General features: G+C 43.3%; 3 protein-coding genes across 8 annotated transcripts; 1 reads left to right on the top strand and 2 right to left on the bottom strand.

The window, feature by feature from the left end:
- Positions 1-10,840: 10,840 nt before the first annotated feature.
- CENPF (centromere protein F) lies at positions 10,841-38,836 on the bottom strand. The gene is given in 19 exon segments (XM_061580476.1): positions 10,841-13,990; positions 14,657-14,859; positions 15,526-15,717; positions 18,894-19,056; positions 19,967-20,128; positions 20,831-21,277; positions 21,626-22,495; positions 22,497-26,956; positions 27,333-27,468; positions 28,899-29,021; positions 29,939-30,067; positions 31,855-31,980; positions 32,620-32,807; positions 33,800-34,196; positions 34,506-34,612; positions 34,816-34,928; positions 36,514-36,710; positions 37,756-37,964; positions 38,709-38,836. Coding segments are annotated over 18 exon segments (8,442 nt in total). The 5' UTR covers positions 37,918-37,964; positions 38,709-38,836; the 3' UTR covers positions 10,841-13,723.
- Positions 38,837-49,321: 10,485 nt separating this feature from the next.
- PTPN14 (protein tyrosine phosphatase non-receptor type 14) lies at positions 49,322-111,530 on the top strand. 5 transcript variants are annotated; one of them, XM_061580434.1, is made up of 25 exons: positions 49,322-49,627; positions 58,772-59,100; positions 67,423-67,592; positions 76,854-76,951; positions 77,787-77,854; positions 78,591-78,661; positions 81,331-81,418; positions 82,369-82,457; positions 82,755-82,842; positions 82,978-83,060; positions 84,458-84,526; positions 85,829-85,892; positions 86,624-86,702; positions 87,457-87,620; positions 89,420-89,809; positions 90,068-90,526; positions 93,073-93,498; positions 97,198-97,425; positions 99,296-99,523; positions 102,220-102,357; positions 103,289-103,507; positions 103,898-104,026; positions 104,657-104,891; positions 108,609-108,772; positions 109,519-111,530. In XM_061580434.1, exons 2-25 carry the CDS (start codon positions 58,927-58,929, stop codon positions 109,645-109,647), a joined length of 4,050 nt encoding a protein of 1,349 aa, XP_061436418.1. In that variant the 5' UTR covers positions 49,322-49,627; positions 58,772-58,926; the 3' UTR covers positions 109,648-111,530. The 5 variants fall into 5 exon arrangements, with proteins under 5 accessions (XP_061436418.1, XP_061436403.1, XP_061436434.1 ...); XM_061580419.1 differs by having other exon boundaries at positions 49,323-49,627; positions 86,621-86,702; XM_061580429.1 differs by having other exon boundaries at positions 49,324-49,627; positions 86,621-86,702; positions 102,223-102,357.
- A 2,482-nt stretch (positions 111,531-114,012) lies between these two features.
- On the bottom strand, positions 114,013-137,207 carry SMYD2 (SET and MYND domain containing 2). 2 transcript variants are annotated; one of them, XM_061580467.1, is made up of 12 exons: positions 136,837-137,207; positions 135,902-135,965; positions 131,790-131,900; positions 130,796-130,853; positions 129,918-130,042; positions 128,843-128,910; positions 127,713-127,815; positions 123,412-123,522; positions 122,032-122,152; positions 117,090-117,264; positions 116,153-116,261; positions 114,013-114,938 (listed from the first exon to the last, which is right to left on the bottom strand). In XM_061580467.1, exons 1-12 carry the CDS (start codon positions 137,019-137,021, stop codon positions 114,843-114,845), a joined length of 1,326 nt encoding a protein of 441 aa, XP_061436451.1. In that variant the 5' UTR covers positions 137,022-137,207; the 3' UTR covers positions 114,013-114,842. The 2 variants fall into 2 exon arrangements, with proteins under 2 accessions (XP_061436451.1, XP_061436445.1); XM_061580461.1 differs by having other exon boundaries at positions 114,014-114,938; positions 130,796-130,856; positions 136,837-137,206.
- Between the last annotated feature and the right edge of the window lie 6,424 nt (positions 137,208-143,631).

Raw genomic sequence — 143,631 nt, 5'->3', positions numbered from 1 at the left:
AGAGTGAGACGGTACATGCAAAGTGCAATTCCATAGACAGTTAATAAACCATGGACCATGTTGGTGACCTCTTCATTTAAAGTTCTCTGTCTGGGTCTGCAAATATTGTATGAGCCCAGTCCAGACAAGGCTCTAGTCAAGTCAACAAAATAATAATAACTGCAATTGCGTGCATTAAAGCCACTATAGCACTGCTTATAAAATCCATTACTTTAAGAGTATAATTTAACCACGAGAGATATAATTTGTGATTCTACTGCCGGGCAAGTGTAGACAAAAACAGTGGGTTTAATGTGCGAATATAAAATCTCAGGTCAAGCTAAAATGTTTCCTCGGTTTTACAAAAGAACATTTTAACAAATATGGTCATCGTCATGAGGACCTCTCCAAGTTGCTACCACCTCTCGAGATCCTGCGACGGGGCGCTTCGTCCTCACGAGGTGATGCCATCGCTCCACCGCCTCCGTGGACATCCTCGCGAACGCGTTCCATTCCTTGGCTGCCGCTCCGTCGCTAGTCTTGACCATCAGCCATCATCGCTTCTCGCGACGTCTCCTGCCCAATCCCCGCTTACTTTTATTATTCACAGTCTAAACTAAGTCTGTAAAACTTGCCGACATTCTCTCAACCACGTGTTTCTGTTTCTGTCTCTGTAATTCCAAGCACGAATCTCTCCATGCAAATATGGTCAGCATACATGGCAACGTGGGTTCATTTGTCCGTGCATATTAACTTCTAGAATCATAGTTAAATGCATTACTATTTTATTAAACACTACTTTAGATGTTATTATCACTACTGATAATGCACTATTTGTGTGCAGGTGTGCCTGTGTGTAATACAGCGGGGAGCCGTGGCGCGACGGTTAGCACGCTGCGCTACGAACACGGAGACGATTGTCTGAACCTGTCCTGGGCCTCTTGTAGGTCGACTTAGCCTCAAGTGGGTGCCTGCTGCAGGTGCGGTGTGTGAACGTCGGCACTGGGAGACAGACGCAGTCAGGCGCGGTGCTGGCCACCCCCTCGAGTGCCGTGTACACGCCTGTGTCGGCGCTGACAGCAGCGCGCTGAAGTCAGTTCAGGCGATCAGGGGATCGTTGTCTTTGCGTGTGATCATAGTGATGTGGAAATAATTAACAAGCCGCCCATTAATAATGCATCTATATTGCACGAGCCAGACCAGCATTGCTAGCCCCGTGGTGTGATGAGGGATTGTTTGTGTTTAAAGTCACACGAACTCGCTTCTCGTGGCGTGAGGAGGGATTGTTTGTGTTTAAAGTCACACGAACTCGCTTCTCGTGGTTTGAGGAGGGATTGTTTGTGTTTAAAGTCACACGAACTCGCTTCTCCGTGGTGTGAGGAGAGATTGTTTGTGTTTAAAGTCACACGAACTCACTTCTCGTGGTGTGAGGAGGGTTGTACCGCCTGTTGTTCCGCACGATGTCTGACGTTTCACTCCACGTGTTGGATGCTTCAAGAAATTAATTGAACTCTTCAGCTCTTCAATTCCAGTAGAAGCTAATTGGTTGCGTAGGTTACCAGAGCCAGTAACACTGATCAAAATTAGTTTTTGAGTGAGGCAAGTATAAATAATAACTTTGTAAATATGCCAATTTTGTTGGGTGGTGGAGGGGTGAGTGGCAATAATTTTGGCTTACAACCACAGCATGGCCCATGGTGTTCAGTGTGGCCGCTCCCTGTCCACCGAGGCACAAGTCCCTAGGGCGGTTAGAACTTCCTTCTTCCACACTCTTTGGTTCTTTCGGTAAAGTCACGTAGCTATGAAATGAAATAAAATAAATCACGACGTTTCGGGCGCTGCTGCCTTGAGACTCCGAGGTCTCTGAGATGTTGGAATCGCCTTCTGCTCGGTACTCTGAGGTCAAGGCTCCCAATCTTTGGAACGATTTGCCTTCGCTAACAAGATCATCAGAATGGTTGGATATGTTTAGGTCGTCTCGAAACCTCCCCTCGGGCCCCGAGTCGTGGCCGTTGCCCCTGCAGGCGCTGTTCGTCCCTCGCTTGCCATGCACGGTGGTTGCACAATTGGGATCTACGGATGAAAAGCGCCTTAGACACGTTAATGATTATTATTCTTGTTGTTATTGTTGTGCAGAGCAAGACGCGAGCCATTGTAAGACGCATCGGCGTGTTGCACAGCGTCACCACGCACGCCTCTGCCACGAGTCGACATTTGTCTATTTGTGCGGCAATTCGTGTGTATTTAAACAAACGCACACACAACGTGCTCTCTCTACTTGAAATACACACAACCACATTCGTCTTTCAAAACAGTACGCGATACAGATGATTGTATCGGACACCGTTAAACATAGACAGGACTGCATTCCCCTGTACCCATGTGTGGGCTTATCCGTGTCGCTGTCGGGAATGGCCCCGTGGTCAAGAGTCGTGGCGGAGCGGGCAGCCAGGGAATCCGCCGTGTCGAGGAGGACCTCCACCTGGTAGATGGAGCGGCGGAGTCCGCTCGTGTGCACGTGCCAAGTGGCGTGTCACATCGCCACACTGCGGGAGATGCAGACCGCTTGGGGAGTTCCTTATCTAGCAGTAGACTGCCAATGGCTGGTGATGATGACATACCCATAACACCCTTAATGAACCTTCTTAAATACAAGAGCCACATTCATTAGTGCCTGCACAGGCCGTTGTGTGGTGCATTTAATGTCGTTATCGCGGGGTTCAACATTCGCACGAGTGGTGCGCTTCACAATGGCCCGTGGAATGAATCCGCACGCTCAGGGGAGTGCTGCTGTATAATACCTCCAATAAGCACTTAAATGGTCAGCGTACAAAATGTTCCCGCAGCTGTGTTCTGTGCACGAAGCAAAACCATATTCTTTATTGTTTCCCAGAGCTATTGTGATAAAAGATGGGTTCAAAACACGAACGCAGCACTATGTTTCATGAAAATACAATGAGCAGATAAATCGTGCAGCGCAGTGCACATTGCCTATGTGCAGTTGTTAAAGGGCGGGATGGAGCAATGCGACGTCTTGCAGCATCGCTGCCTGCTGGCACGTGCTGCATTACACAGAGCTGCGGTCATTCATTCCACATTCAGCAAAGCCAAGCTAGGCACGGGACAGCACAACAATTATGGCCTTTCGCTTAACTTAACACAATATATACAGCGCGCACCCAACAGGACTTAGCCAGTGGGGGAGACCGGGGAGAGTTTAATAATGTAATTGTGAAAGTAAAATACAATGTCTGAGCATTCTCTTGTTATTTGAGAGGCGTAGCATTGTGAGGCTAAAATGTCAACACATCCGCCACTACTCACAGTCTGTGGCCTGAGACGAAGAGACGAGCGGCGTCGTGAGCGTGGTTTGGGGGCCGTTGCCATTCTTCACATCACAAGGTGGAGAAGGGTGCCATCACGTGCCACGCGCGAAACGTCCCGTGTTGTTTGTGATTGTGTTGTTTTGTTGTTTGTGATTGTGTTGTTTTGTTGTTTGTGATTGTGTTGTTTTGTTGTTTGTGATTGTGTTGTTTTGTTGTTTGTGATTGTGTTGTTTTGTTGTTTGTGATTGTGTTGTTTTGTTGTTTGTGATTGTGTTGTTTTGTTGTTTGTGATTGTGTTGTTTTGTTGTTTGTGATTGTGTTGTTTTGTTGTTTGTGATTGTGTTGTTTTGTTGTTTGTGATTGTGTTGTTTTGTTGTTTGTGATTGTGTTGTTTTGTTGTTTGTGATTGTGTTGTTTTGTTGTTTGTGATTGTGTTGTTTTGTTGTTTGTGATTGTGTTGTTTTGTTGTTTGTGATTGTGTTGTTTTGTTGTTTGTGATTGTGTTGTTTTGTTGTTTGTGATTGTGTTGTTTTGTTGTTTGTGATTGTGTTGTTTTGTTGTTTGTGATTGTGTTGTTTTGTTGTTTGTGATTGTGTTGTTTTGTTGTTTGTGATTGTGTTGTTTTGTTGTTTGTGATTGTGTTGTTTTGTTGTTTGTGATTGTGTTGTTTTGTTGTTTGTGATTGTGTTGTTTTGTTGTTTGTGATTGTGTTGTTTTGTTGTTTGTGATTGTGTTTTGTTGTTTGTGATTGTGTTGTTTTGTTGTTTGTGATTGTGTTGTTTTGTTGTTTGTGATTGTGTTGTTGTTGTTGTTTGTGATTGTGTTGTTGTTTGTGATTGTGTTGTTGTTGTTTGTGATTGTGTTGTTGTTTGTGATTATGTTGTTGTTGTTGTGATTGTGTGTTGTCTTGTTGTTGTTTGTGATTGTGTGTTGTCTTGTTGTTTGTGATTGTGGTGTTTTTATTCTTGTTGTTGTCTGTGATTGTGTTTAGTCTTGTTGTTTGTGATTGTGTTGTTGTTGTTTGTGATTGTTCACCACTGCCAACTCGGCAGCATCACGAAATAAATAGCGACCCAAGTGTGGTTATAAACAGCGGCTTTAGTTCATCAATAACCAATTTACTTATATTCGATGGTTCTTTCGGTAAAGTCACATAGATAGAAAAATAATAATAAAATGGGAAAAATATTCACTTTTTTATTTATTTTTATAATTTTGTTGTTATTATTTTTCTTCTATAGACGTGACTTTACCGAAAGAACCATCGAATATGAATTCCTGCAGTCACGAACGTTTTTTAAGTCAAAATTTCACCAATTTACTTGTTTTACAGGAGCCTTTAGAAACAGCATTGTCAAGCTTTTCATTGAACCCCCGATATAACAAGAGAGGTTTATATTTGAAACAGAGTTTGAGGTAGGTTGAAACATCCATGTCGAATGCAACTGGTACATTTTTGACTTCCATTCACATGAGCATGTGAACCTGTTTTTTTCCAATTTTGCATGCATGTTGAACTTATTTCGCACCGTATGTAACCATCCGTGATAATCGGAGGTGCTGACATTCAAATAGGTCAATCACTGTTGACAATTCAGTCGATTTTGTTTGCTAGAAAATTTCCGTAAAGACCAGGCAATCTAATTCCTCCCACAGCCTATTCCATTACAGGGACTGTAATTCCCGTAAATTGCACCTTACAATTTACATTGTAAAACTATTTCCACTTTCGAATGAATGCCTTCTCACGCCATGTCTCATATTATAGTTTGGTTGAGTTGCCTAATGTAATTATGGTAATAAAATGAGTTTTTGTCGATCACAAAATGTCATTATGGGAGTTAGAATTTAAATGACGGAATGTCTGTTGCGTTGGTTGCCCCGTGGAATGTTTTGTATTTCCCAATGACATCCCTGGGTACTCATTCCAACAGGACAAATGTGTATTTTTATCAAATTGTATTTTAATACGAAATTCCCATTGTATACATAAGTAAATACATCCTCCAGAAATTCATTAAATGTCCTGACAAGACTTTACAAAGCAAACATTTCCAGTGGTCATAATATAAAAAATACCTCCTTATTCCGACTAAAATGTTTATTTGCAAAATACTTTATTTGGTAAAAAGCCATTCCCTCATTGCTGATCCACGTTTGTGGAATGCCCTTGCCACTCATCTGTAGGTTGGTTCCCTCCCTTCACTCCCCCTGTCACTTCCAGAATAAACCAAAACACAGATTATACTTTCACCTGTACCTAATCTTTTCTGTCGCGTCTGGCTCCCACGTTTGCGCTGTATTTTCCATGTGCATGCATTAATGTCACTGTTAGACTACAATATAGATCATACTTGCACCTGTACATAACTTTTTCTGTCGCCTCTTACACTCATCTTATATTTGCACGTTTTTTTTTACGTTTACACTTTGTTTCGTTTGCGACCGTTCCATACGTCGTCTGTTTGTCGTGAAATATTCCTTAAGGACCCTGTACTCGTTCTCTGTAACCTGGACGTGTTCGTCTTTTTTGTTGTTGTTGCTGCTGCTGTGCTCACGCACCGCAAATCTCCCTCGCAAAATAGCCGGGCAACTGGATAAACGGGATGATCCGTGTCACATTTCAATAAACTCAAATTCAAAATAATAAACTGCAGCTAAAGTCTGCAGGAATATTGTAAATGAAACTGTCATCCATAAACTGCATGGGAAGACGTGCCATCACTATTTACACGTGCATGCATTCTATCTTTGTCTGTATTCGTACTTTGTACATCAAATCTTTAAGGTTTTCACAGTTGTGCTCTACAGAGCTCTCCATTGAGTTTTCTGGTTGTACCACGTGTTGTTCGACATGATGTTTGGAGTTGCTCCACGTGCGAGGAGTTAGTTCAGGGACAACTCGAAAGCACGTGAGAGTTAAATCCTGAAGGTGCCCACCACTATCCCATTCACTGGTAGCACGGGCAACAGATGCCTCAATGCCAAGATGTTATTAAATTATTCACGATGCAGGCTTGGTCTTGAGCAGCTAACTGGTACCTGACATGTGAACAATCACTAATTAATTATTGAATAGAGTCTGGATATCTGATTATTTAAGTAGTTCATTACTCGATCAATTAGCAGTTTTATTACTCGACTAATTGGATAACGCAAATCTTTGGAAATTCAAAAGAATCCCACCTCTGTTCCCACGTGTGTCACATGACGGGATGTGATGAGCGGGGTTTGGTGACGCCATTGGCATCGTCATCCGCGTCACGCTGGGCGTGGCTTGTAGGTGGTTTCCAGCTTCGTGAGGCTGAATGTGAGGGCAGCCACCACTTTTACAGACTGGACACGAGTAATTGACCACAAAAGTAGCAAATTATAATTTCAAGTCGATTAATTGATGCAATTCACCGATTTTCCCCGCTTAACGGTTCAGTATTTTCCAGACTACCAATGGCATATGTCATCTCTTGTTATCGGTACTTGTATTCAAAGAGATAGCCTTCTCAGAGTCTACATCACTGTTTAAATTGGCTCTTGAAAACAAAGACAGCCCTTCCTGTGAGAAAGTAAAATTTTCAAACACGCACTCTCAGACCTTACGTGGCAGTGAGCAGTCACCTTGAATATCCACCACTTCGCACACAAAGACCAAGACATAATTTTTCTCCACCGCTATTTTATAGACTTTTTGTGTCAGTGACAGAACTTGACAGCCCAAAAATAAATTAAACGTATCCAGATCTTGTCATGCGACTCGTGCAAAGTTGGTGAATAATGCAGTGAATGTCAGTGTGTGGGTTTTTTTTAGATACAAGGAAATCAGATGCCATCGTGAAACTGACACCATTCTATGTCACGTATATTAGAACACATTTCACAATTTTTTGTATAGTATAAATACTGAAATATATATTTGAATGCATGTTTTTTTGTATACTGTATCTGCATTTTAACATAACAGCTTACTTTAAAATGTGTTTCATTAAAATAAATTATACAAAAGATGTACAATGTATACCATGATTGACAAGAATTTATTCAATTGTGTGCAATCATAAATATAGAGCGGATTGTTGCATCGCACGATGGTGAGAGGTTCTGGCTCGGGGAATCCATCATCTAGCAGTGGACTGATGATGGCTGATGGTCATGTTAATGATATGTATCTCTTTGGGATTTGTGTTGAAATCCCACTGCTAAAGGCAATCTGCAAGATTGAACATCCAGCACCACGTGCGTTTCAAATCAAATGTCAAACTTCTTATAAAAAATGTATTTTCAGATATATGAAATGTCATTTTTGCAACACAGCAGTGTAAATCCTCTTCGCTCAAATAAAATTCGCACAATTACATGTTTATTTTTTAATGCAGGCGAAGCTGCCATGATGTAACAGTGAGTATCACACTCGACTTGCAATGCAGAGGTTGCAGGTTCAATTGCATCTCCCAGTGCAGCCGCTAAACAACGTTGCGAGTTTATTAAATACCTCGGCCTCTGTCTACTCTAATGTAAAGGGATAAACCAGTTTATCGATCGGCAGGTCACGTCTGGCGGGGTAAAGTGTGGGTGCTCCTGCCTCTTGTAGTCTGCCCAGCATGGAAGAGTAGGCATATGACTCTCTCGAGGAGCTCTCTTTAGCTCCCTCGAGTGGAGGACCTTCCACCAGGAGTGATGTGAGCAATCAACTGCAGGAGTTTCACCTTTAACTTTATATTTGACAGATATATAAACACATCATCTGATGGCCCATGATCAAATAGTTACATTTTTTGGGGAACAAACTGTTGTAAAAATACAACTCGACTCCAAGCGCGCGTTGTATTTTTGGTGCGAGTATATCACCATAACCGGTCATATTTACGTCACAGTCCACGTGACATTGATTCGCTTTCCCCTTTGAACTGTTGGCCAAAACGCACCGGCTGCTGCGCAGAGCACATCGGCACGCACGAGTCACACATTGCACGACAAACTCGGGTTTGCAGGTCAGAGTAGTTTGATCCTTCAATTGACACGTATGGATCTTTCCTTACGTCTGCATAGCAAAGGAGTTTGAATTCTAATGAGTGACGCTCACTGCATTCTGCTGAGATCTATATCAGGCGCGACCAAACCTCTTGACCCTATGTGCTGCACATGAAAATCTTAAAATGTATGTAGGTAGAACTTCTTTCGCACCGTACGTAGACAGCCGTGCTAAACGGAGGTGCGAAAATTTGACCAAGAGCCGCAAGACACCGAGCAGGTCACGAGTGGATACGTGGGGTGGTCACATGGTCGCTTCGCTTGCGGCCGTGGTGCTGTGAAGTCTTGAATTATAAATGTGCCTTGGGCAGAACGAACTCCTGTCCTTGAGGGGCAGGAGTGCCCTTGGCGGCAACCGCTTTCGCAGATTTTCCCTTTTTCAAATAGAGTGAAATGTGTTTTCACCTGAGGACGATTGCTTGTGTTGCGATCGAAACGTGATTTTTTAAATATTATTTTTGTCTACGCGACTTTACCAAAAGACCCAAAGAGTAAGAGAGTGTAAGGTTAAGTGTAATACGTCTCCGTTGAGCCACACCTGGCCGACCTGGGAGCCACGGTTTGGCAACCCCTGATGGATGTCAAATGTGCAGGGGAGCAATGGGCAGTGCCGATTATAAACGAAGGGGAGGGAGTCAGCCCAGTGCCGCGGTGGCGAGATGTTAATTTGCTCGCTTGGTATGAAGGAGGTTGTGGGTTCGATCTTGACCCTGACACCTGCTGTATATTTATATTTTACATGTGCTCCCCGTGTGTTCTATCTCCTAGTCCTCCGGTTTTCCCTCCACAATTAGAAACGTGCGTTTAAAGTATTTGGCTGCGATACATTTCCACATGATAAGCCACTTCGTTGAGATTTCAATTGTGGGCAGGTCGCTTCTGAGCTGTAAAGCTCAGTGAGCCCTTCCTTGGTAAATAAAAACGAGTTTGGTTTTAGTTGACAGCGACCACTCCACATGCTGGGAGCTTCTGCAGGAGCTGTCAGGCATCATTACGAACACTACACGGGACAGCCTGCAAACACTTTGGAGAGCTATTACAGCACAACTGTGAAAACCTAGTCATGTGGAGCTCTCAAATGGGTTAACAATTCCACTTAAACGTGACTATGAAGTGTGCTTTGGCAGAACGCATCGCCAGACGGGATGGCAGCTAATGGTCGAGGCTGGTGACAGAATAATAGTCAAAGGAGGGTCCATACATGAGAGGAAGAACGACTGGGGAGACGGATGAGATGTGCAGAAGCAAGATGAATGGTTGCATTGCGGAACCGTGAGAGAAGGCCGTGACTCGAGGAGGTCTTCATCGAGCAGTGGATAGATTATGGCTGATGAAAACAAAGTGACGGTCTGTCCTTGTGTGTGCCACCTAATTTATGTTAGCAGGTCGCTTGCGTGCAGAGAAACTGTTCTCAGTAATGTCGACCTGCCCATGTGGATACTGTGTGCCTGAGCTGGCATCTCGGATACTTATCAAGAATTCAGTCTCATTTTGATTCTAAGGACTTCAGACATAAAAACGAAATTTGATGCTTTTATCCACCCGATCAGGGTAACGTTAAAGACCCTGGACTCGTTCTTTGCAATGTTGAGGTTTGTATTTTCGTCTTTTAGTTTGTCATTGTTGCCCATCGTGGATCTCAGTGTCAGTCGCAGGGCAACTGGCTCCACGTGACCACCCGTGTAGCAAACCAATTACACTTAAACTAAATGGTAAAACAAAATTAGGCTAAGCCACTAAACTATAATCCAGAATGTGCAAGTCGGTCGATGGCTGTTGGTTCAAAGTGCCAGTTAACGGTCCACATTGGTTACATTGAACTAACATTCATAAAAAAAGTTATTTGGAGAAGGTTGATGAATGACGTTCTATTGACTTGCCCCAGGGTGAGAACATGGGGGTTCTGCCACTGGCTTCGGGTCTCCGAGGGAGATGAACACCACCCCACACTCGCGAGGAAGACATTTTCACTGTATTTGTTCAGCTGGTAAACGGTGATTCATTCCCAAGAGACGCTTTTCCGAGTCGTTTGAACTTCTGACATGGATCTCCGTTTGTGATTTCGCGTCACCACGGCCATGGCAGCAGCAACTTATATGAAAAAAGCTTCCAATTTAAGATTTGCCTTCCGCAGCTGACAACAATGCACAGCCTATATAATTTTGAACAATTTTTACAGTAATCAGAAAATGTCTGTGGCTTGTAACCGATTCAAAACACACACACGGGGGTGTGCTGAACTAGTAACGAATTGACATTTGTTTACGTGACAAACCTAACTGGCTGTCAGGTGGTGGCAGATTTAACGACGCATTTATATTTACGCGATATAACCCAACACACCTTCATTAAATACTAATACCTTAGCATTCCGATACACTTATTATCGACCTGCTCTTTAACACGATCTACCCCAACTGACAACCGAATGATGTTTCCTAGTGACGTAACCACACATTACAAATTGTTTGCCAAGTTCTAAGATAGTAATGATATACATGCACAAAATAAAAAGTGGTATTACAGGTTTATTACAAAAATAGCTGACAGAAGAAAAAGATTATGAGAATACACTACAATTACTGCTCATTACAGACTGGATTTCAAAATACACTATGTAAACAACTTAAGTTTGAATTTATATTTACAAAGAATCTGCTTTAAATCGAAAAATCTGATTACTGTCATTATATGCATGCTGGAGATGCGGGTCCTTTAACCATACCATGGAAAATTGTTGAAATGTAGTACCGTACATATCGGTCATAGCCGTTGTTTAACCATACTTCGTCACAATGGTTAGCACGGGTGGGAAAGTCCATGACGGGTCCAGATTTCACTCGCTACTGCTATTAGCCATAACCGGAAATCGAATGGCAAGTTGGCAAGCTGGAAATGCAGCATCACTCACCACAACTACACCGGGTAACAGGATTATTCCTGATTGTGAAATGTTGAGTAAAGTCTCACCGAGACGTTTGGGATCTCGTTCAAACACCGTCACAATGGCATTGGACAACCACGGACGTGGTTTGTTTTTCACTTGCTGAATTGGATATGTAAATGCAGACGAAACAAGGTGTATGGTATTCTAATTATGGACCCACAAAATATGCACGACTGCATCTATGTTGAGATATTTAATCGTTACTTTAAACATCACAAGCATACGTGTTAATTCTGTTCAGGTTCACAAATGTTTTAGCACTTATAGCAAATAAAGGGTATAAAATTGTAAAATCATGAGCAATACTAAAAAAACGGGGCTTAACATAAGTGCATGAATATACCTCGTACGTGTGTAATCACATACAAAAGCAGAGCTGCCATAACAAGTGAGCGACACGTAAAAAAAGTTATTTCAATATAATACACCACCACAATCTGGTACTAGTCCATCCAACAGATGCAGAAACTGTTTGGGACTACAATCCTTAATGCCACCACATGGCACGAGTGATCTGAAGCCTCGTATCTCTCCACCACCCAGCAACTGCTATTGACAAAAATCTGATTTACCCAAGAATGCATACAAGTGACCTTTAACCTTGTCAGACTTTTCCCACTACAAATGCTGCCCTCGTAGCATCATTACATCCCATCAGGGCACTTTATTTACTTACATCAGATCTTAGATAGCTCATCAGCAATACACTCATTCCTTCTGGAAAAGGCAAACTGTTATTTGACTCTCTACAAAGACAATTACTTAAGTGCCGTGACTGAATTACGTATATCTACCACCCACCTGACACTCACCAGTATATACACAATATGGCAGTGCTCTTCATTGCAAGGCCCGCAGGCTACGGGCGGCCACTGGTGACCTTCGGTGCGACCCCTGACGTGCAACCCCCGACAATACACACATGTGAAAACACTATCATCCTGCTGCTGTGAAACGCAATGGTTTAAAATGTTACTGCCCTCACACTGGTGATTTATCGGCGAAAGTGGTCCTCTCCTCTGAAAATTTGTGAAAAACACCGTAAGAGGGTAGCCTGTTCATATTAAAATGGCTCCTCCCTACCTCCACCCACACCTGACCCCAATAGCACATACCTACGAGTTGTATCATTTTGTGATGGAGATGCACCACGTTATCAGGACGCTTGTTTAACCCGGGAAGTCTCACCGAGTATCAAGACTTGTTTTATGAGGGTCCTGCCAAGTTTGCGCAGTAAGAGGCGATGTTGCTGTGTCAACCCAATAGCCCAGGGGCCGGTGACCTGCACCTCCGGAGCGGCGTGCGGAGGCTCTTTAAGGACTGCTGCTGCTCTGTGACGTTGTTTATGAAGGACCACCGTCTCATTCCCAACGTGCATTGCGGCTCTTGAAATACTTTTTACTGAATTAGAAAAGAAATGGCTCATTATTATTTGGACTGCATACCCCTGCAATAGAGCAATGTGCAGGTAATTTTCTAGCATTGGGATGTTTGGCCAACACCAGCGACATTGTATGGGTTGTCTTTTGCGATGAGAGGAAATTGGAGAACTCGGAGGAAACCCATGCAAAGCAGGGGGAGAGAACATCGACTCCACAGGAAGGCACCACAGTTTGAAATTCTACCTAGGCCATTGTTGGCGTGAGGCACAAAAGTGTCACCACTCAGCAAGCGCCTGCCACCCCCACATGCCAGCTTGTTGTAAATGCTGGAGCAGATAATCAGCCTTGAGACCAATAAACCAAAAAATTGGGTTAAAGGTATTTTTCCAATAATGTTCATTCACACAAACTATATATCATAGGCTTTCAAATAACACATCATTCAATGAAATTCGTGGAGTGGCCTACGAGATTTTGGACAAAAATGCAGAATACAAATTAGCCACTTCTATAGATAAGGATATTTTAGAATATTTAATTCACAAGTAAGATTATTAAGGGACCTAAGTGTCAGGAAAAGTGCTGGTATATACCGATCATAAACATAAAGAGAACGGTATCTACGGGAACATTTTTGCCGGTATAAAAATAATGAAAAACGAATAGACTTCACTCCTTCTGCCAATAATAACATCTTGGCAGCTGTATTATTGCCAGAAAGAGTAAACCTTTTCATTTTTCAGAGAACTATGTTTCCTAGCAATCGAATTTGCGCATGTATGGGATGTTCACCTTAGCCCATATGCCTTCAGTCAGTGATGGTTTGTAAAATGGCAGAAATTTGAGGAGCCACTGCTGAAGTGCATTGCATGCGAACCCATCAATTAAAGCGACTTGATTTCCCAAATCTGCGTGTGTTATCTGCGCAATTGTGCATGAAACTACATGAACAATTCCTGCTGTAACATGAAGAACGTGAGACTCTATCCAATGTAGATTCTCTTAAAAAATACCACGTTTGTGTCTTCATTTGTGTGTTTTGGGTTAGCATGCAGTTAAGAGCTCTACTGCATTTTGCAGTTGTCATCCAGCTGTGCCTCGGAGGTGGCCTGCGTCTGCCTGCGCTTCTCCCTCTGCTCGGGAGACAGCCTGCTGAGCGAGCGCTGGCTGGTTGGCTTGCTGGCGCCACAGCCTGGGGCCGTCCGGCTGGGACTGTTGGTGATGACCGTCATGGGAGAGGCCGACCACGCCGATGGGAGGCTGCCCTTGGCCTGCTCCTTGGCCTGCTCCTTGGCCTGCTCCTTGCCCTGCTCCTTGCCCTGCTCCTTGCCCTGCAGAGACGCGGACCGGGGAGGGTGAAGCTCTATGTTAGCATCACTCACGGCTCATACTCTCAACCGTTTGCAAGCCCGATGAGCACACTTAGAATTATTTGACACAAATCTCTCTGGAGATAAAATCGTATATACCAAGAATGTGTTTTCAGATAAAGAGCCGATTAACGTTTATATATACACAAATTCCATTCATTGAATTACTCCATATTTAAATTAGAAAAACACAATTGGAGCAATATTTGTAAAATTTTGTATTTGAAACGTGTAACTTTAGTTTATATATATTTAAATATTTTCATACATGTAAGTGGATATATGAAATCTGGCCGGTAATGTGTATAAGCCAATAATTACTTTATTGAGAAAGTGGCAATGAACAAGGGAGTAAAACTAACGATGAACGTGAAAACCAAGCGCAGTACTATTCGAGCTACATGACCCGTAGTCAAAGCAACGGTTGGTAAAAGGTAATAAGAGAGTTCAGTGATGAATATGCAGCAGAGCAATGATTCTGCTTCAGGGCACCACATCAGGAAAACTGCCACGAGAGTTCCCCTTGGACATTAGAAGTATTGAGATGTGATGCAAGGCATTCTTAGTTGATGAATGATACAAGTACCCTACGAATGCGAATCGTGATATTTAAGTGTGCAGCATTACCATGGGGGTGCTGGCAGTGGTCGTGTTCCGAGTAAGGAGCCGAGGCTGCAGGAGGTTTGTCACGGGGTGCTTCCGAGCGGGTGAAGAAGGTGAAGCTGCTGCTGCTGCTGCTGCTGCATCCTCTCCCCCCCTCCGGGAGAGCATGGTGGTGCGGCAGAGCACGTACGGGCTGGCTTCCAGCACCAACGGGATGTCTGCAAAGCCTCTCCCAGCAAATGGGACAACAACATCTAATAGGATAATGACCACAATCTGCTGTGAAGTGCATCCCTATGCTTTGCTTCAAGAAAGATGCATAAAACAGCAAATAGCACGTATCTTATACACGCACACTACGCATATATTTAGTGTTCGCTGCTGTTCGACCCAAAATTGCCACTTCATCATGAGAAACAAAACGTTGAAATCAATGTCAGACAAATAATGTTGGTACTTTAGTTTAATGACCTATCGCGTATGAATGCGTAAATGCTATTTTGCCAGAACCCACTTTGGCAGCAGCATTCCTGATGGATTTTAAAGTTTCTATGAATTAAACTTTAAACTCAACGGCTATTAATATTTTTAGTTGCATCTTATTTTAAGCAAGTTTATCATTCAATACAATTGGGATCACGCGAACACATAAATCAAGTTAAAACAAACGGTATACCAAAACACAAACAATGCTGCAAGAGAAAGTGGTCAAGTGTCATAAGTACAAAATGTGGAAATAACGACTCACTTGCTTTTGGTCGCCAATACAAGAAATAAGAATATTATGCTGTTTCTAATAATATACAATAATTATTGTCCCCCCACCATAAAAAAATACCCGCTCATAAAACTGACAAAATGCCGTGCTTAATTTAAAAAGAAGTTAAATTCACCTTTGCTCACAACCTCGGGAAGCCCGTCTGGTTGGTAAGTGGTGTCTTCGCGTGGGGCAGTGCGCCTCCCCTCGGGAAGGGGCTTCATGCGCTTTGCCTCAGTCCTGTTTTCGACGTCGCCCTTCCTGCCACGCTTGACCGTCGCCTGGTCTCCCTCATCACACAGCGCTTTCCTGCAGCCTGCCCCATGCCCTGAGACACAGCATTGCGCGGTATTCAGCATACCTTCCAAATAATTGTATTCCACGACACAAGCCAGAGTCCACTCCTACAAACTTGAACAAACTAAAGAGGAACCTCATGAGTTATTCTGTAAATTATAAATTCCCACACATGTGCAGCATGTTTACAATACATTCTATTGAAATTTGCAAGTATTGAGTTTGCTATGCACTTGCTAAATCGCAAACGAGTAAAATTTTTGCTTAAAGATGATCTTGGGAATAATTGCTATTGTGTCGAGGTAATTGTATTTATCCAAGGTGGGATATTTAAGAGCCCTGACCAAGTAAATTTCGGGTAGGTTGTAAAGAATTCTCCAGCCACTAGTAATGGCTGTCGAGGGAGACAAATACTTGAATGTATGTTGTTCACATTACTCGCTGGCGTCTTGCAGATACTACATAATTTACATTGCCCTATACCGTTACTAATTTCCAATTTTGTTTCTAAAATAAGTAAGTTTGTAAATGAGATAGATGCAATCCATGTCAATAAAAATATATGTGACTAAATCATGCCACGGCCCTTGTCCAAATAAACTGAAATTACATATATCAGTATTAAAACTAAAAAGTTTAGCCAACAACCACAATGAAATGATATGTTAAAGGAATACCATGGTAAGGTTATCAATGAACACTGTAAAATGTAATACGTTTTGAATATGCATTTAAGTTAAGTTATGTATAGCCTAGGAAAAAAGAATAATCAAGATTGATTTACGAACATGCAACTATAAGACCAGTCATAAAATTAATAAGCGTGTACAAACATTTGAAAGCTCATTAATAGCAGTGAAACCAGATAGTGTGCCCTTTGTTAGTCTGCACGCTTATAATCACTTATTTAAAAAAAACCTCTTAATTATACAAATATTGTGAAAACTATTTTACATACAAAATTTGATGTTTTACTTTTTCTTTTTAAGTACGTGATGTGATCCGCTTCTCGAATTATCCCACCGGAGTATCTCTAAGCATCACAGAAGGCTTAAGAAACCAAGTGAAATGGCGATATCAACAACAATCTAATATGCCTCGAGGGTGCACCAATACGGCCCACAAGTGAGCAACTGCGCCGATAACCATCACATTGCTGAAAAGATAAAAGCCTTATTGCTTACATGCGGACAAATATGTTGTTGCTATGGCAATGAGGCTATGTGATATAACTGCAAATAAACGTTGCCATTCACACACTGACTTTGCATTAATATAATCTCTGCTGCAATGTACCTGGTTCAAGTGATCTCTATTTTATCAGTTATTTTTCTGATAGCTATATGGATTGAGAGACTCCAGGAGGGTAGAGTCCAAGTATGAATTAGCCTAAAAACCCATGTTCACTCACATGTGTGCTAAACTCAATACAGTCATCTAAATAGTACATACTACACACATTATTTCAAACCATATTCACCTGTACAGTTATCAGGCCAACTGAGCATTTCAGTTTGGTATGCGATTTTTATTAAATGCTGGTAAATAGTTCTGTTGTGGTTGGCTCTGAACGCACAGGAAACTCGCAGATGAGCCGTTGCATTCATGCTACCCCAAGGGATAACACCGTGAAAAGAAAGCCGCGCTGATACAGCTGCAAATGAGGTAACGACGTTCTGTATCGCACGGCACAACAAACTGAAAAAAGGTATTTTACATACATTTGTCTTCAATCTCTGTGTTTAGGTTTTGGAACTTACAAATACCAGGGCATGTATGCACATGCAGACACTACCGTAAAATGTAAACGTATAAAATGAAATGAGTACAGTGCTTGCCATTCTCTTGTACAATTTTATAGGAAAATGATAGTTGGGGTAATTATGCGATTAATTGGCAAATTGTAATCGACTCATCTTTTGTGGTTGATTACTTGGGCCCCTTTAAAAATGGTGGCCACCCCGCATGCTGTTTACTGAAGGCAGAAAACTCCTACAAGCCACTCCTTGCACAACGCGTCTGATAATGCCAAGTTACCATGCCACCCTCATCACCTCCCGTCCAGCGACACACATGGTAAGAGGTGAGGCATTTTCCAAATATTGTTGTGCTGTCTAATGAGTGATCGAAGCAATAATTGGTAGAGTAATCGATTACTTAAATAATTGTATAGGCCAGCTATAAAACATCTCTATCAGCCTGCTCTTTGAAAACAAAAAAATACAAATGAATCTCACCTGCTGCTTTAAGGGATAATTTTCAGAGCAGGGTTAGCAGGGGTATCAGTAATACATAAATGCAAAAACAGAGGTATCCATGCACTGCCCTCTTTAAAAGCAATTCCACAGCGGCTTGTGCCAATTTTCCAGCTGGTCTCCAGTAAATAGCTCAGCATATGGTGCAGCTGATAAAAGGCACAACCTGGCAAATGAAAAACCTGATGAAATACCGAAGGGCATACACAAATGCAAGAGTTTCCCAGTATTCTCATGAGTGTAATGTGAGTAATTGATTCAAATTAGCATATTCACATTAGTCTTTTCCCAGAGTCTTTAAATAGAGCAATTGTCATGCTTTATGGCAGAAGCCCTTGCAGGTACAAGTGATAGTTGCAAGAAAATAGTTTTGAAGACCAGCATCTTTACTGCATTGCACTGAACTTAGGTTGAAGAGTAATGCCTTGAGCATGCTCATGTACTATAGCTATATCGGTCACTATAACCTGCAAGTGTATGTGGATAGTCGTGCCCATTCCCTGCCTCTAACTATGTCACACTCCAAATGCCTGAAACTTCAGAGAAACTATCTTGAGATGCCAGTGGATTTTTCAAATGGGAATATGTACGTACAACACCAAAATCTAAGAACGATACAGAAACAGTAGCCCCCGTCAGGATGCCGAGTGTATACTAAAGTATAGCCCATTGTCAATTCACTGCTGAAGATCTCCCCCACGTTGTGTCGCTCACGCTGATTATTTGGCCATATGTTCACTCACCATGGCAATGGTAGACATCAGTGGCGAGTGATATCAGAACCGGCCCCTCTCTTTTAGAATCAGCAACGCTCAGCGTCGTGAGGTATGGTCAAAACAACCTCCATGACCAGCACTGCACGGTTAGGGCTTTCATCCAGACAGTGGCTTAACAAAGGGCTGTACATTTTAATTATTTTTAAAGGTCATTTTATATGAGCAATGTACTGCACCTTGCAGAGTCTTCAGTTTCCCCTCCATCTTGTGAATTCGCTTGTGCAGTTCCTCTTTCTCCTTCTCCAGCTGCCGACCGTTGCTCAACCACAGCTGTAGTTTTCCTTGAAGAGCAGCCTTTTCCTTGGCCAATCGGGCTTTGTCTGCTTCGACTTCCGCCACCTGGTGGGCAGCAACAACATAAGGCAGGAAACGTGTCTTTGTGAAAATGTTCAAAGGGGAGCGTAGAACAAAATAATGATTGAAAGCGAGATAGGCACATGTGCATGGGTGTGGGGAACAGCAGCTCCCTGGGAATACATATTTGGCTAGAGACATGATACTACAATAAAATATGGACAAGCAGATCTCCATTCTGTGCCTTGACACGTAAATAGTGTACATTTTCAGTCCACCAGCCTATTGGTATCCCGGCCCAATATTGTCCAGCAGCATTAATCGTTTACGTGACAACCCTTACTAGTTGGCGGTGTCGGGTGGTGCAGGGTTTTAACGACACATTTATATATTTACGCGATCTAACCCAAAAACCTCTATTATGGATGATATTGGTCGCGAAAGCCTACGTGTTAAACTCAATTAATTCTAATCTTGATTTGAAGCTTTAGCCAAAAAAAAATTTCTTGCTGTGGTTTTCCCACCTGATGATTGCTAATGTTGCAACCAAAACGTCATGATTTGTTTGTATTTTATTTCTAACTACGTGACTTTACCGAAAGAACCAAAGAGTATCAAATCATTATGTTGGATTGCTAGATGTTATTTGCAAACATAACTGTCTTACTACTGTATATACATTCATACAATCAAACTGTTACTGCCGTTTTTAATAATAATAATGCTTAACAAGCATTCACTGCAAACAAAAATCAATTGATCAAAATGCACAATGATGAGTATGGGCTGGCCAAGCCCCTATGGACCCTGCATTCCTACCCCACTGACCCTACAATTCTCGACAGAGTTTCACGAGACTCCCTCAGCTCTAATGTGCACTATTAAAACGTTCACGTTGCAAGAGCTGCCTGGTCATGTCGCAGTGGCAGTGGGGGAGAAATCGTGGTCATCTCACTCTGGCATCAACGAGTTCTTGCTTGCGTTTCTCAGCATCCTTCAGTTCGGTGTCATCGTGCTCCTTGGCTAATTTCAGCATGGCGATCTTCCTGTCCTGGCTGGAAATCTGTTCCTGCAGATCCTTAATCTGGTGCTCAAGCGCGACCCTCTCTGCCGAATGCTGTGACAAAGCGAGCCAGCAACACACAGCACCATTGAAGGTGTAACAGAAAAATGGTTAAAACATTTCTGGAAACTTGAGAAAGGAGACCATAGGAGGGAATTCCACATTTGAGCAGTGCGAGGAAAGCAGCAGAAAGAGACGAGGATTGACCTGCACTGTGTGTGGTGGTTGAACACAGTATGGATGAGATGAAAGAGTCCGTCTGATAGACCAAGGCCTCAATGCGAGTTCATGGGCATCGTTCCATATTTGTTTATGGGTTCATGCACATGGTAGTTTTATGCTCAGATTCGTGTAATCAACTCTAGCAGAAAATATGTTCACATTTATATATGTGCAGTGCGAAAGAAGTTCAAAAACACATTTCCACGTGTCAATTAATTGATCGAATTCTGATCAATAAAGCTCACGGGTGACTTAAGACTTTGCACGACTATCTTTAATCTCCACATGGAGTACCTACCCCACCGCACAGGATCTGCCGATCGACTGTCGCGTACCCAATTATATTATTGGGTGGATAGAGGTGGCGGCAGGGGGGAATTACAGAAACTAACACCATTGTTTTAACTGCCATGCCAGGAGAATGAACACAACCAGTGACCTCTGGATTGCAAGTTGACTGCTAACCGTTAAACAAAGACATCAATTATCATATCAAAGACCACTTCTTTTAAAGTATCACATAATTGAAGGTACCTGAATCCTCAACGTACAAGCCGCCACCTCCAGTTGCTGATGAGCTTCCTGCAGAGTCTTCAATTTTAACTTCAATGCCCGATTTTCCATCGTCGCCTCTCCATGTTTTGCTGCCATCTCTGCACGCAAGGTCTCGTGCTTGGCACACATTTCGCTAAGAGCAGAATCATAATCAACCCGGATAGAGAGTAGTTGCTCATCATGCTGGGCATGCAGCACAGTTAATGCCCTATGATTTTCCACCTGCTTCTCTGCCAATCTTCTACCATTCTCTTTGTGAAGCTCCTCCACAAAGGTTTGTTGTTTGTCTTGCAGTTCTGCCAGTGCAACATTGCTCTCCGCCTGTAGCTCAGACAGCACTTGGTGCACAGACTGAAGCTCCACACTCAATGCGTGACGGGTGTTCTTCAGGCTGGCGACGTGGCTTTCTGCCGCTGCAGCCCTCTCCTGAGCCACAATGCGACACACGAGTCAGAAATTACTATTCAGGTTTGCAATTTTATAAATGGCAAATATATTCCTGTTGTGACTTACGCAGGTTTAAAGTACTTTGATTAAAACATGTGGAAAAAGCTGAATATGGCACAAACATTTACCTTAAATATTAAACAGGAAGATAAAAAAAACACATTTAGAAATTGTACGTTTGATAGTCAAACGCTTGTTTAACTAAAAAAAACTATAACCACTTTAAAAAAATATGTATATATCTTTTGAACTTAATGAGCTGTTTTTCAGCAACGAGTCAATCACGTTTACAAGCTATTATTTTCAAAGTGAACACGGAAACCCCACCTGCATGATATCACACGCCAGCTTTTGGGCATGGCATTGTGAGAGCCATTCATCCTTCTGTCGTTGCCATTTCTGCAGCTCAGATTTACAAGATACCAACTGCTCATTTAGAAGTTTTATTTGTTCCTGCAAATGGACAGCTGTATCCAAATGGCATGCCATTTCAACCTCCACTTGTGAAGAGTGCTTCTCAAACGCCTTCCTGGTATTCATGTTATCTTCCTGCTGCCTCTGCAGGGTGTCTCGCAGTGCCATGATGGTGGACTTAGCCTCATCCACTTGATGTTGCTTCTCTTTAAATTCCTCAACCAGCTCCTGCTTTTCTGCAGACACAAGGTCCAGTTGCGCTTTGCAAGACTCATAGTTTTCTGTCGCCACGTTTTTTTCTTCCACAGCTATCTTGGCATCCTCTTCGATTGCCTCTTGGCGCAGAACCATGTCTTCCAAGCTGGCCTCGCTCATCTCCAACTCTCTTTTCAGCTGCTCAATCTTATCCTGCAGGGCGTCATGTTTCCTCTCACTGTGGCGTATCTTTTGCTCCATTTCTTTTCTCTTCCTGTCATCCGCTTCAAGTATCAACTTGAGCTTCTCTATGTAGCGCTTCAGCTCACCAATGGTCTCCTCGGTAGAATTTAGCTGCTTGCCAAGCATAGCCTTCTCAAGAAGCACAGAATTAATTGACTCCAAGACTCTGGAATGTTCATTTTGTAAGCACTCTAGCTTTGCCTGTGAAGTTTCAGCCCTCTGTTCTGCGAATTCTTTCATATTCCTAAGGAGCTCAATGCTCTCCATCTTTTCTTTATAGTCCAAAGATTTAGCTAAAGCCTCATTATCAAGGTTCTTGAGCTTATTACAAATTTCTTCTTTTTCAGTTCAACATACGCAAAAAACCTTCTTCAGAAACTTGCAGTCGTTCCTTAAATTCTAACAATTCAGCTTTTAGGGAGCAAATTAATTCGGCAGCTTCCACTTTTTCCAACCTCATTGTAGACAACTGGCTGTTTTGAATCTCATAGCTGTTCTGCAATGTTGCGTGTGCATTTGAAAGGCTGTGAAGCTCTGTAGCAATTTGCGCATGTTCAGCTTTTACTGAGACCATCTCTTCTTTGTGCAGTGCCAATAGTGTCTGCTCATGTTGCATCTCCTCAACGGAAGCATTCTTGGAATATGCATCCTGAGCATCAGCTTCCAATGACAAAATCTGCTTTTCTAGATCAAGCTTCTCTGACTTTATATGCTGCATTTCATTTTCAAGATCCTGAATTCTGTTTACTAACAAGGTCCTGTTCAGTTCTAAACTGTGCAGGTTAACAATCAAATCAGAACCTTTGGCCTGTTCATGTTCAGACTGAGAGACAACACTATCCAAGTCTTGCTCAAGGCTCAAAAGATTGTTCTGGTTTGTTTCAAAAACACTAACCTGTTTGAGTAAAACTGAATTTTTCTCCTGTAAAGTGTCTATATTACAGGACAATTCACATTCATCTGCCTTGATTGAATTAAGCACAGTCTGAGATTCCAAAATTTCTGAAACCTTAGTTTCGTTCGTTATGTCTTTAGCACTGTGAGTACCTTGAATACTTTCTTCCTGCAAATTATCAATATTAAGCTGAACGCTGAGCTCAACAATGTTGTTTAGCTGGTCATCTAACTCAATGGACTTTTTAAAATCATGTCCTTCATGCATTTCTTCTGCATGTGCATTTTCTACATCATGGTCACGTTTTGGCCTTTTATGAATGCTTTCCACATCTGAATTATTAGTATCTATATTATCCCGTAATGAATGAGGTAAATGCTGTACCATGTTACACTCTGATTTGGTGAGTACTTGTCTCATGGGTTCTTGTGTGTCTTTAAGTTTTTCTTGTAGGCCAAGAACTTGCTTATGCAATGCCAGACATTCTACTTGTGCGTTATTACTTTGCCGAATGAGAGTCTCAGCCATGTTTTTCTTATCTAAGCGAAGAGATTCAATAACACTGTTTAATTCAACCACATGTTCTGCTGTCTGTTGAACCTTTTCTTGTAACTCATTATGACAGCTCTGCAGCGCCTCATATTGCCCTTGCAATAACAGTCCTTTGTTATATTCGACCTTTAACTCTTCCTGTTCTTCAAGAGCCTGTGTAAGAAGGGATCCGGCTAAAATCTTCTCCTGTAAAGCAAATGTATTTTTTTCTGACAGTAAATTGCAGGTCTTCTGAAGAGCATCATAGTTTGTCTTGAGATCTCTAAATTTCTCACTCAGGACACCATAATCTGCTTTCAGCTGACATAACTCAGTTTCTATATTTATACTGGAATTTTGTTCAGATGATGGTAATGAGCAGATATTTAAACCATGTTGTGTGGGTGGAATGTTTACAGCATTTTCTTCATCATTGTTATTAGTGCCAGTTAACTGTATCATAGCATCTTGTTTTAAAATGCAATGACTTTGTATTTTGGTCAGCTGTTCCTTTAGTGCATTCGATTCTGATTGTAAATCATTGTACATGTTTCTAGCTTTGAAAATATTATCCTCTGAGAGCTGTAACTCTTTTGTCAGATCACAGATAATTTTATCCTTAGCTGCGATGTCACTATTCCGATTGTCAACATCTGTTCTGAGATGGCCTGCTTCCAAAAGACTACTTTCCAACTGCTCTTGCACACAGTGGAGTTTCTCAAAGAGACCATTTTCACGATAGTGCGCATTCTCCACATCTACCCTTAGATCAGATAGCAGCTTCTCCTGCTCTGCAACTTTATATCCAAGTGATTCAGCAGAGGCTTGGCTCTCCAAAAGCTGACCGCTCAGAGCATCACAGTGCACCCGTAGTTCTTCCAATTCTTGTCTCACTTTGTCAACGTCTTCATTTTCAGACAACCTATTGTCGAGTGACTCAATTGTATCCTTGAGCTGCTTGATTTGTGACTCGTACAATTCCAAATTCACGTCTTTGTCTTCCAGATCCATCTGAAGCATCTCCAAATTCCCTGAAATCTTCAGAAAGTCAAATCCACACTCCTCTAGTTTCACTTTTAGCTGTTCCAGTTCCTGATGCTTTTCATGAAGTGTGACTTTTGTTTTGGTATTTTCCCCCTCTAGCTGCTGAAGCTGTGCAGTCTGCTTGCCAATAATCACATTCAACTGTTCAAATGTCTTGGTATAATCATTTTGCCTTGCAATCATTTCTTCTTCTCTTGAGCCCAAATGTTTCTCGTTTTCACAAATCTTTTGTTCCAGATTCTGATTGCTTAGTCGTAGAGCCTGATTGTCGTCTTGAACGTCAGACAACCTGCGATTAAGCATGGTAATTTCTTCATTAAATTGTTTAACCTCAGATTCTGCCTCAGCCATTAAATAAGCAATTTTATTATTATTTGTATTGTCCTGCAACTCTGCTTGCTTAAGCTTTTCCACCAACTCACACTTGCTCTCTTCCAGCTGTTTAATAGCTGACATAAGTTGCTCGAGAGCCTCGTGAGAATTATCTTTCACCTGTGCAATTTCCAAGATTTTGGATGCCAATTCTTTCTCCTGCTCACTTAACATATATTCTAGCTTTCTTTGCTTTTCCACACTGGTCATGTATTGTTCTTGAAGATTGGCCAATTCCTTTTCTGCTTTGGAGGCCTGCTTTTTTGTTTGTAAAGAATAATGTTCAGCTTGTTGCAGTTGGCTTTTAAAATTATTAATAAGAGCTTCATTTTCATCTTGCAATTTTAGCAGCTGTTCCTTTTCCTGCTGTAGCGTTACATTTTGCGCCTGAAGTTCACGAACATCCTCCTGCAGTTGATTACACTTCGACTCTCTAGAATGTATTTCATTTCCAAGGTCACTTTTCAAATAGTTAACTGTAGTCTCCAGCTCTTTTATCATTTCTTCATGTTGTGTCATTTGGTTTTGCCTGCTTGTGAAATCTTCATAAGCTTTCGCCTGCTCTTTCATGCAAACGTTTTCCTCCAGAATTTTAGCAAGGTGACTGTCACTTTCTTTACTCTGGATGGCATAACCTTCAAGTTGCTCTGATTTCATTATTAGATTATGATGTGCTTCCTCAAGATCCAGCTGCAGTATTGTATTCCTTTCTTGCTGCAGCACAAGGTTGGCCTGTGTATCTTCAAGTTGTTTTGAGATATCGTTCAAATTTGTGTTCTTTTCTTCTAGGACTTTTTGAATATTTTCAAGCTGCGTAGTCCATTCATTTAGGTCTTCTTCCATTTTGGATGTGTTCTTATCAAATTCACGTTGCAGCTTGGTATACGAAGCAGACATCTCCAGTGTCTGTGCCTCAGCCTTCGACATTTCTAGCAACTGGGATTCAGATTTAATTTCCAGCTCACTGCACGTTTGCTTATGAGCAATAAGAGATGACTGTAGAGTCGACAAATGCTCCCCCAAAATGGTAAAATAATGCATTAATCTTACAAACGGCTCAATTGTTGAGAGGTTTTGCTCTGGTGTGTCCAACATTTTAGGTCCAAAGTCTTCATTAGTGTTGGCCTTTTCCTCAAACAATGCCCAATGTGCCTTTTCAAGCTCTTCAACAATCTTCAGCAATGCATCTTTTATCACCTTTAATTCTGCTTCCTTTGATTCAAAAATATGCTCTTTAGACTTCATCAAGTTGTTGCTATTTGTAAGCTGTCTCTCTAAACCCGCAGTTTCTTCTTTAAGTTCAGCATTAGCATTTTTCTCAAAGTTCAGCTGATGTTCTAAACCTGCCACCTTTTCGGAGAACTGTGCCGAGCTTTTTCTCAACTCAATCATTTCCGCGCCTTGATTCTTCACAGACTCCTCAAGCTCTTCTTGCAGAGCCCATACTTTTTCTTTGAGTGCTGTGTTCTTCACACATGTGTTGTCCAGTGCCTGTTTCAGCTCACACAGCTGTGTCTTTGTGGTTTTATTCTCTTGCTCAAGCACATCGGTGTTTTGCTTTTCCAGTGGGACAGACAGGGTTTGCTCCATCTGTGCCTCCAGGTCTTGTACCTTCCCAGCCAGCCCATCCCTTTCCAATTTCAGTTTGTTTAGGTTATCAGACATTTCCTTTTTAAGCTGAATAAGGGATGCTTTCTCATCTTCTAAGGAGCTGCATGCACTTGCCTTGTGACACAACTTATTCTTAAGATCTTCATTTTCAGTTGTAGATGCAGACAATTGGAAGTGCATTTTTTCCATCTCCAATTCATTTTTCTTTACCACAGCTAAAGCAATATCTCTCTTCTTTTCCAAATCGGATATAATAATCTTTAGATTATCCATATTGCCATTCAGCGACTTGCTTTGCTTTTCCAATTTTGATTTTAAGTTTTCAACTTCGGTTTCTTGAGACACCACTTTCCCTTTAAAACAAACAACACAAACATGCAATAAGTATACATGTCAGTCTCCTTTCAAATACTGTACAAAACACAAAAAGCCTCAATGAGATTCGAGACTTCTTCAGAAGGGTCCTGCTTGGAGTTCTAGGTGAATTACTTTGACAGCATTGAATGTGGGAGGAAACCTGTGCTTGGCAAAAACTCATACATCCACAGAAAGCCCTCAAGAGGCCAGCAACTAACTTGTGCATTGCCTCCAACAGGTACCACACTGTCCATATTAATCAGGGGACCTTAGTCATGACCAATTCTATACCCAAATTATTGTATCAGTGGCATGTGGCAACACACCAAACACAACAATAACGGACGATTACAAAAAAATGTTGGTACGTACTCTGTAAGTCTTCCTGTAGTCTCTGGCTGTCATGGAGCTCTTGCTTGAGATTCTTCATATCATCTTCAAACTTTCTCACCCGATGGGCACTCTGCTCCAAGTTGCAGCTTAAGTTATTCTTCTCTTTGGTGGCTTCCTACACGAAAAAAAAATTAACAACTTTCGCTGTGTAAAAAAGGAAACTTTAATGTGAGTCATACATTTAATTCATAATAGAGGTTTTTGGGTTAGATCGCGTAAATATATAAATGTGTCGTTAAAACCCGCAACCACCCGACACAGCCAACTAGTAAGGGTTGTCACGTAAACAGAACATGCCAATTTTTCACTTGTACAGCACGCCGGTGTGTTGGAGAGCCAAGCCACAACATTTACAATCCGAGTACGACGTTTCGCCCGTAATTACAACTAGCTTCATCAGGCGACAGCCAGATTTGTGAAGTCTTACTGTTTCGTTCCTTATCTAGAGGCGTAGATGTGGTGACTACGCTTCTGCGCTCTTGCACAATGATGGGGTGGGGGGTGCTGGATTACTGAGGCAACGTACATTATGCATGTACATTATGCGAGCCCTTTGAACTTGTCCTTCCTGTCTATTGTGTTTATTAAAATAGCCCTACCAACGGTAATCCCTATTGAAGTACGCTGCCCTTTGTAGGCATGCATTTTAATAATGGATTATTTGATGATTCGCTTTCAAGCAGCACTAAGACGGTAGCTATCCGAACGGTTTAAGTTATTTTGATTTCTTTCAATTTTGATATATTCTCTAATTAGTCTTGGCCAGTAGTAGCTAGTTTTGCACAAAACTTCAACATTATCAAAATCAATTGAGTGTCCTTGTTGGCACGCGTGTTCTGCTACTGCTGACAGTTGCATTTGGAAGAATTTAATATTTCTCTGATGTCCTTTTAGTCTCTTGCTGATCATTCGTCCTGTTTGCCCAACATAACATTTATCACTCGTGCAGTTAATTCTGTACACACCTTCTGTTGATAGCTTCGGTAATACATCTTTTGCACCAGATATTAAATTCTGTATTTTATGCACAGTGCCAAATCCAACTCGGATGTTTTTTTTCCAAACATCTGGCGAGTTTATCAGTTACTCCCGCAATGTACGGTATTTTGATCGTTTTAAATATATGGGCAGTTTCAATGCTCGTTATTTGATTTCGTTTTGGTATTCAATGCCCTGTTGATTTGTGCATCATTGTAACCGTTCATTTGCAGCGCTTCTTTAACATGTTGAATTTAACTTCTCAGACTGTATGCCACCATCTGACACTTTCTTAGCTCGATGAATGAGCATCTTGATAAGAGCAGATTTCTGTGCGGGGTGATGGTGTGACTCTGCATTCAGATAGGCGTCAGTGTGCATTTTATTTCGGTAAACACTGTTATTTTATATTTTAATGATCAATTTAATTATTAGTAGAAATATAATTAACACCCCATATTGTAACTAAAAGCAAATAAGCTGTAATTTTGTAGTCCAAACTAAGTGTAAAATCTATATTTCATGTGAACTGTTGAGAAAATGGGACATAAAATGCTGTGTTGGTACCTCCAAGCTGCATTTGGCATCTTTGGTCATGTCCTGATGCAGCTTGACATTGTCGTTGGCCTTCTGCAACACCTGCTTCAGCTCCTGCACCTCCTTCTCCTGAAGCTGCTTCTGAAGCAAAGCCTGATGATACAACGGCAACACCAAGGATATGAGCTATTGGTTTGCAACCTTAATCCACTGGAACATTGCACCACTTTATATCCATGTTGTGATGGGACATTTATCCCTTGGGTTTAATTTGAGATAAATAGAATAGCACAATGTTAACAGGGGCAATATCATGATGTGGGCTCTGGGAGGTTTTTTGTGTTATTTTACTTGCAAGCTATAGCATATCAAGAATCCATGTAAATAAACCGCAATTGAATAACCAGTCGTTTTTTTGTTACATTAATGAATATAAATTGTTAATTTAATATAAAGGTTGTTAATTTATTAAAGTGTTTTTGTTAAAATTACTGAAAAATATTTTTTGTTGTCACATGTAAAAAGGGCTATGGCTATGCAAGTTAATGTTTAGCTCATCCTGTAGTCTTTACTATTCTACAGAACATCAAATACAGAGGCTCCTTAAACTGAATGTGCAGTATGTGGCATACTACCGTAGCATATCCATGGTTACCAAGCTCGGACTGCAATTTAGTTTTTTTATGTATTTAAATATTTTGAATTGTTCATATTAATTTAATTACTCAAATCACAAGCCTAAGGGTTCTCAAGCGGACAGAATGCCAGGTAAAAAATGTATTGCAATAATTATAGACCAATGCTATAAGGTGTAACACCGTAAAAACACACATCAGTAAAAGAGATGACGATTGTCAAATAAGCGACAAAATGCCTTTCAAAATAATGCATACAATTGATGACCATGGAATAACAAAGTGATTAAATCTGCGATGGAAAATGCAATATTAACATCTGTTCAGTATGCATGATGGACAGCGAATTTAAAAACGAGCATCTGCATCAGCGTAAAACTGAAATAAAAAGTATTGATGTAATTAAAAATGGATGGTTTCAAAAGCAACACCAACCTTGTCAAATTCAGCTTGTAGGGCATTGTGCTCATTCTTGGTGTGCTGCAGCTCCTGGCCAAGCTTCGTCTTTGTCTGGCTCAGCTGTTGGTCCAAGCCATTGATGTTGTGCTCCAGCCTTGCCACCTCCTACAATGGGAACACACTGCTACCATCAAGCAGCCCTGGATAAGCCACTCATTTGAGTGTACAACACAAGTGGAATTTACGCAGTAACGTTTCGAAACACCACAGCTCAATGTTTCAACATCATATCCAGCCTTTATGTAACAGACACAAATAATGGCAATGCCAGTCCACATTGAAATGAGTTGATAAAATAAACTGTCACAGACCTTTAGAGATATTAGCATATGAAAATATGAGACTGATCTAATGATTCACATTTGCTACCTTCTCTATTTGCCATAACTTTAACAAATCAACCATTACCATTGAATATTGATTCAATAAAACAAACATCATTTTTTTGTAGCATGCAAGAGTTTGTGGTCAACAGACTGGTCAACTATAGGAATTGTCGGAGTGTGGATCTTAAAGAATCAACTTCCCTTTAACATTTGATCTTCCATTCAATTTGGGCAACCATCTCACTGCAAGGAATATCCACGATCCATATACTATATTTACCTTCAATAACTGGCAACGTATATTTATGTACTGGCAAATCCAAATCGATATTATGAGTTCAATAGGTTGTACACATTCTGATTTATGGTGAGTTTTGACATTGCAAAATCAATGTTTAGAAATCTTTTTTTTTATAAACATTTGCACATTAGTTATGATCTTTCAAACCAATTTAATGCAATTATATAACAGTTTCAACAAAGGGCCAAAATACATCATGAGGAAAGGTGCTTCATTTTAATAAATGCATTCATGTTTTTATGTTAACATTGTTGAATGTAGCGCATCACAGACATGTTAAACTTAATGAGATAAGCAAACAAGCAAATGGAGCAGCATTACATCGTGTTCTGTCGAAACAGTCAACCACAGCCCTTTGAGAATGTCCACTTTTCGAATTATTGTGCATATGCTTGAGCAAGTCTAATTGATTATCTATCTTTCAATACTGCAATTGTTCATAACTCATGAATGATTGCTCCCTACTTGAATGGGCAATACCCAACTGCATAGAGGAGAATCGGTGGTGCATGTAGGAGACAGCAGAGCAAGCAGGTAAATAAACAACCTGTGCAGAGTTGGCACGTTATCCTCCCACGTGCTCGGGTGTTCTCCAGGTACTCCAGTTTATTCCCATTGAATTAGCAAAACAAGAGTATGACTCAACAGGGCGTTTGACGGCTAATATTAGAGCTGGAACAAATAATTAAGCAAAAAAGTTTCCTAGTTTATTACTTAGGTCCCCATCTCCCAAAGGAGGGAAACCCTAAACAAACCACACCCACACCCAGTGTGACGTGCCTCATGATGCCAATTACATCAATAAATCCCATCCATCATCTTCCATCCAGTGGCACGCATGGGAAAAGAGGCTATACCTTTTCCAATTCTTGTCATGTTATTGCATAATTCAAGGACTCGAACAGATAATCAGTAGAGTAAAACATTAGTTAAATAATCAGATAGCCCAGACAGTTAATATGAAACAATTTGGTTAAAAATGTATCACGAGAAAAAATATTATTAAAGCCACATGTCCAGGATTACACGAAACTTTTTTTTGTACAAAAATGCAATTGCAAGACAAGAAGTCTAAGAATGTAAATATCCACAACTATGGAAAAATTAAAAGGAAACACACCTTAGGACATTTTAAAAATGTTAATAATAAGAGTGAATGTTCAATAGAGTGCATAGATCAACCATTACATACATGTTAAGCCTGTGACAAGTGTAAGACAAAAACTGCAGGTGTAGCAAATGTAAATTAAGCGCACGCATGTGACCTCTTGCTGTTCTCTCTCCTTGTCCTTGAGGCGCTGCTCTGCTGCTAGGCGTGCCGACTCGGCGTTCTGTCGCTGGCAGTTCATCTCCTCTGCCACGTGCTTCAGCTTCTGCTCCAGCGCAGTCACCTTCACACCAGCAGCAGCAGCAGCAACCAAAACATCATGCACATGGGGAAAATAAGCATCGTTTAGCTGTGGGGCACGTGGGCAGCAAAAGATAGCTCCTGTAAGACGGTAGAGTCGGTAGGCAGTGCCAGGGCCATTCACATATCATCAGCTTTTAAATGATACCTCAATTAATTTAAATTGGTGGAGTGGTTTAGAAGTTATCTTAACAAACATACAATTACATTTTCCCATGATAGATACCCTCCACCTTAAGTACTAACTAAAGAACAGCTTCAATTGTACAGCATATCATCATACCTTGCTTGGCTCTGCTGCTTTATAAATTGCTGGACAAAAAAAGTATGTGCATCAACAATTTGCATTACACTTTGATGGTAAGTTAATAGTGTACCTAAAATACTTGTTCTTCTACATTCAACATGATGCAGACTCATCTCCCCAAAAGCATTGCTTCAAGCATTCTTGCCTGCTGGCCACGATGGAGTGAGAGCACAGATAATAGCCGGCCAATATAAAGCATCTCCGATGGGTGCATGCATTCGTTAACTTGGCTCAGTTCCCAAGATGTAATTAATGCAGGCCTGAAGGCTGCAGGATACGTGGAACCAAGGTGTTAGTAAGACGAAGCAATAATACCTTGGCAACTGCCTGCTCGTGCTGAATGTTCAAGCGAGACAGTGCATTCTGGGACTTGACAAGGCTTTGCTCCTTCTCTGCCAGTTCTGTCCGAGCTGAGTCCAGCTGTCCCATGGCAACGTTCAGCTTGCTGGCATAGCTCTCCAGCTCCATCTCCTGGTGATGCACTCGCTGCTCCAACTCCCTCTCTTCATTAAAATACCAAAAAATGCAAGAGGTGAGCGACCACGTACAGCAAAAGCTTGCACAGCAATGTAACAATCGCTAGTTGTCAATGTTTTCAAAGTGCGCATTATTTCGTGACATGCACTCATTGTAATTTAGAACTTTGTATTCGTTTTTCTCTCCAAGAAAAAGACTTGCTTGAAAATAACTCTGGACATGGAAACTGCCACGAGCAGAATATCCACTAATTATAAACCAAAATAAATGTAAACAAAATCTGAGCAAACTCTTAAACAACAATCACTTCAATTAATATTGCATCTAAATGGAGGTGCATCCCCATGATGCGTAACAAAAAAAACTACATTTGGGTAAGAGGTTGGGGGAGGGGTCGGAGCAACACCAATGCATTGCAGTTCATCCTTTGCATGCCTTTCCACAAACGAGACCCAGGACATCAATGTGTGTGTATGGTGGAGTGGCATTCAAGGTCACAATGCAAATTACAAAAATGCTTTAAAAAATTTCATAACAGATTCCTGTCCAACCAGCAGTATAAAATGGGTAAACGAGTTTGTCGATCGGCAGGTCGTATTACGCTGGGGTAAAGTGTGGATACTCGCGCCTCTTCAAAGATGTTTGGGCAGGGTGGAAGAGGAAACAAAACACTATAGATGGGCTCCCTCTAGTGGTGGTTCTTCCACCAGCAGTGGTGTGAATAAGCAATTGCAGGACTGCATCTTCAACTTGAAGTAGCACGGTTGGCTATGTATGGTGCGATTAGTGCGGCTGGCTAGGTACGGTGCGAAAGATATTCAACATACATATACGCGACGGAAGTAATACTGGGTTTGCTCTCCAACACACTGGTGTGCTGAAGAAGTAACTAATTGGCATATTTTGTTTACATGACAAAACTTTATAATTGGCTGTGTCGGGTTTAACGATACATTTATATTTACAAGATCCAACCCAAAAAAACACTTTATTCCGGAGAAGAAACACCAAAACCTACCTTGGCTACGAGAAGGTATACTTTCATCAGCCAAATTATAGGTGGGCATTCCGCACCGCTCCCGCCCAAAAGCAGCGCCACCATCTCGAGCAGCGGCACTCGCCCCCACCAGCTGCTTGTCTGCCACGGGCACTGCGATGGAGCCCGGCTTGGGGGGCACCACCTCGAGCGAGGAGAGCGTGGTGCAGCAGCGTTTAGCGGCTGACACCGGCTCATTCTCCCAGGGGAACACCGACGAGGTGGAGGTGCGCTTGAGAGGCGTGTCCCCCGTGAAGAGGCCGCAGCGGGCAGGCGTCGTGGTGTTCTGCTTCTGCCACGGGAAGATGGAGGACGAGGCCTGCTGCCGACCGATGGCCAGCCGACTCGTGGAAGTGGCCGCCTGCGTCTGGTTCACCAGCTGAAAGATCACATAAAATCTCAGGCGTACTTTCACTTCTCTCATATTCGATGAAACTTGGGAGTTTTGTTCTTGTGTTTTAATGAGGAGCTTGTCACGAGATTAATAGTAAACCAAAAAATTGCATCACAAGAAAAGGTTACACCCTGCAGGTTTAACAATATTAAGCACAGTCCTTTTAATGCCAAATGATCTCCTTTTTTACCCTTGCCTGATAGTTTTGAGAAGGCATATTATACCACACTTTCAATGACCACAACAGCTTACAGATATACGAACTGTACTATTTTAATTTCATAAAAAACTTACTTTGATTTGCAGAACTTTCAGCTCATTTTCAAGGTTTTTCCGCTCTGCCACTTCTGTGCTGTACTTCTCATACAGTTGTTCAAATTTGTCATCAGATGTGTTCCTTTCTGCAATAAAAAAGACCTGCATTGAATGCCTTTGACTAAATATGCGTGATGGTAAAGCACCAAGTAAATCATCGAAGTGAAATCCAAAACAAAAATGTACCAAGCAAATTGATTCACTGGAAGTGAATTGTCATGATTCAGGTTAAGCTATGCTGAATGTAGAAACATTATAGAGCAAAACAAAGTGAATAAATAACACTTACCTCGTGTTTCAGGATATATCGTAGAGTTATTTGCTCCTTTGTGATGTGGCGTGGAAAAAGATTGGAGCTCAGAAGAAGAGACACTTGACCGGCACTCCAATTCATTCTTGCACCTTTCGAGAGAAAGTTTCAGGACAGCTCTGTATCAGAGGCATTACTAAATGGCTTCAGCAAGACCAGCGGCACACATTAAGCCAACAGAACAATGTGTACTTATATCACTGGTCCTGAGGTAATAGAAACAAGTCCAGTATTTGTTTACCAACAGACGGGGCTACGTAATTGTCTTCATGTGTTCAGTTAATTGTGAATTGTTAAGCCTGCCTGACACAAAACAATGGACTGGATTCAGTTGCCTATAGCTTAAAGTTGAAGAAAACTGAACAAAAATGCCTAAGTCATGGAAATTTACGAGCTTTCATTGCAAATAAAAAATACATTCATTCATATACAACAATGTAAAGGCAGCATCACTGGTGTGCAAACAGCTTCTTTAACGGATTTATAAATCACTTAATTAATGAGTGCCTTGCCAAGGATTGCATAATTACATTTGCTTTCTGTCAGTTCAATGAGCTTGGAAATTATTTTAATCTTGAAATCTTTTTTTTCAGCTCAAATTAACACATGTGGAATTCATATTAAGCAGAGTTGCAGAAAGTGTCCCTCATGATACATGCATACTGTACAGTATCTTACTTAGTTAAAAAAAAGAAGTTTAGTTTTTCACTTGTGCACCCAAGGGTTTTAACCTAAATGTCAATACATCGTGGCCCACAGTCTGGACATGATGCATCAGATCCTTATACCATCAATAACGTCTGAAAAGTTGTTTGTAAGGACTGGCTAGTTGTGTTTAAACAATTCTATCTCCGTGATCACTCAAAATGATAAATATTCTTCAAGGATCCATTAATTTTTCTTATATTCTATTGTACGCAATTCGTTTTTTATTGAAATAAAAACTTTTCAGAGACTGGTCATTAATGAAGACGTTATTTATTTATGCTACTTTCTAACATAACTCTACATAATCCTCTCCAATTTTTTCCAAGAGGGTAAGAAGTTCATTATTCCCAGTGCACGATGCACATGGCTCTATTTTCTTATTAAACATAATCATTAGTGTACAGGTATGTCGATACTACATCCCAAAGATGGCAATAAAATGAATATTTAAAAAAAATACACAATGTGTGTATTGAGAACTGGTAATTTCACCCCGTGCAAAGTTTGGGCACACCCGTCTTCCATTTAACAAGTGAGACATTTCAACTACGGAAATGAAACTGTCGTCACCGTGAGTCTGATCATTCCCACCATCCCATTACACTTCGACACAAAACCAATGAGGGGAGATTGGGATGGACAGTTGTGCACACGACTCGATTACTAATCCAACCTACCAAGAAATTTGTCTGCTTTTTTCGCCGGATTATAAATGGAGCTGCATTTATTACTGTCACCCTGACTGTAGAGTCTGTGCCTATTCTCCTTATTGTGATGGTGGGGTATTCCAGAGTGATGAATACAATTTTTTTTGCTGCAGAAGAAACGTCTGGCTTCTTAGGTGAATGGCTGGCGTTGCCCTAATGTGTCCAGATTATGCATATTCTTAGACAATCCAATGTCAAATGATTTCTTGTTTTGAACTATACCGACCAACAACCTGTTGATAACCGGCTGAGCGGTGTTTACCTCTTGAGCTCCTGCTCGATCTTGTCTGTGTGCAAGCGTGCCGAGGTGAGCTGGCCCTCCAGGCAGTTCGCCTGCGTCTCGCGCTGCTGCAGCTCGTGACTCAACTTCTGCCGTGCGGCTTGTAGCGAATCACACGCATCCATCAGGCTCTGGTTCTCCCGCTTCAAGGCAGAGATCTCCGACTTTGCCTCCTCCACCTGAGATAACAGCACCACCGACGCTCCAGATTACCACGGTTGGCCAAGTACGGTGCGAAATAAGTTCAACATACATAAGCTGTGTATTGCACAATTTACAAAATGAAATACAAATTTAACGTACGCATGCCATTGATATTTTATGCATCATAAAAACGCATTGCAATTTTCTGCACAGCATGAGTTTGCAAGAAAACTGCAAAGTTAATGATGGGGAATTCAGTAACTTGTTCCGCAGGAACTTATAGAAAACTCCAGCATGTGAATTTCGTTTCATTTGGAATAATATAATTGAAATGGTTTAAGAATAAAACATTTCCCTTATGTTCTAAAAATGTAAGTGGAATGTTACTCAAAGAACCAAATCTTCTCCGGTGTAAAAAGTACCACACTTTGAAGGGTGCCCATGATGTACAGGTCGTTGTAAGGTGATAGGGCCAAATAGCTGGGGTGTCAGGCCATTATCTGAATCAAAACGTTAAGCCAAGAGCATCTCCCTGATCAAACAAGCATGGGGGCTGTGCTCTCCTCCAATGTCCTGTGCTGGAAATGTAAAACTTGTTACTCACAATCAGTCGTTATTGTGTAAAGATCCAACAAAAACTGAGGTTGCCAACAATAAAACACCAGCTGCTTAATTATTTCGGATGAGCTGTGTTAAAACACTGGTTTGAAACGGTCATAACACGTAATTAAATAACTATATTAGCAGCGGTGTCCAAGCAAACCGAAAACGCGTTATCGTTATTAACACCACCGTAACATATTTTCCTCGACATGTGCAATGCCAAGTTTGAGTTTAATATACATTCAATCAAATCTACTGAGCGCAACAGTTATGAATTATACTTTTGTTGGTCAATTCTTTTTTTGTTTAAACATATTGCAAGTCGAATTTACTTCAACACTATTGTGCCTCATGGAATAAGAAGGCTGCGATGCTGCTTGTGGGCAGGTAACTGGGCTTATAAATTATACTGAAAGGCGACTTGAGTACAAGTGAGTTTGGCACATCGAGGCGCCTGGGTGTGGGGTTGCCCCCGACCTTCTGCTTCTGTTTCTCGCAGGCGGCCTCCACCGTGTCCATGTGCAGCTGGCGCTGGCGCTGATCCTTGCGCAGCTTTTCCAGCTGCGCCTCCATCTCCGTGATCTTCTGCAGGGCCCGTGCGGGCAGCCCATCCTTCCACTCCTCCACAGCCCAGCTCATGGTGGCGCTGCCTCAACCACGCGCTATAGCGGTCCAGGGGAAAGTTGCTGAAAACAAATGTTTAAGTACAACATTTGCTCCCAATTATATCCATGTTACTTTAGAATATTTTACTAAACTTGCTAGTGAAATGCAAGCATCTGCAGATTATAGCTGTACCATCAACTGTCTTGTCATCAGGGGATTCTGGTTTTAGTCAGGACTTTACCCTGCAGAGGCCGTTCAGGGCATCTACAAATTGATTACACCTTAATGTATTTGTCCGTATTCATGCATTCGCCTGTGACCAAATTACTCGGAATCGCCAGGTCACCAAAGCTTAGCAGATCCTGGATGGAGCATTTAAACATGGGCTGCTGCTTGGGTTCGTTGTGGGCAGAAGGCGAACACCAACCCTCGCTGGCCAGCGTGGTGAAGTATGGTCAAACCAGCACATAACCGACACGGCGCGGACAGGCCCTCACCTAGTACCGTAGGGGGTTGGCGAAATGTATGTGCAGCTATAATAGCATGTGGCATGTTCATGCCATTGCACGTTACATTATTGGCAGTGTAATAACGGTAATGCTATACATGTTTCATTACAGCTTTCAGTTGTAATTTCAGTCTTTAACACTTGAAGCGGCACTTAAAATCTGTGACGCTTGCGACGGCATCGTCGGCCATGATCCATCCACTGCTGGATCAAGACCTCCAACCAAAGCCGCCGTGACCATAGCGGCCACTTTAGCATCATTTACAGCCAAAACCAAGCTCCACGAAGTAGCCACGCGTGTTGGATGGACGCTTACCCGCGATTATCACGACGAGTGCTGGTCCCCCCGTGGCAATGCAACACAGGGAATTCAAACCGCGAACGTCCACACCGCCAGGGCCGCGACACGGCCGCTCGCTCGGCTTGAACGCGGCGCCAGACTCCAAACACATGATCACGTGCCGCGCGGCGCGCTCTGCCATTGGTCCAATTCGATTTCGTCGGCTTCACCCATTCGTCGCGCCGTTCAGCCAATGGGAGCGCGGGCACTGGATTTAAACGTTGGGCGGTTCGAGTAACGGTCGCCTCCACCACCGGAAGAGGAAGAGACCCGGGGGTGTTTACGCGAATAAAACGCGAGTTCCTCTTCCGGAAGCGGAATGGGCGGGTTGGGGGCAGCCTCGCCGGGAACCACGTGCGTCCCGCCGCTCTCTTCCGGGAGATGTTTTCCACATTCAGATAATAACATCATTAATTAATTAAAATATAGGGGTTTCTCCCTTTTTTCTAGCAACAAAACTGAAAACTTTTTACAAGGAATCATGCGTGCATTATGACCACGATACTTTAACCACAAACAAAAAAGGGAAATCACTCTATTTTAATATTTTGGTACTGGCAAAGGAGGTCTAATGATGTCGCTGCTCACCCCGGAGCCCTCATTACTCTGATAGTGGATTGTCTTTGAGCTGTGCGCCTCTTGGCGTCCTCTGGTCTCGCACCCATTGAGACGAGGCTCAAAAGAAAGCCGTGTGGACCAATCAGTTTCAAGAACAATGCATATATTATGAGAGTGTGTTTTTGTTTGCATTTTGACCACAAGTATTGTGGTTAATGCAGACATGATTCCTTGTACAAAGGTTTCAGTTTTGTCAGAAAAAAGGGGAAAACCCCTATTATTATATTTTGGTACTGGAAAAGGTCTAATGATGTAAATAATTAATTTGCTTCAAATCAAGATTGAAATAATTACATTGAGTTTAACACGTAGGCTTTCGCGACCAATAACCTTCATAATTGGCTGTGTAGGTGGTGGCAGGTTTCACGACACACATCTACGCGATCTAACAATAAAACAGGGGTTAAGATGCTCAAACACCAAATATAAACTTTTTGCAAGGAATGATCGCTCTCGGAGTAAGCAGGGAGATCAGAATGAGAATATTTGCTGATACATACTTGGAGGAATCGGATGAGCTATGGAGCTCTTTTTCACAGATGTCCTTACAGTCATGGCAGGTCAGAACGTCTCAACAACAGACAATACAAAAACACAATAGGAGTGCAACGTATAGGAAGTAAAGGTAAACAAATCACTTAAACAAGTTAATGTTCAAGGATATTGAGTTCAGAAGCTCTGATTTTCATGGGCGACTCGGCCGGTAGACAACAAAAACATTCCACAATTGTAGATAAAAAAACTCAACCAAATCAATGTATATTGTAACATTACATTCACAACTTAAACTTTAGTGATTTTAATACGGTAGTTAATTTAAATGATAGTTGACGGAATGGATATTCTAAGGGCCATTGCCCAACACGTCACCTTTTAAGGCCGTCGTGTTAATGATTAATGTATTAAGGTTCTTTGTTATATGCACGAGGCAGTATGATCAACATCGGTATTTCTTTTGCATTACCAGTAACCTGGTGAATAAAAAATACCGGGCAAAAAAATTAACCGGTTTTTCACACTTCAAGTCTAGAAGTGTATCGCAAGAAATGCAACATCGAGTATGAACCATAAAGCCAGTTGTAATTACTGGCGAAACGTCGAACTCAGATTGTAAATGTTGTGGCTTGGCTCTCCAACACACCGGTGTGCTCTACTAGTGACGAATTGGCCACGTTCTGTTTACGTGACAACCCTTACTAGTTGGCTGTGTCGGGTGGTGGCGGGTTTTAACGACACATTTATATATTTACGCGATCTAACCCAAAACACCTCTGATATATTGGTCGCGAAAGCCTATTACGTGTTAAAACGAGCATGAACCTGTTAACTGAGAAACGAAGGGAGCGGTTATGGAACACAGCTCGCGATCCAGAAAACTCAACACGGTCGTCAATCACACTACTACTGCTTTTGCAATCCACAGATCGCCAGTTCGATTAGATTTCCCGGGGCGGCAATTGAAAGAATGAGGTTGCACATTTTAACTGAGAAACGGGGGCAAATAAATGTATCATATGGTGACTTGGGCCGCCGTGCCGTTTGTACTTTAACTGCATTCGTAAATAAAATGCCACTGGGAACAATTCCGTGGTTACCGTGTAAGTTGAGTACACTATACAATACAATTTGGATTTATATGGCGTTTAAATAACAATCGCTTATAGTTGAATCTTTACACTGAAAATGTATAATATCTGTTGATTAAGATTCACGCAGATTGTGATGAAACTTATTCCATTCGGCTTATAAAAATATGTTTGAGTCACCCATCTGAGAATTATACGTGGGCGTTACATCACTTGCCACCGATGTTATTCGTGGTCTGGTTCATGACTCATTAGTGCTAACCACTGCGCCACCGTTCCCCCAGGTAAGCTTCTAAAACATAATTTGTGATGAGTTCCTCATGTGTTTCCTTGTAGGGCAGTGTTATTGACTGTGTTGGGTTTTTTATTTATGCTTGTGCGGCACTGCCAATGCAGTGTCTCCGTTTTGTTTTCGTTTCGTTTTTGTATATTTATCACGTTTACCTCCACGATTTTAACCAGTTGGGGGCAGTCTAGCACTAAGTGGGAAATGTCACCTTTTCAGCCTGGATACGAAAGCCATGGGGTTTTCACACTTGAACAGGTGTAATTATTATGAAGCATTTGGTTTTTCACATTTTCACACCCGTTTTAGAAACGTTTCAACATCCATATCAACAGCCGCGGTAGATCCGCTGCTGGGATCAGGCATCGCCATTCGTCATGGTCTTGCGATGCCATAATCCATCTCGTTCCTGCGGATGCAATGATCTCATTGGGGTTCATCTCTGTGGGGTTCATCATCCTGTCGGGCACGTTCCATCTTTAGCCATCATCCCTTCGAGCGATGTCCTTTCCAAGCCCAGTTTTCCTAACCATCAATATAATGTCTCTAATGTGTTCCGCTATTTGTGACAGTACGTATTCACCATGCTTCTTTGTGTGCTTTTTATATTTTGTTCCTTTGTATTTGGAAGTACCCATCAGTCCCGTACATATTTTTTAGTGTCTGTACTGATTGAAAACTTTCCTCTTCGAAAACATTGGTATGTTGCTTGAGATTATAAAATGTAATTTTCCAAAAATCACTCTAACCTAATCTTGCTCGCCTCTTATTTTATAATTCGTTATCTCAATTTTTCTTAAATAATTGCCCTGAATATACCTACTCTGTTGTGTTTTCATTGCTTTCTTACAACAATAGTTTAGTTAACTTGTTGTACATCACCACATTTTTCTAAATGGTTTGGGAAAAGATGGCTAGAAGTGTTGATATAATGTGTGGGTGAATTTATTCATCCATAATACAGGTTTTTGTTTGGGTTAGATCGCATAAATATAAATGTGTCTTTAAACCCGCCAATTAGTAAAGTTTGTCACGTAAACAGAACATACCAATTCGGTACTTTTCCAGCACACGAGTGTGTTGGAGAGAAAATCCACAACATTTACAATCTGAGTACTATTGATTCATATTCTCAAATTGCAAGCCATCTTTTACTGAATGAAGGTTTCCACAAATAGATGTCAACACTTTTGGTTTGTGTCGTGTTCGTATTTGGTCATCAATACCCAACATTCAATAATACCTGTTCTGCCCTTCTACTGCCCATCTTCATGAAGAGCTTTCTTGCATCAATTTATTTGTTTTTTACGACTGTGTGTTTTTTTAGTTGTGCTGTATAACTCTCAGATGTATTTTCTGGTTGTAGAGTACTGCGTGTTGCATGATATCCGACTTTTCCCTTCACATGCTGAGAGCTTGTTTAGGAAATGAACGATATCTGTAAGCAGATGCTACAGATGCCAATAGTATGGCCTCATTTACATAAGAATGTGCAGTGAAACGTCAGGCATCATACCGCACAACGTACGATACAAACCGAAAATACATCAGACATCTTTACTAGTGTATGTTCATTATATGATCACTTGGATATTTATTTTCTTCCTAGACCACTAACTAGGCATACAAGTTAAAATATAGTAATATATCTTTCCTTCTGAAATAATCATTCATACACGTAACCAAATGCCTGTTTACTTAAGTAATTCCTGTGCCTGTGCACATGCTAGAAGCACTAGAGAATTTCCCTTTGTTATAGAAGGGAGCACTATTATTTATTCTGACCGGAGTTATTTTGAGCTAATATATGTGTGTTTGTATTCTTTGGAAATAAATATTTCAGAGGTGGTTTTGTTCTCAAATAAGTAGCTTACGGCCTCTTTACAAAGCGAGGACCTCCTTTATTATTTGGAACATGACCCATTTACTGCAGCCGCTTAATCTTGGCATGCCACCAGCGCACAATGGCCTTCTGTTACACAAAGCGATGCGGACGTTTTAACGACATCCGTAAGCAGATGGTAGAGCTGCTGATTGTGTACCAGAACACGACTGCAGCGCAGAGATTGGAGTAAGACCCAGTGATCTACCTCGGTGTCGAATGTATATGCACCAGAAGGCAATAAAGGACAGCAGGCAAAAGGTTTCGCTATTCATTATGAGCTTTAACGCAGTTATGTACATACAGAATTGTGATTAGGATGAAAAATAATCCCTTATTTGTAAAACACAAAAACCTCCACATGTTGCAGTTCTCTGATATGTTTGTTGGTTGTATCACCTGTTATTTTTGAATGATGTGAAATCATTTGCATCCATTTTTTTTAAGAAGCTCTCAATATGTAGAGCAAAAACGTTGGCTATCATTTAAGAATGTTGAACTTCCTTCACACCGTATGCAGCCAACCGTGCTAATCGGAGGTGCAAAAAGTGCGCGGAAGATTCAGAAAACACATTGGGACAGCTATGCAGCACAACCGCAAAAAAGTACGTGGCAGTACTACACGTGCTTTTGTGTGGTAACGTGTTTATAGTTGGGTGTAATTTCATGAAATCTCCGTTCGCAAAAATTGAAGTGATTGTGTATGGAACATCAAAAATTCACGCGACCACGGAGAGAACGTGCAAACTCCAAATATACCAGGCGAGGAAGATAATTTGCGAGTAATGTATCTACTTTTGTCCATGACGTCTGCACACATGGACTATTCGTTTTCGAATATCCTCATAAGATATTTTACATGCATTTTAAAGCAGACAGTTAATAATTCTCCACAGTATTAACCAGGGCAACCACCGGGTGTCAAACCATGAACTTCTGCAACAAGTGGCAAATGCACTACTGCTCGGCCACATCACAGATTTACATTACTATTGCAGGCGTTTTTTGGATCCAATTCAGTGGAATCTGTTTAGGTTAATTCTCAATTTCTAAGAACTGATAATATTATCCATCTATGTTTCATATTTGTAAAGATTTTGCAAAACAACGCTGTAATATATCCAAGTGTATGTATTACATTTCTTCCATGTCAAACGATTGAAAATTATGAGAGCCATCAGTAGAATTGGGGTGGAGCAGTGACGCGGTGGTTAGCACACCATTACAAAGGCAGCGAACAGTTTGATTCCTGACCTTTGCCAACGGCAGTGGTGATTGACAGCTGAACTAGTCCTGGCCCCCACCTCACCAACCTTTTCTAACCAACATGGTGAAGTATGGTTAAACAACTCTCATCACCAACGTGACACAGGAGAGCCTTTATCCAGCAGTCGATTGACAAAGGGCTGTAAATATGAACAATTGTCAAGTATAACGACGTGATTAAATATCACAGCAAGTCTGTTATATAACGGAAAGCTTATTGAATGTTATTAGAAACTTTTCAACTCACTACTTAATACATTAGCTGTCCATATGTATATAATTGAGAGCACGATACCTCTATGATGATAAAGATGATTTAATATGAACATAACTTAGGTCTAAAGTTGTGTTGCTATGATAGATGTACTCGATGATCAAATGGTTGCTCAAAACGTGCGTCCTTGCTCCTGCCTGCGCATCTGACACACGTGCAACCTCGCGTCGTTATCGCTAAACACTTTGGGCGCATGTTGGAAGCATGACTGAATCCATGCGAATCCCCCCCCCCCCCTGCCTTGTTTAGAATGCATTTAGGTGTGGCAAAATGATACTGCAATAAAAATCTAGGTGTATGTAGGCATTACTGCAGGTAATGTGTATACAGGATGTGTAGTTTATTTGTTGTGTTTTTAATGTTGCACTGTAGCTCAGTGATGAGCGTGTGTTTATTCACAGGACACGGATGTTCTGTCGTGTGCTGTTATGCTCACGCTTTGTAATTAACGCGTGCAGTTTCACAAGAGCTTGTGAGGCTATACAGGTGTGCGCTATTGACTTTAGAGCATTCCATTCTATGCACGGTGTAAGAGGCATTTGTACCTTGCCCCTGCATGACAGGCATGTGGCATGTGGACTGTAGCGCTGTGAATTCAGCCACAGCACTCATCCCAGAACGAGTCGAAGCAGGGTGTTCGAAATCTGCCCACCTCGTGGCCCCAAACGGTCTCTATTTTCGTGCTTGCCGATCTTTCTCTCTTTGAATGCAAATGAAGTTGTCACACTGCACTCTTCTAAATAATCACTTTTGCAAACTAGACTGTGTCTCTTGAGGTTTCACCAAGTTAAACAAAACTTGTCAACTTGAACTTGACGCTCGCATGTTCCGGATGATTGGCAAACATGCCCTGTGTGATGCACAGGGCCAATTTAAATGAATAATCCTGGATACTTTACACCACGAAGGGCAAAGACAACGACCCACTCCCCACCCATCCTCCGTATAGCCGTACAAACTACGGGACACGTGCTCTTAGCGAGCACCTATTAAGGCTGACACGGCGCAGGTGCACAAAGACAAAGGTCCCCCGCATAGCCTGTAACAGACTGTTGGGGCAAGTGCTGTTAGCGAGCACTTATGAAGACCGGCACGGCATACGAGGGGATGGGTGACCAGCACCACGCTCGACCGTCTTTGTCTCCCTAGTGGCGACGTTTACACACCGCACCAGGTAATAATTTGAGGCTGAGTCTACCTAGAGGAGGCGGCCCAGGACCGGTTCAGATAATCGCCACTGGTCGCCAGGGTTCGTAGCTCAGCGTGCTCACCGCTAAACTACCGTTCCCCACACTCGGACCCACATGCATGTACACGCATACGATCTCTATCTTCATTTGAATAATTATTCCCCACGTCACGTGTTTTGGAACGTGTCCGAGAGGATGTCCACCGAAAGCGATGAGATCAGCTCGTGTGCAGGTGCTCGGTGAGAGATGGCAATGGCTCGGGGAGGCCTTCATCCAGCAACGAATTGATCATGGCCGATTATGGCATATTACATTAAAAGACCAGCCGTGTTGTGAAGATTCAGTGTGGTATCCCAAAGAGAACCTGATTAGTTTGTCTAGTTTGTGGCATCGTATTTGCTTGTGGCTTTGAGGAATGAGAAAAACAGCATGCCGCACACATGCCTAAAACAAGTACACATTCAAATAAAATAAATAAAATTCGTGAGAAATATGTATCGTGATTAATTGAGCAAGCATTTGTAAAAGCAGTGATTTATAAACTCCCAAAACATGTAGTTAAGGCCGAGATCTATGCTGTAGTAAGTACAGTATTAGGCAGAACATTTTACAATTCAAATATAAACTGTAAGCTCAGGGTCATACCTATTTATTGGTAGGCTCAATGTTTATATAGTGTAGTTCCTTCTCATTCTTTTTGTTCTAGTCTGATAAGGCTCTGCAGTCTGCAATAATGACCTCATGATAATACAGTATTGATCATTGTCCCTACACAGGGCTGTAGAGATAACACAGTCAAACACTTGGCCTGTGTTAGAATACAAAAAAAGTGTTATAAGGATGGCCAGTTGAACTTAACGTTTGTATAATACAGCAACACCATGTTTTACATGTAACAATATTCGCATGATAGTTTAACACTAAGCTTTCGCGACCAATATAATCCATAATACAGGTTTTTTCTTTTGGGAACGATCGCGTAAATATATAAATGTGTCGTTAAACCCGCCACCACCCAACACAGCCAATTAGTAAGGTTTGTTACGTAAACAGAACGTGCCAATTCGTTACTAGTACAGCACGCCGGACTTCTCCACAAATCTGGTTGTCGCCTGATGAAGCTAGTTGTAATTACTGGCGAAACGTCGTGCTCAGATTGTAAATGTTGTGGCTTGGCTCTCCAACATACCGGTGTGCTGTACTAGTGACGAATTGGCACGTTCTGTTCACGTGACAAACCTTGTTAATTGGCTGTGTCAGGTGGTGGCGGATTTAACGACACATTTATATATTTATGCGATATAACCCAAAAAACTGTATTATGTATGATACGCAGCACTTCTAAAAAAAGGAGAAATAACTTCTAGGGTCAAATATACGCAGGTAAATGAGTAGCACTTGTGGGCATACATTATGCCGGCGTTTACCAGACTTGCAGCACACAAATCTGTTTTTTTTGGCTCATAGCTCTCAATTTAAATTATTTCTCTAAGCCTGCCCTTTAAAGTAACCATTGTTGACCCTGGCGGGGGTGTGGAAGCACAATGTGTCGGTGACAGGAAATGGCCCAGCCCTCTATTGTGAATAGACTTGGGCTTTAAATTGTACTAGCTCTCCAATGTGTTCATAGGTTGTACCGGGTTGCGTTCTGAATTGTGTCTGACGTTTCGCTCCACGTGCTGGGACCTTCTTAAGGGCGCAACAACGTGGAACAACCCAAATACACTTGAGAGAGCTACACATTGTTGCGGTAAAATCCACACGGTGGTTTTAAACGGGACTGCACACACGTGGAAATAAACAGCAAACTTGTTACATGGATTCATCTTTGTTAAAAATGACAGTTCGTAATAAAAATAGATATCAAGTCCTCATTTACTAATACTGTAATTATTTGCGCTTTGATAAAAAAGATGACAATTTGGTTATGTTAAAGGGAATTATTTCAATAAGGTGATCGTCAATTGTTTTACGAGGATAACTGGTGAGAATACACCTGCAGGGAGGGGGGAATACGTAAAATAACGTGAGGCAAACACACACTCGGGGAAATGTATACTTTAAAACATTGAATGAAAGGAGAACTTTACATTGTATGTTGAATAATCTAAAATACATTACCATGAATTAGAGCTTGAATCATTCACCGATTGTAAAATGTCAGATAAACCATAGTTAACTGTTATACCTCAGGAACAGTTAAAGTGTTTGTATACTCAAGCAGAACGAGGTGTTACAAATTCCCATCGGTAGCGCTGTGCCAATGGTACAATTTCACATTGATACGATGGACCAGTCCACCCATAGTACAACCTTAAGTTAATAATACAGCTTCAAAATCACTGAATGGCAAAACAAACATGTAATTGATCATTGTTTTTTACCCTTTTATCTGGCAACAAAACTGACACCTTTTTTTACAAGGAGTCATGTTTACATTGACCACAATACCTGCAGTCGGAATGCATAAAAAGAACACAACTCTGATAATGTATGCACTGTCCTTGAAGTTGATTGGTCCACACCCGAGACAGCTTTTCTTAGAGCCTAGTCTCACATGGTGTTGGACCAGATTGTGCGACAGTAAAACATCATTTCATTTCAGCGTAGGGACCCAATGTCGAGGATTCTATTATCTGCAGAATTGACTCCACTCATCCGTAGGGAAAAATGTGTTGCTAACGAATAATATGATGAGTTTGCAGATGAATTCTTCCTATACGTGAAAAAGTGCAGATAAGAGGAATTTGGTTTGCAAAGGACAGGAACAATCCAAGGGTAATCGAAATAGGTGGAGCGGATAAGATGAGTTTGTGAAACATCTCCCGTACCCTCAAAAGTGCCTCATTATTCCTACAAATATTCAAATTTAAGAAAGTAATGTAAATAAAAACAGTATTCCCGCGTTGCTGCTCCAAGTTTATCCACCTCTTGGCACTCATCCACAGCGGCTCATTTCGCGATTAGACCAAAACACAGGGCTTGCTTCCTCTGCCTTCCTCTGCCGAGTTATATGAGCAGTCTAATTCATTACATTCTCTAACGTTTCGTTTACGATGGTGAAACACCTTGTACACGTTTCTCTGCAATATAGATTTTTTTGAGTTACTGTGTGCGCGCACGCACAGATCTCTGCCTTGTCAAATAGCGTAGGGAAAACTGGCTTAAACGGGGCCATCCGTGTAACAAAGAAACTGAACTAAATCTAAACACATATCGAGGTGAAGAAGCTCAGAGACTGAAGGCGTCGCGGTGACGATGGGAGCAGTCGGGCCATCGCCGCATTCCTCGCGTTCCTCTCCGCTGACGTCACCGGCGGATCACCCATCCCGCGCGCAGCGATACCGGCAACCGGCATCGCCACCCCTACTTTTAAACACCCCCACCCCACACACAACACAGACCCTTCGTTGTCTTCCTAACAAAACGGCACAAAACAGCTAAATTATCCTTCAGATATCTCGCGCTCGCTTTTTGTCTGCCCGTACGCGAGAAAAAGGCAGAAAGTGCCCCCCCCCCGCGGGGCACTACTTGCACGCGGCGGAAGGCGACTCGCGGCGCGCTGCTGCTGCTGCTGTGACGGGCGGAGGCAGCGGCACACGGGGAGGCGGGTTCGAGGCGGCGGCGCGTCGCGTTCCTCTGAGTCGCCTTCAGCCGGGGGCAGAGCGCCACTGTCGTCGTCGTAGTCGTCGTTGTTGTTGTTGAAGCAGGACGCGGCTGGACTACGGCGATAACGCAACGGCGAGGGGGCAGCTCGAGGCGAATGGACGGGGCGAGCCCGGCGCGGGCTCAGGTGAGTGTTGAGCTTCATCTCGAGTCGTCGTCACCATTACCTCGGCAGCGGCACTCCGGCTGCTCTACTCTTGCTGGATAATGTCACCAACCTCCCCCCCCCCCCCCTCGTGCTTGCTACTCAGCTGCAGCCGCGTCTCGTCAAGGCGCTTCTGTTGGTTGCGAGGGGCACTCGCTCACTGTAAGCGCACTGTACGGGTTTGTTGATGTTGATGAAGGAAGGGGATTTGTCATTCTGCTTTGCCTTTTATTGATGCGCATCTACGTGCGTTTGTAGAACCCTTCTTACTCTTCACTTGTGTCCACTGCTGCACCAGCCCCCCCCCCCCACGCCGTGCGGGTCGTGGAGGTTGTTTGACCATACTTCACCACACTGGTCAGTACGGTAGCGGACAGCGCCTAGCAGCGCTACGAACCCAGCGACCCAAGTTCGATTCCCACTCACGGCCAACACCAGGGACGATTATCTGAACCGGTCCTGGGCCTCCCATAGGTTGACTCGGCCTCAAATGAGTATCTGGTGCGGTGTGTAAAACACCGCCACTGGGGAGACAAAGGCGGCTGCGCGTGGTGGTGCCCACCCACCCGCTCTGGTGCCGAACCGACTGTCAGTGGTGCTCCTCGCTAACACCCCCCCCCAGCAACAGCAGCCTGTAAGACCACACGGGGGGGTCTGTGTCCCTAGTCAGTGCGGGCTCTTGAAGGCGCCTGTTGTGTGCGTGTTGGACGCCCATCCCACTACTATCCAGGCTCAAGCCCGCTTCGCTGATTAGTAGTAGTGCTGTGATTGGCGACCACCCTGCGTTTTGTTTAACACTATCGCACCTCCGATTAGCACGGCTTGGCTACGTACGGTGCGAAAGATGTTCAACATAGTACATACGATTTATTTCCTCCAATAGAATGTACATGTTATAGTAGTACCCTTGAACTGTGTTCAAATACTGTATTAGGGCTTATTCCTCTTGAACTGCCCCAAGGCAATAGCTGGTACACACATTCTTACAGTACATAACAATGACATACGGTCATACAGTATTGATTTGGTAATTCTTTATTCAGAAAAGCTTCAATAGGTCTCGATACTTTTGGCAACATTCCTGCATTCGGATGTTTGGCAATTTCCTTCTCCCATTGTATATTCTGCATATCAAAGTGGAATATTGTTCCACGTGCCTGTCATTATACATCATTATGTAGGTCGTAAATAAGTGTTCTATCGTCATTAAACCATGAAAAGTGCACAAAGAAGCATTGAGAGATGCATGTTTTTAATTACATTGAGAGACAGAATGAGGAACACGTGGATTAGAGAACGACACAGGTTCTCGACATTAATCGCATTGGCGAAGTGGCCGATGGTCAACAATAGTGACAGGGTGACAGGCAACAGATGGAAGGCATCCGAGAGGATATCGACTGAGGAGGTGGAGTGATGAAACCGGCTCACGTGCACTTGCTGGGTGGATTGTTATATCACGGGGAGTGCACGACATGGCAGAAGTTTTCGGAGACCTTACTCCAGCAGTGCATTGACCATGGCTTATGTTATGGGCCATTGTGTATTTGACTGTAACCATTGCTCATTTTCACGGGAAAGACTGATCAAGTCTCAAGACACATTTTTTCGCAAGGTCTTGCTGGCAGTGTTTGCCATACATTCCTTTTTAGAGTATGCTGAGAGGAGTCGGAGTGCTACATACGAGGGATGATGTATATGTAATTGATGGACTACCTGATATCGACGTAACCTGGTGGATCTGTTGGTGGGTATCCTGCACATTTGAATGATCCACCAATCCCTCACAAGCCGCTGGATTACAGATGAGCACCTCAGTCAACCAGAATGTAGTTGGGAGTACTCTTCTGCGTATTGTGTTTGAACATGATACGATAAAGGCAGTGGTTTTGCCATTCAAATGTGACGCCTGTAGTAAATTGTGAGTGCTTGTTGATAGGGGATGTATAAAGTTCACTTATATTCATATGCTACGCAGTGCCGTCAGACTATTTAGCCCTGACAGAAGGGGCAGTCACTCAAGAGACATAACATGTGAGGGCGTGAGCGATGAAAGAAGAGTAGTATATATTTTAAAGGTGCACAATGTTGTGCTCGGTGACCTGGTTACATGCCTATGACCAAATAATCCGGAATGCGTCTGCTCTCGTCAGATCTTGGAAGCTAAGTAGGCTTAAACCTGGATAGTGCTTGGATGGGTGAACATCATGCCCAACCCGCTTGTCATACGATTATAACTTCGAGGTGGGCAGTAGAGGCCATTACATAAAAAATACATTGTGCTGTGTTTCAATGCTTCCACTTCTTTGCACCCCACCATCACCAACCTGCACTGACCATTGTGGTGATGTGTGGCTATAAACACGCACGACCCAGTGCACCGGTGTGGGGAGACCCTCATCCTACAGTGTAAAGATAAGTACACTGATACCCCGATTTACGTATGGGATGCATTCATGAAAAGTGCGAAGGCAATTATCGAAACGGTGTAAATCAAAGCAATTTACAGCGTAGGTTGAGACAAAGGCTGAGAAGCGACAGATACGAGAGAGGACGGATGATGCTGTCAGTGACGTCAGGTGTGTGGTTAGGTGACGCAACCAGGTAGCAGCGGTGTTCACAAAGTGACGACGTAAAAGGATGAGACGTAATTCGGGGTATTTCTGAACTTGAACATGGCCTGGTATGTTATTAATGCGAGTAGTGTATCGTAACCCAAACAAAAAAAGTGTTACACATATTTTATACACTTTGAAAGGGTGATTGCTCATACGATTAACCTTGGGTTATGAACTGTCAAATTGTTAGTATAATGGTTGCCATGTAATGTGTAGTAAAGCAAACGGTATTCAGAACTGAGTTGTACAATGCTTGCTATCCTTATAAACAGCCACTGACAAATGTTCTATAATGTGACCAAACTATAGTTTAAGTTTTGTCCTTCAAAATCAGGCTCTTGGGATTTAACATGTCTGAATATGTATTATAGCCGAGGAACAGAACATTATTTTACCCTCGGTGTGCAATGGATTTTAGAGACGGAAGCAGATTCGTCAATGTGTTTTAATTATTTTGTTTCTGTTTTGGAAATAACATTCAGGTTTATTTGAATATATCAGTGTACTCTATTGAATTGCCTGTATTAACTGTGGGATTTACTAAACTTTTTTTTTTAGATTTTACCAGGTAATACCCTCTAAGCCATATCGCTTTTTTCAGAAACGACATGGCCACAAATGATAGCCCAATGAAGTGGCTTAGGTGGAAATTTATAGCAGCAAAATACTCTAAGTGCATGTTTCTAAATGTGGAGGGAAAAACCAGAGGACTGGAGAAAAGTTAACGTGACCACGGGGAGAACATGCAAACTCCAAATAGACAGCAGGCATCAGGGTCGAGATCGAACCCACGACCTTCTTTCTGTATACCAGACGAGGTAGTTAACATCTCGCCACCGTGGCACATTTACTTTAGTTTTATATAGAAGTTGTCCTGTTCACCAACAAACTTCCAATGTAGCAACAGAGATATGTAATCTATGGCATTGGCAGGCATTGCCTTTTTTAAATTGTTGTAAAACTGTAATAAGAATTGTTTGATACATGGGCTATAAAACTACAGAAGGGTTGCGTTCCCTGTAGCAATAACCTTAAAACACCTCTGTCATCTCTAGGTCACATATCACTGCTAAGCAGTATACCACTTAACAGTTGATTTGGCGTACAGTGTATAACGGATGTACATTTAAAGCCACACGTATATGCGCCTGTATTATATTGAAGTGCAATGAAAATAGTCTCTCTTGCATGTGGCTGGATGAACAAAGGTCCATCCGTGGTGACGCTTGCTCACACACTATGGGTTATAATAAGGGCCTCCAACCAGAATAAAAACATCTCGACAGAACCCCTTTACAGGATTTTTGTTCTCTTCAATGCTGGCCAGGTGTCTTGAAAAAGGTCAGAGTATCCATATTTAGTTTAACACGTAGTAGGCTTTCGCGACCAATATCATCCATAATAGAGGTTTTTGGGTTAGATCGCGTAAAAATAAAAATGTGTCGTTATTACCCGCCACCACCTGACACAGCCAATTAGTAAGGGTTGTCACGTAAACAGAACATTTAACTTGCAACAAATACATCTATGTTCAGATTAGTTAGCTAGGAAATGGATGTAATGTGTGCGTGTTGGATTTTTTTTCAATTCCTCCGTTGCTGTTTTTGGAGTCCACAATGGTATATTACTGTGTGGGCCTTAGTAATGTGTTTGCAATCGCAAGGCGGCCTTTCTTTGAATTTCCACTTGTAAAAGTAGTGGGAGGATCAGCCATGAGATCTGCCTATTTGATTTAATGTGGACCATTGTTTTCGAGGGAACAATAGATTTAATCCCGGAGGTTCTTTAGTCGGATTAGCAATCAGGTGCTTGCTCGGGATATTGGCGTTCGCCAAAATATCTTGTAATTTTGTGTGTATGTTGAACTTCTTTTGCACCGTACGTAGCCAACCGTGCTAATCGGAGGTGCGGGGGACGCACAATTTAATAACCTCAATGAATAGCAATGTTCTCTGAAAACAGAGTAGTATGGCGATGTAAGACATGGTGCGTGAAGTCTCTCTGTATTGTAATGATTGACAAAGGGGGAATTGTTGATGAAAAAAATGTACATCTATGAGTGTGGCATAAGCCACCTATGAGAACTTGTGTGGCCAGGGTGTAATGCCGCAAGAGACTATAGCAAGGTGAATCAAAGTGCTAGTCGTGATGGTTATTTTGACATGGAATGTATGTGGTATAAAAAGGGTGTTATATTTTGATGCATAGCTACTTGGAGTAGGTTTAAGTTCCTTCTATATAAACAGGATGATGCATCAGTCATTTTTACCACATACTTATATCTGCCAGCGAATTGCTTTGGATATTTGGAACAGTACGTCATTGGAATTATTCTCCATTTCCAGTTAACCCATGCATGTAGTCTCTGTATATTATGCAGCTGTACATTATTTACAGTACAGTATATTTTCACAATGCAAATTCATTCGTAGACTTTATGTATTTTATGTATTCTGTTGTATACAAAAATCTGTATCACACACTACATGCACATTGATGTAGTTTACTTTGTAAAAAAAAACTTTACAGGAGTATGAAGGACCTACTGACCTACATTGAAATGCTTGACAAGTGTTTCACACATAGTGTTGTATCTCAATTCAGTGTATAATACAAGTCCATTCATCCACATGGCTTTCTTCTATCTACCCTTCCAGCACCACCCAACCCTAACCCTCATACAACACTCCCCATGCAGGCACAGAACAGATCCGTGCACACTATTGCAGAAACAAGACGAGTTCCACGGAGCGAGTCTATCTATGATTGCTTAAGTATGAGAAAAACATAACAGTAAATGCAGTGGCATCTTTGCTGCAGATTTTCACCTTCTTAGTCAAAATTGTTCCTCTACATCATCAGGAGCCGCGCTCTTCACTTCACGGTACTGAATTAGTTATTGGTGTAGTTTGCTTTATTTACTTATAGAAGTTTTATTATTTAATTGTACAGTATTGTATGGCATTTTATTTTGGCTGCAGTAGTGTATGGTGAGATGTCATCCTTACTGCAGAATTTTTTGCCATGCCGTGAATAGTGGACGTTATTATGTCCAAATTCAGGAAAATGCATGTTGTAAACATGGATGTAATGTAATTACGTTTTAACTAATTTGATTCATATGTACATTAAAGTGACAAGTGCAGAACAATACAAATGTTCGTGATATATTCTAAGAAGACACCAACTCACTAAGTACAATTTTGTACATAAGTCTTAAAAATGTATTCACGTAATAAAAACTTTTACGTGCATTTATCTGTTTAAACAAGCAGTGTCTTAGTGCATTTGTTTGGCATGTGCAGCCTCCAATGGCATACCTATTGCATTGTGTCATAGGCTGGTTGAAAACCAGTATCGCTTGAATGTGTAACACTGTACCGCCTCTACTAATTACTGCGGCTGAGCCAGAATTTTGATTAAGCAGTGTTTTGTTGCTTAATACAAATATGCATAAATCAGCACTGGCATTAAAAAATACTCCTATAATAAGCCCTTTATGTGACGGCGACGTCGACTAAACAACCGGTTGAAGTATAACGACGTGGCGCACGGCGTCTCAGCTCCTTGTAAATCGACAGAATTTGGAGTAATGATAGTATGTGTAGCCTTAATGTGCAGCCATGAGTACAGCAGAGACCTATAGAGCTCTATTTTGCGGTTTCTTGATGCCATACTTGGGTCGTGTAAAGCGATGATGTGTCGTGACCGTGTCGTGGGTTGGACGGGGAAAGAAAGGGACACCGCGTTTGTGTAGTCACCTCGAGGTGGTGTTATTGGAAGTGGTGTGTCTTGGCGAGAAGCTGTATTGTTACTCTCTTACCCAGAAGCATCTCCACGCATTGTACCAGCACTGCATGCTCAATATCTGAAACTGATGTGGATGTTCCAAAATTACAGATGATACGTGCTGTCTCTAAAGATTAAATAGTTAATAGAGGTATTTTAGTCGTACATTCACAGCCATGTAAATCGTCAGCTTTCATTACAACATAATCTGTATGTGTGTTTTAAAAAGCCAAGCGATCTAAACGGAGAAGACTGCTTTAAAATTAAACATAATAGGCGATGTTTGGGCATGGTCCTTCTTAATATCACATCAAAAAGGTCCATTGCTTGAAACATCGGCTATTGTATATTGTTTTCCTTTCAAGGCAGTGTTATTGACAAGTGAGTGAAGTATTTTTGTTTATTCTGCTTGTGGACCTCTGCAAGGGCAACATCTCCACCTCCGATTAGCACGGTTTGGCTACGTACAGTGTGAAAGAAGTTCAACGTACACACCAAATAATTAGTTTTCGGTAAAGTAAGTAACTATACGTCTCTTTATTGTGCATTAGAAATATTATAGTTCCAGCAATGTTATTTTCTGCATGACATGCATCTTGCAGATTACTATCTACATTTTGGTCATGAAAACAAATGGCAGAGTGGCAGAACTTGTGCTCAGGAATGCACGTACTGCGAAAATGCCCGGACAGTGCGGACTAAAAGTGTATGGTATGCTTGGGCGATGGTCAACTAATTTTCTCCTAATATTAGCCTCGACAAGCAAAAAGCAGCCTACTCGCTTCACTCGCCTTCTAATGCCGTGCTCGTGTACATGTACTGCAGAGGCCGTTGGTGAATCCACTGCTGGATGAGAACATCCTCATGCTGTACAGGTCACAGGGGTTATTCTGCAATACTTTAGGCTGGTCTGTGCGGGTTTGCGAATGTGGGGAGCATGATACGTTAGTGCATAGAAATACAGTACAATAACTGATTTTGTAGCACGGTCATTTCCGGCCATATGATAGTCCAACAGCCCTATGATAACCTGTCTGTATGAGCACTATCCAGGCTCAAACCTGCTTATCTTCTGTGATTCATGGGATCGGGTGCATTACTGGTGATTGTTCATAAACTCTTAATCTTTTAATATTATTGAAAATATATCCTGCCTAATTCATTAGCAGTCGTGATTTTGGTCTGGTGAGAAATATGAAAATTTTAATCCGGGGCAAATAATCAGAAAAGTCAGTTATTTCTATTAGTTATGCTTTTGTGCTTGAACATTTTCCTATAGTGACTTAACAGTCATAGTTTAATATATGATAACCATGATTAAATTGACAGTTTCCTAACATGTTAGCTCTATTCTTAATTAAGAAAGCTAACATTTGTTTTCATGTTGAACACTCATTATGAAAATCCTATTCACTTAAACATTATTTATTGTCTATTCATTTAGATTTTTAGCTGACTAGATATTGATTTTCAGGATAACAATACAGTATGTCCAATGTATAACGAGCACAATTCTTGTTAACATAAGTCAGCAACACATTAAGAAGAAGTTATAGCTCTTTGTCAATCCACTGCTGCCAATTTGATGGACCATATTTAAATTTTCTGCCTTTAGTGCCGGCAATTTATTCCTTCGTAACGTATTTGCCAACTTTTAGCACACAAGTTAGCAAAACTAAACCCAGCAAATGCACTACGAGTGTGGGTCGTGTGGTTTGCTCTCTCAAAAATCTGTATTGTCCGGAAGGAACTCTTCTGGATTGGAATTTGTCATTTGTGCACCCCTCGTGAACACAATGCCATGCTTTAATTAATTCCTCTTTTGTGTAAACATTGGTATCCTGTGCCGATTTCCTATTTTGGGAATTAAACTTGCAGGAACTTTGCACATGCCTTTAAACGTGTATGGCAATACCAGTAGTTGTTTTTTAGTACGAATGTGTTATTTTTATTCTTGGTTAGTGTCAGAAATGTAAGACTTTATTTTTTTACGCAACACTTTTTTGGATTCTGTTTTTAGTGGACATTATACAATAAAAAAGAGGTTTTTGCTATTGTCAGCAAGTCCAAACATGAAGTCTACTGATCTGTCACTTGGGCTTTTCATTGAGTACTGCACAGTTGGTCTCATCTGTTACCTTGTTAAGCATCTTGGAGTTCTACAGTGTTTAGACACTATGCAAATTTAACTTGTACTGTAGTCTAAGGCTGTAATGCATATTGTAGTATGAGGATGTAAAAGGAGGCAAGGGAAACCCCTTTAATGTTAACTTTGGTCTTGTTTTGTCTAGGCATGGTGGTAGCCTCCTGGTGGGTCTGACACTGGGGAATCAAAAATTGTTTCGCCTCTTTCTTAAAATATTAAAATCAAACTGTTAAATACCGCACTTATTGTACTAAATGGTTTGAATCTTTGTCAGACCAAACAGTATTTCAGTGATTATTTTTTAAACTGAAAGCATCTGTTGGTAAATGTCTTGCTGTCTTTGGCTTAGAAGCCACCTTTTATTGGCAATTGAGATGCTGATTTTAGAAGCAGTTTCACGTCTAATAATAATGTTGACAAATGCGAAATAAAAAATGCATAACGCCAAGTTGCGGATCAAGTGTCTTGCATTAGGCTTGGTAACCCAATCGCCTCTCTTGCAACGGCTAATCTTCTGTTCTAACTTGCGATTCGCCCTTCAAATTGAATAAAAATGTATGTTTTCATTTCCAGATCTCACAAGACCCATCTCTACAGACTGCTGTCCATTAGCGGATGCAAAACAAACGGCGGTGGCGGCGGTGACGACGACGACGCGTGAATAGACGTGAACTCTTGGTAACAGCAGTGGCCCAGTGGGGGTGCGTGGGGCTGCCCGGCCCACCGCGATGCCTTTTGGTCTGAGGCTCAAGCGGACGCGGCGCTACAATGTCTCAAACAAGAACTGCTTCGTTATTCGTATCAAGCTGTTGGACACCAGTGTGATTGAGTGCACGCTGTCGGTGGAGAGCACGGGTCAAGAGTGCCTGGAAGCTGCTGCTCAGAGGCTGGAGCTACGAGAGGTAATGTAAAGCCAAGTGAACACTGGAGGTTTTTTTGTGTCCTGCATATAGTTCTCAATTTTCGGGCTGTACTCTGTGGTGTTTGGAACGATGTCCCCAGCATGCAGAGTGAAACATTGGACATCATGGCAAATAAATTGCCGTGCAGTTCTGAAAACATTATGCAAGCACTTAGTTGCTTGAAATCATTTCGGAAGACCACCCGGTTTTCAAGCTGCAGCTCTGTGTATTTATTGGGAAACCCGTACCGGCCAATCAGTCGGTTATTAAAATATCAAATAGTGATGGTAATTTTAAGCTTGGCCAACAAGCTTTTAATTTTCGTGAACAGGTATTTTAAATGTATGTCCTTTGCTGTAGTATAAATTAATGTGCTTTTGTTTGCTTTGACCTACCACCTTCAGTAAAAAATTTACCCTTTTATTTGTCAATCCACTGCTGTTTGAAGGCCTCCCCATGCCGTATTGGTGACGAGGGGTTTTTTCACCATATTTCACCACACTAGTCAGTGCAGTTTAGTGGGTGTGGACCAATGGTGCCATGGTTAGTGGCTGGCACTGCCTGAGAGTGATATTTGAACAAGTCCTGGGAGCCCTCACTATATTAAGCTATTGAACGGTCTTTATAAAAATGTACAAGGCTGCATCATCCTTAGGAATTGCCTGAATAGCACCCTCAGTATTTGGAAACAAGCCACTGATAATAAAAAAATTAAAAGTGCCTTATGTTTCTTCGTCTTAAAGTCCAATACATTTTCTCATTGAGGACAACTGTGGCAGCACGATGTGATCCAAATAATGAACAGGCTACTAAGCCAGTAAAAAAAGGCAGTGCTGTTTGGCAGCAGGAAAGTTGTTTCACAAGTAATGCTTTCACATATGCACACCAATCATAATAGTAATTTTTGATATGTTCTTCATTTGATTCTCATAAAAACACGGAGCTCAACAAGAAACTATTGCACGCTGTATTGGTTACTTTGGGGTAGAAACAAGGACTACCTCCAGAACAAACATTCTTTAGGAGAAATGTCACAGTCCATTTTGTTCACTCGTTTTTAGAGTACTGTCATAAAAACTGTTATAGTTCGTTTTACACAAGTATGTAGCAAAATCAATGCATAAAAACGTCAGCTCATGAACGTCATTTTTTCGAAATGACAACATATTTCATTCTAGAATCTGTTACATTGTCAACTACACTTGCTGCAGCATATCTCTCATTTATTATTAATCTCGTCAAACGTTCACATGAAGATTGTATGGAATCTCAAGGGGTTGTTTGCCTGCTGGCTGGGGAAGTAAGCATAGCCTAGTGCATGTGCCTCAGTTGAGAAGCAGAGCTCCACCTGTGAATTGATTCCAGGTGTTGCCACATGTAGTCGTGCTTATTTATTTAGCTTGATCTGGAAGCCAAGAGAGAATGTCTTCAGGTGCTCTGGTTTCCGAACAAACAGCCTGCAATTGGCACGCTACACTGATAGTTGTTTTTTCCAATTCCAAATTCCTTTTGTTGCTAATGTACTTCTCCAAAATGTAATTGTGCACTTCAGTGCGACTGGGAAAATGACTAACACTGATAAACTGCTGCAAATAAGTTTATTCTCTATAATCTAATATAATATAAATATAAATGGTTCTGTACTGTTACGTGTTAAAAAGTACAGTTTTTCTTACAAGTAGGTGGGATATTTATACAGTAAATTTGTGTATTATATCTTCTTGGTTCTTTCGGTAAAGTCACGTAGAAGGGAAGTAATAAAATAATAAAAATAAAACATAATAAAACAATTCTCACAGTGAGAATTGTTTTATTATGTTTATTATTTTATTACTTCCCTTCTACGTGACTTTACCGAAAGAACCAAGAAGATGAATCCCTGCAGTCACGAAAGCTTTAAATCGAAAATTGTGTATTATACTTTTTATCTTGGTTTTTATTGAATCAAGTTCTGATCTTGTCCGTTCTTTGGAACATCAATACTGAAACTGACAGAAATTGAATTTTTTACTTCATATCATATGCTAAGCCTTAGGTGTTTAACTTCAGTTCTAGCATGTAATAGAGTTTGCCGCTAGACTTTTTTGCCGAGGATAGTAGCCAAGGACGCTGATTTATGACAGCCTCAAACTTTTCTCTGTGCACGACACACCTGCTTATCCAAGGCAACTGCCAAATGAGACAAATTAGAACCTTTTAGACGGATTGTAATCACACTTGGTCATCGAGACCTATAAGAGTTAAATCACTCATTCCATCATGAAAAACATTTAAAGCAAAGGCTGCCAGCATGTGTTTTTAAGGGTCGGACAGTAAACGTGCACCTGCATTTAATCTAAGAATGCTTATTATGTGCCAGTAAAATTCAAGCCATTTAGTAAAGCCGTAGCACATTGTAATCTTGGGGGTGTTCCCACGAATGCTATTTGTTTTGCTTAAAGTATTTTGCTTGTAAAATGTGGATACAATTAACAGTTTTTATTTTAAAAAGTATAACCAGAATAATGTTTGGTGTCAAAGTATATGGTTTTATAGTTTTTCTAATTTACAGTTTGAGTAACTATTGATAATATCCTATTATGGTGTCTACAGCTTAAATTGGATATGGTCACGATACAGACATTGAATAGTGCATGTTAAAATCGATTATGTACGATTTATTGCAGATAATATAACTTTGTATTTATACAATTTAGCTTGCTCACATGGATATAAGTTGTTGACGAAGTTAACTGGAATAGAATAATGTGATATTTTTAGACCAACTAACCATGTTAACAATTGGGATTTAGGTGAAAAAAATCTTGTTATCCACCATACAACCTACTATCAATCAGATTCTGTAAAAAAAAATCTATAATGCATATCAAATACAGTTATGCATAGCTTTCTGTCGACTATGAAAATGTATTTAATTCTGTAGAAATTGATGCAGTTATCCAAGATTTTCAAAGGAAGGCCTGAATAAATATGCCTTCAGCAGACTCATGAAACTCGAGGTAGTTTAAATGCTTTGTAGGTGTAGTGGGAGAGAGTTGCATATTATCTGAGCAACCACGGAGAAACACTGCTCTGCCAGGATGGTTCTGGTTCTGGGGCCAATCAGAAAATCTTGGGATGTGCTCCGAAGAACATGGCGCTTCTTCATGGTCAAATGTTTAAGGAGCGTGAAGAGATATGGATGTTGACCTTGAAATATGATGACCGAGTATGACAATCTTGTACACGACTCTGGATGTAAAAGGAAGCCAGTGCAAGGTTTTTTTTTTTTTCACAGTTATGGAGTCCATGTGGCGGTGCCTGATGCCTTTGATGGCACGTGGACAGGTTATATTGGATTAACTGCAAATATGTTTTTCCTGATGACGAGAAAATGATGGCGTTGCAATAGTCCAGACGAGAGCCTATGATGCTGCATGCCATAGTGTTTGCTGTCGCAGCTGTCAGCATTGGTTTGGAATTGCCTTAATACGTTAAGGTGATGATTGCACATCTTTCCTGTGTTTAGTATATGATTATCCCCTGAGAGGGTTGAATCAAGGGCAACAACCAGAATTATCTGGTGGCTAGACGGATGCATGGAAGAGCCAACGATGAGGGGTAGTTTGAGAGATCGTGAGGCCATGGTGAGCCGCTGCTTCGTGCTCTGGATTTGGTGGCATTTAACTCAATGAATTTGACCAGAAGCAGGTTTGCATGTGTTTAATCATTAATGAAAAGTAAATACAGCAATGTACCGAATTAAGAAAGTTTTTATTCAGTGTGTACCACCTGCTATAACATCATAAATAAATACGGTAATTAATATAATATATTGACCTATTAGGTGCATTTAACGTCTAAATGTTTCGTAAGTAAATTTATCATTCTTAAGCTAAATGACTGCTTATGAATAATATACTCGCTGATGGATATAACTCATGGAAATATGTACAGTAACTCTATTTTTACACAAACGTGGCCATTACCATCATTTACATTATTTTTTAACTTGGAACTACATATGCATCAGGTAGTTTAAAGAGGTTCATTACTCCAGGAAATTCCCATAATGTAAATGAGCCATCAGCTTTGTGTTATCGTTAAGGCTGAAGGAAGGCATTGTCAGTAATTAAGAATCTCACCGCTTCCAAAGCATTATAAGAATCTCTATCCCATTAGATGTTGTTGCAAGTGTGGGAAATGTAAAGGTCTGTCACTTGCTTTATTTTATCCACCGTCTGAACAATGATTTGAAGCACAAACGACAGAAGTTACTCCTTGGGTTTTGGAAGGAAAATTAAGTGATACTCATGACAAACAAGCTTTGCTCAAGAGTACTTGATAATGCACCATTATGTATATCATTCAACCAACTATTGTAATGTTATTTACTTTAATTCGTGCAACATTTAAGAATGCAGACTGACTTCCAACCTAACTGGCTTAGCAGATCTAGTGATGTATATCAACTTGCTAAACACACATGCTTCAAGTATGTGCAAATCTCACTATCTGGTCATGCAATGCATCACTGCTCTTGGTGCCAGGATTAAAATCAGGATTAGGTTCATGATAGCTGCACAGGATCTCCTTTACTTAAATTTCATGGGATTTAGTAAAATTTTCTCAGAATTACATGTAAAAGTAAATACCACACTAAGAAGCCTGCCAAACAGCATAACATACTATTTTAAAGAGATTTTAAATTCATGTCTTATCCCAAATGATCTTGTTTGATGGCTTTTGAAACGACGTGGACTCTGCACCCTTTTTCACAAGTTAATTAAATCATATTATTGCCTTCATCTTTGGGAGAATATAGAGACTACATCTATTGCTGTATTGCTTCAGCATATGGTAAAATAGAATTTCTTTCCCCTTTGCTGTCCGTTTTAACCAAAGGAAAGAACTATGGGGTGATGGAGAAATTAGCAATACCAGAAAATACATTAGCAATGGAATAGTGTTCCAGTTCTCAATCTATCCCATCATTTTCAGCCTCTCCAAAACAGAATAACAGGTATGTATTCTCAGCTCGGTGTTAATTACCCTGGAATTAATGAAGGCCAGGAAATAGTGCAGTAAGATTAAAGGGCATTGGTGTTCAGACAAAGTACAGGTAAAATGCATACCATCCTCGACTGCAGAAATAATTCCATAGACAGGTTTTGTATAATAATTTTGGATAATAATTTAAAATCTGGAGATGTGCGCGATTGCAAAGGTTGAAGGTGTGAGATTCGCATCTAGACGGGTATGTCAGTGCAGGCTTTGGCTGCATGTTTCCATGGAAAAGAATGTCAGGAATGTCAGTAGATGGGAGACAACAATGTCACATGATTTAAAAATAAGGATTTTAGTTTTTCTGTGTACTGAAGGTCAAGCTAAGTTTCTTGTTTTTAAACATGATGGCTTATCTCCTGTTTGAACAGAAGCTTTATCCAGATAACAGCTAATGCCTGCCAGTGGGTTCTTTGAACTGCCTATTAAGGAGCTTCAACATTGTCATCTTCATCATGGATTTGCCATCGGCATCAACTGCAGTGTTGGTGCCTATCTCTGCCGTGGCAAGACTTATTCGCCATGAGGATGCGTAAATTCCATCTCTGATTCAGGGCTGCCCATAGACAGCACCTGTAGCCAGCCATAGGCGAGCAAACACAAAAGCCTATACACATGTATAGATTTGGATTTTTGTCTTTGTGCTATGACTCCTGAGGTTTTATTCCCAGCCATGGCTAACTTCAAAGGTGAGTGTGTGAACCAGGTCCTTGGCCTCCCCTAGGGTGACTCAGCCTTAAATGAGCTCCAGATTATGTTTTTGCATCTGGCAATATGTTCAGGAGCTAAATGCCAATGTCTGCTAGCCATGACAGGTCTCAATTTAAGGAGCTTAGACTGCAGTGGTTTATTTACTATGTAGTTCATAGTTGGGGTTTTATTTCCACAGCCACACTGGCTTTTCTTTACTTTTTAAAACATTTCAGGCCTGTTGATGTTCTGATGCGTTTGATGGTAGACAAGTGTGAGGAATGTCAAAGCCAGGAGATGCGGATGGTTGGTTCTCGAATGAGGTGTTTATTCTGGATGGTGACAGCACAATCCCAGAAGGGGAATCAGGAGGTACATTCTTCAGGTCTTGGTTGATGGTTCCTTCTGAATGTGGTGTGTATACATTAGCACTCGGAGACAAAAACAGCAGGGCTTAATGCTGGCCATGTCACCCCCTCGTGGGTTGTGCCAACCTTCATAGGAATAAGCCTACAGCACTTGCCCCAACAGACTGTGTAGGCTGCATGGGGGTCTTTTTTTCTCTGTGTGTGATTGGTTCTCCCATGATGTAATTATGCTGTGTGGCCTTCCTCTGTAGATGTGAAATAGTTAATGTTTATTTCAATGTTAATACGTTATTAAGTGTTAACTAAATGTTTGAGCTGTAAATCACATGTAAATGTAATTAAATCGAGGCCTATATGCTGGTAGGGGTACACATACCTTGATAGGTCTGGGTTAATAGATCTGGTAGGGGGTACGTGACGAGCTAAAGTTTGGGCAGCTCTGGGCGAGCAAGCTGGGAGGGGGGAATGTGCCCCACCCATCCCACATACTATCGGAGCATCCGGCAAACTCTGCAGTCACGAAAGCTTTAAATCGAAATCCATGTAAGTCTCTAATGGATATTTCCTGTGGTGGGATTTCCCGGCTTGCCAATAAACTTGCCATTTACATATAATCAGCACCCCAAATCTTGTTTGGTGTATTAGTAATGCGTTCCACTTTTGCAGAGGTTTGGTTATTTCAGTGTATTTATCTATGTTTATGACAGTGCATTTTGTTCGAAAGATCAGGCATGAAAACTAAATTGAAGGAAGTCTTACTGCAAATTGGTGTTTTTGCTGAAACATTGCTGTAAATATACATTTTATATCCCGATTAAATATTTATGGTCATTGATGGGAGTTGGCTTATTATAGTTTCATGTGGAAACAATATCGGCATGGAGATGATTGTTACTATTGGGATACTGAACGAAATCAAAGCGTTTCCCCTTTAAATGTTTTCGAAAATCACCAAAAATGTATATAACTCTTGCTAGAGTTCCTTAATGACACACAACATTTCCTCTTTTTCTTTTCTGCCATGTACTACTTATTTATTGTCAACCAACATAGATAATTAATATGAAACAAATTAAGTAATGATAATATACAGACCATGAACTGGTGTACCAAGAGTATTGTCAAAGTTCATTAGCAAAGTCAAGGGTTATGAACGCATCCGTGGCTATGCTGTGAAATGTACGTGCCCTTCTGTCATGTTACCTTTGTAAAATAACCCTGGATTTCTTTTATTTTAAATGAGTCTGATAACTTTATTATGTTTTATGAGACAGCTTTGTTTACGCTTAAGGTAATTGTGTACCACTGAGTACGCCTTACTCAGACTGTTAGGATTATATTTAGAAAATATTCCGTCTGCGGGTACAGGCCAATCACAGGAAAGGGTGGTAAGGAAGTCCCGAGAGATTGTTGGGGTTTTCTTGGTTACAAAGCAGACAAAATACACATGGCAAGACTCCTGAGTAAAGACATGATGGTGCAAGTGTGGTCTTCGAGGTTAGGTCACGTGTTGAGCATATATTCTCTCAAGCATCAGTAGATGCATGTAATAGTGTGAGGCAAAAGCTCGAGAGACGATCTGCTAAATACTAATGGTCCAACCCGGAAACGACCACATTCACATTATAAGTGGCTGAGAAAACCATCGTGTTCATGTGATGATGCAGACATATTTTTGGTTCATAATAGAGTTTTTTTTGCGTTTAGAGCGTCTAAATATAAATGTGTCATTCAACCCGCCACTGCCCGACACAGCCAATTAGTAAGGTTTGTCATGTAAAAAAGACATGCCAATTCGTTACTAGTCAGCACACCGGTGTGTTGGAGAGTGAACCCACAATGTTTACGTACGACGTTTCGCCGGGAATTACAACCAGCCTCATCAGCTAGATGTGTGGAGACATCCTCTTCTTGTATCGGTCTTACATTTATGCCTGTCACCTGATGAGGCTGGTTGTAATTACCTATGAAATGTTGTACTCGAATTGTAAATGTTGTGGGTTCACTCTTTATGTGTATAAAGAGTCGGTAACGAAGTGGCATGTTTTGTTTACGTGACAAACCTTACTCATTGGTTGCGTCGGGTGGTGGGTTTAACGACACATCTATATTTACACGATCTTCAAAAAATAACCTGTATTACGGATGATATTGGTTGTGAAAGCCTCCGTGTTATATTGTTGGTTGCATGCTGAAGTGTATGACGTGTGTTTCTCCACAGCTGGCACACTTTGGCTTGTGGTATTCCAACAAACAGCAGCAGTTGCGATGGGTCGACTTGGAGAAGCCTCTTCGGAAGCAGCTGGACAAGTTTGCCCAGGAGGCTTTGCTGCACTTTGGAGTCCTGTTCTATGTGCCCAGCGAGATCCAACTGCAGCAAGAGGTCACCAGGTATGCCCTTGTGTTTGGGTCCTTTCTGCCATTTTACACATGGCTAGAGGTATGCAAAAGCTTGTCTCCAACCACGAAAGGGTGGAAAAAAAACATCAACCTAAATATTAATTCGATATTCAACCATTGTCCATCTAATGAATTGTTATTGATTGGGAATAATAATAATTTGCACTTCTAAAGCACCTTTCACCCGGAGGTCACAAGGCGCTGAAATATCTCACTGGAGCAGCCATCGTATATGTAAACCTGTATGTTCTTATACTTTGAGCCAGATTTTTTTTATGTGAAAAATACCAATACAGTAATATAAGAAAATGCATGTAATACAAGTTACTGTAAAGTAGTTATTTTCCTTTTTTATAGCCAATTTAGACTATTGGACAAAAGACCGATATCTAGATTAGTTAGGAATGCATGTTTATAAGAAACTGTATCAACAAGTAGCTCCAGTGAATATACTATGAACTTTTCAGATATTTGGGAGTAATATTTTTAGACAAACCACCACATACATTCTCCACTACACCCAAAGTTACTGGAGGTGCTCAAGAGCATAGGAGCAGACTGGATGGGGCAGACAGCTGATCTAGTCATTGTGCATGTGTTGAGACAGCAGTAATGAGTCACAGAGAGTCACAACCAAGAATTGTGGAAATATAAGTAACATAGGAATGCTCACTATATATGCCTGCTACTGTTAACATCTGTGTGGAGGGAATGAGGGAGGGAATATTTGATGAAGCGGGAGAAAAATAATGGAAGGTGGAGGCCAAAGGGTCAAGTTAGCCATCCGTTGTGATGACAAAGCCCTTCTGGCCAGTTTTGAAGAGGGGCCTACAGGAGGAGCTCATTGTAAATGTGAACAAAATGAAAAGTGATTTTGGAATGAGAATCAATGTACAGAACATTTAATTACTTAAAACCACACAGCAAGGTGGAAATAAGTGAAATACTGCGCTGGTACGAGAAACAGGACAAGTATCTGCCAACTACTCTGAAAGAAGATAACAGTTGATTTAAGGAGATTAGCATTAGGATTATCATGGAGAAAGCTTGATTTGAGCAAACACCAGTTGATGCTGTGAAGACAGATGAGCACAAATTAAAGGAGAGACTTATAAAGATCCAACTTTGGAGTGTAGTATCATATTTGGCTGCGACATGGGCATTCAGAAGAAGAATTGAATGTTTTGGGATATGAGTGTGGTGTCGAATGCAAACAATAAAAAAAATATAGTTACAGAGTGCTAAAGTGGGTCTAATTCCAAAAATACAGAGGAGGCTAAAGACATAGTAGCCAAGAAGACATCATTCCACAAAGGATTTTAAATATCCTGAGAATCAGCATAATAAATTGTGGTCAACAATAACTTGACATGCCATCAGTACAAAAAGTAATGTCCATAATGCATTACATCATAAGTGCAAGTCTGCTTGTGCAGTGAACTGTGTTTGCTCATGTGGTCTTTACTCCCACCCCAGACTCCCACACCCCATTTTTTCCTGTATGTGGGGTGGATAATTGGTCTCCTAGCCCTCCTTTTAGATTCAGTTATGTCTGCCATGAAGGCAGATTGTGTTGTGACATATTCAACGTATGAAACGGTTCATCATTTTTGTGGGTGGTCTAGCGTATTCTGCTTTTGGCTTATTGAATAATCCATACTAGAAACAGATGTGTGCCGCATCCCTTGGCCTGTTCAGTATAAGAAAAAAATATTCGTATGTCTCCCACTTCTTGTTACTGTAAAATGCATTGCTTAACACGTCCATGCTTAATGGTACCCACCTCTAACCCAAGGGTCCTGTCAGGTCAAAGTAATTTATTGATGGAAATTCCATATTCGTATAGCAGGGGCCAAACCACTGTTGCCTTTCCCACAAAGTTGTACTGATTCTGTCCACCCCGGAGGGATGATTGGCTCAGTCAACCCCCCCCCCCCACCAAGTAGAGGTTTGAATATGCAACCTTCTCATTGCGAGCCACTCCACTCTTCCTGTGAGCCACCCAAACCGAAGAGCTAAAGATGCCTCCGGGTTTATTATTGCAATATTTGTTCGCCTTATAAAGTAAGCGCAGTGCATTTCGTGAATGTTTGGCACACACTTTTTAAAGAGCAGCATGATGGCCACGGTCAGGCGAGCCGCCCGCATGCCTCGCGTGCTATTCCTGCTGCGCGGCGGGTGCCTGACGTGCTTGTCTGCCCTGCTGGAGCCCACCGTGCTCGCTCGCCTGGAATGTCTGCGGCTGCCCTGCTGCAGTAGCAGCAGCTGCGAATCCATCTCTTCCATCACTCATCCGCTTCCATGCAGAATTATTGTTTATAAGTTTCTGCCCCCCCCCCGAACCCGTTTCCAAGGGAGAGAAGTAGCAACAATCACCTGTGTGAAATTAAAGTGGACAGGCGTTTGTGTGTGTGTGTGTATGTGAGGTGTTTATGATGTGTTTATAATAACATGCATGTGCCATAGTGTAGCGGTTAGCGTGCTGCGCTATGAGCCCGTCACTGCCTATACCATTGACGATTATCTGAACCTGTCCTGGGCCTCCCCTAGGTGGAATCGGCCTCAAATTAGTACCTGGTGCGATGTGTAAACATTGCCACTCGGGAGACAAAAGCGTGGTGCTGGCCACCTACCCCCTCGCGTGCCGTGCCGGCCTTCATAGGTGTACGCTAACATTACTTGCCCCAACAGTCTGTTACAGGCTATACGGAATATCTTTAGTATTTATAATATCTTTAGTGTTTATAATATCTTTAGTATTTATAATATCTTTAGTGTTTGTAATATCTTTAGTGTTTGTAATATCTTTAGTGTTTGTAATATCTTTAGACAAGAGGTCTTTGTTACAGGTGAAAAAAAGGCATTTAGTTTACACATACCTTGGGTCTTGTGATATAGTCAGAATCCAACTTCATGATTGATTGTTGATGTAATTAGTTCAATGCAGGATCTGTTTCAATCGGCTCATCGTTGGTGGTCAGAGGTCAGCATGTTTCAAACTTGTATATTTATTTTTATTCAAGGTATTTTTACTACATTGCTCTGACCAGATGTTGTTTAGGTGTGTTATTGTGCAAACATTTACAAAGCAAATACTTTGACTGGTACAGAAAGTTTGCAATGAGAATGTTTTGGTGGGTTGGCTGGCATGACCTCGTTTAACCCTAAATATTACAGGGAGTAAACTTGTCTTGTTAAACTTTGACATGCAAATATTTAGTTTATAGGTACCCTCCGCTCCTTCCCATAGTTGCAAATGAGTGTGACATTTTGACTGTGATTGAACGGATGAACAATACAGTACAAGTATTTCCAGGTGCGTTTTCACCAACTTTTTTCAGTATCTGTTATGCAGTTAAAACTTAGTCATGTCATGAGTCATTGGCATTAGTAGGTGCTAGATTATCTGTCCCATTTGTTATAGTCATCACTTTGACGTAACATTTTCATCCATTTAAATAATGTATATTCGGTCAGATCTGTGAACTTTAAAAACGTAAATGACATTTAACACAACATTTGTCACATGCAGCTACCCATCCAGTGTGGTTTTTTATTGCCTGTGAATATTTTAATAAATTATAAAAGCCACAGGAAAACCGATTGTCTGGATTATAATAAGTCTTTTATAATAAAAGGCTCCGTACGGAATGTCTTTACTTTTGAAACATTGTTTAAACATTCCAATGACTTCCTGAACACTGAGCAGCCACAACGAAATTACTTGAAGCTGACTTTAAAAAGTAACATTCCATATGCGGAAATGTACCGTACATTTTCATAATAATGGAATGTTTTCATAGTGTTTTCAATCGCACTATGGTATAATTTATTGGCTATGCATCAAAAATGTGACATTGGATTGTTGTCTTTAAGTTCATATAAAAGACATTTTCTAATGTTTAAATTAACTAATTTAGACAAATATTTTAGTTACTAAAGAGTAGTGTTCCACTTGTTAAGAAATTACTGCCAATCGTTTTTAGTACGAAAAAAGTCAAAGACATGATTTTACCTGAAGATATGGAGTTAATTTCCCTTGTCATAATGATACTTTATGGCTTCAAATTGTAAAACATGAAACAGAAAAATGTGTATTTCATGCATTTTTTAAAAACAGCTCTGAAGAAGGTTGTATAAAGTCACATCTTTCAACCAGCATCAACAAAGAGCATCTTGATGTTAACATCAACGCCTCTCCTGCAGTTGTTGACATTCCACGCACTTTCAGATAGCCTTGCCCTTTACGCTATACACCTTGAAGTGTGTCGCGTTATTAAAATCAGCACGAGAAGGCAAAACACAAATCCACATGTTCGAAGCATAATAATCCTTCAACTTGGTGCATGCTCCTGCAAGACACATGGTTCACACGCCAAACCCCTTGAACCTGGCACGTGGAGGTTGTTATTATTATTTAGGCGCTGTGCAGGGGTCGGCCTATTTTCATCAGATGATTGGATGCTATTATCTGCTGAAACATTCATGGCTCACTCTGCTTAAAACAAAAAAGCAGCCTGGGGCCGAATGAAAGGCCGGGAATGTGAACGATGTGCTGTGTGCATGGCTGCTCAAGCTGACGAGCAAGATATTCTATTTGAGGCTTTGTCGGCAGGTAATGCAGCGATGATGGATGAAGAGGCCCCATTAAAAGTGCACCCTTTCTCTGGGGTGCGATCCTGCTTTAGCAAGGGATTAGTTTCTAAACGGAATATTGTTTTCCCATTTGGCTGGTAGACTGGAGTAGGCACGTGACTAGCTAGGGGTTTTCTTGGATGTGCTGTGTCGATTGTAGATAATATTTCCCATGTCACCGCTCTGGACAAACCCAGCTGAAATTAAGCCCTGGCTGTAGGTATCTGGCTAATGGAACAAGGCTACCTTTTGATTATACAATGTGGACTTACGATAGCAGATTCTTTTTGAAATAGGGCTCTTTTTTTGTTATCATAAAAAGCCTGCACAATGAACCGTCGTGGTTTTACATCCAAATTTTAAAATGGGGAATAAACTATGCATCAACTTAGGATGAGCATTTTTACAAGACTGGCACAATATCATTGTGGAAATTTAAATAAATTGTGGTTGAGTAAACCTGTGCTCAAGGAGTTTAGTATTTGTTTTTGCCAATCTCTAGTTTGCCTTACATTTGGTTTTGCTATAATAATTAGGTGTGTAATGGTGCATACATCAAAAGCATACTATCAAATGTTGCAAAATTATTATTCAAATAATATATATGCAAAGTATACATCCTGGATAATTGAGTGAACAAACTACAAATTTGACAAGCGTTAAACACTACAAATAATATGCAAAATATTTAGAGGTAATATTTGTTTTTAATTGCCGATCGCTGGTTTGAGGGTGAGGAGGGGGGAGAGAGAATTCACGATCAGAATCTATTTCTACTGGAAGTTAATTGTTACATGCCTCCAAGGACCAGAACATGGATGGATAAAAATATATTTTAGACCCAAATTAGGCATGCATTAATTTCTTGTCCTCTCCCATTATCAAAATTATATGCAGAATGTGTTAAATGATGCTGCAGTGTTATGTTGAAACTGAACGGTGGACCAACACAGCACAGGCACACCTGCAATGTGATGGAGACAATGGGATGGATGCAACACGACAGAATACAATGTGGTCGAATGTCATTGAAAATAAAATATACTATTGATGAGACTGTACAGAAAGAGAGTATAACAGAGAGGACAGCACAAGGGAAGATGAGACAGTTTGTAAATACAGTACTTTAAAGAAACAATACAGTACAGATGAAAGTACACAAAAATACGGTGTGAAAGAGGAAACTGAGTAAAAAAGGCTTAGTCCAGACCAGTCGGTGCACGACAAGGTGGTGCAAACGAGGCGGGATACAAAGAAGAGGCACTTGCTAATTCTCACCTCAACTCGATATAATCGAAATTAGTTTATTTTCTAGAATTATGATTAATACTTTAATCAAGTTGTAAAATGTGTTTTTTTTATGGATGATATTGGTGGCAAAAGCCTACGTGTTAAACTTCTAAAATGTACATAAGTAATTCGATCCCATTCAACATAATGGTAAAAAAAATAAACTATTTAATTGCCACACTTGATGCCATGCATTGGATCACCATGAGATTGAATCATTCTGGCCAGATGCTCAATATAAATACCAATCACTTATCCTTTATGGCCAACTTAAACAATATATTAGTTGCAGTTGTACATACTTTGTGTTTCATTTGTCAGCAAATAAAAAAAATTGGGCTATTAAAGTCAGTGTTCTTACTATCCTAAATTGCATTTACCCTACTTGAACTTATAGACAGTTAAATAAGGATATGTATCACCGATTACTGCCACACTTTACATGTGAAGGGTTCAAATCCTCCATTGTTGGTTTCATATTAAGAAAATACTTTCATGTGTAAAGACAATGCTTTCCACATCGTCACACAAAGCATAGTTTTTAATAATAATATTTGTTTTAATCCCAGCCTGCATTTGGCGTCATGCAACTCTGCACTAATGGAATTCAATATGGCAATTGCAATGACGTGTAATCCAATTAAGCTGTGCTTAGGGAGTACTGTGGGGCCCGCTGGTCTGCCTTGTCCTAAAGACATTGGCCTTGCTATGAACATAGCACACCTGGCGTTTACACCAGTTACGTGAGGATAGCGCTACATTCAAATTAAGGGATTCAGAAAATGCAAGCCTGAGCATCACGTTGACCCTGCCTTGCAGGTTTGCTCTGGATTGGTTGTGAACTGGGATCGCAATCGGGGGTTAGATGTTTGACAATGCTTGCTGGAAGCGCATGGGGCAGCTCCTCTAAGAAAAGCGCTTGTGAGCAGGGCTGTTATTGGAGATGGAATGCCACTGTCATGCACCCATCACAAAGTGCTGCACTTGTAAATCGTTGGAATTAAGCAATGCTCATGTTGGATGCAGATATGCGTGCTTGCTAACAGTATATACTACTCTGAAAAAGAACGAATACTGCACTGCATCTGTTGTCTCTGACTTTATTTGTGCTGCACATGTTAAGTAAACTTTGTTTTAAGAAAGTGATTAACTTGACGACAGGTATGCTTTCAAAGATATCTGTCCTTATAAGACATGAATGGCCCTCTCTTTATTTTTAAAGGCAGCCCGTGTGAACTTATATAGACTATATTATAATTATCTGGAATGCAGTATGCTGTGGTAATTAATAGTAATAGCCAGTGATAATTACAGTCTAATACATTTGCTCACAGTATATCTTTAGAAATACTGAGAAGTCACTTTATAAAACTTTTAAATAAGCCTAGGATAGCATGCAGTGTGCTCCTCAAAGTAGACCCATAAGCACATGGAGTTGAATGTCAGGAACTAAAATCACCTCCGTTAGAGAAATATTTCGCACCATGAAAGCCTTAAACTTGGACTCTCTTCTATATTCTAGAAAGATGCAACATCTGTTAAAAAAAAAACCCTGCTGTGGTTAACAAAAAGAGATTTGTTATTGTTGAGAAATTGGTCAACATCAAGGGGTACATTAGAAAGTGCCTAGCCTGGTTGATAAATCTGAGAACTATTGTCCGTAACAAAAATGTAGTTGTATTGGATGCAAGACCATTGCAACAACATGTCCTAAAGATTGTCAATAGGCTACAAGTTGGCAACTGGTCAGGAAACCTTAACCTTGTGGACCAACACGGAAAAGCACACAAGGAATGGAATGCGTCACAGTTCTGGGATGCTGGAATGGAGATGGAGACCAAGCCACCAGCTTGACAGAATTTTTCTCAGAGGGATGTGCTCTTGGCAGCAACAGGGGATTCTATGCATACGCATTGGCTGCCATAAAATGTTTGAAGCAACCATGAAAGTATGGGTTGCTTTTTTGTTTAAATGCCCTTTTCAGATTAGAGAAAATCCAGTAAGCTGAAAGCAGCTTGAAGCTATTAGTTTCATTATTCGCTGTTATTGGAGGGGGTTTTTGAATGCCTAGTTTGTGTTCTAAATCTGAGGTATAGAATTAGTCGTACAATCATTTGTTTATTTATCCAGGGAAGCGTCTTTGAGTCTTGAGACTTCTCTCTGGAAAGGACATGCATTGATATGTTTAAAATATTTTTAAATACCTATTTTGCATATGAGAGGATATTGGAGTACATGCATAAATCCACACATGAGGGAATTTCACTTCAGTCTACACGGATGGGTTAACAACCCACTTCCTGTCCTGTTATTTCCTCAGCCTGGCAGGGTTAGGATTTTCACAAGTCTGTGATCCACCAGTCCCGGTCTCCGGAGTTCTTGATTGCTGGTGTATGCTACCCTTCCTGACTTAATGCATGACTGGTTCACTCAGAGCCATTATACTGTGGTTTATGTTGGCCAAAAATCTTAGCCTACTGCTGGCATTAACAAAAAATTCACGATCATGCAAACAGCACTGTTGTGACGGTAATGACAATGAGTCCAAGCTCCACCTGTGTGCGTGTGTGAAACATTTCCCAGGACAACCACTTCCTCAGAACTTGTTTGACAGATCAACACAGTGAAAATGTTTATTCATCTTACAAGCCTTTACATTATTCTGTAATTTTAGTCTTTTTTGTGGGACATGAAAATGTAGCTTTTTAAAACTAGTTTTTGGTTTATGTTTTTGTCATTAACCTATAACCTGTAGGTGTGTGTTTGAGTACTGCATTAGATATTAATATTATTTATTTAGATGTATAAGCTGCATTGATTCTTATGACTATCAGCAGGGCCCTGTATGGATGTTTGACAATTTTGTATTGTGGACAGTCTAAATTATGAAACTTATAGTACCAAACAAAACAATTACTAAAGGTAATACCATTGACACATTAATACAGAAGTGTTCATAAATCATTTTATTTCCTTGCCATCTGGCCATCTCACAGCCTAATTTGTGGGGGTTGTGATCCATCAACATTACTACATTGCAGTACATTTGAATTATATTTAAATATTGTTTTTCACGAGACTGGCACATACGTATCACTAACCAGGACCTACCAATCATTCTGTGCCCAGTGCAACTTCCAGAGCTGGGTCCAATGGTCCTCTAAACGAAACTCTACCCTTTTTGTATTCTTCCACTATGAAAGAGTCTGGCTTCAAGAAAGGCATTACAATAATACCATCCCTGTATTTCGTAAAACGTATGCACACACACAGATACATCTTGGAGAAATTGCAGTAACATCTTATTGTATTATTGATTGCTCACAGATACCAATATTACCTCCAGCTGAAGAAGGACATCATTGAAGGAAAGCTGCCATGCAGCGTGGAACAGAGTGTCCGGCTGGCCAGTCTCGCCGTGCAGGGTAAGCCAGCAATTAATCTAATTTAAATCGAATCTAGTCCAGGCTAACTTAAGCCATTGTTTATATACCAAAGCTTTGTGGTTTTTCTCTTGGGCTCTGACAACAACTCCAGCGCTCTTAGAATTGAATATAGGTAGATTAAATTATTGTTGCCTTGTGTTAATCGATCATTATGAGTGTGATCTTGTATCACTTCTTCAACGTGGCACTGCCTTGACTTGGCGATGAACATGGAAGAATTTGTAGGCCTGAATAGCTATACTGGATATGGACACAGATGCCAGTCAGGTACGCGGTGAGAGGTGGGACAGTGTGCTTCTTTTATCAAATCTGTCAAGCGGTCCCCATGACCATCGCAACTAATCCATGTATGTATGTTTCATTTATTTCGCACCGTACATAGCCAACCGTGCAAATTGGAGGTATACGCCTCCAGTATCCAACAGCTCTCGATCCACCAACGTTTTGTCTCGGGTTAACACATTTTTTTTCCATATGCCTTTAGTCTGCCTCTGGGCTAGAAGTATAGAGAGTTGATGATGTGGAACATATTTTTTTAAAATTGGTATACATGAGGGACCAAAACTTACGATATTTTTCATGACCAGACAATGAGTTATAAATTGTTGTTTCATCTTCAGCAACAGAGTTATGATTTTACAATATTGTATTTGAATTGTAAATGCATTTTTATTCTTTGCTTGATTTCCAGTTGTTATATTTGTCATTGTTAAGACTGTTTTTATTTTAGAATGTCATCACCTGCAGTAAGGCTGTACTACTTCAATACTTTAATTTCTCTGTCATGATGTGAATATTTATCCTTTCTCCCTAGCTGATTTTGGCGACTATGACCAGTACCAATCCCAAGAATTTCTTAGAGACTACATCTTGTTTCCAATGGTATGTATCGTTCCTCAGTCACAGTGTTCAATTTGCATACAAACACTCGCATTTTCTGATGTTAAGCAGTGCACAGGATATAAGAGACAATTTTAATGTATCAACTATGAACAACCTGCGCTTTAAACCAATTATTTGGTGACTGTGGTATAGTTGATGCACAAGCACAAAGAACAAAAACTCAACACATTTGCCAATGGCACGGCTTTAAAAGCAATAGGTATAATAGGGCACCTTTCCAGTAGTCATTCCTCATAGCTTAGAGCTATATTTTATGAAGATCTAAGTGTTACAAAGTAGGGCCATTGCAAAAAAACGTAACCTACTATATATATTTTAATGCAGTGTTATTGATTAATGTGAGTATTTGTGCTTGAAATTAATTTACAATACCTATGTGACTACCGAAAGAACCAAAGCGTATGGATTCCGGCAGTCACGAAAGTTTCAAATCAAGATTGAAATTAATTTGTTTAAAAACACATAAGTAACGTGAGGTGTTGCAATCACTGCAGTTCTACTACTGCGTAGGTGATCATAGTTGTGCTCTATAGCTCTCCGATGTTTTTTCGGGTTTCACCGCTTGTTGTTCGGCACATACTTAAGACGCTGCCACAACGTGGAGTGAAACGGTAGACATGCTGAACAACACGTGCCACAACCCAAAACCACATCGGAGAGGCGCTGCAATTTGTAGTCTTTCAGTTTGGATTGCATCATGTTGTATCTTACTCAGGTGTGGGCACAGGATGACAGCCTACAGGAAGAGATGACGGTTAAAGTGGCTATACAGCATCAAAACCTCAGGTAACCATGCACCTTTCTACCTAAGATACATATGTATGTTGAACTTTTGTTGCACCGTACGTAGCCAACCGTGATAATCAGAGGTGGGTGGAAAGGACAACACCTAATTCCGCCAGTGCAATTACTAACTGCTTTGGCAAGGTGCATGATAAGGAACCAATAATAGGTGAAAGGCATAGTTACAATAGTTGAGTCACATGGCCTGTTGGGATTGACTTCCCCTCGAGATAGCATGTTCACCTGTCGTGCTTGTTGCAGAGTTTCGCGGTTTGAATAATTCTAGGGGTGTATTAACCGTAAGAATATGCGCCATCTTCTTGACACTGGACGTTAAATATCCCGTGACGTCATTCACAAGAGGAGACCATTGTGTGCTGGCGTCTTGTACCAAATTTGCCAAAAAATTAAATAGACCCGCAAATCACTCAATTGGAATATAAATAGCATTCAGTGGCCTGTATTATGAGAACTTGGTGAGGCTTTCCCCTGTAAACAAGCGTCATAACATCCAGTTTCTTTATTGCCTCGTTGGTTAATTGCCGCTGCAGGAAACATGGAAACCCTTGTTGCATCACTGCACCCTCCCCTGGATTTTAGCTTGTTGTGATAGGGTCAATAAACCAGCGTTTTCATGTGGCCTGTGAGTGGAAGAACAAATATTTACTTGTGCAGTCAGCGTGTGCCCACGGGCATAGTTCTGTGCGCATAATGTGGGTTATTGAAGCTTTTGTCCACATTGCAGTGTCGCACCCACAAGTCGTACTGCTCAGGACACGATATGGACCTTTCAATTTAGTGTAATGAATACTTTACAATTTACTCATCCTAATGTTCGCAAAGATGTTTCACAGCGTATACACATCAGTCTTTACAAAACTTACTTTAATGTAAGTTGATTCTATTCAATTTGCTACAGCAACAGGCCAAAAACCTGAGTGCAGCTTGGAGACTTCCAAGGTCGCAGATGCAGTTAATATGAGTATATAGCAAGCTATTCCTTGTGATAGTAGCATCACTTAAAAGTCACCTTCATATCAAAGATGTTGAAGTTCTTTTGCACCGTATGTAGCCAGCTGTGCTAATCAGAGGTGCAGAGGAATTGTGAGTCACGTTCTACGTCTCGTCGTGTAACGGTTTTCACACTTACGTCGAAGTTATTTTGCTCCACGTTTATTTATACTGTGGCACTGTCTTACGATGCTGTTTTAAATTTAGTAAATACATCTAAATAAGGCTAATGGTGCTTGAAATAGGGTGGAATTTAGACGCTAATTGGATTTAGAGCCCAGTACTCCCCATGCTATGCGAGTCGTGTGTGTAGCTCCTGGCAGCAAGTATAATGTCACTATACTACTTTTCAAAAGTGTTACTTGTCAGGTGATAATGATCTATCCCACGCATTCGGTATATGTATCTTCACGAGTTAAAGTGTCTCTATTCCCAGGTAATTGATACAACTATTGTAATACCATAAATGTTAATATGAAGAAAGCTTAATTATTCACACAGTGGTCAGTCACCAACATGGTCCGAACATAGACACGAGAACACCGTTCCAGTGCCCAGCACTCAGGGAACACAACCAACGCATAAAACATAGTGCCTGCTCATTAAATTAAGACTGTATACACGTGCTGTATACACCCACGTGACCTGCCCAGGGCCATGTTCCTCTGTTCTCCAGATAATCAATAAAACTGTTGTATATGTCATAAACTTTATTATAAAAAGCTTATATTTTTTCTATGTAGAATTTATAAAATGTTTTACTTATTCTTGTTACGTTTGATGAATTGCTCATGTAAAACTCTGCAATCTGCATGCGTTCTTTATACTTATGTCACTGTTTTTTCAGCAAAGTGCATGAAAAAATTATCGTTCGGCATGTACAATGCATGTTTTCATCGGCCATTCAGATAAAGAGGCTGTTAGTTGCATATGATATACAAAGCCTTCATTAACTCGTCACATGCATAAATATATTGAATATCTGGCACAGTAAAAACATTAAATTAATAACAAAAAATATTTAACCTTTTAAAAACATCTATAGGTACGATTTGTTTTAATGGTGTGACACTTTTATGAGTTCAGAAATCGTGTGATTTTAACCTTTATATGTTTAATAAAGCCTTTGGTTTGTGAGAGCTTGGATTGAAATGCCTTTTCATTATTTTAATGTTTCTCTGTATGATATCCACTGGATGCCCTGTGCAAAATGCTGCAAGCTAATACATGTTTTTATGGTTATTATTAAGTTTCTATATATTGGTGATATCAGCAGTGCATATTGGTATTACAAAAAAAAGATCTTCGGCTTGCGAAAATCTACTGCAAACATATTAAAGAATTTAATTTGTAGGAGATAATAATTGTCGAAATTAAAGCCTGTCTCGGTAAGCAGCATCAGCGGTCTCCACGAATCGGGCAATGAAGGGAAGGACCTAAGAGAAGATTTGTGGGACACTGTTAGGGCAGACCTTGGGGGTCATCTGTCTACTTTTCAGCATCGGTGGCATCTGGCAGAAGAGAGAAAGCGTTGCAAGGTGTGATGGCATCAGAGGCCCTTGGCCATGATGACATCTTGATCTTGAATTTAAGTATTGTTTATATCGGTGAATTGTTTTTGAATTCAACACCAACATATTTGTGCGTTGTTCTTCTTCTAGGGGCCTGATAGCAGAACAAGCTGAACTTGTCTACATCCGAGAGGTGGAGAAGCTTGACGGATTTGGCCATGAGAGTTTCCCCGCCAAGGTGAGCCTCCTTTACATGGTTGAGACTCGTATAGCTCCGCTAACTTCAATTTCTCTGTGATAGAGGAACAAATGATTCTGTTTGAGGGTGCTCATTAAGCTGTTTGAAAACCACACGTTGCTTCCCTTCACACGACGGCCGTTTGGGGAACCATCTATGAAACCCGCGTGGTGTTGTTCGCGCTGCATGGGTATGCGGAGGCGTGGTTTGCGGTTTCAAGCGAGGGTGTGCCAAGATTATAGGCACAACTGTGCAGTGTGGAAAATGGGGATGGGCCTATGAAAATGGGTCATTCAATGCACACATGCACACACACAACACCCTGCGCTGGAATGGTCTTGCCACGACTCCAATTAAGCTTGCTGTGCCGTATCATGTAGAAGCATGAGGCAGTGTGCGCATTGACTCATTGAAACGTGACCTCTTGCTCCTTGTCACACCTAAATGTCACCCTCAACTCGTGGTCTCTCAGTTGAGGCTGTGTTCTGTTTTAAAGTCATACAGGTTCACCAGTTTGGCCATGTCTGTATTTCAGTCACAGTTATTGATCATGGTTGCGCCATTTTATGAAACAATATTCTGTCAACAGTTAATTTCATAACTGTTTTTACTGTTTCACGCTTAAGTGGTGTCTTTTTCTGTCATAAGGTGTATTTTTTGTTAAACACAAGATCATTTACAAACTCTGGCACACAAGGGAAGAAATATGGGTATTTCTCCTCACCATATCTTCTTACAATATTCCATTGTAAATATATGCAATTGTGACATTTTCAGTGTTTGGTTGACATCAAAATGCTGTATTCATAAATGCAAGCCATTTCTAATCCCTGCATTATTTTAAATACTTGTGTATATAAAAAAAAACACAGACTAATTGGAGTTTGTTTTAAACTTATGATTACAAACTATTATGGGTTTATTTGTGTATGCTGTTTTTTTCTGTGTAGGAGAGTACGGGAACTGACCTTACCATAGGCACAGCTTTCCAAGGAATATTTGTGAAGTACAAAAGTGAAAAACCTCCAGCTCTATACAAGTAAGCAGTTGAGCTCATTCTTCACAATTACTTGTTGTGCGTCGTCATTCAGAATATACAAAATGCCTGTAATCAGTTTTTGGTTTTGTGAAAATATCCATGCAGTGACATTTATTGTTTATTCGTTCCGAACATTGTTCATGCAACTTTTAACGGACGATAATTTACGTTGATGTTGTTAGTCTTCACTGTGCAAGAGAATTTTTATCTGGAACGTATAAATGTGGGTGACTGAGGAGCTTGTATTAAAAACTAAGCGAGCCATATATTAATGCTCGCATGTGTATGTTGTTTCAGATGGAGCGATATCACAAACGTTACTCACAATAAGGCCTTTGTTGGACTGGAGCTTATGAATAAGGAGGAAACGGTGCAGTTTCAAACAGTGGGTTGCTAACCGATACCCGGTCACTGTTTCTTGTGAATGAACACTATTGATTTACATCACTTTTTATGTTTTTGCATTTTTGGTTTATAATGTTCTCATTTGTACTGATTTTTTGTTTGTTTCATTTTGTAGGATGATATTGAAATGGCAAAGTACGTTTGGCGAATGTTTTCACTCAAGCACAAATTTTTCAGGCTGAACAAGAGTTTGATGGAGTAAGTGTGCAGCTGTAGACTATTGGGCTTCCAAAATGTTTTCTTGCTTTCCATTTCCATCTTATTATTTTAGCTTAATTTCTGAACGCGTTTCAATCTCATCAGCTGCACTTGCAATATGCCAAGCTCTTTCATTCTCATAATTGTATTTGTTGTTTGTGTCTATTGATGAAGAGCATGATCTTATGACGTGCAAACTCTACGGTCTGTTGTTGGCTACTTACGGTGTGAAGGAAGTTCAACATACAAGCACATAGAAGCATCACCCGAATTTTTGCTGATTAGAATGTATATTTTAAGCCAGTTTTTTTACTCTACAAGCAATGCATTGTTTAATGGAAGTTATTTCTTCTCGAAATTGGTCTTTGAATATTAACATTTGTGAATCAAAATTGATTAGGTGTCATCTCTATTCTTATATGAACATTAATAGTTTTGGGTGTTCTAAAACATGTTGATGTTGTCTTTGGTAAAAATGGCATTGGATGACATTTACTTATTGGGATTTCCAATAACTAGTACGTTACGTGTCAGTAATGTTATTGTTATTTTGTTGACTGTTAATTGTAAAATGGTTTAGCGCCGAGTTAGTTTTTAAGATACATTTTGCTTGCACTTCATCTCGAAAGTTTACAATGAATAGCAGTTGTAGGAGCAGTCTTTGAGAGTAGCAATAGATCAATAATGTTCTCCTCTTGGTGTAATTACTTCTGTGTAAGATAGAATATCACCATGGAAGTCTGTCTCCTTTATGACAGTTAGTAATCTTGTCTTTTGTTGGTTACATTCTTTACATTTGAAAATGCAATGTGAACCATTGTGGTGCACTGCACGTGCGCGCTTTCAGCGTATGCGTTACTGTTTGAGAATGTGGAGATTGTGGCTGTGTAACATAGCACAGGCACCTTCTGTCAGACACAGCTCAGACATCATTAATCCTCTTTATTGCAAATGCTATTTCCCTATCAGTGGGCTAGTTAAGTATTGGGATCGTGCTAGACAATCTCTAAATGAAAACACAATTGAAACTCCAGTAAATAAAGAATTGTATAATAATAAGATAGGAAACAAGTGTTTTTTGGAAGGTTCGCAACAGCAATACTATCATGTCCTCTGGCTACAATGATGCAACACTTTTTGAAAATTGGTGGGGCTTGATGCGTCCCTGTGAACCGTTGATGTCCGTGTCGGTGTTGGCCTCTGATGGTGGTTTTTCTACATTCGTGTTGGCACCCATGTTGGTTCATATTTTCGACAATTGCATTCTTTCCTCCTGTGAGGCTCTGTGACTCTGCTCCACTGCATCTTCGGAACACATTCTTTGTTATCCGCTTTCCTTCTTGCTGTGCATCCTTCGCTGGTGTCTGCTCCACTGTTCTCTCCTCCTGTGCCTACAGTACTGGGTCATGTAACAATCATCTGCTAAAGGATGGGAGGCGGAAATTGGCTGTGTTCTCTACCTACATGTAAGCTTTACTATTCCTCCATTTCTCTTAACATTGCATATAACCTGACGACTGCTAACTGCTGCTTCTTCTGTCCCTTATCCATTCTGGTGATTTTTTTGGGAAATCTTGTTTTATGGTTCCAGGTTCTCTGCTTTTAAATACTGTACTTAATGTTGCGTACTCGTGCTACAGCATGCCTCTTGACAATGGCATCGGACGCGTTTTGTACAACTTATTAAATTATCTACCTCTTAGCGTCAGCATTTTAAACAAATTTGATGAAAATCAAATGAAAAGTATTTTTTCTGTGTTGCTTTATTTTTTATTACCTTGCTATATCTGATGGAATATCAGCTCTGAAATACACAACTTAGTGATGTCACGTTTTTCAATTGATTACTTTAACCACTTTGTTTAACTCAAGCACCTTGTGTAAAGTTGGGCTCATTGCCAACTCAGTTTCACAGAGGCATTGGTTACTGGACCTCTGAATGGTAAATCTTTACTTGCATTCGCCCATTCTCAGCCAAGTGCTTGTACAAACCAGCTGGAATTCCCAATTCACAAATCATGGTGCATTGTATTGTGTCTGTTTATAAGCAGAGACAATTACAAACCAGATGGCTCATTCTTAAATTGAAACCCATACTCAATAAAAAAACAAACTGATCCATCAAGGAGTATGTTAGTGCTACATTAGATTCATACTCAGTGATGTTGACTCAAATGAACGTCTTTATTCATGGTTCTGGTTCTACTCGTGATATTTTCACTCACGCTCTTTGAAATTTGTGGTCATATTTCTATGATTGCAGCCTCAAGGGTTACGAATGTAATCAACCCAACCCAAGTGGTTAACTGGCAACATTTTTGTTTTCAGAGTTAGCCATAGGCAACTCAAATTAAAACTACGTTTGTGCAGAAAAAAAAGCTCATTTTGCATTAGTCATTGCTTTGTCAAAGCCAAATTATATATTTATATATATTTATTTATTTATTTCATGGCTCCCTGTTGCTGGTTGTATTGACTATTAGTTTGTTACCATCAAATACCTCTTGTATCTTTGGTTATCATTCTAAATCCTAGCTTTCTGTTTTATATTGATTGGATATTTTACAGTGAACAAGTTTGTGTTTTCATAAATAACCCACAATAAAAAAAAGTTCCTGCCCAGCACAATCTGTGCAGTTGAACTGCGGTTTCATAAAAAAAAAGTCTTTCCTAAAGCTCAGTGTTGCTGTCCTAAAGATGTTTACGGGTTGTGATTTACTATTTATTGTATGTTGCCTATTCTCTGATTGACCTTTGTATCTTTGTAGGCAAACACAGAATACTTCTCCTACGCTTATCAGGAGAAGGTCGACGCTCACGCGTTCATCCATGGTACGTTGCTTGGAGAGCAAAAGTTACGTTTTTTGTGAACTACAAGATAAACAAGTTTCTGGTTTCTCACATGTGATGCCAGATATACTTCATGGAGATATTTTTTTTTAAATCGACGCGACTCTTGTTTATTAAACAGTGCGCTTCTCTTTAAAATCTCGATAGTTTCATACTTTTGTTTATTCAGTAATACAAATAAGCATGTGGGTATCCTCCATTGCTATGACATCCCATCCTCAACCATCAACTCTCTACTAGTGGATGAAGGGCCTGCTCAACCTGGTGCCATTGCTCACAGACTTGCAATGTGCGATAATCCCCCTCGCTCCTGTACATGAGCTCATAATCTCAGCACTCTATTCGCATGGCTGGTGGTTTTTGAATGTTTCTTCATATGCCTGCGTATTTGTCACCAGTGTCGTCCATTGGCCGTCGTCCATCTTAACTATGTGTCTCTGCCTAAGGTCGCATACTTCACCATCGGTATGCCGTCACTAGCTTGCCTCTGTTCTCTAGTCCACGTGCTGCTCTTCCTGTCTCGCCGTGTCATTGACAGCATGTATTGCTCTTTGTATTTTCTTCGGTTTTTGCTCAGTTTTTCTTTGTAAGTGTACATTTTTACATTCAATAAGTTGCAGCAGGTAAAATGCATTGGTTAAAAAAAGCATTCATTTTTTGCACATTGACGTAATTTGGTACGCTCTAAAAGCATCTGTTTTATTCAACAGCAGAGGCAGCAGCCGTACATCATGCCTCCCATGCAGATGCAGTACAATGAACCATACACAGAAACTCACATGTCTTCACAAGGTATTTTTATTCTTTGTTCCAGTGCAACTTTATACAAAACAATGACTATATTCAAACATAAATGTTTTCTAAATGGAATAGAAATGTTTAGTAATTACATTTTCATAGTAATTTCAGATGTCGTGTTTTTTTTTACTTTCACCCATGTTACACGGTAAACGAGAAGCTATATTACCTTTTGATGTAAACATTATTTTTGTGCTTACGTCAAGATATGGTAAAACACTGCCTATGGGTTCCAGCAGCTTGTACATTCTGCCATAATTAAATGATTTTATTATAGTTGCATTTTTATATTATTGCTGCTTAACTGCTTTTGATGCCAATTGTGCTGTCTGTTATGAATCTACATAAGGTTGTGAAGAAAGTATCGTTGTACAGCATTCTACAGCATTGCCAATGAAAGCCTTCTTAATCCACTTGCATTGATTGTCATTTTAAAATATATTGAATGATCATTTCAACATAATGTTGTATTGCACACATGCTTGCTTTATTATCTTGATCGTCCTAACATGGCCAGACTATTCTGTGCACGTTTGCACTCTTGTGTTGGAGAGCACTTGTGTGTTCTTATCCCAGTCTTACATTTGGAAATGGTTTCTGTGCTCTCTGATCTGAATACAAATTTTTACATCTTTAATTTGACAACAAACTTCAGTTAAATATATTTGACACTCTAATGCAAACCTGTATTATGAGTTTAAACAGCTTAGTCTAACTGTTCCGGGGTTTTCCCCTCGTCTGACTACAGACAGCATCTACCCGGGGCAGCAAGATAACTTCTTCTACCGCTCCGAGACCAGCCTGGATCGATACCCCCTGGAATATGCAGGGCAGCAGGTGTCCAACGGCAAGGTTCCCAATGGCAGTGTCTATAGTGCTCCCAGCCTCAACTCCCTCAACAATCACTCACAGGCAAGACATCTGTCTATTTTGTTTGTCCCCTTCCCCCAATGCATGTACAGCCCCTTTTTTGTCAATCCACGATTGGATGAGGACCTCCCCACCTGAAATGCTTCATCGCTGGTCGGTGTGGGTCCGCGAAGTCGGGGAACATAGGTGTGCGCTGTACCATAGAAGTATAGTACAGCACTAATAGTAATACAGTTTATAACGTACATTTTCACAAAAAGGCAAAACAATTTCCAGTCGCGACTCGGGAGCGAACTTTCCGCTACTACCCACAAAGTAGCGAAGCCTTGCAACTACCTATGCCAACCTGCTGTGCATAGTGGTGGTCACTCTTCCAAGCACTTCATAGGCTCACCCATCCTTAGCTGTTGAACCTTATGAGATTAGCCACTTTCTGGGTTGTATGGTCATCGACTCCCTAATTTTTATGTTAAGTAAATAAATCAAAGGAACGTGTTCAGCAATGTATAATGCTAGGTAGGATAAATAAGTGCATAAGTGCATATTGGTCTACAGCTCTGAAGGTGATGAGAAAACAACTGCATAGAGTTAAATGGCAGGTTTTGTTGAGAAATAAGTTAGTCTTTTGTCAGTCAACTTCTGGATCAAGACTTCCCTACGGTGTGTGACTCACTTCATTGGTCAGGACACTTTGGTGAAGGGGGGCCCAGAAATAGTTCAGATACTGCTATAAATGTGGCCGGGAGTCAATCTCGGGTCACAATTAACTAACCACTTGTTAAGACTTCAAAATAATTCTTGGAGCAAGCTTAGGGTTATTAAAAGTTAAGTTTCCATACTCACAGCTGACTATGTTTGCAGTGGCAATAGCTAGGCTTTGGCTCTACATTTAAATGAATGATTAAATAGCTTTGCGAGCCAATTGTGATTAATCACGTTGGCCACGCCTGACATCTGTGCGCACAACCCAGTCCTGCAAGTTTGGTTAATTTAAAATGGAGAACTTTCTCTTTGATGACATCTATACGCAGCATCGCTAAGGTATGCTGACCCCCACCCACCCCACAGCCCAACCCCCCCACCCCCCATACGGCAGGAATTCACATTCTGCAGTGTTTTGCAAAGCAGCACAAACGAGCTCCATCATGTTCTCAGTATGGCTATAAATGCTTTACATTATATCACCATCGTCATCATCATCATCACCACTGCCCATATGCTGGGAATTACACTGGGCAGTTTAATACAAAATAACATCTGAGTCGCATACAGAGTCATTTAGCTCTAGCAAGTATTTATGATGCCATCCTCTTCTAATTTTGTAAACAAGAATCATGCTCCACATACATCCATGGCATTTGCACATGGTGACTCACTTGTACATTTTCATTAGCTATTACATGTAGGCACACAGTAGCAGCCCAAGTTTGCCGTTTGGTTTATCCCAGTAGCGCTATTTGGTGGCTGGTCATGGATTCAAACCTGTAAATCCTGAAATAAACAGCAATAGCACTGATCACACGGCAATTCAGAAACAACCTTTTATCCACTGCTGTATGAGGGCATCCCCACACCCACACTGCGGTTGTGGGATTTCTTTGTTGTTGACAACACTTCTACCACACTACTCAATGCAGGTTGTTGAAGGCGGGAAGTATAGTTCACTACAACAATGTAACTCCGCAGTAACCTAAAACACCCGCAATCACCAAACACCATCAAAACTCAATATTACTTCGCTTTTGATATCTAGCCTAATTGGGCACACTCCATGTGATCTAGTCATAGGCTTGTTCCATTTTATAATTTCTAAATTACTCTGATGTAATCCATACTCGCAGGGTTTTCTGCAACAACAACAGCAACAGATGCAGCAGCAACAGCAGCAACCATCACCAATCTCGTCCAACCTGAGCATCCCGGGCAGCGAGGTTCTGCTCATGCGGCCCGACTACGTGCCTAGCCACCGGCACAGCGCCATCATCGTGCCATCGTACCGACCCACGCCGGACTACGAGACGGTGATGCGGCAGTTCCAGCGCTCCGCAGCCTACCGCATGGAGCGGCACAGTCAGTCGCTGCGTAGTCTCAACCTGGGCAGCGCACATGCGTACGCACAGCCCGAGGGCCTGGTGTACAGCCAGCCTGAGATTCGTGCCGACCACCACGGGCAGTACCCTCAGCAGCAGCAGCAGCAACAGCAGCAGCAGCACCACCACTACCCTCTGCAGGTATGCATGTAATGCACACAGGAAATGCGATGGTTAAGAATAACTCTGTGAACACAGTAGCTCTTTTGAAAGCATGACTTTGTTATGTAGGTGTTGAAAGTATTGCAACAGAACGGTCCTAAGTTTATATACTTTATGCCAATGTTATTCTTTACACATTATTCACTTGTTTATTTTACTTTAAGTTGAGGTTAAACTTATCGGTCGATTTATGTGTACGTATGATTCTCTACCTCCGTCCCGCCATCACCATCGCAGATGAATTACAGTCACCCGATGCAGCCGACATACTTGGGCACTGGCGGTCACCCGTGCTCCTACAACACACCGGCAGCCAGCGCCATATCACACACGGTCAGCACGCCCGAGCTGACGCAGGAGGCCCACCCTGCCACCGCGCCGCCGCCCCCGCCACCGCCGCCGGCGGCACTACCTCCCTCTGGGCCCCCTACCCAGCATCTGGTGCCAACCTTGCAGCAGCAGCAGCAGCAGAGCTATGGGAACCCTGCAGGCCGTATGCTGCGCGGTCTCCTCTCCTCTCAGTCACAGCGGCACCCGCAGCAGCCTCCGCCTATGGCGGCATCGGGGCCACCGCCTCCGTACCCACGGCCGCGCCCGGCTGCCAGCACACCCGACCTGGTTGCCCACCAGCGCGTGTGCAGCAGCAACCCGGACCTGGTGAGCCGGCGCGTGCTGCACTCCGTGCAGACCTTCCAGGTGAGCGGTGCTGTGTGAAGCGGTCAGTCGGCAGAACAGCGTCATTTATTCCATTGGGGCTCTTGACATAGCAATGTTTACCCGATTTTTGACATTAAAACAAAAAATCTGAAAATAAGGTCAAGATATGAATTTTTGGATGGTGTGCTTTATTTAAAATGTATCTGATGGTATGATGTCATAAGAAATTACACCACTTATGTTACGTCTCTTCTGTTATTTTTCGACAAAGGTGGTGTCATGTGACATCGGTTGACGAGTCAATTTCCTGGCCATGCTTTTACAGTAACTACAGTTCGTGTGTAGTATCTTCTTTCTCCAGCAAACAATCCCTGTTTTCAATGCTAACTTTACACTGCGGTATCTGTACAAGACTGTCTACCAGTGTGCACGGTTTTTTCAGTGATGATCTGCCACCTTTACATGTTTGTGCAGTGGATGGATAAGTGATACCTTTTCAATTGCTACCTTGTAAATTTGTTTGCTTTGTTGAGAACCGGGTGAGAACTCCAGAGATAAGCCAAGAAAGTCTAAATTTCAAGAGTGAACTGGGTCACCCAATATGACAAAAGAAAAACCAAATAAAATAAAGTACAGCAATGAAGCAAATATCAATCAGAACAAAACATCTGCATCACCTGAGAAATTTAAAATATTGCACATGACAGAGCATTTTGTTATTAGACTAACAAATGGAAAACTAAATGGCTTCTGTTTGCGAATTGTAATTAAGATTTTTTTTTACCGTACAACATACTTATAATGCTGTAAAGCTAACTTTATAAAAATTCTGGCTGTTACCTGATGAAGCTAGTTGTAATTAATGGCGACACATCGTACTCAGATTGTAAATGTTGTGGATTTGCTCTCCAACACACTGTGCTGTACTCGTAACGAATTGGGATTTTCTGTTTACTTGACAAACCTTATTAATTGATTGTGTCGGATGGTGGCGGGTTTTAACGACACATTTATATTTACGCGATCTAACCCAAAACAAATCTATATTAATGATGTTTTCATAATATTGTTGCAGCCCTTTTGTGTGTGCAGTTTATACACTCGTACGTGTTAAACGCTGTAAACGGAATGGTTTGTTTATATTGGATGGAGCCTGTGTAAATGTAAGCTAACTTTATACAAAATATGACAACATTTGTTCAAGATAAAACCATGCAAAGTAGAAATTTAATGGCCTATGATTTAGATTTAGTGGATGAGTTAACTTCTTTACCATGGACAAAATGAATTGACGAGGTGTCCGGGGTAGCTCAGAGGTCAAAGCACTGAGGCGTCACCACTGAGACCCTGGGTTCAATCTAGACAGCTGTCTGTCATTAAACAGCACACCCAATTGTAGTGGTTTGATGGTCTCATCCTGGTCACCAATCACTGCAACAAAAAACATCCCATTTCATTAAAGTTGGTTCTTCAATAAAATATGGCTAAATTCCAGTGCTGAAAATTAAAAGCTCAGTTTGAAAGCCGTGCGACGAACATTACTGTCAGTGGCAGGGTGAGTGGGAAAGTGTGTGAACCAGAGGTATCTTGAAGGGATCTGAGAGGCAGTTGTGGTGGTATACACTTCCATGGGCCATTCTCTCACGCAATGGGTTGCGCTGTCCCATGGGAGATCAGAATAGGTGATTTATCTCATGATTTGACACTGATAGCACAATCGGGAAAGCATTTGGGGAAAAGAGCGAAAAAAATTAACAAAAATACCGGTGTACATTTATCCAGTAAAGTTCCCAGTTGAGCACCTTTCATCACACTTGAGATTGTGTTGGGTTGCTACATGTGTGTTTTATTATGGCATGTGCATGGGATTATTTCAAGGTGTCACAACTATAAATTCGTTTATTATTACAAAAGTGTTGTGCACGACCACCCATTTCATTTTACCAGTGCAGATTCGGTCACTGGAAGTTTTAAACAAATTAATCACAATCTGATGATTACATTTGTGCTTAACAGCCCCTCTGTTGATCGAGCCACCAGAGAAAGTGGAAAAATGCAACGAGAAAATATGTTAAAAGCAGAATGGTTGACTTTAAACAATTCTGGAATTAAATATTGATGTGCAATTCCACCGGAAATTATTTTATTATTAAATTTAATTGGTGTGCTTTCCCACTCTTCGGCCTTGCATGGACATCTCAAACAAATTGAATGATCATCTCAAATGAAGGCTGAACAATGAGGTGACCTGGAAGTAAACATTGAATACAATATTTTACCCAGTTACAGTCTGGCTGCTTAGCAGCTGGGGTTGACAAATCCCTATAAAAGCAGTCAGTACAGTTGCAAGTTTCAACCTTATTTAGTTCTCACAATGGTGACACAAACACTTTTTCGTTAATATAAAAGTTTTAGCTTAAAAAAACCGTAGAATTAATGACACCCTGAATATTTAGAGAGGCCTGACTGAGAACTACTTTTGGTGTAACATGTGATTAGTTGAAAATTGGTCAAGAGGGAGGTTTACGTGATGTAAGATTTCACTCTGCACTCAATGAACCCACGGCGTGTGTGGCTGCGTGCAGGAGGACAGCCTTCCTGTCGTGCACCGCAGCCTGCTGGAGGTGAGCGAGCCGCTCACTCGATTTCGCGGCCTGCGAAAACGCAACAGCCTTGGCGCCACTCCCCCCGTGGCCCTGACGCCCGGGGCCAATGGCCTAGCCCGTGAGGTGGAGGCCCTGGCTATCTCGCGCCGGGCGTCGGGCCGGCCGAGGCCGATTGTGGGCACCGACACCACCGTGCTAAAAGTCCTACCGCCTTCGGCGTCTTTGGATCAGCCCCGAGAGATGGAGGAGGGGCTGAGGCCCCCAGCGGTCGTTGCTTCTCCCCTGCAGCAGCAGCAGCAGCAGCAGCAGCAAGAGCTGGAACTTCAGAGGCCACAGTCATACAGCCACAAGAAGTCTCCTTCCGATGCCACGGTGCTCATCCACAGCAGTGAGAGTGAAGGAGAGGTACGTTTTGCACGGAAACATTAAACCACTTTCCTTTGGGGTTATCAAGTCCCCATTGCTGTTGGATACAACCTCGATCCAGCGATCACAGTTGACTCGCTTGTCTCGTGCATACCCTACGTGAAGCGTCACTGTTCCAAAAAGCACCCAAAAATGTAGTTGTCGAAATTATGATGTGATGACCAGAATGAAAATTAATTTTTTTTTAAATCTGCTGTTATATTTGGATTCAGCACCCTTTAAAACCTGCATAAAAATAAAAATATTGAAAGTTGTATGCTTGTCTGGACAAGTAAACTGCTCTGCCAATTTCAATGGTGTCATTTGAAAGCTTACGATATGTTGTTGCTGCAACTGAAGTTGAACTTACAACCTAATAAGTTGGCCAATTACGATTCAACCAGGATGCTGCTTATACGTTGTAGCATTTAAAATATATTGGTACCTGACATAAACCCCATTTTAAAATCATACACTGTATTGGCATCACTGGGGGTACAACTCTTGCCCGGGAACACGGGCGCCTCCCCCACTAAAGTGCGCTGCGATGTCATCCGCCATGCGTGCCCCCCCCCCCCCCGTCACTTTGCCTCTGACACTGCAGCTGTCAATAGCTGTGGTGCGAACTTACTTTTTGTGAGAGATTCTGAGAGGCGAACAAATCTGGCTGTCGCCGGATGATGCTCGTTGTAATTACTGGCGAAACGTTGTACTCGGATTGTAAATGTTGTGGATTTGCTTTCCAACACACTGGCGTGCTGTACTAGTAACGAATTGGCATGTTGTGTTTACGTGACAAACCTTACTAATTGGCTGTGTCGGGTGGTGGCGGGTTTAACGCCACATTTATATATTTACGCGATCTAACCCAAAAAAGTATATTAGGCAAACCCTATTAATGACTCCACAGATATATATATATATACTCACCGGGTCGAACGTCGTGCGAGTTCAAATAGCACGCTCGACCCTGACTGGTGTTCTAATACAGGAGCAGCCGACGTGGGGGCGCACGATCTGATTGGAAGGTGGATTCACATCAGATTGACGTCGGGGTAATTTAAAAGAAGCCGGGGAACAAACAAATGCAAATGCGGCGTCGGTTGGAAGTCCGTTGGGAGAAACGAAAGGGAGTGGTGGAGAGGCAGGAAAGTGTCAGAAAAGACAGAGAAGTGACTAAAAAGGAGCAGATAGAAATGGTTCGGGCCGCCTGAGCTGAGTAATTTCCTGGTGCGTGACACAATGTGCTCAAGTCGTAATAAAGGCCGAGTTCAAGACCTATCCGGGCTGGAGCTCCTTTACATTTTTAAACATTATGCTAAATACTCTTTGGTTCTTTCGGTGACTTTACCGAAAGAACCAAAGAGTATGGATTCCTGCAGTCACGAAAGCTTCAAATCAAGATTTTGCTCAATATTGTGGAGTTGTGTTGTTATTCAAGATCGCTTTTATTTAATTTTTAAAATATATGGTTTGATAAATTAATGACATGAAAGTAGTTAAATCACCAGTGTGCTTACATTCCTTTGATGTGAACTTCTTACCATTGAATCTGAGTGGACTTCTCACTCGTTATTAGATAGTTTTGCACCAAGCAGATGTGCTGTGTATATTTGTAATATACTAATGATATTCAAGTGATCTACTTCATAAAATAAGCCTGTGTGATTTATTCTGCAGATTTAACAATTTAACATTGAACAAAAAATTGTTTTTGTTTTTAAGTTTGAAATGAAATGCTTTCATATGTTTCCGCATTATTTATGTACGTGTTGATTGGAGGGAGGTACACTCGGGAGCAATTGTTTTTCTTTCCTGAGTTTTTATACGTGATCCCTGGTTTTATCATTAAAAGTTTTTAATGATGCTTTGTAAATTGTAGTTGATAAACAGTACCATGGATTATATTTTCTTAAATGTATTTTGTAATCTTCAGAAATAGGAATCCATTGCATTCTTGGATATAACCTGCAGTCAAAAGTCTTGGAAAATTGCTTTGTACATTTGTACCTTAAAATATTGTTTTAGTTTAATGACTGTTTATGGTGTTTTTTTACACAATAGCCATTTAGCTGCAGTTGTTTTTCCAAATGTACTAAATCCAGTTTAAGTTAATTTAAAGTGGGAAGAAACTAAATACAAGGATTTAATTTAACCACATAGTATGAATAACAAGTATTGCTTCAAATATAACAGTAATAAAGCCCAATGACTTGTGTACATATTTGTAATGTGCCAAGATCAACTGGAAAGCAACTGCAGTTATGTTGGCCACGTGGACAAATGTAAAACAGATGGCAGCAGTCTTCTGTTTCGTGTTGTCTGCCTTTAAACAATGACAGAGTTTTATGATCGTTGGTTCTATTTTGTGAAGCTTAGGAATATCAGATAATTTAAATTATGCGAGTCTTCTTTGAGCTGATACGGTTCATAACAGTACCTTTTAAAAGATCCAGCTACACGTTAAAATCCACATCTTAAATCGAGGGTCCTTGACTGTAACATGGCAGATCACCAGCATTGATTCAAGCAAACCTGGCTAGTGTCAAAACCGGTCCAAAGTTTGCCTTTAATTAATGTTGCTGATCTGCATTCCCAGGAGACTGTGAGGGTGATGGATTGTGTAAAAATATTTAAACTTTTTTACGCGGGGAGACATACATAAAGGAGCCCTGCTTATATGTTCAGCTGAAAGTTATTGCTTTTAAATTGAAATCTGGCTGCCAATTGAACCATTTCTGATGCAGCCTATTTCCTTTTGGAGACTTAAAACTATTATTTTAATGACACAAATCCAAAATACTTTGTAATTGCAGCCACAAATATAATATAAAAAGAGCATTAATGGAATTTAAATTGACGCGTAGGGGTTGAATGCACTTACATCAGCTGGTTAAAATTCATTAGTGTGTTTTCTACACTGTAACGTATTGAAAATTGCATTAAATGGCCAAAAGAAACCCCACTACGTCAATTCAAGCCCTGCTGACGTTCGTCCCACAGAGCAGCCGGATAGAGCTCAGTGAGCATGACGAACAACTGCCCATGCATTAATCGCTTCCATAGCTGCCATTTCTATTCGCCGGTTTACTTTAACAGGAGCCAATTGCGCACTCGTTGGCATGGCTTAAGCGTTGTGTACACCTTTCCTGCCAATGGCTGCAGTGTGGCACGATAGGGCTGACCTTGTTAATGACGTAACGGGGTATAATCTTCTACACGTTTGCACTCTGGAAACTTTTCTTGTTTGGTTTTCCTGCCAAAAAAAATCAGTTTTTTTCCCACATGTGGTGTCATGACAACCAATATATTCTAGTTGAAAAGTAGGCTTTTGTTAACACAGACTGCTTTTATTGTGATACCGACATTACCAATTATACATACAAAACAGTTTCGCGTTACAGTAGTCGTCATTTTACGTCAAAAAAGATAAATGTCCAATGACCGCCGAGTTGGAACTTTTTCAAATCGAATTTTGTTGAGATTTGACTTTGAGTGTAAGTGTGGGATTGAGCAAGATGACCATTGTGCGATGTTTTGCTTGAATTCGTATACAGTATTGTCCACAAAATACATTTGTTCTGTGCATTACCCTGTGCTCTCCCAGCCCATCAAATCAATGTCGGTTTATATTTGAAAAATATAGATCGTGAGCATATTTAACCCCCTCCTGCCTTGTGCTGAATGCGTGGCAACCAGGGCGAGGTGGAGATCGAGGAGAGGCAAGACTACGTGCTGCCCATGCCACCACGCTCGCCGGCTGTCCTGACCCCGCAGGAATACAAATCCCACCTGCAGGCTGTGCTCGCCAATATCCCCAAACGGCCCCCACCAGAGTACCCTGGCGGACAGGTGGCCGCACCGCAGCGGCCCTCGTATGCCTATGGGCAGGATACGTCGAGCTTCCTCATCGGCACCACCTCCTCGGTAACGACACCCGTGGCATTCCGCTCACCCCTTGCCATGTAGCGCTTGCCGCTTGGGTTAACTTAGTGGGTGGTGACGTCAAGATCTGCGCAGGTTTTTTTGTGGGTGTACTGCATGGTCCCCCGATGTGTTTTCTGGTTGTGCCAAACAATGTGCGGTACAAATTGGCGACACTTTGGAGGGCTGTCATGATGGGTCATTGACGAAGATGACATAAAACACAGCGGCTTGATTCTTAAGTGTCATTCCCAATTTGCAGCAGGGGGACGTAAAAATTATAATTTCCAGTCGTTTGTGAATCTTTTTGCGGGATGAAGGACTTTGGTCATAGGGGTTACTTGACCATACTTCTCCACGCTAGTTAGTTTGTGTTGGTGGATTGGTGAGCCCGGGATCAGGTTTAGATATGACTTGCGACTGATTGGAATGATTTTGTATGGCCAGTGAATAGCAACTGTTATAGATTAGTCATGGTTAGGAAGTTCAGCGTGTTAACCAAGACACCAGCACTACCCTCCACGGATGGTCATGGTTACCATAATATTGGTAACCCTTAACATCCATGAACTAATTTGTAGGTATTGTCAAGTCACAAGGTTGCAAAAAGAACTAGCATTTATACATTCCTTGACTATTATAACACGAATGTTTATTGAGGGTTATGTGTGTGACCAATTGCCATCTAATTAGACGTTTTAGACTTTTACCTTGGCCGTGCAGTCTGAATGAGTAGAAGGACTTCTCGTGGACACTTATTCCCTTGAATCGTCTTTCCGAAGTGAAGGAATGTCACAAATCCCAGTTGTCCATTTCGTTCCTTGTGGGTATTTGCAGTGCCATGTATTTGTACATTTGTATTTCAATTTAAAAGTGTTCCATTTGTAACTTCGTCTTGCTATGTAATGAGCTATAAAGATTTTGTTTAATAGGATGTTCCTTTAAAAACAGATTTTATCAAATTACATTATTATGTTGGTTATGTTTAATCTACAACCAATTAGTGACACATAAACTGTTTGGAAACTTGCTCCATTTAAACTTAATTCCCCTGAATATGGGAAATTCAAGGCAGTACAAAAATGTTTAGTTATAATAAACAGTATATAAACAATTTTGACGTCATCCTGCGCTATTTAAGACCGGAAGCAGATGGATGGTTTCACTATTCTGGCAAATCGCCCGAAGATGTTGGATGTAATTACCAGTGAAACGTCAAACTCAAGTTCTAAATGTTGTGGATTCACTCTTCAAACACACCGGTGGGCTGAAGAAGTAACTATTTGGCGTTTTTTTTACGTGAAACATTTTTTACTGATTGGCTGGGTCGGGTGGTAGGAGGGTTGCGACACATTTATAATAACGCGATCTAACCCAAAAACCTTTATGGATAATACTGGTTGCGAAAGCCTACGTGTTAAACTGAATATATGAACAGTGAATTGTAAGTCCACGACTAGAGAAAGGTCCCGCACCAAATGCTGGTCTTTGTGGATTTGTGAAGGGAGGGCCAACGATCGGTTCGGATATCATTCACCACTGATCTTAGCTGTGGCCTGAAATCAAACTCGGGTTGCCAGGTTCACAGCACAGTGCATTAACCTCTGCGGCACTGGTCCACCCATCTCGTCATAATACGAGCAAGCAGCTCTGTGGCTTTATATTAGGTCTCAAAGGTTTTATCAGCAATGTAAAACTGACAGAATTGGGGAAACATTTGATAAGCAGACAATATAAACAACAATGTAGAGATTGCAAAACATTTCTGAACTTTACAACTCATAGACCTGCTATGACTTGCATAAAGAAGCAATTTTTTTTAGGTGAGAGTCTTTGTTTTAACCCCACGTTTTCCTCGTCCCTTTGTGTGCAGCACAATTCTGGGCTGATGGCGCAGCAGATGGGCGGCATGAGCCCGCTGGTGGACTGTAAGGGTGCCGCGGTGGGCATGGGTGGCGCTTCCCTTGGCCCGTCCGTCTCCGAACCGGACCTGAGCAGCGCCGGCAAGGAGCGCGTGCGCAGCGAGACCCCGCGGGAGCGCCCCGTCTCGGAGCTATTCTCTCTCACCGACAACATCGTGGAGAGGGAGTTCTTGCTGCATGTAAGGAGCCGCGATATGCCTTGTCATTTTTGCACACGTAAGGCGCTGCGATATGGATTTTCGGCGGGGAGAGGAATTTTCTCCACCCCCTGGCTCCAATTTGATCCCTCGCGTGCTGTCGGTGCCATGTCGTGAGAAGACGTTTTATTTTAAAATCTCGCAGCGCAGTGCAAGCCGCCATTCTCGAGAATGGCCCCATGGAAGAGCTGCCTCCTGAGATGGCTTCAAGTGACCTCTGGTCCGTACCGTAGAGGGCAGCGCTTTTCCACCCTGCTTTGCATATGAGGCTGATGCTTCCTTGTGAGACAGTCAAACCAACTTTTTTATTCTCAGGGCTGGATTTTAGCCAAATAATTGATGAACCATTATGAATGTAACGGTTTGTTTTGGTTGTGATTGGGCCGAGATAATACAATCACTACAGTTGAGTACCCTGTTTAATCGCTGGAAGGTGCCTGAATTAGAACCCAAGATCTCGGTGTTTCCAGCTCAGCTCTGATCTCTCCAGCCACAGCCACCCGACCGTTTCTGTCACTGTCGACACGTATCCACATAGCAGGTGCTGCCAGTTATGCAACAGAAATAAAAATATAAATATAAACTACTGCCGGTGTTTTATATCCAAAATGTTCCTGTAAAGTTATGGTTTTTTTCTGGCATTGGACCTGGTGCGCAGAATGTCATTCAGCACCTGATATTGTTTATCCAGGCCACGGTAGTATATTCACGTGTAGTTACTTGTTGATATTAAGTTCTCATAGTGTTCAGAGTAGAAATTGAAGTGCACCTGAATAAAAAGCAATTATGGTGTTTTTCAGAAAGGACTATTTTTCGAGTTACATTTTTCTCTTTGATATGAAGTTAAAAGTCAATGAGGCTTTTCCGGGTAAGCAAGTGTAGGCATCTCACTAGCATGGCGCCCCACGATGGTGAGATGTTAACTACATTGCCTGGTGTACAGTAGGTTGTGGGTTCAATCCTGACCCTGACGCCTGTATATTTGCAGTTTGCATGTCTTTCTCCCTGTGGTCACTTGGATTTTTCTCCGGGCCCTTTAGTTTTTCCCTCTAAATTTAGAAACATGCGCTTAGAGTTTTTTCTGACTATACATTTACACATGATAAGCCACTTCGTTGAGTTATCATTTGTGACCAGGTCGCTGAAAAAGAGCTATGTAGCTCAGGGGGCCTTACCTGCTAAAATAAAAAAAATAGTTAAGTAGTTAGTTATAATGACTCTTAGGCCATATTTAAAGTCTAGTAGAGACCAAAGTATGCGTCATCAAGGCAGTTGTTGCTTGCTGCTCAAGTACAGTGCCAACCTTGAGCTACCAGCATGGAGTCCATTATCTGTCATTGGCAAACAAGCTATTTTATAAGACTTATTTTTTATAACAATTCAAAAAGCGTTGTCACAAAGGGGTGTTCCACAGTGTGTGTACAACTCAAGAAGCCCACACAATTCAAACACAGCTAAACACGCAGTGTAAATGTATACCCTAAGGTGTAATGTTTCAGTGTAAATGTATGCACACAGGAGCCTCGCACAGACACGGAGCCTCGCACAGACACGGAGCCTCGCAAAAACACGTTCCCATAAGGTTTAGAATGTATTATAATAATACACACATGCACTTCAAACCGTCTTACATGTTGCTTATATACAGTATATTTCGTAAGATATATTTACTCATGCTGTGCAAAGTGATGATGGTCTGTGATATTGGGTGTTCAGTAGCAAGGATTGGCACATTGCTTAATGACAGAACACTGCATTCCATTGCTCTATATTTAGTTATTGGCTCTGTTGCAGCATGTCTAGTCTCTGAGTCACACACCACAGGCTTGTATATTTTGTGGTTAACAGCCATGGACATGTGAAGGGAGCTGATTTTTTTTATCTGCACCACAACAGTGGAAAGGTAGTTTCTGTAATTAAAGCCCAAGTGAATGTAATTTGTTGAAGTGAAGCCTAACAGGAACAAAGTAAACAAGATTATAAACTGTTTACATGAATGGACGCATGCAAACATATGTTCACATGAAGTACACTGTTCATAAAATGTGTACATGTTCACTGAGTCGCCAGGCAACAATTGGTTTGCATCTCAAAACAGTGGTGTGAGATTTCTTACAATGTTGAACGTGCATTTATTTCCATCTTTTGGTTACCTTTTCGGTCTCCAAAACCTTTTTCTCGTACAGACATTTGCATAGTTTGTCACACTGAAGGTCTTCAACCTCATTGGGTTTTGGAAGATGAGCGGACTTCAGCTCAGTTGGTACTTGAATGGAAGACTGCCTGGAACTTGAAGTGTTTTACAGGCTGAGGCTGTGGGGTGGGCAGGAGATGGCAGTACAGAAGTGGATTCTTGATTACATCTGTGCAGAGATTTAAGTGTTCCGGCCCTCGAAATGTATGAGTTTCCTCGTGGTACCTTCTACAGCATGTAAAATGCTGGAATTGATAAAACATCCAATAGCCAGAATCAACCTAAAAACCGCAGCTGAGAGACTGAGGTTTTCCTGCCCTTACTGGGCATCTGTGTAGAAGAGCTTCTTAGCTCATTGGATTCCTCCGGTCTATATGCAGATTCTGATTATGAAATAAAGGCCTTGTGTGTTATTATTGCTCTTAGATAGTGTTCCTACGGATGCTTTACCATCGTGGTCCTTTGTGTGGTTCCCTTCCTTGAGAAGAAGCGAGGAAACACGGCGGAGATCAAAAAGATGGGCCCTCTCAAGATGGCTGTGATGAACGGCCTCTCCATGTCCCGCATCCCCCTGCCCGAGGAGGTCAAGGAGGAGCCCCCCAAGGTGCCCATGGATGAAAGGGTGAGAACAAACTGACGTGTGCCTCGTGAGCAGTGGGGGGTTGTCCATGAAGCTGCAAACAGCAGAAACAACTAGAATACATGTGCAGTGACGCACAGGTATACTCATTGTACTGCCATGGTGTTGCCTCTGTTTCAACAAACTGGAGATTATCGTTTAGTTTAGGACAATGGGCAGATATATGATCCTTATAGCGGTACCCCGGGGTACAAAATTATAAAAGATGGCCGTGGCAATTAAATATTTTATTTCTGGGACACTATTTTTTCCAGGGGTGTACTTAACTCCGCGACTGGGGTACCAATCAATCCTAAATCGGTGCCACACTCCGCAATGTCGAAACGCAGCGAGGACGATTGCGCCGAAACCCTGAACGCTCGCACGCACTGTGGTGGTGCATAGTGAGTACAGCTCGTCGAGATGAGTCGATTGCCGCATCGCCGACCATCAACAGACTAAAAATGACATGCATCACGGACATTATGCGAGAGCCGGAGTACCGCCATAAGGTTCATATTGCAATTTGAGAATCTGCTCCTCATCACGATTACAATTTACATGCAAAAGACATTATAATAAGTAGTCCCACATTATACCTAGGGAGTGAATTGGTGGCACAGTGGTTAGTGCACTGTACTGTTAACCCAGCAACCTAATTTATAATCCTGGCCACAGGTATCAGTGATGATTGATATCTAAATAGGTGCAGGTTACCCCCTTGACCAACCCACACAGACCAGTCTGGTCAAGTTTTGTCAAACAACCTCTGACCGACACAGTTTGGTCAGGCCTTCATCCAGCAGTGGATTGACCAAGTTTGCTGTAAATGATCAGTTTATAATTATACCCCCAGTTCTGTGCACGGTACACTGTGTTTGCTTTGCTGCGTCTGGTTAACTCGTCTTTAATTTCTCTGCCATGTGTTCTGCAGTGCAAGATGCTGCAAGAGCGTCTGGAGCAGGGCATGGTCTTCACCGAGTACGAGCGCGTGCTCAAGAAGCGCGCGCAAGCCGACTGCAGCACTGCTACGCTCTCCGAAAACCACGATCGCAACCGCTTCAAGGACGTTGTTCCATACGAGGAGAACCGCATCGAGCTCTTGCCAAGCAAGGACAACCCCACTGGTTATGTCAACGCGTCGCGCGTACAGGCACGTGCATCTTGCGCCAACATTCACAGCCATCAAATAAGAGGGATCATCTTCTTTTCTCAAGCTGCTGCGTAGATTTTTTGTGGTTTTTCCTGCATCGCTTTCGAGTGTTTCCGGGCTGTACTGCTTGTTGTTCAGCATGATGTCCGATGTTTTTCTCTACATGCTCAGAGCTTCTTCAGGAACGCCACAAAAGCGAATATCGCGTTGTTACAACTCGAAAGCACTTCTTCTAAATGTTTTTCACGTGGCTAAATTTGCATTCAATGCATCTGAGAAAAGTAATAGAATGTTTTGTATATATTTTCAAATGCAAAAATGCTGTGGGTTTTTGGTTTTAGAGCTTTATTTTGCAAGCTTACATATGGCTGTGTGTGTGCGTGTGTACAGGTTACTGTAAGTGGGGAGGAGTGGCATTACATTGCAACACAAGGACCACTGCCATGCACTTGCCAGGACTTCTGGCAGATGGTGTGGGAGGAAGGCGTCAATGTCATTGCCATGGTCACTCAAGAGGAGGTAACACATCACTCGGCTTATTGCTATTCTTACCCTTGTCAATGCACTGATCCATAAAGGCCCCTCCCGGTCCCGTGTTGGTCATGGGGGTTGTTTGACTAAACGTTACCACGCTGGTCAGGGTGGATTGGTAAAGAAGTTGCCCAGGACTGGTTCCAATATCACTTGACGCTGATGTTTATCAGAGCTGGCAAACAAATCCAGGAGGCAACCACTCCATCCCAGTCGGCTAATAGTTTTACACAAATTACACTATTTTTCGTTGGTGGCTCATAACTAGGAGAGATCTTAAGCCACTCCTTATCTCTTTGTGTACACTTTGTCTATCTGATTGTCGACCTATATTCACGTGCCAAAGCCTTGACGAGATAAGTGCTGTTCATTGTTCTGTCGACGTGAGACCATTGACTGATTTATTTTTTACATTGTATTATGTTTATTTGTTTTGAATGCACAATTTTCTTCTCATTGCAGCACAAACTACAGTCACTTACACATGCTTGCAATTTCCTGATAGCCACTGGTAATGTAATTTTCCTGTTCAACCTCATAAGCCTCGTGTGTCATCCCACATTCGATGTAGAGCGAGAGTAATTCTACGGGTGTTTTATTTGTCTTGTCGCTCGGCAGGAGGGAGGCAAGTCAAAGAGCCACCGCTACTGGCCCAAGCTGGGCTCGCGGCACAGCTCGGTGACGTACGGCAAGTTTAAAGTGACCACCAAGTTCCGCACGGACTTTGGCTGCTACGCCACGACAGGCCTCAAGCTCAAGCACCTGTTGGATGGGCACGAGAGGACCGTCTGGCACCTGCAGTACACAGACTGGCCTGACCATGGTTGCCCAGACCATGTGCAGGGATTCTTAGGTAAGTAAAACAAAGATCCCCCATATAGTCTGAACATACTTGGGGTAAGTGCTGTTAGTGAGCACCTATGAAGGCTGGGACGGCACACGAGGGGGTGCGTGGCCAGTACTTCACCCGGCCGCATCTATCTCCCTCTTTTGAGGACCTGGGGAGGCCCAGGACCGATTCAAATAATCATCACTGGTGTTGGCGGTGAGCGTGAAACGAACTCGGGTTGCCGGGTTCGCAGTGCAAACACTCTAACCGTTGCCCTACTGCTCCCCAACAACAAAAACAGCCGTCATTCGCCACTAAGTGGCGGTGACGTCACCACGACGCTTGTGCCAGGCCATGTGCACGCTGAGGCCACGTGAAGTGTCGAACGCCCGTTGGCAGGAGGTCACGGGGCAGACCCAGGTGCCACGGGTCGACTGAGATGACTAGCTGATGCACCATCTGTGCCCCCTACTTGGCCAACTTGCTGTGCTTTAGTCACTCGGCGCTCTGCTCGTTGTTGTGAGCGTCGCTCCTCCGCCCTCCATTGTTGGAGGGCGACTGCCTCCAGCTGCCCTGTAGCGTCCTTCACGAGCCTCCTTCACAGAGGCCGATCAGTGATCGGCAAGTCCACTCAGCTCCACATCCTCCTGTACCACATCACTCCATCTCTTCTCTAGCCCGTGCCGCACCCCTTTAGCCCCCTCGATCCGGCCGAACAAAAGCTGTCTAGGCATGCGGTGGCTGGGCATGCGGGCTACATGACCCAGCCAACGCAGCCTTGCCTGCCGGAGGAGGTCACCGATGGGATCTTTCAAGGATATGTGAGCTCCTCACACAATCCAACCTGGTTAAACCCAGCAATTACCAGATCATCGGCATACGTAACATGGTTGAGCAATAGGGAGCCATCCCTTGACCGCATCCGGGCATCGATCAGCCTCCAATTGTATCTGTACCAGATGTATATTCCTCCGGTACAGCTATCGAAGGCTTCATGTACTACGTGGTCGAAATAGATGTTAAATAATGTGGGAGCCAGAGGACATCCCTGTCGCATCCCAAAGTGAACAGGGAATGGCTCCGACTCCCAGCCACGTAGTTTGGCCCGGGCCCGCTCACCATCATGAATGTCTTTAATGATGGTATCATAGGCCTTGACCAGGTCAATAAAGCAGAGATGTAGATCTTGTTGGAATTCCCTACACCTCTGCTGTAGCAGACGGACAGAAAATATGGCATCTGTGCAGGACCGCCCTTTCCTGAAACCGCATTGGGGCTCCGCAAGCCTCTCCTCAGCGTGCCTGGCAAGGCGATGTTGAATAATCCTTGCCAGAACCTTTCCCGGCACACTGAGGAGTGAGATGCCCCTGTAGTTGTTACATTCTGTGCGATCCCCCTTCTTAAAGAGGGGGACCACCAGAGCATCCTTCATATCCTGCAGAACCCATCCAGTGGTCCAGACTGTTATCATGATATCATGTAGGGCAGTCTGTGCACAAATGCCACCCTCCCACAGCATTTTGCTTGGGAGATCATCTCTGCCCGGTGCCTTTTCTGGTCTCAGGCTCTGGATCGCTTTTAGTACTTCCTCAACAGATGGCACCTCAGCCAGCCACTCACAGGGGGTGACTTCCAATATTTGAGGCACCGCAGCCTAAAGCAGGGTCATCCCCACTTTGTCCCACGATGTTTTCCAGGCTGAGGGATTTCCCCTCCCTCAGGACCTCACAGAAATGCTCAGCAAATCTGCAAACCTGTTCCTGGGGGTTGGAGATTGGATTGCCATTATTTCTCCTAATGATGGTAATAAGTGTGGCGCCGCAGGTTACTTTTTTTATGGAATTAAAGAGCGATTTGTGATCGCGGGCCATTGAGGCAGACTCCATCTCCTCAGCAACCCGCGACTACTATAACCATCCTTGCAGCACCTCACGGCTCTGCGAACCTCCGAGTGAAGGCTGCGGTTAGCCTCCTCATTGTCTGACGTGGGATGCTGTAGATGATGAGAGTGGGCCTGTCGCTTTTTCTCAGCCAGCCTGAACACCTCCTCTGTCAGCCAGGGTCTCTGAGGTCTAGACCATGTGCCCAAAGCAGCCATTGCAGCTGCATGAGCCACAGTCCTAAACCTCGTCTATTTCCCCTCGACATCAGGAGTGGGGGGCGATGCCAACCCCAGCCGCACGCGATGATGCAATTCTCGCTTGTAACTTTCATCCGCTAGCTGAGTCCATGCCACTATGGGTTTGAATGGTCCTGTGTGTACACCCACCACCGGAGTGGAAGAATGGCAGGCGCATCTTACAGATGACAAGTCAATGGTCAGTGGGCAGGTCAGCTCCACGGTTGGTCCTGGTGTTAAGGACATGGGCCCGCATCCGCTGTTCTGTCACTATGTAGTCCAGCAGATGTTCTTGCTTGGACCCGGCATGCATCCATGATGTTGTGTGGATGCGCCAATGCCGGAACAGCGTGTTGGTAATTACAAGCCCATTGGGCTGCACAAAAATCTAGCGGCCTCCTACCAGTTGTTATTGAGTTGATCTGGCTCTCATGTCTTCCAATCACTCCAGACCAGGTGCTAGCATCATGACCAACTCGGGCATTGAAGTCACCCAACAAGATGACTCTATCCCAAGGGGCCACTTTAGCCAGCACCTGTGACAGGAGGTCATAGAAGGCATCTGACTCATCGGCCTTGCCTGCATCCCTCCACAGATGTTCATCTTCGGTGGGGGCATAAGTAACCACGACCACCACTCCTCGTCTTTGGTTGATGGGAAGGCGAGCCCAAAGTAGCCTGGGGCTTACAGCTTCCCACACCTCACTGCCATACTCCCACGCCCCCTTCATTCTTTTGTTCAGAAGAAGAGCCACTCCCTGTTGTTTGGCAGTCTCCTGCCCCGAGTAGAGGACTGTCCACCCCTCATGGTGGCAGGAGCCAGAGCCGGTCCACCGGACCTCCTGAATTCCACAGAGATCCAGCTCCCGACAGAGGAGTGGCAGCCTCTCCTCTGCAGTGAGCGTTCGAACATTCTACGTGGCCATCCGTTGTGGCTTTTTGTTGTTTCTGGAGGAGCCCCGAGGGTAAGGATTCAGTCTCCTGGCTCCGCCAAATGGGGTTTGGCCAGGAAACGTCATAGACGCCTGTCCTCCCGGAGCCTCCGGCACAAGCATAGTTACATTTTTAAATCGTGGTTTGGTGGTAATTAATTGAAGGGGGAGGGGTTAAATTGGCTCTCCCCCCACGGCACTGCCCACCACAACGTTTCTGTCCGGCACCACGAGGAGGTAGGGGGTTGTTTTTGCCGGACCTACTGCTCCCCACATATACACAAACCCGCATCCTGTTTGTGCTTATCCATCCCCATTCCATTCCAATAGACAGCCACTCTAGAGGCTAATTTGGCTTACCCTATCATGCTGCCAGACATGTTGGAAGAGGTAGGAGTAGCCACACTTTACTCCACCACATACGACCTGTCGATCGACCGCGAGGTATCCATTTTATACTGCTGCGTGGACAGAGGGGATATGATAAACTCGCAGTTGTTTTAACTGCTGTGCCAGATCGCATCTCTGCCCATATCGTGCTATTTAACCTATATGCTCCTGCCCCTCCGGTATCATACTTGAGACCTGTCGCGTGTACAAACAAGGTACAATATGAGTGCGCTGTGTTGTTCCTTGAGACCTGTCGCGTGTACAAATGGCATTGGTGTGTGCCACTGGTGGCTTTGGCAGGCTACCTGGAGGAGATCAAGTCGGTGCGCCGGCACACGAACAACATGCTGGAGGCCAGCAAGCCGGCCAACCCGCCCGTGGTGGTGCACTGCAGCGCTGGGGTCGGCCGCACGGGCGTCGTCATCCTCACGGAGATGATGATCGCTTGCCTCGAGCACAATGAGGTATGTGAGCCTTGTTAAGAATGATGCATTGTTTGCAACAATCTCGTCTTCATTATGAGCCATGGTTTCAAGCGTCTTGGTAGTAACATGTGGATTTGGTCATAGATGTGTCATCATCATCCACAATCAATCCAATGCTGGATGAAGGTCTTCCCATGCCAATGCCACCTCTCATGATTCTACAATGTAACAATCCACCTAGCACCTGCACACGAACTGATTTCATAATCTCCATCACCTTAAATAATGTTCTACCGGAGGCGTTCCATTTTTTATCTTTCATCACTCCCTCTCCTCGGTGGCCATCCGCTCAGCCGATTTATCGGCAGCGATTTTAAATAATAAATATAAACCCTCCATCAATGGTGTGGCTTGGCGGTCTTGTGGGATTGATGCCAGGGAAAATGTTAATTCGGCTTTCTTCTCATCTGCACTGATATATTTCTGTAGAACGCTGTGGAATTTATTTTACCATTTCGAATGTACCTCATCTGTTTAGCTGTGAGCGACAAAGCTTTTGCATTATAACTTGCAAGAGCGAAGCTGCTGCATGTCAGCATCTTGGTAGAATTTTTTATCTGAAATTACTTGTATATTTCTTGAAGCTGTAAAGTAGAGAGGGTTTAAAAGGGCCTACTTGGAATCAAACCATTTGCACCCAACAATTAGTTGGAAGTCTAAAGTATAAGATAAAAGTCTGATGGTTGTGGTGGTGGTGGTGTTGCGCTGTGGCGTGTCGTCTACAGAAGCTGGACGTGCCTGACGTGCTGGCCATCCTGCGCACACAGAGGATGCTCATGGTGCAGACCATCACCCAGTACACGTTTGTCTACCAGGCTCTCATCCAGTTTCTGAGGAGCTCACGTCTCATCTGAGCCATCGCCACGATTCTCAGGCACGACCAATGGGGGGGCGGGGGGGGGGGCGATGTCTCGGAGGGGTGGTCCAAGCCGTGTGCGGCATGGGAATTCCGTATGTGCATTGAACAGTTTTCGTGAAAGGCCACGGCCGCCCAGAGGCACCAGCGTTGGGCGCTCACGCAGTGGCGGCGGGCGTCACGTCGGCGGCCGTGAGACCGTTTGACGACGAGCTCACGGATCGCCCAGAAATCTTCGGATGAGGCCAATTTTCGGCCTCCTGTGCAATTTCCGAAAGACAACACTTCACGAAGGCCTCGAAAGAAAATGTGTTCACGGTTTCGGCTAAAAAATATCTGAATGTTTTTACACCACTGTTGTTCGTGTGTGCGCCTTGATTACAGCATGATCAAGAACCTGACGGCTTAGTACTGAAGAGTACTACACTGATTTAAAACAAAACTCCACCATTTCAATGCTTATTTAGCCCTGCTGCGTGTTGGAGATTGTGCCAGAAGCCCCAAAAACATTCACATGTAAATGATCCCACATGCTCGTCAATGGTGCTGCAGCAATTTTTCAAGTACTCAGAAAATGCAAACGCTCTCATCATGGATACAATATTTCCAGCAATATGAAAGTATGGCGGTAAGAGGGGAATATTGAGAACCTGAGTGATGTCAACAGTGTGTCGCCCGTTGTATAAAAGAAACAAAACACTGTGAACCATTGTTCAACTCGGCTCATGCAGCTGACCTGGATTGACTGCTTCAAGTAAATGTGCTTAAGAATGCCCAGTATTTATACAGTCGTTTTGTGTGTATGTGTACCACATTCAAACTCTTTGGTGTACATAAAATGTAAACCCTCCGCCCCTTTTTAACACGTGTTGATATGTACAGTCCTTTGTTTACTTGTCCAAGCGTATATGTATTTTTGTTACTGTAGTTTTTCAGAGTTTCCTCTTAGCTGCGGTTTTTTTAATCCCTTGTACAATATCCCTGGTTTTTTTCTAACAAAGGCCAACCCTTGTTCATAACCAATCTGCCTTACTGGATGTGCTCAGCACTCTGCCTTAAAAGAAGGAACACATGCTAATGGCTAAGCAACAGTTTATTTCTTACAATGGATTTACTGTATTTAAAATGCGACGAAAGAATGTGTCGGGAATTGAATAATATTGGTTTAATATGCTTTGTGCACTCACAACACATTCTGTCAAACTTGCATTAATGTACTCTTACTACAGCATTCATATTTATAGCAAAATAACGTTAAAGAGAACTCATGGGCGTGCAGATGAAATATATAAATTGGTGGATAAGTTGCAACGATTCGATTTTATGAAGCCAAGCACATGATCTACATCAAATGAATTCACATTTTAACAAACTCGCATTAATTCTCGATGTATTTTAGAGTATTTTGGCTGGTCACAGCTCAGGTGAATGTACAATATTTCGTAATTTAATTCACCGATAATTTTATATATATATTTAGTGTCAAAACATTTCTAGCCACTGTCCAGCAGTACTTAAAAAAGCAACTAAAATGTTGACCAACATACATATTGCTTTATGTTATTCCTCACACCAGTTCATCATGATATCGTCAAGGTTTCATTCATTGTCTGAAATGAGTATGATATTCATCAGAAACTGTCAGCTTTCGGAAGTAGAGATTTGTTGTGAAATGTGTGTGCAGTGACCATGAGAAAAGTTGAATTTGTGGGCTGGATGGAATGCATTGTCCAGATAGTTCCTTGTCTGATTTGCTTCACCAGAATGTTATGTACGGACCATGGCCGACTTTCCCACAGTGCGTATTGGCAAATAAAACACTGTTGCTCAATGTCAATAAATGTTATGACCGAATGATTAAAATATCAGATTACCTGTCCAGTGGACAGTGGCACCTGGATATCTGTAACCTGGGAAATGGTTGTCCTTTAAAAAAAGATGTCTTATCGTCGTACCTCACCTCTGTTGCCCCCCCCCCCCCTCACTCCTCTATTCCCATAGGGTAAGATTTTAGGCAAATGTAAAAAAGCAGTGGAAATAATATTGTACATAGGATCTTTGTTTTATGTTTTAACAGATTTTGTGCACTTTTACGAGAATTATCATTTTATGTACTTGCCTTTTATGTTTATTCCAGCAGGTTATACATAAATGTAGTTTTTGTATAATATTTTTTTAAATTCTGGTTGTCAATCTGGACAACCGTAACATTTTGCAGGATAACCGGTTTATTTCTCATGCAGTTGTGGGCGTCTATCCCATATACATTTGTGTCACGCCATGCTGTATAACAAGTAAACAAACACCATTTACGTGTTTAGGTTAATGTAAAGGACCTGTGTGCTTTGAGCAAAACCTCCAAAATGTTCCTGCCATCAAGCAATGGATGAATATGCTTGGCATGGACAACCGATTTCATAAAGGTGACACTAAGTAGACCCGATCAGTCATAATTACTCAACAGTGAACATTAATGATTGTGCATGCTTTTAGTTTTAACTAATATATGTAAAAAACAAATCTAAACTGGTTGAACAAGGTAAACATTGAAAAACTGTCTTACACAGACAACATCAAAAGGTTGTGCAAAAACGTGGTTGTGTGTTTCCAATGTGTTGATCTGTTGCCCGTTTTAAGTTTTTCAAATTGAGGACATTTCAGAGGGCATGCCACGGGCCTGACGCGACGTGGCGGGAAGTGCAATAGCAGGTTCAAGGTGGCTTCTTCAGACGCGAATGTCAAATTAGATGGTCTACAAGATGGACATCTGATTTTGGATGGTGTTCTAACATCCAAATGTTGTGGAAATGGATAAGTGGTCAGCGCATAATGAAAATTAATTTGGTGCATATATGTTCAGAGAGCACAACAATACTGCCCCTAGCTAATTGTTGTGCCATAAGGCAGTCTACAATGCTGCCACTCGTTGTACCTAGGCTCCATGTAAACCCAGTGAAGTGGTCCTCGGCTCGATTTTTAAAGCTTCCACGTCCAGTGAAGCCAATCAACGTAATGAAAGCGTATCGAATAATCCAGCATCTTGTGAATAACTTGGGCAGGTTGGATGTTGCATTTTAAAAAATGAAATATGAAGTGTTCTTAGATCATTTGCTGGGTCTAAACGGAGTCTGGGAATGGGCCCCTCTGATACCTTTCAACTTGACCGTGTGTCTTGGTATATTGTTGCTGTATGCACATTCCTTTATCATGTTTGGATGTACTCAGACGCTTTTGTGTCACTCATGTTTGCCTTGGTCATAGCCTGCCTTCCCCGCTACACAAAATGGAATGATCAAAAACAGGTACACACAATACTGGTACAGACAATAGGCCATATGGTACATTTGAAATGTGTAAATTACAAGACACAATTGACGAGATGAACTCTCCTTTAACAGCAATTATGCGTCTCCTGTTAAGACTGGGTAGTATCGGTGAGCACTGTCCAAATGCTCAATGTATCGGTGTCCTGTACTAGGAGAGGGAAACTTGCCAAGATCTTCATTTCCGTTTGTTCAGGGGTAGCAAGGGACAACTTGACTCGAAGAGGGTTGACATGAAAAAAGTTATTAAACACCCAATCTTAAGGGACGCATTATAACACGTGTACATATGTATCATCAGTACTGTATATGGTGTGTTGCAAATCATCCTCATCGAAGGCCAGCAGCATCTGTACTCATTATAGCCCACACGTGTTGCTGTTGAACAAAATGTATTTTTTGTGCATGGACATTTACTTTTAGGCCATGCTGTGATATAGCATCTACCATTCAAGCTACGGCACTTACACGTGATCATGTCGTGTTATGAGTATTGCTTTCGTTGTAATATAACTTATTTACTGCATTTGTTATTGGTTGTTATCTCCCTATGCGTACAATGATATGTTTTTAAATTTGGAGCTTAACCATCTTGCAAAAAAACACTATTCATCAACAATGTGTGCCTCCTTTCTTACGTCCGTGGAATGGCTTGATTGTGCCTTTTAATTTAGTTTGACAGCATAAGCGGAATTTTCTCGACTTTCTGTCATCATTTTTGCCTGACATGGACTTGAATACGCACGCCTCTAATCAAAGCGCTGTGCAGGCAGCGAGGGTTGGATCGCACATGTTGTGAAACTCCCTTCCCGTGGGCGACGAGGTGCCTAACGCTTGCTCGCCAGGAGAAGCCAGTACAGCAAGTGTACCGATCGCCAGCTGTTTCCATCTGTACAGGGATGTTGTTGCCCCCTTGTGACTCGGTGTCTCCTTCCTAAATAAGTACATAACTTATAAATACAATTATTAACAATAAACGTCTGTGTGTAACTTGTTAGGAATTGGAGAAGAAGAAAAAAACTGCAGAGTAATCTGACCTTTTTTTAAAATATCAATGTTTATTCGACGAGCTGGCAAGAATTTAATCCACAAACTATCCTTTGTAAATTCGGTGATATGAGCAAAACATTTGTTTTCCTGTGGGAAATCTCAAAATTGATGCACCCATACACTTCTGTATAAATGCACTGATGAAATATGAAAGTTGCACATTGGACATGTCTGTGTTTTTAAAAAGAACAAGGAATGCACCAGTTACGTGAGATGAATGCTTCCCACAGCAGGACCTCAATCGGAAGGAGCATGGCAATGCTTCGATTAAACACCCAGTTCAAAACAATGGAGTTGAATTAGATTAATGGTATGTACGTCGAACTTATTTTGCAGCGTGTGTCGCCAACCGTGCTAATCGGAGGTGCGATTAGTCCATTACCTTCCACTTGCCAAACATAGCTCGATCACTTCTACATCAAAATACCATGAGGAAACTATACATGCAACTGCCATGTAAAGCAATTATCTTAGGATTAATAATAGAGCTTAGGATATATGTTTGAGTAATTTATTATGCTACCGTATATTGGTGTGATGAATTAGAATTATTAGATTCCTCGAATAGCTCCGAAATAGTTTGGGGGGGGGGGGGCGGAACAAACTGTTATCACGTGTTGCTGCATGGGAGATGATGGGCTTCCACTGGTGATGCCATCGTCAGCCGCGTCTCGCTGGGCGTGGCTTGTTGGGGGTTTCCAGCTTTCGAGAGGCACCATGTGAGAGTGGCCGCCATTTTTATGAAATCGACCAAAAAAGGTAGTCAAATCTCCCCAGCTCTGATAATTGCGCAACGATGATAGTGAAGAAGATGATAGTGCTATGAAGTGTTGCTCTTCTTGGATTTCACGGCTGTTCTCAGCTCCTCGATGAATGGATGATCTTTGCCATGGGTGACTTCCATTATCGCCAGAGCCTGTGATGAACAGTATATGCACAGGACACAATCGTTTTTAACAGCAGTTGTCAGACTCGGGCCAACTTTGTCCAACTTTGTGACATCATTGTCATGGTCAAAGGCTAGTCTACATTATAGACTGCCAGTACACTCGCCCAGCTTAATAACCATTGCTACAGTCTATATTATAGACTGCTACTACACTCACCTAACTTAACCAGGCTGCAGTCTCCATTATAGATTGCCACTCACTCTGATTAGGAACCAGGCTACAGTCGACAGTGGTTTAAAAAAAATATGTTTTTCCCTTTATTTTTGATTATTTTTCTATCTACGTGACTTTACCGAAAGAATCAAAATATGTTCGATCGCTTTATGTACATTAAGGGCATGCAATTGCACATCGTTACTAAGAGTGGGTCAAGAGAATGTTACATCATGGGACATCCTTTGCCAGTACCAAAATATGAGAATAGGTTTTCCCCTTTTTTCTGGCAACAAAACATGTATTCTCTTTCTACGCGACTTTAACGAAATAACCACAAAGTAATTCCTGCAGTCACGAAAGCTCCAAATCCGGTGTTAATGTGTTTTAACATCTTAACACCTGTTTTGTTGCCAGAAAAAAGGGGAAAACCTATTCCTAGAATAATGTTATTTTCACATTTCAAACTATCTTTATAATGTAGAAAATGCATGACCAAATTTGTGCGTGTTTTTTTTTTACAAATATAACCACACCAAATGTAGATCATGACGTATCACTGTAGCTGCTCTGCCTTCATACGTGCTGTTAAAAATGTCATGATACTTCCCATAAAGGCCTTGGTGAGCTTGCATGAACATTCGTGTAAACTGAATCTATCTGTGGATTAGATCCACCGATTAAGGAAATGTGTGCAATAGCACACGAGCCAATTTGAGTTTTTTTGCACGAAAAATGCTATAGGGTCAATACAAAATTTAATCCAAGCCATATATCTTTAAAACAGCATAGTTGTAAACAACATTTCAAAGTGAGCGGGCTCATTGTATCGTGTGGGTACTCCCACCATTTACAGAATGTCTGGCCAGTGTGAAAGGTTAGGCCAATTATCTGCGAGAGAGACTCTCCGAGTTATCTTTAGTGGAGACCATTTCACCAGCAGTGGTGTGAGCAAGCAATTGCAGAGCTGCACCTTTACAATGTGTTTCACATTGTCGCGAATGATGTCTGCACGTGGCAACCTTGCCTTGCTGAAGGACTTGGCTGCTGCACTTGTGTGATCCAGGTTGCTCTGAAGTTGGGCAATCTTGAGCCATAACGAGGCCACGTTCAGCGAGAGACGTGGGTACAGTTTACTGTGGAGAGCGGTAAGAGAGTAACACAATTCCTCACGGCTAAATGAAGGTGTACATGGGTGACTTGTTAATTGTGCGGCTCGCGTGCAATCTCTATAAGACTCGAGCTACGCACCACTCCCGCCGACGTCAATCACCCGCCTCGCATTCCACACCGCCACCTTTCACTTCAAATGTTCATTGTGCAACCCATGGAAATAGCAATACCTACAGCGGTCCTACCTTCACAGAGAAACCTAAAAGATGTTTGACAATAGTTTGAATATGACCACCCTATGTCTGAGGGCACCTGGGAAAGGCATTCTTTCTAGCCAATAGCACACCAGCCTTCAAGCTCCGTGATGTACAGAGCCATCGCTACTGGGTATCATTGGTGCACCGACAAAATGCTGTTTCTCAAAGTCAAAGTGAAACCTGTTAAATAAGGCGCTCGATATAGCATGGCAGGAGCAGTTAATATCATTCGTAAATAACCAGTCACCGTGGACCTGTGATGTAACCGGTACCTGTTGGAACTATTTGCAAGTCGGACACTGCCAGCTTGCCAAGCGCCTGGTCACTCTCCTGGAGGCCAGACGGCTATTGCGGCGGGCGTCTCAAGACGGCCGACGGAGTGTGTGTGTATGTTGACCTTTTTTAGTGTACGTTCAAACTATTTTGTATGTATGCATGTTGAACTTCTTTCGTATCGTACGTAGCCAACCGTGCTAATGGTAGGTGCGAGGGAACGAACTAAACGCAGTTCTAAAGAAACGAATAACCCAAAGTGTAGCCCTGCTAACGGAAGCGAATTGTCCCGAATTGAATATGGGTGTCTCCGTAGCTCACCAGTACGGCTTGATGACCTGCAGGCCGTAGTCCAGTGCCCTCTCCCACTGCTCGACGAAGAGACAGACGCCCATGGCCTGGTAGGCCATGTGGAGCAGGTACACGTTGCTCTCCGACAGGACGCTGCGCTGCTTCTCCAGGCACTGCTCGCACATCTCGAGCAGCTCCGTGCCAGCTGAGGACCCGGCCCGTCAAGGTTCAAGTCCACTCACAGGGCAGGCCACGGTGGCGAGGTGGTGATGTTAACTACTTCACGAGGTCGACAGGAGGTCGTGGGTTCGATCCCGACCCAGAAGCGCGTGTCTATTTAGAGTTTTCATGTTTTCCCCGTGGTCGCGTGGATTTTTCTCCATGTCCTCCGTTTTTCCCTCCACATTTAGAATCAACGTGCGTTTTGAAGTAGTTGGTTGCTATGCATGTCCACGTGATAAGCCACTTGCTGGGGTGAGCAGGCATTTGCTGTGTCTGCACCACGGTTGTGTGAATTCGCGCCCGTTGTAAATGTGTTTATCCGACAATGTGGACACTTTAAAGTCTCGTCTTGAAACCACATCTTTGTAAGTCGGTTTATTTTATTTAGCTTATCTGTCTCTCTTGGCCTATCCTTATTCTTACAAGGCGCCTTGAGACGTTAGGTGCCTTACAAATAAATGTTAATAATTATTACTTCATTGGGCTGTCATTTGTGGCCAGGTCGCTTCTGAAAAAGAGCGAAATAGCTCAGTGAGCCTTACCTGGTAAAATAAAAAGAAAAAAATTGGTGGAAAATTTAATTCAGACATCGCCCAGTGCACTTCTTGTTTATATTGCTTAGTCTCTTGACCGTGACTCTTACTCGGGTTGCCACCTGTCCTGGTTCTCCCAGGATCCTTCTGTTGTTGAAGTAGCGGTCTTAAAAAAATGATACGTCTTCCCAGGATGAAGGTTTCGGTTTTTTTTCGCCAGATATGTAATAATACCCAACTCAAGACTGATGCATAAGAATGTAGTTCTCCCCGCTTCCGAGAATTGATGAGATCTTTTGACGATAATAGGCTTATCTTCCTTCATGCCAACAGAACAAGAATGAGTTCGCAGCATACAAACGACGGAGTAAACCCCGCACAAAACGAGAATCGATTATTTAATTGAAATTACTCGTGATTATTTTGTTGCGTTTGAGGGGCGTAAATCGTTACTCGCCAATGTTTAGTTTCTGGAGCCGTAAATCCGCTCGTAATTCGTGTGGGCGACAAAACCCTGCGATGAAACAGCTTGGAAGCACACACTTGCTGAAATGTACTCATGTCGGCAGCAGAGGGTGCTGTCTGGGTTTTGAGTGACGCGCACCATTAAACCATCAGAGTCCCTGTTGGCTGAAGGCCCTATCTCAATAGCGGTGTCAGTGGCACTACCGGTCAGATATTACCACGTAACAATGTTGTATGACCCTCATGCCAAGTGATGTGAATGCAATAAAAATAATTGTAAGATAGCTCTGATGTGTTCTTTTGGGTTGCACTGCGTGTTGTTCAGTGTGATGTCCGACGTTTCAGTCCAAGTATCGGGAAGCTTACTGAATTCAGTTCCCGAAGACGTTTAGCTCACGTGCTGGGACCTTATTAAATTCACTGCCAGCCCGTGGAGTGACCGCACCGCGCGCGGTGAACTTGTCCGACGTGACGTTCCCTTGCCAACCGCGGGGACTACCTTCCCGGAAACCGCCGTGGTTGGCAAAGCTGCGAATGGGGATGCTCAGGGGGCCTCAGGGGGCCTCAGGGGGCACGGGCAGCCTCGTCAAAGCCTAACCAAGTTGCCTGTCCCGACACTAAACACATAAAATACACAACATAGTGTGAGATGCTGGTAATGCAAAAAACGGTCCATCAATTTAAGAGCCACTCGTAGAGTTGCAATTATAAATTCCATTCATGAAATCCATTAAAAAGGAAGCAAATAAAAAACAGCAAAAATTATTCTCTTTGTGTTAATGTGTCGTTTCACCGGTTGTCAGCGCTTCATTTATGACACTTGTGGCTAATGGGTTTTAATTAGCCAATACAATGCATCATCCTGCTTACCATAACGAGTGCTCATAAACCAAAGATCTGTTCAGACATTGGCAGCTGAAAGTTACGAAAAAAACGCGAATCAATGCAGAGCGCCGTGTCTACATTGAGCCTTCGCCTGTTGTGTTGTGTCCGCCTGTTGTGTCCGCCTGTTGTGCTGTGTCCGCCTGTTGTGTTGTGTGCGCCTGTTGTGTTGTGTCCGCCTGTTGTGTCCGCCTGTTGTGTTACAAGGACACACACACAATGGCCATTCACAATTCATATTATATTAGAAAATGTTTTTCTGGTTGGATTCCTGTCTGCCTGCGTGTCACGTGGGGTCGTGTGGCTGCTCGGTGGTGACGTCAACCCGCATCGAGCCCGGTCCGTGCGCCGCACTGACGTCATCGCGCCCCCTCCACCCCGACCACGGATTGAGTGCACGCACATGGAGCAGAGAGATAGAGCGGGAGATAGATCAGGGAGATAGATCGGGGAGATAGAGCGGGGAGATAGAGGCGGAGAGGGACGGAGAGAAGGAGGGCTGGGAGAGAGTGAGAGGGCATGAAACGGAGAGGAAAGAGAGAGCCAAACGGGTAGAGGAGAGCAAAGGAAAGTGACAGGCAGTGGGAGGGAGTCTTGGGGAGAGGCGAAAGAGATTGAGATGGGAAAGGGAGAGGTGGGAATAAGGAGATTGAGGGTGAGAGGCGAGAGAGAGAAGCAGGGAGAGAGACGGGGGAGGGGAGTGGGAGAGATCCTGGGGAGGCAGGAGAGGAATGCAGAGGTCGAGGTAGAGGATGGACCAGAGGAAGAGAGGAACGAAGACAAAGCGATTCATAGAGTACATGGAGATGCAGTGTTTCCAGTGCAGAGAAGGCAATAGAAAGGAGGAGAGATACAGGGCTGTATAAAAGATTGAAATAAGTTTTGCTGGCTGGCTGGAAAGGATGGACGGACGGTCACGACCAATTGACATGCGGGTTGCGAGTTTACTATTTAAAAACAAACAACCACGGAACTTCTCTATTTCTCCTGTTTGGTAATTCATCAAGAATACATAGCTACCTGCCAGAACATATGCTTCTAAATGCTGTGTTTGTATTTCAAGACTTTGGGCAAAATTGTGGCCAGTGCCTCTGCTCAAATACCACGCACATTTTATTATTGATTTATGCAATGGGGTACCATTTCAGTATTTCCTAAACTTTAGCACCTGCCAAGTATTATTTCAATGTGGCCATAAATTACAGATGGCAAAGCCTTCCACAGCAGTCTGCATCCTATAGGGTGGCTTGAACAACACAGAAAAATAGAAATCCCCCCCCCCAAAAAAATCAAACAAAATTGTAAAATATATATCTTCTTAAAAGGTGAAAAACTGCAAGAATTCCACGAGTAATTCCACACACGTGTGGCCCCAGTAGAAGCCCGTGTGCACAGTCAGGTGTGTGTGTGCGCGCGGTGTTTATGGAGAGTTTTGTTTCATAAAAGGAGTTTTTTTTTGTAATCCTTGAACCCAGTCACCCCAGAAGTTCCCGCTACAAAAATCCCGACAGATGCGAGCAGCATCGTTCTTCATTCTTATTTTCATCATTTTTGAGTGGAATGTTTTATGAATGTAAAAGTAGAATTATAACTGTATAATTATCATTGTATAATAATAACTGTATAATTATAATTATATAATTATAATTGTATAATTGTATAATTATAATTGTATAATTATTCACCCATGCGACTTATGGCAGGTATCCATTGCAGAGAGACCTATGGAATCCCCTCTGGTAATTTGGCCTACTCTTCCACGCCAGCCACATGTGTTGGTAGAGGTCGGGGTATCCACACTGTCCTCCACCACTAGTCATATGCCCGTCAAACGTAGTGTACCCCTGTATATTGTATATGCACTTATTAAAAATAGATATGCATAAGAATGTACAAATATAATTAAATATTTAATATTTTGTGGGTCCACCTTCCTCATTCCTTCATGAATATGGTCCCTTCTCAATGCTCTCCTGAACTCTGACCCCTCACTGGCATTCTCATCAAACTCACTGCAAGGAAGAAGATCCGTGGTCACTATCCAGTGCGCTCGTTCAATGCGGCTTGAGAGCAGACCTCTGTCAGTCTTGCTCTGCTCTAAGTTCGTCTTGGACATTATACAACACGAATCCGTGTTTTATAGGTCTGCCTGGGGATTCGAATATGTATAGCTTACGTTTAGCCATCCAAGTGTGTACTACGACTAAGGAGATTAACTCACAACTTGAAGGGGGAAGAGTTAAATACATAATTGGGGGGTCAAGTCAACCAATGACCCCCCCAGTAGCGATGCTGTTCAATCATGACCACTTCATAGGCAGTCAACAGTTGGGTTGCCACGTTTCTGCCACGTCAACCAAGATATGTCATGGGGGAAAACATCTCACAACACCATTGGGAAGGGATAATAACGCAAACATTCATTGTCAATAGCGGTGTCTTGTGACGCGGCTGACGACAAACAGGACTTGTAATGTCCCCAGGATAACTTGCAGATTCCGCAGGACAGCTGCTTTACAACGAAGAGTCAACTGTGCACGTGAAGTGCAGGGTGGTTCGATGCCTTTTAGCATCTCAAAGCGCACGGCAGCAGCTGTCCCTGCAAGTGCGCATTCGCCTGTCAGTAGCGGGCGATGCTCGGTCCGCGTAATCCCAGCTGAGCAAAGACAATTATTGTGGAGAACCAGGACTGGTGGTGTAAAGCCGAGCGAATCTGGAAGATGTCGGTGCCATCCCATTGTTCCTTTGAAGGAGCGAGCGAGACACCCTGACGTGACGACTTTCGTCGTGTTAACACTACCGAGCTTTTCATTTCATCCGACGTTACCTCCCTGCAAGTCGCTCTCGCCGCATCAGACGTGCAAGGATACTCTTGGAGCGCTTGGCTGCGCGGAATTCTCCCATCATGAACTTGGAGTATTTAATCGCCTCGCGCACGGACTCGGGGCTCGGCGGATCGCTGAGCTTGCGGATCGCCAGCTTCTCGTCGTCCTAGACAGGGGGGGGGGGCAGCAGAGCGAGGAGGAAAGCGACAGCAGAGCGAGGGTTAGCGTCGCCACCTCTGAAGTAGAAACAAAAACATCGGGACTTATGTGCGGAGGTTTAAACTCTTTCGCACCGTACGTAGCCAAGCGTTCTCGTCGGAGGTGCGGGGGAAGGACAACAGCATAGCACAGCAGGCAGTGCTAAACACACGAGTTTTCAATCAGGATGATGCAAAGTGTTTCCTGATATTGGAAGGAAGCGCGTTCCAGACGGCCGCAGAAGCGCATCTGAACGCGCGGTGCGGTGACCAAGGCAAAGCTGCTGCAGCTTGCTGCGATGATGATGAGCGGAGTTTACCGACTCGGGGTAAAGAAGAATATCTCGCAATACCGGATGGAAGAGGGAGAGAAGCACGCACTGATGTATTGTCTTGCGTGGTGCATTGTTACGCAACTGATAACAAAGGGGACTTTAAAAGAATACATTTGCAGTCCCCAGGAAAGCCTCACTCTGTTTAACATTCTCTTACAGGAGGGTGCTGCCAAGCTGTCGCGGGAGGGGACGATGCTGAGAAGTGTAATTCCAGTTGAGTAGCTGTGAGGTCATTCTTCTGCATTGGGGGGTGTTTGTCTATTACCAGTTGCGCTGTATGCGTTATCTTTATTTGTAGCTGTCTGTGAATTTGTAATGAGAACACTTTTACACATTTCGCAAAGCAGCAGTTCCCTGTCTCCAGAGCTTCTGTGCGCGATTTGATTTTGTTCGTCAAAGATTGTTGACGTCGCTCGCTCGCAGCTGACGAGCAGCCCGGAGTGGCGACTACCACTGGGTGTGTGCGCGTCGCTCTCGTCGCTTGGCACAGCGCGGCCTCGCAGAGCATCACAGAGCATCACAGAGGGCCGCCACGACCTCCAGGGTGCTCGTGCTGAGGGCCACTGCAGAGGGGCAGCCCTGCAGCTGCTTGCTCACGGCACGGAAACAACGCTGCTTGCTAATCGCTGTCCAGAAAGCCAATACACTCAAGTACGGTCATTTCTTAGAACAGTGGTCCTTAACCTTTACTGCAGCCTTGCTTCTGAATTGTTAAAAAAATTATAATGTTAATAAATACATAGGTTTGATGAAACAAAGTAGTTGTGCTTTCGATTATTTACCTTTAAAAACCCGGCATGTCTCACACGCCCAGAAAGGGCATCTCACGCCCCCAGGGGTTGCGTGCTGCACCCTGGGCTAAGAAGAAGAACCACTGTCTCAGAGCGTCTCACCAGGTGGTGGCTCTGGCAGTGGCAGCAGTGGCAGGTGAAGAAGTACATCTCCCGCAGACGCTCGTTGCGATCCTCCGTCGGGTACAGCAGGTCAATGTAGCTGATGGACAGCTGTAGGGACAGCCACTCACGTGACACGCTTGCACAGCACAGAGGAAGCTCACGCGGTTTTGGCATGTCTGTGGATTAGAGTGTGGCTGATGGAATGTGCATGAATCTGTTTCGACGATTTAAAGTGTTTCATCATCTTGCACAGGCAGTGATTTAATTCCAGCCGGTCGAGTCCGACACACAGTTCCTGGAATGATTGTGGGAGTATTATTGTGAAATTGTTATTTTGGTTATAAAACTGTTCATGGCAATATAGAGGGTACAATAATATACAATTATTCCGCGTACTTTTTAATCTAGTGGTAGGGCCTTACACTGACAATCCCTCCTGCAAGCCTACCATTGTTATGGTAAATATCGAGTGAGAAAACAATTCCTGTGCTGGATGTCGGAGCTTGTAACAGTAGTCCAGCAGGAGGCGTCTCTGCCCTCGTGACTGCTGACAGCTCAGCCCCGCAGCAGCCCACGCACCGTGTCTGCCTCGTGGTCGCCCATCCAAGCCCTATCCAGGCTCAACCGCGCTTAGCCTCCAATATCTGAGTCATAGATTCATCTTCGCTGACCATCAATAAATGTGCCAAAGTTGACAATGGCTTTCATGTACGTTTGAGTTGACGAATGATGACAATGTCATGGCAAAACGAATCATATGACCGTGCAGTTTTACATGGCAACTCATCGGGAGTAAGTTTCAAGAGCAATCCATTCCTACAATAATCAAAAGCCAAATAAAGCGTCGTGTGATCCTCATCTCTGTTGGTAATTCTGAGGCGGTGGTGAAATCGATCTTTCCACGTGCGACAGAATGACGACTACGAGCTTGTCACAGGGCGGCACTCGTGGGGTGCTGACCCCCAGCTCGTGAGGACGATGGGCGAAACGAACCCCCCCACTTGACATTTCAGGTGCCATTCTCCCAGCTGTGAGTTGAGAGCCCGGCCACACAAGTCTACAACAGCAACACAAATACCAACCTGGTCACGATGCAGCATCCCACGTGACCCTTGCCAAAGAGGCCACGTGTATCCCGCGTCCAGACGGGCCGATATGCCGTCTGCGCGCTAAGGAAACTACCACTAGGATCGTTTGTCAGAGTCAAATACTAAATAATTGGCAACAATAATAATACTATTCTTTGGGTCCTTCGGTAAAGCCACGTAGATTAAAATAATAATAATAAAATAATAATAAATTATAGCGAGAGGGTGCATCAGCGCTCCCGCTATGTCCACCTGATGACGATTGTTTGTGTTGCGATCGAAACGTCGTGATATTTTTATTTATTTTTATTATATCTACGTGACATCATCTAAAGACTCAAAGACTATGAATTCCCGCAGTCACGAAAGCTTTAAGTCAATAATAATACTGCAATATTTTACAAATATAGTAGTAATGTATTTATTTCCCAACTATTCTAAAGTAATCTGCAATAACATTATTGTAATATTTTACAACAGCAATGATCACACTGATACATTTTACAATATCAATATTGATCGCCTCAGTATTTCAGGATGTTTACACTCGTTTATCCGTGACCTGGTGATTATCCGTGAATGTATTTATCCAGGGTCGGCATTCGTGAGGGTCGGGAGCACAGCAGATCGACGGAGTTGTTTGGAAAACTCTTCCAGTTATCCGGAGTTTCCGTGATCACTGCCAGCGGATAAACAAGCGAATCCCCGGGTGGGATCCTGGATATTTGCTGTGTGAGACACGTGCTGCGCGTGAGAAACTCGCTGTGTGTGAGACACGTGCTGTGTGTGGCACGTGCTGTGTGTGAGACACGTGCTGCGTGTGAGACACGTGCTGCGTGTGAGACACGCGCTGTGTGTGAGACACGTGCTGTGTGTGTGACACGTGCTGCATGTGAGACACGTGCTGTGTGTGAGACACGTGCTGTGTGTGTGACACGTGCTGTGTGGGCTGTGTGTGAGACACGTGCTGCGTGTGAGACACGTGGTGCGTGTGAGACACGTGCTGCGTGTGAGACGCGCTGTGTGTGAGACACGTGCTGTGTGTGAGACACTGACTGTGTGAGACACTGACTGTGTGAGACACGTGCTGCGTGTGAGACACGTGCTGCGTGTGACACGTGCTGTGTGTGTGAGACACGTTCTGTGTGTGATACGTGCTGTGTGTGACACGTGCTGTGTGTGTGAGACACGTGCTGCGTGTGAGACACGTGCTGCGTGTGAGACACGTGCTGTGTGAGACACGTGCTGTGTGTGAGACACGTGCTGTGCGTGTGAGACACGCGCTGCGTGTGAGACACGTGCTGCGTGTGAGACACGTGCTGTGTGTGACACGTGCTGTGTGTGTGAGACACGTGCTGTGTGTGAGACACGTGCTGCGTGTGAGACACGTGCTGCGTGTGATATACGTGCTGTGTGGGCTGTGTGTGATGCCAATCTGCGTGGGAAGCGTGCCCAGTTTGTGTTTTCCAAGTAAACCAAGTGGTGCATTCCTCAGTGTCATCATTTCCGAGTGCTCCCATTAGTCGCGCTTTGTTCCCTGTGAACTATTGACAGTAATTGTGGATGCCCCTGCAGATTCTGGCATGCGAGAGCACAGGTCACCTCAGTCTGATTACCCCCCCCCCCCCACGCCTTAAGGAACAGATTTGTCGAGGTGAGTTCGTGTGATGATGTATAGCCCGGTGAGTACTCGTGTTTTAGTGACAGGGGTTAAGGGTACTCCACGCACCTCAGATTAGCACGGTTGGTTACGTACGGTGCGAAAGAAGTTCACACAGTAGATACACACACAAAGTGGCAGGTTTGTTATCGAAAGGCGTGATGGCAGGTGACAAAGATGAATGTCCCCACTCTGACAGTCCTTGCCTTGCCTGCTACTGCCCCCTGCTGGGACTGGCCTTGGTTCCAGGCGTGTCAGCCCGCCCGTTCGTTATTGCTCAGTTCCAGTGGTAGAGCAAACAGAGGCGGCGGTGTGCTGCATTGTGCTGCTGTCTGCTGAGTGAAGCTACCTGGCTGGCTCTGAGTGGCGTTAGTGGGACAACTCGAGTCCTGGTGGAAGCAGGGATCATGGGGGGGGGCATGGTGACGTCTTTTCAAGAGGCGGATTTACACAAACGGAAGAGAGATGATCGTTGTTGGGCAGAGACTTCGGGGAAAACACAACGGGGAACGTTTACGTCGACCAGTTCGGGAAGGCGGATTGAGATGAGTCGAGGTGGAGGGGCGGGGGACATCAGCCTGGCGCGTGTGTTTGTCAGATTGACGGTGACAGCGAAACGCAGCGCACCAGAGGGCCGGAGAGGAACGTTTTCAATCGGCGCACGCTGCCGGCTATGGGGCCGCCCATAAATGACGTCACGCGATTTTGGACAATTTTTGACCCCCCCCCCCCCATCGTCACACGGCGTCATAAATGTCTGACCCCCCCCCCTCCCTAGGTGCGTGACGTCATTTATGGACGGCCCCTATGATAAATCTCGGAAGCATGGACACTCCTCAATAACGATGTAACTCGATGCTCATCCAGTCTGCACGACTGTGCGGGAGCGGCCTGTCAGTTGCACCGGCGGCCTTTGACACTCCGAGCCACGACAGGCGCCATTCTCGGCAGCGTCGCCGTCCGCACGCGCGCCAAGTGATGGAGGGTTAGAGAGACAGCGCCACGCTGGGGACACGTGACTACGCCGTCTTCAACACTGATACACGTGCACGGTCATCGCTACAGGTGGCATCCACACACACACATGCACACACATCCACACACACGCACACATACACACATCCACACACACACACATCCACACACACTCACACACACACATCGACACGCACGCACACACACACACACATCCACACACACATGCACACACACACTCACACACACACATGCACACACATGCACACACACATGCACACACACACACGAAGATGCCCGTGCCACCTTGTAGACCGTGGCGGCAAGTGCTGTCAGCAAGCGCCTATTAGGGCTGGCACCCCACGCAACGTGAGTTGGTATCGCTCTCCCAATGCTGATGTTCATGCATTGCACCAGGTAGTCATTGAAGGCCGAGACGACACCGCTCGCCACTGATGATGTTGGCCGTGAAGATTAGACGAACTGGGGTTCCCAGGTTGTTTGCGCAGTGCGCGAACTTCTGAACCTCATCCCTTTGACAAAGACGTCGTTCGCGCAGAGACCCACCCACGTACCTCCTCCCCTTGCCCGATATCCCGCAGAGCTCTCACTTGGGCAGTGCTGCCTCTGAACGTCACCACGCAGTTGTGGTCACAGCTGTGGTTGAGCAGAGCGAGGCTGTGGCGGCGGGGAGGGGGGGGAAGGTGCCAAGTGGGTTCAGAGCAAAGAGCCGCACCTCTGCACGCTGCGATGGCGACGATGGGCTGTGCGGGGACTGTGGCGCGTCTCGGCATGCCGGGGGCAGCGGGCAGGGCAAGCAACGCGGGCAGCTGCTGCTGCTGCCCGTGGTGGACATTCGATGGGAGCTGAGACGAAACGTCTCCTACGAGGCCCCGAGTGGGGCGGCGGCGAGGGCCTTCTGGAATGCCACTCAGGGCACAAGCCCATCAGGTGGCAGCCGTCCTGGTGCATGCAGAGTCAGAATCTGTACTTATACTGGAGGAATACGATGAGATTTAAATGCCTTTTCCACGGATGTCAATTCGTCACGGTCGGCACTGCATACGTACAATACGGGATATGGTATATGCATGTCTGTAGGCACACACACACACACATTGGCTGTGTATGTTGAACTTCTTTTGCACCGTACGTAGTCAACCGTGCTAATCGCACGTGCGGGGATAAATATAATTATATAATTATATAATGATACATGTGTAAGGACTCATCCCTTGGGAAATCGATTACATTTGGCAGTTCAGGGCTGTGTTTTGGATTAATGAAGAGATTATTTTTCAAATCAAATTTTTACCATCTCACCTGTTTTTCTCTCTCTTGATTGTTTTAGCTCATTCGTATAGTTGCATTCACCCCATTGGCCTAACTGTAATGCTCACATATAATTTGCACAAATCTGAAAACTATTGATTCTTACACGTGTGATTTGACGTATTTGTATCATTAATACTCAAAATGTATTCATCAATACGTTGTCACGTCATCATCGTCATCGTCAGCCATAATCGATCCATACGCGGATGACAGCCTCCTCAAGCTGTCGCAACCTCTCACAGTCCTGCCACGTGGTGATCCAGCGAGGAAACGGAGACACGAGCTGCTTGTGCGTCGCTACATCCCGAACGAGAGCGAGTGCGAAGTGAGAGAGAGCCGGCCGGTCCTGCCGAGTGCCGTGACCACCCACCTCGGGTACAGCGCAGCCCCGATGTGGTGGAGCTCTTCATCCTCCACTGTGAATCCGTTGCATCTCACCTGCTCACCAGTCACAGAGGGGACACGACACCCCATGTACGAGAGTGTCAGCACTCAGCAGAGTTTCTCCTAAGCGGCTCACAGCAGCCAGCCGTGCGGGAGGCAAAGCACGACAGTGCCGAGCCGGACCTTTCTCTGTCAGGTGCAGGCTCGCAGCCCTCGCAAGGAATTTAGTTGGCTGCCTCCATCAATGTCTAATACATAAATAACTATCCGTGTTGATGTATATTGATCGATGCATTGAAACAAAACGAGAAATCGGAAAACAGATAGGATCCGTTAGAGGGGAATGACAGGGATTGGCTAAAGGTAAAACACAACCAGGACAAGAAGGTTCGAGAAAGGGGGCTGAGGAGTACGAGGAGTGGGGGCGTTGGGAGGAAGTTGCGAGCTGGAGACGAGGCACGGAGTCCGGGGTCCCTGATTGTGGCTGCGTCCAAATAAAAGTAGCTCTTCTTACTCCTTCGTCGTCTGAGTCGTTACGTATTTATTGTTTTGCTCTTCTGGCCGGAGTGTAGTTTTTTTGCCGAATGTGTTGAGGTTTTTTTTGCGAATTGAGATTTTGCACCACTACCAAAGCAGCATCACCAAATAGTAATAATATGCATTCAAATATATGTTTAAATATACATGTACGCACGCCTACATTTATATATATTGTACTGTAGTGAAGCTCTCGTGCTTACAATGCAAATTTACACATTCACATCTTGTAAGGTGGTCAGCTTGTGGTTGACGATACTCATACAAAATAATAATTATTTAGAGTTACACAGCATCTTTCTACGAGCAGCATCTCCAGATGCTATCAGGAATAACTAATTTCAGCAGTGTTCTTCACAGCAGCGTGATGTGGGCTGCGTCTGGGGCCGCACTGCAGGCCACCGCCAGGGGCAGCCAGTGGCTCGCGGGCCTTGCAAATGAAGAACTTCGATTTACATCGATGAACACTCCACGGGGCAACGCCCGTGTTTGGTGCCTCGATGCAGAGGAGGAGAAGTGCAGACCTTGCAAAACATCTCCACCATCTCCTCGTTGCCGGGTATTTGCAGCTGTCGCGAGTAGTAGTGGTGCAGCGCCGTGATCTCCTGCCCGATGGCCTCCCTCTGCTCGTTATCCAGCTCCTCGGTATCTGCCGGGAGTCCAGTCACGCCGGAGGGTGAACATCGACCACTTGCACTCGTGTTCAACAACACTGTCACGTGGGGTACAGGTGCAGCCCTGAAAGTGTTGGCTCACGCAACTACTAGCAGAAAGGCCTCCACTAGAAGGAGCTCTAGAGAGAGGGTGTTTGGCTACTCTTCCACACTGGCAAAACATATTGGAAGAGGTGGGGTTACCGATGCTATATTCCACCACAGCCAACCTGCAGCTTAAATAACTGTGGTGTCCCCATTCATACTGCTGAGTGGACAGACGGTGGAGAGATTTAAGAAAGTTGTTCCATTGTTTAAACTTTCAGCCCCTAAAGAATGAATCAGCAAACTATTGATCGCAGGTCCAATGTGTTAACAATTGCATCACAGCAGCAGAATTAATACTTTCGAATGACTTTTCTTTCCCCCAGAAAGCTTCATTGAGTCTCAAAACACTCTCTGTTGGGCCCTTCTTTGGGGTTTCTGGCTAATCCATCATCAATCAGCATGTTCAGCGTGCGAGGGAAGTAGATAACGCAGAAATAGCCACGCATCGCAACGATCAGCACGGTTGGCTACGTACAATGTGAATGAAGTACAACATACATACACTAATAACTGTCCACCCAGCACTACAAATGGCACCGTAAGTAATTGATCATCATGGAAGTTCGCAGCAATCTCAGGACTCTGAAATTCCGTGTTCCACTTATGTACGAGGCTGCTGGCGCATGCAGCGGCTCGCTTACGTGACTCCATCTCCTCGACCCGCAACAACTCCTCCGATGCGCACGTCTCTTTAGTCATCTTCTGTCACAAACACAACACGTGGCAACACTTTGCTAAGTCGTATTAAACATTCACGTTCGCATACTGAACGTGTTTATTGCATAGAATTGTGTTTAACCTTCATTACTTGTGCTGTTAGTTTGTTAAAAACAGTAAGAATCATTTAAATTGTACCGATTATACTGTAAATATGCGACTTTAAAAAGTATAAGGAGCATGTTTAACGCACATATTTTATCTTATCGATTAATAATTTAATAACCATACTTTTTTACAAATGGCCAGTTAGGAACTGTGTTACATGTTCATATATCCAATACTCATTATCAGAGAAATGCAAATCAATTTAAAACAGAAAATGCAAACCCCAATTCTAGGAACATGATACCGTACAACAACCAACGTCAATTTCAAAGTGAAACGACAATTGGGTCGGCGCTCATTTGTGTTGGCAGCCCTGGCCCAGCGGTGAAACATTCCACTCTCCTCTAGTGGGGGTCACGCCGTGGCACAGAACACCCACCCTTCACTTGCCACAAAGTGGCACGACATTTATTTACCCCAAATGGAGATGTAAGTCCCAATCTTCCAGTTGTAAGCCAAGGGGTCTGCCACAGTGCACCATGTATAGGGCATGGCCGTCAAACCCTTGTCAGTGCCCAAACTTATTAGAGACCAATTCAGACCTTATTGGCCCTAATACATATCAACGGTCATCCTACGAAGTCCCATCACAAGGTAGAAACACAAACAAATAGACATGTTTTTGTGCCCGTATTGAAACGGCCTTATGGACCTGAAAACTCAATTTCCCTTGACGAGAATACGAGGTAAACCGTACGGGTTGACAGGGATGCAGAGAGATGATGGGCTAAGTCGTCCCCACACACACACATACACACACACAGACACACATACACACGTGTGTGAAATCAGAGCATGAGCGAGACGGACTTGCTTGGTGAGAATCCGGGCAACCAGCCTCACTGCCTCCCCAGGTGCCCACTGTGGGCCCATCTGCCGCAGCCCGTCGCAGTCCAGCTTGTGTGATGGCCAATCGGCTCGCTGGCACACACAGACACACACACACAGACAGACACACACAGACACACACGCACACACAGACACACACACAGACAGAGACACACACAGACACAGACACACACACACACAGACAGACACACACACAGAGACACACACAGAGACACACACAGAGACACACACAGACACACACACACAGACACACACACAGAGACACACACAGAGACACACACACAGACACACACACACACACAGACACACACACAGAGACACACACACAGACACACACACAGAGACACACACAGACACACACACACAGACACACACACAGACACACACACACACAGAGACACACACAGAGACACACACAGACACACACACACAGACACACACACACAGAGACACACACAGACACACACACACAGACACACACACAGAGACACACAGACACACACAGAGACACACACAGAGACACACACAGACACACACAGAGACACACACAGACACACACACAACACAGACACACACACACAGACACACACACAGACACACACACACAGATACACACACACAGACACACAGAGACACACACAGACAGACACACACACACACAGACACACACAGAGACACACACAGACACACACACAGACAGAGACACACACAGACAGACACACACAGAGACACACACAGAGACACACAGACACACACAGAGACACACACAGACACACACACACAGACACACACACAGAGACACACACAGAGACACACACAGAGACACACACAGACACACACACAGACACACACACACAGAGACACACAGACACACACAGAGACACACACAGACACACACACAGACACACACAGAGAGACACACACAGAGACACACGGTGCTGATCACAAGTCAAGTAACAGATCGCATTAAACAAACACTCAATGGCTACTGGTGTAGGCCTTGAGTGGGTTGTAGGTTTATAGATAGCTCTGTGTGGTGTTGTCTTTGGGTTTGTACCGCTTGCTGTTTGGCATTGTGCGTGAAATTGTACTGCACGCGCTGTGAGCTTCTTCGGGAACTGTAGTCCATTAAAGAAGCTCTTCGTGCATCAGAAGAGAGTCGGCTACAATGGCGAATAGCCACGTGGTACAAGCTGCAAACACACCGGGGGACGGTCAAGGAGGCTACGGTGCATACATTACAGGATGCAGCAATGCATTGGCAACACTGATGTAAATGGTTATAATACCTGTAATTATTTGTTACATAATGTCGCAGATGTTAACATTTCATCTTAATATTGTGTGGTGTAGAACAGTTACTTGTTTCACTTTGGTTGGCATATGGGTATACAAATGAGCACTCGAACAGCAGTGAATAACTAAACAGAACAGTGTGCTTAGAGAGAAACTTGTCAATCAGTGCATATTACTTGCACTGACAATTCGCCTCGAACAATGGGCAATTATTAAAAATACGGGGACCCAAAACGAATAAGCGCTCACAGAAGCGTGGAGAGATGCGTGCTTAGAATCCCACTTCAGAGACAGAACGATTACCATCTTGTTTACTCAACGTAAGCACAAGCAGGTTACTGGCAAACTGTTCAAATAAAAGTGCACTTGGGCAGGACAATTTCCAAGCAGAGATGATAGACCAGGGTCAGGACACGCGTAGGAGGAGCAGACACATGAGTAAACACGCGCCACGGGACATCCAGCACGGAGATGGAGCGATAAAAACAGCTCTCGTGCAGGCGCTACATGGGTTGTTGCTGCATCTCGAGGAATCACGACAGCTTGGGGAGGTCTTCGCCCAGCAGTGGATTGATCATGGATGATGATGATGAATAGTACGTGTCCAAAGAGTTGAATAATGAAGATCTCTGCGTCAAATTTCGATTTAAAGCTTTCGTGACTGCAGGGATTAATATTCTTGAATCGAAACGTCGTGCGAATTTTATTGTTTTATTTTTATTATTTTATTATTTCCCTTATACGTGACTTTACCGAAAGAACCAAGAATATATCTCCGTGTCAGTTTTGTTCTATTTTAGAGAGTGTCAACAAAATCGAGTTGTGACCAGATTTGTTTAGATCAGAACAAATCTGCAAAAGACGCCCTGGTGTCAACAGAACGTATGCTTCGTCATGAGTCTGTGCAGAACAAAACCAGCGGTAATCAGATCTCTGGCCATTACTAAAATTAATCATATCATCCATGATCAACATGGCAAATCAGGTATCTAGGTAGGAAATTGATCATAGTGCAGGCAGTTAATAACATCCGGAGGGACCTCCACAGGCCGTTTATTGAACAATGCAAGCTACGCTCTTTTGAGGTGGCAGCGTAACGCCGCAATTAGTGGCACGTGGAATTAAATGAGTCGCGTGAAAAGCGACATTGTGGATTTTAAGGGAACAACAGAGACACTCGCTCCTTTGGGATTGTTTTTGCAGCGTGTTGTGATACACAAAGCCGGAATTACAAAACTGTGGAAAACGCAGACTTTGAAAATATCCCATAAAAAATATAAATATATAACGAACACAGCACAGACGCTTTTCTGCAGCGTTCATTCGTAATGTGAGTTCATACGCTTTTCATCACTCATTTGCACACTTTTATTTCATTTGCCAAAATGGGTAGAAATAGCTTGAATCCAAGTACCATGTTGGCTTTTCTAGTATTACCAGGGAATGCAGATGTGTCTTTGAAAGTATTCTCATCCCACTGAAACAATATCAATATTTATTACCTAAACACTAAATCATGTTCAATAGGATCCCATATGTCATATGGAGTGATCTTGCCAATACCATATGATTTGTAGCAAGCCTGATTGTTGATGAGACCCATACGTTTGACACTGGTCAAGAGTTCGTTTGCTTCAACAAATTCTGCTTGATATTGGTTTCAAGAGCCAGTAGACTTATTGATTCAACATCTTATAGGATTTGGCCAATGGTGTGTCATCATCATCCATGATCAATCCATCACTAGACAAAGGCCTACTCGAGTCATCACCGTGTCATGATCCTGTGATGTAATCATCCACGTGCAACTGCAATATTGTAATTATAGAGTAATTATGAAGTAACTGCAAGTGTGTGGGTATCATCATGAAAGTCTTGTGAGAGGAAGAGAGGGCATCGCAGCTGAACACCAGTGCACGTCTGAGACCATTCGTCACTATTAGTATTAATGACAGTACAGCTGAAGGTTTAAATGGCATGCGATGGAGATGGTGGCGTGTAACCAGCGTCCTTCACTATTAAAATAACCCTCAATTAAGCGCAGGAGCGCATGCGCTGCGCTGATGGTATTTATAGCGGCGGCTGCATTCCTGCCCATGTAAGTGAGAGCAGTGGCAGCAGCAGCTGATGCTGCTGATGTGATGTCTGGCCTGCACGACCAGTCCAAGTGACAGATCATAATTATGGCAACACCATTGCTGTGCCTCGTAATGGATTGTTATTGTATTGTTATTAAGACGACGCTTGTTTACCTAGGAAAGCCTGTATCTCAAGACTCTTTCTCAGGAGGGTCCTGCCAAGTGTTCTCAGTCGTGGGCGATGTGACTGCCATCCGTCATCCCAATTGACGAATATGCAAGCGATTGTTCAGCATTGTGATGCCTGGCCAATACCAGTTACAAGGTGTTTTATTTGGCTTTGTGAAGGACCGGGAGCATCCAAAGGACACCATACAGATCGGGGGAAATGTACAAAGTTCACATGTAGTAAAGGCGCTTACATTGGGAATCTAACTCAGGCCCTTCGTGCTGTGAGGTGCAAGTGTTACGACTGTGGCGTGTACAATTCCATAGACTATTTCATCTCATGAAGTTTAATATTTCAGGTAAAATGTAGCACGTGAAATCATTTATAGGTTGTTGGACATGAGCGTGAAACACAAACAATGGAAAACAAAGTTACAAACACTAACAATGGGAACATATTTACAAGTCCTCCTTGTGGAGTTCTGTTCCCCACAGTGCAAGATTGCGGTTGAGGCTGCCTGTTAGTAGTACCTGGCACTGTGCATTGCAGTAATACGCCTGCTTACACTTCCCACAGTGAGACAGCTTTTCCTTCCTGCGGGGAAAAACACCAAAACACATCACATTCATAGCGACCATTCACTTTCCCTGCTCACGTTCATATTTGTATGCAACACTGCATGCACTCGCCCTGAGACAGAGAGTTGTTCCACAATCTGACTTGGCCTTGTGTATGCAAAACATGCAAGCCTACAAATCAAGTGTCAATGTGCAGCCCTGCAATTTCCTGTTCACGTCACTGCGTCCAGAAGGGCCCCCAACAGAGGTAGCTTTATTGAGTCCCTCTGGAGGGTAGCTGGCCTACTTTTCCCCGCCGGTCAGACGTTTTGTAATGTTTAGCTGTTCGCAGCGTCGTGTACGGAAATGACATTTCACCATCACTCAGAAACCGCAGACAAGCTGGAAGGCAGCCAGGCGGCGAGCTGGCAAACAACAGTTGCCCAAGCTCTGCAGTCCTCTGTGTATTAAGATGTTTCAGCTAATGAGTATTCACAGGTGTAAAGTGTAGGGAGCAACCTCCACTTGACCGCACCACACCGAACCTGCCAATCGACTGCTGGGTGCGCAGAGTGTTGAGGATTTAAGGCATTTTAGAGGATGGTGGTTGAACACAGCACGGTTGGGACGGAACACTCAATGTCGGCGACCTGGAGTCCTCGACACGGGCGGAGGAATCAATAATTGGCATCCATGGGCGCAGTGTCCGTGATAGCAGCGATGCGAGAGCGATCAGGAGCTGATGGACTTGGCTAACCTATAGAGTCGCAAAGTGAAGGGCGACTTCATCCGATCGCCCTCACCTGGCGACCAGCAACCCTCACCTGGCGACCAGCAACCCTCACCTGGCGACCAGCAACCCTCACCTGGCGACCAGCAACCCTCACCTGGCGACCAGCAACCCTCACCTGGCGAAGCAATTGTCGCAGAATCTTCCCCGTTCATCGTCGGCGACGGTGGCACTGAACGGATGAGCAACGAACAGCAGGTCGCCCCGTGAGAAGCTGCCGCGAGCAGCACGGAGCCCTCTCCCCTTGCCGGGGCTGGAGAACCTCTCCACCGTGCTCCTACCAACCTCCTCCTCCTCACCCATTTGCTGTCTCGACCACAACGGAGCCCCCAACACACACGGACGTGTCGATGTGCGCGTCGTTTTAGATGCGCAATCCGTCGGCCGAGCTGCTGCTGCGACGTGCGCGCGTGGCGGTGCTGCGGGAGGGAGCGCCGAGTCGTCGAGAGCGCAGCTGCGCCGCGTGTGCCTCTCGCGATGAGCGAGGCCGCTGCGGTAACACGAGACCCCCCCCCCCACACCCCCCCCCCCCACTCTGTGCTCGCAGGAACAGGCACCTCGGTCCAGCCTACATCGAGATCTTTACAACTCCAGAATCCTCCAGAATGAACGCAGCCTGCCTCTCAGACATTATCACTGCAATGGCAAAAGTCGCGAAATGTCTCTGCTGGATTCGTTGAAGTTGGATCAATGTTGCGTTGTACTGAATTGTACTAACTCTTTTAAAAGTCTGGAGTCGACAGATTAATGTAATTCTGCCTGTGACTCTTCCATATAGCGGAGCTTCATCAGCCATGGCCAATCCACTGCTGGATGAAGGCCTCTCCAAGCCCCTCCGCCTCCCTGCTGCTGCTGCCAAAGCCTGGCAGTCTGAGTGGCTGTGTCAGTCTGAGTGGCTGTGTCAGACTGAGTGGCTGTGGCAGTCTGAGTGGCTGTGTGGCTGTGTCAGTCTGAGTGGCTGTGTCAGTCTGAGTGGCTGTGGCAGTCTGAGTGGCTGTGGCAGTCTGAGTGGCTGTGGCAGTCTGAGTGGCTGTGGCAGTCTGAGTGGCTGTGGCAGTCTGAGTGGCTGTGGCAGTCTGAGTGGCTGTGTCAGTCTGAGTGGTTGTCAGTCTGAGTGGCTGTGGCAGTCTGAGTGGCTGTGGCAGTCTGAGTGGCTGTGTTAGTCTGAGTGGCTGTGGCAGTCTGAGTGGCTGTGGCAGTCTGAGTGGCTGTGGCAGTCTGAGTGGCTGTGGACGCCTGCGTCGTCTCTCGTGCCGCCGTGAGCCGTGTCCCGTGTCCGTGCGCGTTGGTGAATGTCGGTCGCGAATCCAGCAGCCCTCGGGCACCTGGTGAACTTGGTGGTGAACCCGGCGGTGAACCCGGCGGTGAACCCGGCGGTGAACTTGGGGGGTGAACCTGGGTGGTGAACCTGGGTGGTGAACCTGGTGGTGAACTTGTGTGTCTACAAGGCAAGGGCCACTTCGTTCTCCCTGAAGTGGCACGACTACCCTTGCCCACTGTGGCGCACTTGTACAATTGTGCGGCGTTTCAACCACGGTGCACATGCCTTGCCACATGTTGTGCGTGGACCCGCACCAAGGAATGATGTTTTACTGCCTTTAAATAACAAAACACTGTTGGAAGGATACGCCTGGCTAACACATGAATATATATATGTAGGATAGTTTTGGAAGGTGGATCGGGAGCAAAATATTGAAATAAAGTTGTTCACAAGAGCAAAATGGAGTGTATTTTGATAATGAAAAGTAATGTTGATTTCCGCCGACAATGACCTCGAGAGGGGCTCTCTCAGCTCGTCGCGTGGAGATCTCAGCTATTGCGGGGCTGCGTCTTCACCTTCTGTCTTGGAGGAGACACGTTTTTTGCAATGACTTTAGATGTTGTTTGGCAGGCCGCTGTGGCTGAATTAAATGGAATGAAATAAATATATATTTACATTGTCATGGTGCCAAAAAGGCCATTTGATTGGTGGCTTGTCGGAGGCCCGGTGCAACATCGCGTGTTCATTAGAGACATTATGTACAACGTGGAATTAAAGGCAACAAATTGTAAGGCCTGCACTTGCCAAAATATTGACAAAATTTCATACTGAAATCATTTGGTTTGACTGTAATTGCTCATTGAACTGCAGGTGGCACTGTGTGTGTGGGCGTTTTGTAAATATTTATCCAAAAAGCAAAATGCTGGATGCTTTTGAATTACTGAAAATTTTAAATTGTCAGCCTGAAGATAAGTTGTGCATAAATGGTCTGCTGTTCACAGAAAGATACATGTGTTGCACTCAGAGCTGATTAGCATTTGTTTGGAAGCATTTGTGTCGCGTGTATGTACATTTTAAAGCGTTAAAATAACCTCCCCCCTCCTCTCCCCCTTCCCCTCACCCCTCCTTCCCGCCACTCCCTTGGCTCTCCTTTTTAAGTTACCCCCCCTCCCTCCTCATACAAGCACACAAACACTCACACACTCACTCATACACAAACACTCACACACAAACACTCACTCACACTCACACACACTCACACACACACTCACACTCACTCACACACAAACACTCACACACTCACTCACACACTCACTCACACACAAACACTCACACACTCACTCACACACAAACACTCACACACACACAAACACTCACACACAAACACTCACACACTCACTCACACACAAACACTCACACACACACAAACACTCACACACTCACTCACACACAAACACTCACACACAACAACAACCGCCATTCGCCACTAAGTGGCGGTGACGGCACCACGACGCTTGTGGCAGGCTATATGCACCTTGAGGCCACGTGAAGTGTCGAACACCCGCTGGCAGGAGGTCACGGGGCAGACCCAGGTGCCACGGGTCGACTGACTGAGATGACTGGCTGATGCACCACCTGTACCCCCTACTGTGCCAACTTGCTGTGCTTTAGCCACCCGGCGCTCCGCTCGTTGTTGTGAGCGTCGCTCCTCCGCCCTCCGTTGATATTGGAGGGCGACTGCCTCCAACTACCCAGTAGCGTCCTTCACGAGCCTCCTCCACTGAGGCCGATCTTGACACCGCTAGTATCAGTCATCGCCAAGTCCACTCAGCTCCACATCCTCCTGTACCACATCATTCCATCTCTTCTCTAGCCCGTGCCGCGCCCGTTTAGCCCCCTGGATCCGGCCGAACAAAAGCGGTTTAGGCATGCGGTGGCTGGGCATGCTGGCCACATGATCCAGCCAATGCAGCCTTGCCTGCCGGAGGAGCTCACCGATGGGATTTTGTCCACATCTTTCAAGGATTTGGGAGCTCCTCACACAATCCAGCCTGGTTAAACCATGGATGGATCGTAGGCAGGCCAGCCTAAATGTTTCTAACCGGCGAAAATGAGTGACTGGCTGAGGTGCCATCTGTTGAGGAAGTACTGAAGGCGATCCAGAGTCTGAGACCAGGAAAGGCACCGGGCAGAGATGATCTCCCAAGCGAAATGCTGAGGGAGGTTGGCGTCTGTGCACAGACTGCCCTTCATGACATCATAACAACAGTCTGGACCACTGGGCGGGGTCCGCAGGATTAGAAGGATGCCCTGGTGGTCCCCCTCTTTAAGAAGGGAGACCGCACAGACTGTAACAACTACAGGGGCATCTCACTCCTCAGTGTGCCGGAAAAGGTCTTGGCAAGGATTATTCAACATCGCCTTGCTAGGCACGCTGAAGAGAGGCTTGCGGAGCCCCAATGCGGTTTCAGGAAAGGGCGGTCCTGCACAGATGTCATATTTTCTGTCCGTCTCCTACAGCAGAGGTATTGGAAATTCCAACAAGACCTACATCTCTGCTTTATTGACCTGGTCAAGGCCTATGATACCATCAGTAGGCCTGGGCTCTGGGTTGTTCTTCGTGCTTTCAGAGTCCCTGACCCGCTGCTCACGATCATTACGGACCTTCATGATGGTGAGCGGGCCCGGGTAAAACTACGTGGCAGGGAGTCAGGGCCATTCCCTGTACACCTTGGGTGCGACAGGGATGGCTTCTGGCTCCCACATTATTTAACATCTATTTTGACCGCGTAGTTCGTGAAGCCTTCAATAGCTGTACCGGAGAAATTTCCATCTGGTACAGATACAATGGGAGGCTCATCGATGTCCGGGTGCGGTCAAGGGATGGCTCCCTATTGCTCAATCATGTTATGTATGCCGATGATCTGGTAATTGCTGCTCACAGAGGAGGAGTTGGAAGCGCTGCTGCTGAACCTGGAGCGTGTCACTAATAAGTGGGGCCTTACCATCAGCCCCATCAATACTAAGCACCTGCCTGGGTATTTTGTACCACCGGACACTCCACCCCCACAACTCCCAATTGGTGATGGGGCAGTTGTGGAGAGAGTGGAGAGTTTCCCATACCTGGGCAGTGTGCCCATGAGCGGCTCCGGTTTAACAGCAGAGGTCTCACTCGGAATCAGTAGAGCGGCATTGTCTTTTCATCGGTTGCGTAACGCTGTTTGGAAGCTACCTGGTCTGTCGCTCCGCACGAAGCTTCAGGTCTTCTCGACCACAGTCATTCCCTCCCTTCTCTATGCTTGCGAAACGTGTCCCCCCTAATGGAACTCACACACACTCACACACTCACTCTGTTCGGTGGGGCAGCAGCAGCAGCAGCGAGCGAACCCAGACGCACGCCGTTCGGCACTGAGGTCCGCGGATTTTCTGCCCCTCCCCCTACACACATCTATAATAGAACAACACGATTTATTTTATTATGTAAAGAATGTGTGAGGAGTGCTCGAGTGTTCGTGTGATGGCTCGCCCCTGGCCGGAGCGCAGCGCGAGACGCTGCGAGGTCACCGGCGGCACAGAGCGCAGCGCGGGATGGTGGTGGTTGTGGTGGTGGTGATGGTGGTTGTGGTGGTTGTGGTGGTGGTTGTGGTGGTGGTGGTGGTGATGGTGGTGGTGGTGGTGATGGTGGTGGTGATGGTTGTGGTGGTGGTGATGGTGGTGGTTGTGGTGGTTGTGGTGATGGTTGTGGTGGTGATGGTGGTGGTGATGGTTGTGGTGGTGATGGTGGTGGTGATGGTTGTGGTGGTGATGGTGGTGATGATGGTGATGGTGGTGTCGGTGGTGGTGATGGTGGTGATGATGATGGTGGTGGTGGTTGTGGTGGTGGTTGTGGTGGTGGTGATGGTGGTGGTGGTGATGGTGGTGGTTGTGGTGATGGTGGTGGTGATGGTTGTGGTGGTGATGGTGGTGGTTGTGGTGGTGGTGATGATGGTGGTGGTAATGATGGTGATGATGGTGGTGGTGAAGCTGATGATGGTGGTGGTGATGATGGTGGTGGCGGTGGACGCTGGTGTCGTGGTTAGCGCGCTGCGTGACGAACCTGGCGACCCTGGTTCGATTCCCGGCTCACGGCCAACACCGGTGACGTTTATCTGAACCGGTCCTTGGCCTCTCATAGGTCGGCTCAGCCTCAAATGTGTACCCGGTGCGATGTGTAAACATCGCCAGTGGGGAGACAAAGGCGGCCGGGCGTGGTGTTGGCCACCCACCCCCTCGTGTGCCGTGCCGGCCTTCATAGGTGCTCGCTGACAGCACTTGCCCCTACAACCAGCTGCGGCTACAGGGGGGATCTTTGTCTTTGGCGCGCAGGGCTCTGCGCCCGAGAGGCGCCGCCGCCTCGTGGCGATCCGCCGGTCACCGCCCGAGTCGCTCTTCGACCGCGGACCGAGCGACGCGTTGGGGACCAGCCCCCCCCCCCCCCCCCCCACGTGGATATGGAGCATCCATCGCAGAAGCAATGCCGGATTATCCTCGTAGCAAAAGTAGCATATGCTATCAATTCCGGTTCAGTGATTATGCACTTTCTCTATTGCTATAGTACTATACTGCCTTCAACTTTTCTGAACGGCTGGGTGTTTAAGGTTCGCGATTTGTCGCGTTGTCTGGCTGTGTAGCTTGCACCCGGGTCCCTGCACAGCGACGGTCATTGGCCGATGTCTCTCAGCAACACGGCAACAATGTCCAAGACGTTGCAGAGGCGGGGGTGGGGCTCCGGTTCCCATTAAACTTGGGGCTCTTTGGATCATTGTCAGTGGTGTCGATTGGCTTGTGTTTTGATGCACGCGTGTATGCCAACATTTCGCCACTATTGTATGACAACGTAGAATATAAACGGATTTATATTTGTGTAACGTTTGAAAGCTTGCATACACGCAATGCACACCTTTGCACGTTGTTCATTCTGCAACCATTCCCAGTGTCGGGCAGCTCATGACGACCGGATACTTTCTCAGACGCTGGTAGAGCGCGAGTTGGCATGTCACGAGTGGCTCTCCGCTCCTGCTGCTGGCGCCGTTATCCGGCTCGGCCACCTGCGTGTGACATTGTCGTCGTCGTCGATCTGCGTCGACATCAGCTGCCGTAGGAAAGAAGGAGGAGGATGAGGAGGAGGAGGTGTGCCAGGTGCCGCAATGTTGTTTTGCTTTTCAGGCCTGGACAGCTCCGGCTGAAGCCACGTGCTGGTTCACGGTTTGTGCGTGAAGTAACACGCTCGGTTGGAAAGATTCTTTATTTTACACCGTTTATATGAGTGTACTGATCATAGAAAACATTACGGAGTTCATCGATTGAAAATCAAAGCACATAGAGCATAAGGCAAACACGATAGCGATTATATTGCTGTTTATCAATACAAAATGCTTTTACATTGTGTAGCACACTTAATAAGCATTAAATATGCATAAATACATTGACACTTAAATACTGCATCCATTGCAAACAAAGCAAAGGGCTACTATAGACAGCACATTTTGTGTAAATATGTAGATTTTAAAAATACACAAGATTTGATACAATAATTCGTTACAAAACGTTACAACTTTACGGCGCTACATTGTAGATTGTACATTGTAGATTGTACATTGTAGATTGTACATT

This window comes from Lethenteron reissneri, chromosome 8 (assembly GCF_015708825.2).
Source record: "Lethenteron reissneri isolate LAM-NWPU_2019-01 chromosome 8, ASM1570882v1, whole genome shotgun sequence".
In the NCBI taxonomy this organism is placed as follows: Eukaryota; Metazoa; Chordata; class Hyperoartia; order Petromyzontiformes; family Petromyzontidae; genus Lethenteron; species Lethenteron reissneri.
The sequence above is the reverse complement of the archived record's forward strand: the minus strand, read 5'-3'. Positions and strand labels throughout refer to the sequence as shown.

What these genes read in the sequence shown, in the direction of transcription:
- PTPN14 (XM_061580419.1), top strand. Translation starts at nt 58,927, where the DNA reads ATGCCTTTTGGTCTGAGGCTCAAGCGGACGCGGCGCTACAATGTCTCA. An exon ending in AGAGGCTGGAGCTACGAGAG is followed by an intron (nt 59,101 to 67,422) that starts GTAATGTAAAGC and finishes GTTTCTCCACAG; the next exon opens with CTGGCACACTTTGGCTTGTG. An exon ending in AGGTGCCCATGGATGAAAGG is followed by an intron (nt 102,358 to 103,288) that starts GTGAGAACAAAC and finishes TGTGTTCTGCAG; the next exon opens with TGCAAGATGCTGCAAGAGCG.
- SMYD2 (XM_061580461.1), bottom strand. Translation starts at nt 137,021, where the DNA reads ATGGGTGAGGAGGAGGAGGTTGGTAGGAGCACGGTGGAGAGGTTCTCC. An exon ending in GGGGCTGCGCTGTACCCGAG is followed by an intron (nt 127,816 to 128,842) that starts GTGGGTGGTCAC and finishes CCGCCGCCACAG; the next exon opens with CCTCGCTCTGCTCAACCACA. An exon ending in CAGCCAAGTCCTTCAGCAAG is followed by an intron (nt 114,939 to 116,152) that starts GCAAGGTTGCCA and finishes TGTTCATCACAG; the next exon opens with GCTCTGGCGATAATGGAAGT.